The following is a 123,128-nucleotide window of genomic DNA, read 5'->3' on the forward strand; positions in this document are numbered from 1 at the left end:
AGAGCTGTCAGCGGCCGGGCAGCTTGAAGGAGGCTTATGTTAATGGGGAGGAAAGTCCCACAGGCCTGAACGGTGAAGCCAGTGCAACATAAACAACGAGCCCTCATATATCTGATGGAAATCTTGAAGTACGTTAGATCAAATGGCTAAAAATAAAGGAATGTGGTTTTAACAATATAAACGAGAGTACAAACTGTACTGTGCCATCTCTCTGAACCTTACATTGCACTGAAATAGTAAAACAAATGTCCCCATACACCCTAGAAAAGACCCTTGTACTTTAAATTTAGGCCACTTGTCTGCTGCTGTTTGCCAAAAATAAAAACCTGTACCCTTTTTTCCAGGCTGTATAAATCTTTAATATTTATCTAAATGAGGGGTTGCTGCAGGGGAGGATCCATGTATAGTGATTCAGTTCAAACAGCGAAACATAAACATTGTTCCAGTCGGTCTCCATGTAGCTGTGCAGATGTTCAAGTTCATCGAGGGGGAACTTATAAAGACTTTTATCCTTTTCCCCCCCACCGATTCTAAAAGCTCACATATGTTGGAAGGAGATGTAGGTGCCCAGACACACCCAGAGCTTTCATCTTCCAAAGTCAGGCTTCCACTTAAACCTATTACAGTCCACAAAACACCCCAGCAAACAGTACTAATCAACTGCTAAACGCTTAAGTTCTGCTTCACCATGATTGTCAAACACATAAAAGGGTTTACATAATTTACATGTTGCACAATAAGGATTATTCAGCAGCCTTTGGCATAGTATCGTGATAAAAAACAACAGAACAACAAGTTGAGTAGTTAATCAACATAAAATGTATCAAATTTAAGTTCTTTGATTTGGTCATAGTGAGGTGGTCACCTGCCATGTCTGTGTTTAGACTAATTAAAGATGAAAAAGGTTTTAAATTGGATGTAAGTATCATATTCATTTATGCAGGGTGGACGACATCGAGTTGTATTTTGATGCACAAAAATGACATTTTTCTTTTCTTATTTTTTTCAGGGAATCCTTAAAACTATAGACTGTATTTAAAGATAAACGACATGGCTGCTCCGCCCCCAAAAGTGAAGCTAAAGTGTCTCGATGGCCCCCTGGTGGCTCGCTGCAGTATAGATGGGACATGGAGCAAATAAAAAAAGTGTAAGTACAGGTCAAATACATTTTTCTCGAAAGATGTTTCTCTGTTCTGCCTCAAAAAAGTGCAAGATAGCAATGTTCCTATCTGGGATATTTTGCCTTAATTTCTGGATAGTGGGAAAAAGTCGTCGCCCATCTTTAAGTACAGTCTATTCTTAAAACCAGATGAAAGTGATCACAACTTAATTAAGTTTCTGTTTAGTCTGAGCGCAAACCAGCCACACTCACCAAACAACAAACTCGAACAGACAGAGTGAAAAAAAAAGAAACAAGTGGAAATTTAACCCTTTCTCTATCTGTTGTTTGTTGACGTTTTCTGTCATTGAATGCATTTATTTGACACTTTGCACATGGAGCTGACACTTGGAAGGAATGAAGCTCACACTTAGGTCACCAGGACACCCTTAGTTTCTCATGTTGGGCTTTTAGTTGTTTTTTTCTTCAAAGTAGTTGCCTATTAATCATTCTAATAATGAAAGCATATGTTTTGCTTTGAAGTGCGAATGTTGTCATACTGTATGTTAAACAATTTCTTATTTCTGTGGCTCATTTAGAGTTTCGAGGAGCGTCCTTCATCTGAACAACTTCAAATGGATTTGACTCCAGATCAAACAGTTTATGACTTCATCCATCTTCATCTATCAGGGGTGAGTTGGGTTCAACTCCAGGTCCAGGCCTCAGCCCCGGTGCTTCCTGCCTCTACCTCCCTCCCTCCTCTCGCGGGGGGCCTCCAGGGGCCCAGAGAGATAATTTCCAACCTTATCCAAAACACAGCGAAGCCAAACTTGTGACCAGCATACAGGGTAGGTGCACTAGTAGCACTCCGGCTGTGGCAACGATCCAGATGAGCAGGGAGAGAAACGACTCTGGAGCTGCCAACATACGCTGGGTTTTCCTGCAGCGGAAGGATTTGGCATCTAGTTTGTCACATGTTTGTGAAGATATACAAACAAACAAGGACAGCAGCCAAATTTAAAGCCATAGGTGTCCCATCGTGCTCTCTTTTTATTCTAGGATTATAGACGACAATAAAATGCATCGTCCGCATTAGACGTGTCAGTCTTTGCTCTCTTAAAAACTTCCACCTAGTGTGTCCAGTTGGAGCTATGGTTTGCTGCAGGATGTTTAGACAGAGAGTGTCTTATCTCCTGCTGACAAAGGATTGAGTGTGGGGGAGTATATTTGCATACGTGAATGTGTTATTACTTGTGATCTCGTGTGGCTATACATTTTAATTGGCATGGCACACAAAATGTGCCGTTTAACGGGGGTGAAATTGGTGGATTTAGAGCAGATTTACTGCAGAGAGGTGTTAATTACACAGGCAGGATTAGAAAGAAGTTTAGGTGGGACAGTCCTGTGTGGTGTTGTCCCCCCTCCTATCTTAAAACCCGGGGCTCTGTCATTACTGCTCGCAGGTCTTTTAGATTTTACCCTGCACAATTAGAGGAGAAAATGATTACTGTCCCATTCAGCCCCGGTACCCTCCCCCCGTCTGCCCCAGCGCCTTGTTGGAGAGAAAAAGACCTTCGTCAGCTGCAGGGTTGTGTTATGAATTTCAAGCCATCCACTCATATCCTGGGAAAGGAGGAAATTAGGAAGAGCGCCAATGTGGGGAAAGTGTTTGCATGGTGTGTGTGTGCACGTGTTTAAAAGAGGAGAGAAAAGAGGCAGAGGCGGGTGAGGACAGAGGGAGGTGTTGAGGTTTTTAATGTGGGTACAAATGAAGAAAAGGGAAACAAATAAGAAGCAGAAGAAGAGATGCACCACATGAGAAAACTCAACTAAAAACTAAAAGTATAAAACTAGACTGTTTTCCACTTGATTGTTGCAGAGTGATTATATAAGTGAAGCGATTTTCCTGAGAAGCTTTCATGTTTTGTTTTCAAAGCAGGCCACCACAAGCTCTGCCAAAAGCTTTTCTTTTTCTTTTTTTTTTTTGCCAGGACCTCTCAGTCACTCTCTCACTCTTTCTCCTCCTTTTCATTGTGTTTGTTGTTTCATGGAGGGGTTAGATGCGGTCCAGATTGCCTGTTGCCAATAGAGACTGTCTCAGTTCACCTCCAGTGGCTGGCCACTCCATTCATAAACAAATCACTCCAGCCCGGGACCTTTGAGCTGCTACCTAAAGAACAACAAGCAGGACCCCATCTGTAGTTGGAGGTTTTCTCCCTCTGCTTTTCTCCTCTTTCTCAGCTCACTCCGTTTTTAAACTTCCCTCTCTTATGTCTTCAACTCCCCTCCACTGTTCCCTCCCTCCTCTCCTCTCCCTCTCTGCTCGCTCTCTCTCAGCTCCAGCCGGGCCGCACCGCTGACACTCCCCTCGGTGTGAATCTGTCAGGGACGGAGCGTGCACGTCTCCAATGGGAACACTTTTTCATGTTTGGGAGCAGTGGGCAGGCTTTGTAAAAGTGTGAGAGTGGAGAGAGAGAGAGAGAGAGGAGACCCCCACCGTGCTGTGATTTGACTAAAACAAACAGCCGGACCCAGAGTGGTACCTCCTCCAGCGGACTGCCGGGACAGGACGGCAGAGATTAACCTCAGACTCTGAACATCTGAGGGGATCTGTACATCTGAGGCAGCCGCCCCTGTAGAGACGACCAGCTGGAGATCTCTCCTCCGGTTTCAGAAGGAGGAGACCGACTGCTGGCCTGGCAAACCACCTCGGACAGAGACTCATCTGTGCGTCCCGGGTCACTCTGAAGGTAAGAGGTCTTAATTCTTCCTCACTGTCAAAGGGTTTGGGCAGCTGCTGTGATGATGTGCTGTACAAAATGTGGAGAAGTCACTTAGCCTGCACAGGAAACCCACTGTGACACTGTGAATTTCATGGCTGTCTGTCTCAGAGAGGAAACCCCTCATCCTTACATCCTTCACACTGCTGCGTCATATCGAGCCTCTGATAAAACAATCAGATTCAATACCTGAAAACGAGCTCAAAAGTCCGTCGCTAAAGTCTGTTTGGTTGTGTGAGGTTGTTGCTGGTTATTGTTAATGTGTCTGTGTTGGTGGTATTTGTCACCCGCATACTTGAATGTGTACACAACAGGAATTACAATGTGAAAGAGTGCAGAGCAACCTGTTCAAACACGAGCCGGGTGATGGCTCGCATCTCTGTACATAGACACCTTTTCACACTTAACATAGTGAAACTCTAACAATGTTTATCTTCTCGCTGAGAGAATGCGTTTGACAAGGCGTCCCAGGGTACCCCACACACACACACACACACACACACACACACACACACACACACACACACACACACACACACACACACACACACACACACACACACACACACACACACACACACACACACACACACACACACGCACTGGGCTTTATAGCACAAGCTGTTTGTATGTGCTCCACTTTGTGCTTCGCTGCTAAAGGGCTTGTTTATACAGCCCTCCTCAGTCACCCTGAGTGAACTGGCGGTCCTCAACACCCAACCCATCAGTCTCTTCCCTCCTCTGTCCGTCCCCCCTACATGGAGAATCTTTCTGGAACGCCATGATGGTGCAGCGAAATCAGACCCAACATCAGCCACTGTCACCAGCATCCTCTTTAACTCTAGATGGATGCCCTCTTAGTGATAACACACTGTGCTGATTTCATAGCTTCATGCCTTTGTCTCAAATCTGGCATGAACCAGTGACCCGTCCTCGTCTGAGGAGCGCAGAGCCGTAAACAGAATCTGTTGAATCATCTCCTCGCATTCATCACATGAGAAGGTTTTAGTACCTGGAATGAGCTACATTATGGCAATGTGAGCTATTTCACGGCTGAGACACATGTGGCACGCATGACTCCTCGCTCTAATCCGCCATGTGTTTCGCACCTGAAAGCTTCGCCACTTCCCGGCTGCGTACGGCTGCTGTGTGGTTAAGTTGTTAGTTCAGTTAGTTGTGTTTAGTCTGGATAACTGCGCTAGGCCTTTCTGTTTACACATTTCTAAAATGCGAGAATCTGAATTAGCATCAGTTGTGATCATAGCTGTGTGTCAACACTCTTGAAGTCTTTGATCATCTCTGGCTCGGTGGATATTTTCGGTCCAGGCATTGTCCAGTGTTGTTGTTTCAGATGAGCTGCTGGAAAACTGCATGCATATCATACTTTTGCCATCAATGGTATTAGCCTGTACTGCATTCATACCATAATTCTACTATCAGAGGGATGCCTGCTGCAAAACACTTTTCACAGAAACAACTTTTAAATACAATATTTGTTCTGATGGATCTTTACTGAACAGACTTGTGAAGATTCATTTGTCTCCTGAGCGGTGGGGATTTTTCTGCGTGTGCGTCAGACTGCTGGTATGTACTACAGCAGAGCTCTTCTCCCTGGGCCCCAGCGCAGCGCGGCCCATTCGGCTCCATTCCCCTTGCCCAGACCTAATCCTCCGTCATCAGCTGTTTCCTGGTTCCCCGGGCTCCCTGCATGCCAGTCGCTCTGAGAAAATGTGCTTCGCATTATGACCATGCAGAAAACATGCCAGGAGTCTGATTCGGCTCCCATGTGCTCCGATATGTAACAGTTTGAGCTCAGCAGCGAGTTTTAAAACACAACCACTGTGAAGTTGTTTATATCCGGTTGATGAATATGGTTTAAAATCCTCTGAGCTCTCAGACATCATGCCACATGATTATCCTTATATTTATTTATGAGGTAGTATATTGTATATTTAACTATAGTCAACTCTGACTCATTTCCTGGTGGTCTCTTGATGTCTGATTCACGATTCTTCATTCATACTTCTGAACTGAGTCGTCGTTTCTTTGTGAGGCCATCAGCCTCTGCATCTTTAGTGATGTAGTCAGACACTGAACTTAAGTCATATAGCTTTAATAATGAAGAGCACTAAGTGGTGCTGTGATACAGCATCCTGTACGGCTGCCTGGTCCATCTGGCCTCCCCTCGCCCCCATTCTTTCCCTCCCTCCCACCCACTCACACAGAGCTGACAGGCAGCTGCATCTCATCTTCAGCCGGAGAGCACGGCCACTCCTGCAGGTCCACGCCAGGAGGAACTCTTTCTTTTTTTACGAGCTGTCATACCGAACCTTTCGGGAAGAAAATCTGCCTGAAAAAGCAAAGAGTGGTGTCATTTTCACACACGTAACAGAGACGTTGTCCAAACATGTGCGTACGAAGGTTGGCGCTAACACACTATGTTTACGCCGTTTATGTCAGTTTATAAAGATGGTAGTCATGACTGCTCCCCAAAATTGAAGCCAAAGCACCTCGTTCGCCTCCTGGTGGCGGTCTGCAGTACAGGTTATAAACCCCGCCTCCTCCGTGTTAGCAGTTGGGACTTGGACCAAACTAAAAACCAAAATTTAACCAAATATCTCACTAATAGTATAAAAACGATACTTTTTGCTGATGTTTCCTCTTTATAGGTCCTTAAAACGTCTCTGTTATTTGTTGCGTCCTACATCACTACACAGTTTTCTTACCACACAGTTATTTGTTGTGGTATTAAAGCCTTTACTCCTGAAAAGGGTCCTCCACTCCTGCGTAGCTGAAGTATTACGATCGCCTCTCTGATTGTACTACATAAGGAAGACTATTTTTTTTTTTTTAAGCAGGAAGTTTTGGTCTCCATCAGATCCTGTTAAAGCAACACACTTTCTCATCGGAGCTTTGCTGTCCTCGCTCCAACTAAAACACGCTGGAATTAGTGATACAGTGCAGCGAGACAGGAGGACAGGGGGACGAAGACAAACAGTCGGTTGCTTTAGCAACATAAGAATATTCCACATAATGGAAAGCGGAGAGAGAATTTGGATTTCTCTCGGTTTGTCTTGAAGTTACGAGCTGCTTTCGTTTGAGGTTCAATGATATTTAGCATTGGCGCTACTACTGCTTTGTCGATACCCATGCATAGGAAACAACACTCCAAAGAGCTTGTTGCAAATGTTAACATTAGCTTTACTCTGCACGGATAGTATGAATTATCACCCAGATTTGTGCTTCTCTTATTCCCCCGGCCTTTATTCCTGTGTTTAAGGAAACAGTCCTAATTGTATTCAGCTGTTTCTGGATCTGTCTTGTTGGGGGTGTGTAAAGAGCAGAGGGACTGGAAGTGTGCGTAGGCGTCCTCCATTTCTCACGAGGCAGGTTGGGGGTCTATTACCCTCCAGTGTTAGTGGGACAGGAGAAAGGGTTGGGGTGCGGGACCCTACGCATGGGTGGGTGAAGTCTTAGAGGAAAACGTGGGCGGATGCATATGCCAGTAAAATATCTCTGATATTTATGTATTCCCACAGAGCAGAAACTGTTTGTATTGGCTGGGACTGGGACAAAGCACACACATAATTATAGCCTTAAGTGGTCAACAAACAACTCCAGGATTTACTGCTCAAGAAAACAGGGGGAAATTTTACTTCAGTTACAACCGCTTCTTTAATTTTTGGTGTTTTAATTCTTTTTTCTTTGGTTTATGTTCTCAAATGAGGAGAAAATTAGATCGTTAAACTGATATCAAACACTAGCCACATCTAAGGATGTCATTCTACAACCGTCAGTTTTACCCTGAAGCCCCTTACGTCCCCCCCACTGCCACTACAAACAGCATTTACAGCTCTGTTTGAAACAGTGCAAACCAAAATCCACAGGTTTCCAAACACGTGTCACCTCAGCATGAGCCCAGTCACTTTGGTTTGCCGGGGAGCGACGAATGGACTGAGATTTATGAAGAGGAATAACAGAGGAGAATTTTTTAATGCTCCGGAATCTGATAACACAAACTTGAGATGGCTTCAGTGCAGCTTCAAGCTCTGAAATTACAGGATGCAAGCTGTTTTTTGCTGAGACAGAACTTTTCAAAGTCCTGCAGTCCAGCTGTGCAACTGCGAGATCCAGTTGTGCGTCAGTGTGAGAGCCAAAAGTCTTGAAAATCTTTCTGTTAGTCAGATGTCAGGATAACATATGAAGACCTTGCTCCAGCCTCAGCCTGTCCTGAAAATAGTTACACAAAAACTTCTGGAGTAGAGAAATATTCTATGTTAATAAAGGATCAATTGACAGCCGGTAATATTAAATTAAATGTACAATATATGTAACTTTGGGGCCGCTTAATCCCCAAAATCAAAACAAAAACAAAATATCTAGTCTGATGGCGTGGCAAAGTAGCATGGGATCATGGGAGTTGTTGTCTTCACCACCATTGATGAAAATCTAGCTGGTGCAAATCATGTTCACAGATGAGGTGATGTGTTCAAGTTTTATTCACGTAATGCAGCAAACGACAATGAATAATTGTGATACATTACATGTGACCAAGGACAATGCCACGGATAAAGCAAATATGACCCAATTAAAAGGCAAAATGGAAGTCAACGAGATATACAACATAGGGTTTTTCATATTTAGATATTTTATATTTTATTATTGTCTTTCAGCTCCACTGCTTTGGTTTTCTGATCCATAACTTTTTTGGTTCACTCCTACGGCTCTCATCAGTTTCAGCTGCTACAGGAAGCTTTTTATTTTATTTTGAAAAGCTCTAAAAAGCTCACTTTACATTACGTACAAAGGTCCAAATTATTTATTTCAAATATCAGAAGTTGGTGGAGACTAAAGACGGAGCTAAAAGAGAGTGAATATTGGGACATATCACTTTCAAAAGTTGTGCTGTGTAGAGCTTGTTTCGGCTGTCTCAGAGTGGTCAAAAACAGTTAATGTATCTGTAGCTTTAGATATATGAGGCGCACACACACACACATTTAAAAATACAAATATGTGCTTTAGGGTTCTTTAATGTGAAAATTGTTATCTTTTACAAAAAGAAAGATGGATGACTGCGACACAAACACAGGCTCCAGAGGCATTTCCTGCTTACAGCAACTCCCAGATTCTGACAGCATGTTGGTGACATGTGTGCCGTCCCAGCTGAAATTGCTTTTTACCCACAAACCTGCAGATCAGTCGGTTTTTCATCACGTTGGATGACGGTGAGAGCTGTCTGAGGTGGGAGCACTGCATTGTGGGTCTGCTGCCGAGGGACCAGAAGGTTCTCCTCAGGGGAGGGGGGGCATGTTGGCTGGCCTGTCCGAGACGGGCGATAAAAATGGAGGTTTGTTTTAACAAAGTCACACCAGGTCATTTTTTTCCCACAGAGCTCGCCAGGGCCCTGCTGCTCGGAGATCTGTCGAGAAAACCTGACATCCTTCTGAAAAAATTTAATACAAAGACAAGCATGACCTGTGTGTGTGCGGTGTAGATATTTTAGTCCTATGATTTAAACGTGTCTTAATAAAGTGTCAATGACTCTGACACGTCATATTTTGTCCTATAGGGGCTGATGATTGTTTGCATTGGAAAGAAGTGGTTGCTAAATTGGAGATGTTTGTTTTGCACAGCTTCCTGTCCACTGGAGAGTGTGTGTGTGCTCCCTCTGCTGTCCCACTCTGTGCTTTCATGTGGTGTTTCCCATAAACTGTGCCCTGTACGTCTGCACGCTCACGTCGCTGTTCTTCCCCTCCGTCTGCTGCTGTGTGCACTATTCTTGTGGTGTGTTGACGGTTTGTCATGCTTTGTCACTGGTCTGATTGGTCTGGTTTTCTTTTTCTCAGCACTTTGTTTATTTGTTTTTATGCAAGATTACACAACAAAAAACTGTTTTCCATTAAACATGGTATAAGAATGTGGTGTGTCAGGAAAGAGCCAATTAAATTTTGGTGTGGATCCATGAATTTGGACCTTTCTTCAACCTTGTGGGATGATGCTGCTGTAAGATCCCAACTGGGAAAATTCAATAAAGTACATCTATCTATCTATCTATCTATCTATCTATCTATCTATCTATCTATCTATCTATCTATCTATCTATCTATCTATCTATCTATCTATCTATCTATCTATCTATCTATCGAGTGCTATTCTACTTTAAAGCTGTTTTCTTCTGTGAAGGAGTTTGTGTTGCTGTGTGACCCTCTACTCATTGTGGCATCTCTTGTTGTCTCCATGTGTATTTGTTTGGTGCATTGGTGGTCTGCTGTGTCACTGATGCATCACCGGCTTACACCCACACAATTCCAGAAATTTCCTCATACAGGAAGTCAGAAATCTCCAGCTGCATGTTTGGACATCTTTCTCCCTTTTGTTATAGATTACTCCTTTTTTTTCCGCTCCCTTTTCCCCCAAATGTAACCTCCCCCCCTCGGGACACTAAAGCAAACAGTTGGCTGCAAACGTGGTTTCCCACCTCATTGAGGACTGCTTCATCACTGCCAGATGTTTAAATAAAACATGCACATATAGTACACATAGATAATCCCACAAGTGGGATTACAGGGTGCAGAGGGACCAGGGTTTACACACTCGAGCTGTATCCTGAGGCTGCGCGTGGGCTGTGTGCGCCCAGCTGAGGTCGATTTTAGCATTCTTCCACATTAGCCGGCGACACGTTGAGTGTAGCTCGCTTGTTTATGAAAAACCCGGGAAGGGTCAATCAGCCACCAAATTCCCAGCATTTGTGGGAAAACTCGGTACGGCACGATAACAGTTTAGCCCTCACGGTGATTACTGTGCCATCACTAGCATAAACGCGGTTTGTTTTCCTCAGACCTCCGTGATCATTGTGAGACTGAAGTATCCAGTTTCGAAGATTAAAAAGACAACAATAAACATCTGGGTTAGAAAAATGTTTTGCTGATTCTGCACAAGCCGCCCTTCTCCGACCGAGAACCACTTGACTCGACTGGACTTGATTTGTGGATATTGTGGAGGTTTCTTACTGTAATTTGTCTCAAACACGGGCTGCTCGATCATCTCTTTGGTTCAAACACAGTGCAGCTTTGGGTTTTAGGGGGTCAAACTGCTGCTAAGTGTTTTTATTAAGTGGGAAACAGCGTCACTGAAATGCTGCCAAACCTTCTTGGCAGATATAATAGTGCCCTGACTCCTTTGTATGTCTCACACCGTTGTTTTGTATTTTACTTTTTACTTTACTTTTTATATCTTTTATATCTTTTTATTTTATATATTGTTTTTTTCTTATGTGTAGTACTTATTGTGTTTTCATGTTTTATGTTCATTGTATGCACCTATATACCAAGGCAAATTCCAGGTAGGTGTAAACCTACTTGGCAATAAATACTTTCTGATTGTGATTCTGATTCTGATTCTCGTCCTCACAAGGATAGAGCATGAAAACAGCCATGTTTCCAATACAGTTTGAAACTACTTTGCACAGCGCCTCACACATCTTTCATAGTCTTCAATCTTGGATCTTTTTGAAGCTCCTGACTCTCCTTTGGCTCTGTGATCCCAGTCAGCACATCCCATTTCGAGGGTCAGATTCCTCGTCCAAAACCCCCACTGGTCAACACAAAACCGCATCGTGTTGCAGTAGCCAAACATTATCTTTCCGTTCCTTTCAAAGACCCCAAACGGATACTTGAACACACCTAGATTCCTGTTCAGCAAAGAGTGAGCTTTCTTTTTTTTTGCGTTTTTAGATTTCAGATGTAATTTCACATCCTGTAGTAGCGCTAACACAGCAGCAGTCTGGCTTGTTTCAGCAAATATCACATGAGCACACAGTCGCAATAACATTTGTTTCTTCTCACACTGTCAAGTGACACATGCCTTCGGCGCCACTGCGTTTGGCTGTTGTCGCTCAAAGTCATCATCGTTGACATCGAGGTTGACCACTACTTTTATAAGCACTGATGCATGGCTTCCGCAGCGGACGGTCCCTCATCGCTGCTTGCTGCATGGGGCCCCCCCCTGGGACGAGGTGACCCCTCCGCTCTCCACCGTCATCACCAGCAGGGTCCCAAGGGTATCAGCGATCCTGGGAAACTTTCAGAGGAATACTGTGGGAACATGAACTGTACACAGGCAGCAGTGACAAAGGGGGGAAGAGAGGGAGAGGTCTGTGTGTGTGTGTGTGTGTGTGTGTGTGTGTGTGTGTGTGTGTGTGTGTGTGTGTGTGTGTGTGTGTGTGTGTGTGTGTGTGTGTGTGTGTGTGTGTGTGTGTGTGTGTGTGTGTCTCCAGAGTTTGAGGACGATAGGTGGGGCTGGGATGCAACACAGCGCACGTCTCTGTGTACAGTGTGAGTTTTAGCATCAAGAGAAAATCTCTCTCTCTCTCTCTCTCTCTCTCTCTCTCTCTCTCTCTCTCTCTCTCTTTCTGTTTGTTGCTCACTCACCCCTTTTTATTAGAACCAGGAGGCTGCAGGGGAGGAAATGGACCAGTCATGTTTTTGGAGCAACTCAAGAGCTTTTGGGAGCGGAAGTGCCAAAGGCAGTTAATTTAGGGAGGCAACATGTATCTGGTTTGAGTCACTGGCTTTGGGTTATGGGTCTTGTATCTCATCACCACTGTCAAACTGATCGCAACTTTTTTTCCCCTCTTTTAAACTTGGAGCTAAATCGATAAGGGGAAAAAAATCTGCCCACTTGGTCCACTGTTATGGATACGAAGGTGACGCTGCCAGACATGTTCGGATTAAATAAACTGAGAAAACTCCTCGTAGTCTCAGATAAGCTTTAGAATCTGTGTTGAATTACAAAACGCATTTTGCCCAAGTTCTTAAAATAGAGATCGTAAAATTACATTATCCCGTAAATGGGGGCGAGATTTCACAAGATGCATTTCACAATTTTTCCACCTCCTCCACCCTCGCTCTTCCCAAGGCTCCTTCTTCCGCCCTCTCTCTCTTTCCCACCCTCTTGTGTGCAGGCCTGTGATCCATCCTTAACTGTTTCCAGACGCCTGTGCACTGCAGGTCCTAACCCCTGTTCCAAACATAACAACAAACCACCACTACCCTCTGCAGTTTTTTCCCCCTTGTGCAGCGAAATTACTATCAGAGCATTCGAAGGTCTTGGGTAATGGTGGTTGATGTGAGGATGGCAAGTATCAGGCACCTCTGACCTGAAAAGCTGCTGAATTCATTCTGGGATGTTGATATCTCTTTTGGTGTACAACATGATATCTTATTAGTAATAAAAAACCATAGCAACCTTTCCAATCTCAGTACACTCCTGTGTCAGCGGCTTGGGTGAATGCCCTCATTTTCACTTCTTGTTTACACAGAAAACCAATTAATGGCTCAGCACGGCTCTTGAATAGCTTGGACGCAGCATTGTTGCCAGTGAGCGTGTTGCAAAAGCTGCACACAGTGACCCGCTTGTTATTGGTCAGAATGCTGGTGAACCGGGAACAAAAAGAGCCAGACATTGTCGCTCTGTCCCGGTGCAGCGAGGCATCAAATACCTTCAGAGTGAGCTGCATCTGGACCTCAGACTCATGTGTGCCGGCCAGAAACCATTAAAGACGGCAGCCTGACAGCAAACTGGATGCTTTGTGTTTGTTTCCTCTCAGTATGAGCTGAGAAGAGTTTCGTGTCATTTCCTCTGATTGGAAGCAGATTTTTCCGACAACAGAATGTGATTTATCTCCTGAACTCTTCTAAACTCAACCCATCCTGCTTGATGTCATGAAGACGGGAATCAATTCATTACTACGTCAGGCCTCTTGAGATGGAGTTGTGTGTTCACCGGGGGTGAACACTTCTTCCTTTTGACCGATTTTTATTGAATTTTTTTTGTGGACCAAATAATCCATGATCTGGTTTGAGCACTTTTCTCTCATCTGCTTGTTTCCAGAGCAAACTGTCTGAAGACGTCCAACATGACGAGGGCGACGGCGTCCATTCTCCATCTGACAGTTACAAGTGAGAACTAACTTTTTATGAGAAATTTGAAACAGGACCACAGGGAGAGAAGAATGTGATGCCAACTATAATGTCAAGATTGGATACTTGTATGTATTTTGATAGATTTTCTAGCTTGTGACTGTGATGACTGATGAATTCGAACTGACCTCCGCTGTTTTAAATATATCTGTCACTTACGAGGCGTCATTATCCTCCCACTTACGGCTCCAGACAGCTCATATCTTTCATCATTTAGAGATAGAGCAGGATCCGCCTTGTATTGTTGATATAACCTTTGACCTCATGCTGCTGTCTCTTTGACCTCCATCCTGACCCTTTCTTCCCTTGTTGTGTTGTGTCAACTCCAGCTCTCCTGTGCCTCTGCGCGCAGCTGCATTGCCTGGAGATAACACCCAACGACAAAGAGCTAGTCCTGGCCGAGGGCTCCTCCCTCACCCTTACCTGCTCCGGCTTCAGGGAGACGACTTGGGAGTTCAAGAGGGACGATGTGCCGTATTTCCAAGTGGAGCAAGTTCAAAATGTAGGCCAAAGCTATCAAATCGTGCAAAGCGGCGCCACATCTAGCGTTTTGACCCTGCAGAACGTGAGCTGGAAGCACACGGGGGTGTACCTGTGCGTTGATCAACACACTGGAGAAACTAAGGAGGTTGTCGTGTTCGTCCCAGGTGAGATCTGATTTACGCAGCAACACAGTTTGTAGAAGATGTCTGACATCCAATTTTGTTTCATCGTGGAAAGTTACAATATCTCCCTCATAAAAAAGGGACATAAAAATGATGTCCTAGTTTCAAAGTATAATTCTCTGCAGGTTTAGTGTGTTCACATTGGAAAAATAAGAAACATTCCAAAAAGTAAGAACACATTTTAAAATACTGCTGAAAACATGGTGATTTTTAAGTATGCTGTTGATGTGCATTATTTTTTGCACAATTTGCAGCTATGTGAAAATATTTTCAAATGTGAGCGGTGGAGAGAGCGCTCCAAGAAGAATTCAGAAAATAGAAGAATTTAAAGAAAAATAATAGTAAATAGACAAAACATTTCACTGCTTTCTCTTTGTAAAAGTCAGTGATCAATCAATTCTTATTATATTGGTTTTGCTTTGTTTGTGAAAAATGCAGCTTTGTTCACAAACTGTAACCGAACACGATGCTCTAAATATTATTTACTATGTATGGAAGTACGACTCATCAATCGTTTAAGTAATGAAAGTTGTCATGTTTCTGTCCATAGACCCTGATGTGTGGTTCATAGAGAGATTCCATGGCATGGTAACTAAGACCAGTGAGGAGAGCAGCATCCCCTGCGTGGTCACCAACCCAAACATCAACGTCACCCTGTACGAGAGGGACACTGACATGCCCATCAGAGGACATTATGTTCCCAGCGAGGGGTACAAGGCACCGCTGGAGGACAGGACCTACGTGTGTCGAGGAGAGCTGAACGGGGACGTGAAGGAGTCTCAGGCCTTCTACGTCTTCAGCATCTCTGGTAGGTGTTCAGGTTCCTCTTCCCAAAATAAAAATGGTGATTATTGACTCAACCCCCTCCATGTGTGCCGGAACCCACAAACACATGCACACAGAGTCTTGGCCCTTTAATTCAGTTGCAGCATACACCCAAACTACGAAAGTTAATAACGAGTCTGTCTTTTTAAAGCGCCGTAAAGGATCATATAAAATGTTTGTTATTGCTGAGGAGATGTTTTGATAGAAAACTTTGAAAAATGCTTCAAAAGCTGTTTGAAGGAATCTGAAGAACATTTTATAACTACAATGTCGCCCTGTGGGCGAATAACTCCGTCAAGGCCCAAAGATCCCCTCACACTCATAAATATCAGTCCCCTAAACAGCCCTGATTTTTTATCATCTAAATCCAAGAATTATTCTCCGAGAAATCAAAGAAAATGTTGAGAAAATACCCTAATTTGCAAAGAAAGTTAAAAAACAATAAATCATGGTCCCATCCCCCGAATCTGGAGCCACACCAAAATGTTATGGGCTCTTTCTCGGGTCATGCTCCAATTTCAAGGAAATCGGTTGAGTAGTTTTTAAGTAATCTTACTAAGTAACAAACAAACGCAGATGAAAACATAACCTCCTTGGTGGAGGTGATGAACGGTTCTTCCCTGACCCATACAGCATCCTTCCACCAAGTATCATGGTGATCTTGCTAATTGCTGCCAGCTAACACACAAACAAACAGAAATCCAGATGAAAACATAACCTCCAGAGTAAATAATGTGGAGTTGTAAAATAGTTTTTCTTTTTTTTTAGCTGAGAGGCAAACACAGGAGCCAGCAATCAACTTTTGACACATATTAGGAGCTAAACATTAATTCAGGGTTTGTATTTGACCAGATTAGTGGCTCATTAGAACTGAAGTTTTCCACATATTGTTTTGATTAATCCTCTTCCTCCTCTCCCCCACACCCTCTCTTCCCGTCCCAGTCCCCGAGGCCATCAACGCCTACATCAATGCATCAAAGACGGTCCTGAAACAAGGCGAACCGCTGACAGTCAACTGCACGGTGCACGGAGTGGAGCTGGTGTATTTCTCCTGGGATATCCCCAACAGAGAGGTGAGTAGGAGTGTGGAGCAGAACGAGCGCTTTTGTTCGGCTTTTCCTTCGTGATAACTCTCCAAGCTTCATGGCTGAGCCTAAATTGCATCAAGATGTAGAGACACACCTCGATTTTTTATCCCCCTGTGAAATTGTACTCAAAGCACATGGTATTGGTTCTGAAAATGTAGTAATGGAGGCAGCATCGCCCTGTTTCATGGGTGAATGTGTCATGTGACCTTTGCTACAGATCAGACAATATTTCCCAACACTCGTATCCAGGGGATTATACATTTCCTGTTGAATTTTTTTTTTCCTCGAAGCTCCACCTCGCAGATGTTAGATCACACAAATTAAAATCCCATTCTACCTGATAATAAAACGGCAGACCAACAGATTCATGTTTTTTAATCTCTCCAAGCTGATTGAGGTGGAGCCGCTCACAGACGTCCTGTCGGCCACCAACATGCGCTCCTGCCTCATCTTCTCTCGAGCCACGGTGGCCCACAGCGGAAACTACGTCTGCCATGTCCACGAGGGCATGCAAGACCAGAGTGACTCTGCCAGCGTCAACATCACTGTGCTCGGTTAGACAGACACACACACACACACACACACACACACACACACACACACACACACACACACACACACACACACACACACACACACACACACACAACTCAAACAAACCGATGCAGCACAGATTATTATTGGGTTTCGTTGACAGAGAGGAGACTGCTTATTATCTAAACCTAAGTCAAGGTGAGGGAGTTGCTCCTTTTAAAGGAAGTAAAGATCACCTCTATTTATTTCTGTTCAAAGTGTGAATAAACCTTCGACATGGTGTGGATGCCCTGAGTGATACCTTGAAAAACCACGAGGGTGCAGCAACTCTTTATTTAGACTTTTGGAAATAAACTCCAAGTTCACAAGACGCGATCGTGCAACCGAGCTCCGACTTCAAACATTAATATACAGTAAGTCAGCATCTAAGCAGCTCAGTCGTCTTACAAGCAGCAGACTGAGAGGAGGGGGGGGGAAAGCAGCGCTCCTCATGCTGAGCTTTTCTTCATTTCTGTCTCCTGACGTCCTCTGAATGTGTTTGGGTCTGTGAATGCTTATTCTGTCCGCAGCGAGGTGTGAGATGTTTATGTATAACGTGAACCGCCATGCTTCATGGAGACTGGGACAGTGTAGTGCTGCGGCCTGGACGTCCCAGTGGAAAAGACAGAAGCTTACAAACAGGGCCAGTACACTGTCTATAGCCCACTGTCCAATGAAGAAACTAAACAAGGAATTATCAATCAATCAATCAATTAACTTTATTTTATATAGAGCGAGGGTTTGTTTTTTTACAAGTCACAATTTGCCTCTAGGGCTAAACAAGGTGCGACAACCTCTGCCCTTAACCCTCGACAAGGGTGAGGAAAAACTACCAAAACAAGACATGCCACAGAGCACATCAACAAGATAACAATATTTGCAACATTCATGATAAAAGACCGTGTCTAACATAAATGGAGCGGTGTATCAATGTTAAACAGAAAAGAAGAATAAAACAAGTGAGCAGAAAGAGATGCATTTTGTTCTTTTTGTCCGTAAAATGAATTTGTTTGACATGTTCCTGATGATAAACATGTTTTCAGAGCGAGGCTTCGTGGACGTGAAGGCTGCCGAGCAACAAAACATTTCAGCCAAGTTGCAGGAGAACGTGGAGCTGAGAGTTGAGATTGAGGCCTACCCTCCCCCTCAGGTCCGCTGGAGCAAAGACGGTGCCACCATCAACGGAGACAAAACCATCACAACCAGACCAGAGCATGAGATCAGGTCAGACATCACGCCAGACTCCTCAAGTGACCTTTGACCTTAAAAAATACCTTGAATACCATAATGCAATTAAACACCTCATTGGCCTTGATGCGTTTAAACAATTAGCACTGGTGCTCTGTGAGGGTGACGGCCTCCAGAGGCATCCAGCTCCTGTCAGTCATCACCAGATAAGGCCTCCGCAGAGAGAAACACTATCCTCTCTGGAGGGCAGGACTCCGTCACTCATTACACAGGAACCCTAAACACAACATACCTGTCACAACTCACTAATGTCTCACAGAAAAACACCAATGTGGTAGTTTCAGGACCATGTTTTTCACAGTTTTGCCAAAAAACACTCAAAAAGACGAAATAAATATTAAATAGAGAGATAATAATCGTTAAATAGTTAATAAATATACTAATAAAGGACAGCGTCCATCCAGTTCACTATATTTTCAGTTTAATTTCCTTAATTTCCTGTAAACATATTCTTTCCTGAGGATGTAAGACAAAAATGACATAATGTGTAAAAAAATAAATGAATAAATGTAGAAATATGGATATAAATGAAACAATACATGTAGAATTACAAAAATAAGAATAATATGTGTAGAAATGTAGGAATACGAAATAGTCTTTTTCCTCACCAAATCATATTCATGATCTATTTATATAATTTATTATATATTCATGTATTTTGTGTGTATATTTGTATCTATTAATGTATTTAAATATTTGTTCAATATGATATCTGTAATCTGTGCAAAAAAAAGCTTTTACAAGCAGTTAGGAGGAGCTTATCAAGAATTTCTCAATTTTCTTTAATATTCCCTGAAGATAATGTCTGGATCTGAAAAACAGCATGATTCATGTGGCGCAACATAACAGATCTGTGGAGAATCTGCCTGAAGTAGATCGAGTCAAATATCTTCAGAGAAATATAAGGCTGCTCATACACTTTGAAGCAAAAGAGTAGTGAATGGTCGGATATTTAATTTTTAATGTCCTCACATGTTGTCCTTCTGTCTTAGGTACATCACTATTCTCACCTTGGTGAGGGTGAGGACGGAGCAGAAGGGACTCTACACCGTCCTCGTCACCAACGGGGACGATACAAAGGAAGTGACCTTTGACCTGGAGGTTCGAGGTGAGCGGTTTATCACAGCATAAAGGTGTTTTTTATTAATTTCTTGTTATTCTCATTACCATTGTTGGTCATGAAATACAGACAAATTGTAGCAGAATTCGTGGACATGTTTTTACTCACGTCAGTAGTGATTAATGAGTGCTGCACCCCCTGTGTGTAGTTCCCTCTCAGATTAAAGAGCTGACCGACCTCCACCTCCCAGGGAAGAGACATTTGGTGACCTGTGTAGCTGAGGGGGTCCCAACCCCGACCATCGAGTGGTACAGCTGTGACAGCATGCTCAAGTACGCCTCCACCCGTCCTCACTTAACTGTCACACAGTGAACACCAGGGGGCTGACCATACACACAAATGTCTTTTTACTTTCAAATCATGTGCATGTGCTGCTTTGACTTCACGCCAAGCCACTGCCACTTAAGTGAATCCACCCGCTGATCTCGTGCTCGGTTGCAGGTGTAGCAACCAGACAGCGGTTTGGCAGCTGCTGACGCCAGAGCCGGAGGAACTGAGCATCCAAACCAACGTGGGCTACATCGAGACTCGGAAAACCAGTCAAGTCCGCAGCCAGGTGACCTTCCATAAGCCCCAGCAGGTCACTGTCCGCTGTGAGACCAGCAACCAAGCAGGCCTCGTCGACAGGAGGGACATCAAACTGGTGTCCGGCAGTACGTGTCATATGAATAATGTCCCGTCTCAGTGGTTTTCATATTGCCAGATGAAAGAGAATGTCCATGTTACACTGCATGTTGTTTTTATGTTTGTTTTTTAAATCTTTAGTGTATCTCTCTTTTCAATTCTGTCAAATATCTTTGAGGTGTTATTTTATTATTATTATATGATTACTTTTTCCACTGTGTAAATGTGCAGTGAACTGATGTTAAAAAACTTATGAAGATTCATGTTAAATATTGGTTAAACTGAACAAACTCAATCAAAACAACATGTATTTCAGCTATAAAAATCAGTTTTCTTTAGAAAATCAACAAAAAGTGTAGTTTTATTGGAATTTGAGACGACTTAAATAAAATGATCTCGGCCTCATCCTGTCTAATGCTGAGTGTCCTCTCCCCCTGTAGCACCGCTGTTCTCCCAGGTGACAGTGTTGGCTGCTGTTTTCGCCCTGCTGGTCATCATCATCATGGCCTTCATCATCCTCGTCGCCGTGTGGAGGAAGGTAAGATGGACGAACTCGCCTGTCAGGTTCCTCTCAAAAAGTCACGTGTAAACGGGAGTGATAGTGAATGAAAATGTGCAAAGGAATCCTTTGGTTCTGGTGTGTCATGTTTTTCCTCCTGTGTGTTTCCCCGGTGCTCCTCAGAAACCTCGTTACGAGATCAGGTGGAAGGTGATCGAGTCTGTGAGCCAGGACGGTCATGAGTACATCTACGTGGACCCCATCCACCTGCCCTACGACCTGGCCTGGGAAATGTCTCGAGACAACCTGGTGCTGGGTGAGTCTTCAGGCAGACGGGCACCAGATGAAAGAACCTGTCAAACTTATCAGTGTTAATACTTTGAATTCCTAAATCAGATTAATAGACATTTATAGGTATGATTACAATTATACTGCAGCTCTCGTAGCTGTAACTTCTCACATGTTATACTTCAAACTGTGGGGAAACAGTGTGATAACTTTAGTAATAGGACTTGTGGTTTTTAAATGGTGAGCCCTGGAGCAACAGGAGGAGCATGCAACTGTCCCATAGACTCTAATGTTAAATCAACTGGAGCATCTCTCCATTTTTAACCAGAAAATTCAGAGGAAAACAGAGGGCTATTTTTGTTTTTTAATCGCTGTATCTCCCAAATGTTTGACACCACAGACAGGAACTTTTTAACACTGTGTTAAGCACAGTCTCCTCTCTCACAGTGTGAAGCTGTAGGCAATACGAGTCACAGCCTCTGAGTCTGAGAGGTGTCTGTCAACCTCACTCCTGTTTGGACCGGCTCGAACCGAGCTGTTACCATCACCGTGGCAACCATTAACAGCAACTGAGCGCGCACATGCACACACACCTGATTCAGATCAGCTGATTAGACTCAAAACACACACACACACACACACACACACACACACACAAGCAGCTTGGCATCGGCATAACAACTAAAGAGCGGGGGGGGGGAGCAGGGCGCAGCCAGCGTTCCAACAGTCGGCCGGGCGCCAAGTGCCAGGCTAGACAGAATATTTTAAAACGATAACATGACCCTTTAATACAATGTTGACATTGTAAAAAAGTGTAAAAATATGACATTAGTTTCTACATTGGTCATATAAAGTCAGTCTTGTGTAAAAAGCCTAAATTTGTGTGATGTGTATGAAGCATAGACTGAAAGTGAAGCCAAAACAAAACAGCTTTTAACCTGCGTTCATTCGAATGGTCAGCAGGGGGCGACTCTACTGCCTGTTTGTAGCGCAGACAGATTCTCCTGCTCCTCTCAGCAGGTGACTTCAGTGCTGAGTCGAGGTTAGAAAAATAAACTACGTTCCGTGTTAAGCTTTTCTTCTTGGCCTTAGTCCCTCTTCAGTCTTAAAGCTCCTTTTAAACTTTACCCCTCTATTGCCGTATTGTTGTTTGTCAGCTGCTCTCAACAAACAGCTTCCCAAGCCAACTGAGTCAGACGTCTACTCAACTTATCGTCTGTACCACCTTTAATAAGCTACCGTTTCTAATCTCACTTTATTAGAAACATATTTACAGTAACAACCGTCATGAAGAGCATGTTGTTCTTTTTCCGCTCCGATGTGCTCTGTTCACACTCTGTCCTCCTGGGTCCTCTCTTTGTGTTTCAGGTCGCACTCTTGGATCAGGAGCCTTTGGCAGGGTGGTCGAGGCAACTGCGTACGGTCTCGCTCATTCCCAGTCCAGCACAAAGGTGGCAGTGAAAATGCTGAAGTGTAAGAAGCACACAATGTAAAAACTCAGTAGCGAGCCATGTGTGTGTTTGTGTGGACAATGCAGAGACCACAGTGGAGTCCTCCTGCACGGCCGTCAAACACTGTGACCGGGGTGGTGTGCTCCTCCGAGCTCGGAGAGCAGCACCACGCAGAGCTTTAGTGTGGCTGCCACCCTCTCAGCCAAAGGGTCATTCAGCAGTTTGGCAGGGGCGCAGTGTGTCCTGGTCTCAGCATATTTAGTTCTCCTGTTCTCACACCCGCCTCACACTGCTCTACTCTTACACATGGCTCTCTCTCTGTTCATCCAGCCACAGCCAGGAGGAGTGAGACCCAGGCCCTGATGTCCGAGCTGAAGATCATGAGTCACCTGGGACCTCACCTCAACATTGTGAACCTGCTAGGAGCTTGCACTAAAAATGGTGAGCGTCACAGTGAGCAACAGTAATAAACACATGATAATTAGATAATTTTATTTGCTATACATTTAGCTACTTACAGTATATACACATATCAGATAACTAATTAGATGGATGCTTGAATGAACTACTCAACTTGACTTGTAGCAGGATTTTTATTGTCCAGAAAGAAGAAAATGTTTTTTCATATAAAACAGGAAAAACATAATCTTTCACTTGAACAGGATACGATTTTGTGTGCAGATGTAATCAATTAATTTTCAGATTTTTCTTTAATCACAGTCCTGTTTCTTCAATGGAAAACTACTTTCAAAGTTTAACATTCTATCTAAAATATCAATGTAAAAGCTCACGGCTGAAATGATCAAATCAGGAGACAACAGGAGACAACATGTGACTTCACAGGTTGTTGGGCACAATACAAATGTGAACATATGGTGGAAATGCTGCTGACAAACCATTGTCTTACTGGGAACAACAATTAAATAAATAATTTCATTATCAATTTATCTTGACAATTTAATGAAAAACTATTCTAATTTAATTAACCCTTTATGGTAAAGACTACAATAAGTATGTAATTTAACTTAGTATATGATTTCTAATGTAAACTTGTGTTGTGTGACAAGCTATGTGTGGCCTGTCGAAGTGATGTTAATGACTTGTTGTTGACTTGTGTTTTTTTGTGAAATTCCTAAACATGAATTGCTCTTCTTCCACTAACCAGGGCCTCTGTACCTGGTGACCGAGTACTGTCGCTATGGCGACCTGGTGGACTACCTTCACAGGAACAAGCACACGTTCTTGCAGTACTACGCTGAAAAGAACCAAGATGACGGCTGCCTCATCTCGGGAGGAAGCACACCGCTTAGCCAGAGGAAAGGGTGAGAAGAACGAGTTGTACAAAAATCCCCATTCAGAGCTGCACAAAGGGGCGTTCTGTAAGATTGGTAGGGGGGGGAAGTTTGGGGGTGTTGGGGGATTCCGGAATGAAATATCTGGGTTGTCTCACACTAAGAGATAAGCACAGACAACCTTCTTATATACAGTAAAGTTTAATATGATGTGCAACCATGAATAAATGTGGATTTAGTTCTAGTGCATTTTATCCGTATCCCTCCAGCTATGTGTCTTCCGGAAGTGAGAGCGATGGAGGCTACATGGACATGAGTAAAGATGAGCCCTCGATCTACATGCCCATGCAGGAGCAGATAGATACCATCAAGTACGCAGACATCCAGCCTTCTCCATACGAGTCTCCCTACCAGCAAGACATTTACCAGGAACAAGGTTTGCTTTGAGCCACACGTGTCTCAGTTCATGTAACCCTCACGAGGATTGATGATGATCTGATTACTGATTAAAACAAGGAATAGTTTGATGATATGAGGCCAACAGTAACCATCTGTCTGCCACTCACAGCAAGAGGAACTTAAAAGAAAGAAAAATTGGCTGTATTTTGCATGTGAGAAGCTTTAGTTTTAAATCAGTAAAGTTGATATAGTATTGACCAGATTAAAGCTGCAAGCAGCGTTGAATGTTCTGGGAACAGGCGGGACGCTGGTTGACGCAGCTGTCACTACCGCAAGGAACACTGCACGAAACATGCTTTTTCTTGCCTGTGTACATTGCGCATTGTGAATAAATTCCTGTGTCCACTATGTGGCCCTAGAGAGCATGCACCAAACATGCTTTTTGTTGCCGCGTATAGACCAGACCATGGGAATTCCAGTGGGTGGCGCTATGACTAAATATTGGCATGTAGAAAACTTTAGGCTGGGACTCAAAATATGAAATCTGGGTCAGATTGGACAAAAAATTGACAATGAATAAATTTGTTAATTAGTAAACTTAAAAAAGTGAAATTCGTGAATTGTTTTAGCCTCATGTATGAATGGATACAGTTGTTTTTTTAATCAAATACAGGCGATTACGTACGAACAAACATAATAACAGCAACAGCTCCATTTGAGCCCATTAAGCTCTCACTCAGTCCATGAGATTCTAATCACCCTCTCTTCCTGTTGTGTTTGTTGTCTCTTCTTGTTATCGAGTTCAGGTGACAGCAGATTGGACCTGGCCATCAGTGACGCTTCCATCCTCACCTACGACGATCTTTTGAGCTTCAGCTACCAAGTGGCGAAGGGGATGGAGTTCCTCGCCTCCAAGAATGTAAGTTATTGAAATTCAAGTTTCATAAAATTTAGCCGGTGACTAATCATCAAAAAGACAGTTTGAGAAGTAATTTACTGTTGTGCGGAAATTTGGAAGCGAGGATTGTTACCACGCTACACGTGTGTACAAACAAGTGTAAAAACAACAATGTCATTTTATTTGATTCCACCACAGTGTGTCCATCGTGACCTCGCCGCCAGGAACGTCTTGATCTGTGAGGGCAAACTGGTGAAGATCTGTGACTTCGGCCTGGCCAGAGACATCATGCATGACTCCAACTACATCTCTAAAGGCAGCGTAAGTAGCAAAGTAACTGCATATACACACACATGCACATTTGTTCCACTAACCCCATGCGGTCACTCATTGACATGATCAATTACTAACCTTAACTATTACAAATGAAAGCTAATACTCTGCCTGCCTCTATGTGGTAAATCTAAGGCTCCTTGCTACACAGAACAATACACCGTATAAATACACAGACACACACGCGTGGAGGATCCCCAATGACCTCAAACATCTGTGAACTGGACTTGTTGACTGTCTAGAGTTTCAAAATAGATTTTCATCTGTCATGCAATGTTTTGTTTTTGTGTCCATTCAGACCTTCCTGCCCCTGAAGTGGATGGCACCAGAAAGTATTTTCCATAATTTGTACACAACCCTGAGCGATGTGTGGTCGTATGGCATACTTCTTTGGGAGATCTTCACACTGGGTTAGTTCAAACACACACACACACACACACACACACACACACACACACACACACACACACACACACACACACACACACACACACACACACACACACACACACACAAGCGTTCTCTCGCTCTCTCTCTCTCTCTCTCTCTCTCTCTCTCACACAAACACGTTTTACTTCTATCTTAGTGAGGACATTCATTGGCATAGTGCATTCCCTAGCTCCTTACTCTAACCCTAACCATCCAAACTAAATGCCTAACCCTAACCCTTAACCTAACCTAAACCTAATTATAACCCTAACCCTAAAACCAAGTCTTAACCCAGAAACAGTCCATTTAAGGGTGGTCAGAAAGTGAGGACCAGCCAAAATGTCCTCACTTTCTCAAAATGTCCCTACGTAGGTTGTAGGCTCAACCTGGTCCTCACAAAGAAGCTGTACAAGAACACACACACACACACACACACACACACACACACACACACACACACACACACACACAACACACGACAAACAGGTTTCAGTTGGTTGTAATACGAACACTCACCACCAGATGTCAGTAAGTCCTTCAAACTCTCACAGTATATGGGTCACACATAAGTGTCTAAGATGAGAGCAGCACAAGTCGACAGCAAACCAGGTTGTTGGTATGTGCTTCAGCTTGAAGACTCATAAAAGGTCTGAATCTTATTAGGCACAGTCAAGCTCATGAACTCATTTTCTTTCTCACAGCATTATGAGCTTTTTCTTTTTCTTCCCACGATATTTCGAAACGAGCATCAAAACAAAGGGGGGCAGTTTATAGTATATGCAGTGTGAGCCCGAGTGAAGGGAAAACAAACTGACAATACAGCATCTGTGAGTGATAACCAAAAGTTCTCTGTGCTTCGCTGCTTCACTCTGACCTTCAGTGGACTGTTCAGATCCATTTCTCCTTCGAATCGGGGTCAGAACGAATACTCTCAGTACACAACAGATGTGATTCAGATAATCAATCTGTGTTTTTGCTCTTGGGGACAAAGTGATATTTAAGTTTCTCCTACGTGCATGACTTCAAAAACTATTATTGGTTTCATCATCACAGTTGTCTTAGATTTCCATTTCGAATTCCAGCCAGTGCACGACTTGAGATTTCTAGCGGCTGAATTATTTGAACTGCTGTCTGCAGGAGGAACCCCCTACCCTGATCTGCCCATGAATGAGTTATTCTACAGCGCTCTGAAGAGAGGCTACCGAATGACCAAACCCGCCCACGCCTCTGATGAAGTGTGAGTCTCACTGTCGCTTATTGTTGCATCTCCATTAAGTCTTCTGATCGTGTATAAAAATAAGAAATAAACACATTTTTATTCTGTTTGTGTTGTAGCTATGATATAATGAGGAAGTGCTGGGATGAGAAGTTTGAGACGAGGCCTGAGTTCTCCTTTCTGGTGCACAGTATGGGGAATATGCTGGCAGACGGCTATAAAAAGGTACTTTATTTATACACAGTGTCCTTACAGGCCTTCTGAGCTGCCTTATTGATGCTGAACTGTGAATTTGGATTTGCAATATTTCTGATTGTTAAATGTGACTTGTTTTTATTCAGTATTTTATTCACCTCCTCACTCACTCATGTATTCCCTCACTGTCGGCCTGTCTGTCCCCTACAGGCCTATTAACCAGGACACTTCTGAATTAACCAGGGCACTTTTGTTAAAGAAATAAACTGGAAAATCAGTTTTGACTTTTAAATATCTAAAACAAATTTACAATGTGATAATACTCGTTTCTCTTCAGTAAAGGATGCAAATGCTTTGACTTTGTTGTGTGAACAACCTTTAAGTGTTAAAGGGGAGCTCATATTATTTTGTATGTGTATGTTCTGAAGCTGTGGTGAAGGAAACGCAGATACATACCGTAAAGTTAAATACAAAGTCCAGATGTACAACGCTGGTGAGCTGAATCTACTGATCATATGTTTGATATTCCAAGTACATATACCTGTGAGATAAAACAAACCCCAGTGTCACCACTCAAATGACCGAACCACTGTCTCCTGTCACAACAGAGATACAACCAAGTCAACGACAACTTCATGAAGAGCGACCACCCGGCTGTCGCCCGCACCAAGCCCCGGCTCTCCTCACCCTTTCCCATCGCCAATCCATCATTTGGCTCCCCCGCTTCCCCCGCCACCCTCTCCTTCCCCCCGGACCCCTACAACCAGACCCTGAGCCCGGGAAACTTTAGACAGGAGGCCGACACGCAGGACGTCATAACCTCATACAACGAGTACATCATTCCAATCCCAGACCCGAAGCCGGAGGAAGCTTTCACTGACGTGCCATCGGAGAGCCCTGCCAGGTACCCAGCCGCTGAGAACAGGACGCAGATGTGCGCCAAATGCTGCGGCTGCAAGAGAGAGGAAGATGTATTTACTTAACAAGAGCATTTATTTTCCAACCACACACCCACTCATCCAGATGTTGAGCTGGGACAATAGCTGCACTATGAAGGCACACAGGGAGAAGAGTTTTCTATTGCACACATAAATACACAGCCAAGCAAAGTTTGCTTTTAAGACCGAATGAATGTCTGACCATAGAAAGTCTGGGTTTATTTACATATAAAATATTTTTTTATTTCATAATTAATTATTAACTTTCCTCACTAATAACTGGATCACAGATTCTCCTTCTAACGTTGTGTTTGGGAGCCGAGGACTTTGGCCTCCACCAGAGGAAAAAAATTAATAAATAACTGCCAAACCAGGATAAAGAATACATTTTAAATCAAAACAAGAAACATGAGCCAATCAATAAGAAGATTATTCCATGAACATCCTTCTAATTTACTTTAAAAATTGTGAAGATGTGCCCAGAACTGAAACAGTTTATCAATTAATCGATAAGTAGATGAACAGAACATTATTTTACATCTGTCACAATTTAATCGACCAAACCTTGTTTAGATTCAACAATTTAATAAGAAAATCACAGTAAAAACATTGCATTAGTTTCAGCTGCTGTATGACCTTTCAAAGTTAAAACATTTTAATTTGAGTTGTATAACTTCGATTAACCCAAGTGAAGAAGTCAAATCGGATTTATTAAAAAAATGCGTATAAAGAGCAAGAGTTGAAAGTGCTTTACAAACACGGAGAAGAAAAATAATACAAGTATGGATCAAAAGAAATAAAAACAGTGCGAGGGAAAGATGCAATAAAAGATTCGCAACATAAAAGTTAATGTAATAAAGTAGACAGACATTAACATGAATCACAACACAAAATCAGAGTAAGTTCAAATCAAGATTAAAACAAATATTTCTTTATACAGCAAAGTCAAAAATTATTATTTTATTAGATTATTTTTCAAAATACTGCTGCATGCAGCATTCCAAGCAAAACATGCACCATTTCTTTAAATGTGATTAAAACAGATCTGTAGAATCACTTTATAACAAAAAGAGCAGAAAGAAAACAGAAATTACACTGAAAAGCTTCCAGAATGATTTTACCAGGGACAATAGATCTAATGTAACGTAATGTAATAATGCAAGTGAACAAACAGCGTCAGTTCCCTGCGAAATAAAGAAGTAAGACATATGACTGAAACTGTTTTTGCTGAAGAGAAGATGAACAGAATTCGTAGAGACGTTCATAGAGACTGACCCTGATGACTGAGCACACAGAGCACACAGAGTAAAGTTGTGTTCTGTTCTTTCTGTCTTTCCGCTCTCAGCTCTGAGGCTCTGGAGGAGGAGAGCGACTCCGTGTCTCAGGACACGGCGGACACCCTGCCAGAGGAGGACCGGCTGGAGGAGACCAGCGAGAGAGACGCTCTGCTGGGCTCATCCGGGACGCCTGAGGTAGAGGACAGCTTCCTGTAGCCACACCAGCCTGAACCCTGAGAGATTTTCTTCAGTTTTTTTTTTTAACATGCCTGAAAAAGGGAACGTGACTAAACTAGAATGTAGCAAAATGGAGACCGAGAAGGCAACCTCTGTATTTCCACTAAGCACTCTAAAGGTTTTGTCCTTCTTTGAGTTTTTGTTTCACACTTAATACCTCTGGGATTACAAACGGTTACAGATAGCGAGCGTGAAGTTATCAACCAGTCATTTATTGAGAGTTGAATGCGGTACACTCCTCACACTCCTGTAGAATCAGTTTACAGTGAGTGCAGAGGTGTTCACTGTATCCTCCAGTTGAGATTTATGAGGCCTTATGAGACATGTGCTTTATTATTTACACACATTTAGCCTTATGCCCTTTGTTGGCTTTTAACATTAAATCCGTCCCACCTTCTCAACCGGTGTAGATTTTAAAGAACAATTTTATCAGTTGTAATAATACAAAAATGATTAACTCAAAAATAAACAATGTACACACATTCAAAACTAAGTAATAACAGTTTAATATGAATGGGAATCCTCAACATTAACTATACTTTCAGTGAACAACCACCATTAGACCACATTTGGATAATTAAATTAAAACTTATGTTTTCCTCCACAGCTGTTGTATAGTATTTTTGTAAAATCTTATTCCCGGTATATGAAATGCAGACAGAATCTACATGCACTGTTTTACTATCAGATTAGCTTTTTAATTTTTTTGTTTTATACGCCTTAGAGGCAGAATTTCCCATTTTCTCTTTTGTTTTCCGAGATTTTTGAGACGATATGAAATGTACATGTCTTTTATGAAGTTTGAATAGCGCCTTTTGTTTTGAATACTTGTTTCTGTGTAGGCTTTAATTCATAGTCCTGTGCCAGATTTGCACTTTATTTAGAGAAGACGCTTCGTTATAAAGAAATATAAATTCACACAATGTTACAAAAGACACAGCTGAGAATTTATTGAGGGAGTTTGAGTTCTGCTTTTCAATGTGTGGCTGTGAGAGATAGATAATGACTCCCGGTGTCTTGGGGGACAGGCGGGTGTCAAGTGAAAATAATAAACCCAGCGTATCACTGCCTTAGCACAAGATGGCACACATGGACGCCTTTGTACAGACTGAGATATTTGTTTCTGCAGCTGAAACCGCGCGCTGATATGAAGGGCTATACTGTACTCAAGGAACCTAGATAGCCATATGTGCACATGTAGAAATTATGCTTCTGTTGCATCGTTTAACATTCACTTACACAATGTCCACTTTCATTACATAATCCACCATTTAAAACGACACTAGTTTTATTTCCTGTAGCATTTGTTCCACAGTATTAAATGCACAAAACATCACAGTATCACAAGCTACGGTACCAAAGCTCTTGTTAACGTTTACAAATGTATTTTTATATATGTGTCATTTTATATGTTGTAAATGTGAAAATAAATGTGTATTATCATAGTATTGCTGTTGGAAGTGTGAGTCTTTTTTTTTAACCCACACGTTTAACTGCAGAAAAATACAAAATCACTAAAAGTCTGAATTCTGGTAGAAAATAATCCCTGCTTCTCTTAATGATACAAAGCTTCAGGCAACAGCCCTCCACAGCTACTGGTTTACGGCTGAATCCTTTTTGATAAACCCTCCTATAACTTACTGATAAGATGCTTCTTTCATGATGTGAAGTGCAACTCAGAACAGATCCCTTCTATCCACAATGACTTTATCTCACTCCACACTCTCAGATCTCTCTGCGCCGCTCTCTCCGATTCCTGGGTCAGATTTCTGAGAGCCCTTTGACTGTCCTCCCCTCTCGAAAAAAACCCCACATTATTTCCGCCAAGAAAAGCCTGGCAGCCATGGTTCCACAGTGATGGAGGTGATTAGTCTCATCTCCATGGGTTTCTCAGGAGAATTGTGCCTTTCTGTGGCAAATTGGGACTAGCTCATTAATTAGTTGAGCGTGATATGTTGATCCGCCTCCGCCCACACACACAGAAGGATCCTTCCACCCTCCACCCTCCACCACTTGCTGTCTGAAAGATTGCATGTTTGCTGTGTGACTCCTGTGGTGGAGACACTGTAAACAAGCAAGAGGGGACAAGAAGAAGAAGAAGACGAAGAGGAGAAGGGATTATTATGCTCCTCTGCTGAGCTGCTACACATCTGCAGGTGGGTGCATTTGAAATAAATGAGTGATGCTGTACTGTAAACTAAACCAGTGCCATATTCCATACACTGGTCTGCTTTCTTATTCTATTGTTCACCAATGAGAATAACACAATCACAGTGGATTGCGGCTCAGCATAGGTTCATCTTTACAAGGCACTGCTGCTCCGACCAGTCAGAAAAGAGGAACTTAATTAGGGGGATGACAGCTTGTGTGGTGGTGCTCTCATTTCTCCTTCTCCAACGCCACAGATCAACACAAGAAGAACGGGTTTTTTTTACCGCAAACATCAACCATCAGGCTGCCGTTTTGGAGCTGATCCAGGATGCAGCCCTACCTCGCCCTGCTGCTGGGGTTCGTGGCCTCAGCTGCTTCAGGTAAGGCCCAGAGAACACTGACTCTTAATCCTCTAGCTGAAGTGACTTTTATTGTTCTATTTTGTTTTTAATTGAAAGCTACTGTAATCATAAACGTGTAATCCAAATATGGTGAAATGAAATGAAACAAAAAGAGAGGCAAACACTTAAAGAAAGAGGGCACGGCATGAAAAGTGAGTTTTTAACACGATGATTTAAAAGCTGTAAAGTATCACGTGTGGCAACGATGGAACGAGCTCTAAAAGTTTTTGCTAAGTGTTAAAACCAACTTGAAATGAAATCCAGTTGCATTAAGATGTTTTTGTTTCCATGGCGTGTTTATCTGTGCAAACACAGACCAGTGATTTATGTCTCGCTCCAAAAATGTCCTGTTAAACATTCTTTGTGAATAAAGCTCTCATGAGTTTCTCATACATTTCATGGCATAAACTCGTGGTCAGTGCAGAGGAGCAGGGAAACAGTGTGCGCTTCTCCATCTCGCATCTGATACGCTGTTGTGTCTAATGAGCAGAACAAGTGCAGCATCATGAGTTGTTTCAGGGTCATTGTTGAGCTCTACTTTGTTTCTTACTCTCTTTGTCTCGCTCATGTACACCACACACACGTATATGCGGGTCTCGACCGTCGGGCATCAAATTGCAATTTCATGTATTTGCATTCAAGCACATAGAGGCGTCTGTTGTTGGGTGTAATTATGGCTGAATGAATCCGCCATGGCTCCACTGCTTTGCTTTCTGGTGTGTTACTGTGTGAGGTGTAAACGGGGTCATTTTGAGGTTGGATGAATAGTTCATTTAGTCGAGGGACTTTGGGTGAAAGGTGACTGTTCACTCGGGCAGGAGTCAGGATGCTCACACAAAAACAACAAGAATAAAATGCTGATTTCTGGTTTCAGACTACATTTCGTTCCTTGTCTCTCGACTACATCTTGTGTGCTGTGGTGAATTAAAAAAAAAATGCTGAACATTGAATCTCAGTTCTGCTTCAAGCTCCAAAAAGACACTGAACGAATAAATGGAAACTTTTATAACCCTTATCAAATAGTCGTTTCAATACTAAGTGATGAAAAAGTGCACATTATCAATTGCGTTTCAATCCTTACATGCTGAGTTTCTACGATATTTTCCAAATCCTCAACAAAGTCATCAGGGAGCACTTTGTTCTTCATCCCTAAGACTAACTGTATTATTCCCTGAGAGATAGAATTATTGATTCACTTTAATATTCTCTAAATTGGTGTTAAATGTTAGGGCCTAAGTTAAAATTTAACAAAAAAAGATATGAAGCTTTCCATATGTTTTTAGTGTTTTCATTTTTGAGCTTTCCAGTTTTTATACCACTAATGTTGAGATAGCCACATGGTGAAAAGCAGAAGTGAGACGGATGGAGGGATGTTATTCTGGTCCAAGTCTTCAGTCTGCTCTTCTGAATATGTCCACTTCCAAACTACATCGGATTCCTGGAGCAGACGAGACGGCTCTGAGATCTCAGTTATTTTAAAATGACCAAAATCTGAAATTATTATGGAGCAACAATACAATGGAGCAAAAATACTGTCAAGGGAACTTATGCTGCCGAGTCTGTTCTGATTCATTTGTTGTCATACTTTTCCTTCTGTGTTTCATTCCCCTAAAAAGTCAAACAAATGCATTCATTGATTCATATTTGCCCTCCTCCTCCTCAGCAGTATGGAGGCGTCCAGTGATAAAGTTCAACTCCAAGGTGGTGGGGAGTTCCGAGGTGGTGGTGACACCCGGGAACCCTCTGGATCTGAGGTGTGAGGGCGACGGGTACGTCACCTGGCAGACCAGGCTCACCAAACACAAACGCTATGTGTCCAAGGGCAACAGGAACTTCCGCACCTTGAAGGTGGAGCATCCCACGGCAGAATTCACCGGAACGTACAAGTGCTATTATACGGCCGGGTCTCAGCAAGGTGGCCTGACCTCCTCAGTGCATGTGTACGTACAAGGTGAGCTCAGATGAATGAAAGTCTCACTGTCCCATGCTTTCTCTTGTTGTTTGGATCATTGTCCCCTCTGATTAGATTTCCATTGTGCAAATGTCACATTATTAATTTGTTTTTCATTCTAATAAATTCTCACCATTTCTCTCCTCTAGATCCAAGCCGTCTGTTCTGGACCAGCAGCACCTCCCTGCGGGTGGTGAAGAAAGAGGGTGAGGACTACCTGCTGCCCTGCCTGCTCACCAACCCGGCCGCCACAGACCTGGGCCTCCGCATGGACAACGGCACCAGCGTGCCACCAGGCATGAACTTCACCGTCGACCGGCACCGGGGTATTTTCATCCACAACCTGCACCCGAGCTTCAACGCTGACTATGTCTGCACGGCCAGGGTCAACGGAGTGGAGAGGACGTCCAAGGCCTTTTCCATCAACGTCATTCAGAGTGAGACATATCTGCCTGTCAGCAGTGTTGTGGTTATCTGAAGGGTATGAGGGTTTCCAATTTGACCCACATTTATTGTTCCAGAGCTTCGTTTCCCTCCTTACGTCTTCTTGGAGACTGATGAGTACGTGCGCATCGTTGGGGAGGAACTGAAGATTCGCTGCACCACACACAACCCCAACTTCAACTACAACGTCACCTGGAAATCCACAACTAAGTCGGTCAGTAGCAAGAACTTTGGGACCTTTCTTGAATGTGGCAGTAATCATTGATTTTAACTTTTTAATTTCTTTTTGTCTTCAGAAACCAACCATCGAGGAGCGGGTTCGCTCCAGTGGAGAAAACCGCCTGGACATAGAGAGCATACTGACCATCTCCGCCGTGGACCTGGCAGACACAGGAAACATTTCCTGCATTGGTACCAATGAAGCAGGGGTGAACAGTTCAACCACGTACCTGCTGGTTGTGGGTAAGACTCAGAGACAAGCACACATGCAGCGACTGATACTGAAATGCTCGGAGCACGTGTCCAGCACTGATGAATGACAACAAGCTGACAGTATGTACCTTGATTCTCCTGAACAGACAAACCCTACATCAGGCTGCTGCCCCAGCTGTCCCCTAAACTGTCCCGCCAGGGTCTCTTGGTGGAGGTGAACGAGGGAGAAGATCTGGAGCTCACCGTGCTCATCGAAGCGTATCCTCACATCATAGAGCACAGGTGGCGCACGCCGACGTCTCCCAACACGTCCACACAGGAGCACAGGTTCATCCGATACAACAACAGGTACGACAGCGCTGCTGCAGTGCAAACCAATGTGTGTGAAAGCTGCTGTCTTACATGCTTACACAGTGTAAATTTAGGAAAATAATCCGTTGTACTACAGGAAGGAGAAGCTACTCTGAAAAAGTGCTGTCGGTGCATTTTGGGTGAATTTGACAGGGAACGCCAAGGTCACTGTATTTCCTCAGGTCATGAAACTGTTTGCGGAGGGAAGAGTTGTGTTCTCCTTTTAGAATATTGACGTACTCTGAGATGATACATGGGAAATGTCTGAATTCAAACCGCAGAATGTGTCACTTCTGATTCTGCAGACATTCCTCTTTTTCTCAGTCGATCTTTTTTTCTTCTTCTTACAGATACCATGCAACTCTGCAGCTGAAGAGAATGAACGCACAGGAGCAGGGCCAGTACACCTTTTATGCCAGGAGCGACTTGGCCAATGCATCCGTCACGTTCCAAGTCCAAATGTATCGTAAGTGATGGAAGAAGTAAAAACACATTTTTTACAGTTCGTTGAAAGGCCGTTAAAAAAACCTCATAATCTGATGGATGATTCTCCCAATTTAGCAAAACTGAACATTAACTTTTCCCTCATTTTTCTTTGCTGGCAGAGAGACCTGTTGCTGTGGTGAGATGGGAAAATGTAACCACACTCACTTGCACTTCATTTGGTTACCCCGCGCCCAGAATCATCTGGTACCAATGTTTTGGGATACGGCCTACGTAAGTATCCCAGCACAGGGAACGACAGTAAGTTTGCTGTATTGTCTGTATCCTCTGACTGACGGAATATGTGTTTCAATGAGGCAGGTGCAATGAAAACACCTCGGGGCTGCAGTTGGCGATCCCTCTCCAGGCTCCCACCGTGGAGGTTCAGAGGGAGGAGTACGGCGCCGTGGAGGTGGAGAGCGTCCTCACCGTGGGGCCGTCCTCTCAGAGGATGACAGTGGAGTGCGTGGCCTTCAACCTCGTCGGCGTCAGCAGCGACACTTTCGCCATGGAGGTCTCCGGTGGGTTTTTGGAAGATGTGAAACCAGTCTTTGTGCTGTGTTAATCATGCTGTCACATGGACCAGAGTCAAATGCAAATCTAATTTCTCCATTGAGAAATTGTTTTTCTAATGGTCAGCTGCTCCCTTCCTTGGTAGCCGGATGCCTAATTAAACTGTATGAATCCATTCTAATCTAATCTGATCTATTTTTGAAAATCATCATTGCAAATAGCATAAACAATTCCACAAAGGCGCATAAGATAAATCAGCTTGCATGACACAGGGTCAGCACATACAAGTTCAATTGTGTATGAATGTTGATCTTTCTTTGAATGGACAGATAAGCTCTTCACTTCCACTCTGACTGGAGCCGCAGGAATCCTGGCCGTCCTCCTGCTGCTCCTGGTTTTCCTCTTTTACAAATACAAGCAAGTAAGATACACGTTTATATTCTATTTTATATATTTATACAAAGTAGTGGAATAGTATGTAGATATTCAAATTTTCCAAAGAGACGTGCTTTTTGTTTTGAGAACACTCCTGACTGTCTCTTCACTTTTCTTTTTTTCAGAAACCCAGGTACGAGATCCGCTGGAAGATCATCGAGGCCAGAGATGGAAACAACTACACCTTCATCGACCCCAGCCAGCTGCCGTACAACGAGAAGTGGGAGTTCCCACGAGACAAGCTGAAGCTAGGTTTGCTGCATTTTCTCTTAAACTGACTCAATTGATCTTGAATGTTAAAATTAAAAAATTTAAAATCCTGGATCTGCCCCCTGAACTGGGTCGGAACCAAAATTTTAAGAGTTCTAACCCGACCCATGCAGCATCTGTCCATTTTCCTCCAGTTTCATGGTAATCTGTCCATTAGTTCTTGTGTAAACCTGCTAACTAACAGACACACTCTAATGGAGACATATCGTCCTTGGCAGTGTTCTTGTTGAATTTGTTAAACAATTAGATAAATATTATATTAGCTTTAATGGAATAGTAATAATGATAACATGTTATGTTGAATATTTGACTGCACATGACTGATGAGTCTCATATTTCCTGTCTGACCAGGAAAGATCCTGGGCGCTGGAGCTTTCGGGAAGGTTGTCGAGGCCACAGCTTACGGTCTGGGAAAGGACGACAACATTTTGCGTGTGGCTGTGAAAATGCTGAAAGGTGAGCCGATGTTCGGAACCACGACCGAACAGAGACATATTTGTTTACAGAAGTTAGAGGGACTGGAAAATCCGAGGATGTTCTGGTCAACGTGAGGACATTTGAAAATGTGCCTTAGCAAAATCCTAAAACATTTGTTTCGCATGACCAGAAGCGATAATATGACTTTACGATGACAATCTGTTGCATGCTTATGCAGCCAGTGCCCATTCCGATGAGAGGGAGGCCCTGATGTCTGAGCTGAAGATCCTGAGTCACCTGGGACACCACAAGAACATCGTCAATCTGCTGGGAGCCTGCACCTATGGGGGTCAGACACGTTTCTGAAAACGTCCTCAAAAGTTTGTGGTAATTTGTAGTAATTTGTTGGAAGTGTCATAACGTGGTGTGTTTCCTCTTCAGGCCCAGTGCTTGTGATCACGGAGTACTGCAGCCTCGGCGACCTCCTGAACTTCCTTCGCCAGAAGTCCGAGACGTTTGTGAATTTTGTCATGAACATGCCCGACATCATGGAGAGCTCCAACGACTACAAGAACATCTGCAATCAGAAGCATTTCATCAGGAGGTACATCCCCAAACATCTGCATTTCAAAAAAGGGACACTTGGTCAAAATCTGTTCCTGATGACGTTTGTTTCATCCCACAGTGACAGCGGGATCTCCAGCGAGCTATCGAGCAGCTACATGGAGATGAGGCCCAGCCAGCCGCAAAATACGGAGCAAACTCAGGGTAAAAATGAAAATACAGTCACTCAGCAGAGTGCTGTTCAAAATCCTTAGTATGTTTGCTTCCTGTTTCTGGGTGTTACTAATATTATACTTGTGTGACTCATGCTTGAAGACACTGTGTGTGAGGAGACGGGCGACTGGCCCCTGGACATCGACGACTTGCTGAGGTTTTCTTTTCAAGTGGCTCAGGGCCTCGACTTTCTAGCTGCCAAAAATGTGAGTTACTTTATCGTACTAGTTTGACAATTAATTTGATCATAAATCTTAATGCTACACGTCTCCCTCCACTGATCCTGTGTGTGTGTGTGTGTGTGTGTGTGTGTGTGTGTGTGTGTGTGTGTGTGTGTGTGTGTGTGTGTGTGTGTGTGTGTGTGTGTGTGTGTGTGTGTGTGTGTGTGTGCCTGCTTGCAGTGTATTCACAGAGACGTGGCTGCCAGAAACGTCCTGTTGACCAACCGCAGAGAGGCCAAGATCTGTGACTTCGGCCTGGCTCGTGACATCATGAATGACTCCAACTACGTGGTGAAGGGCAACGTAAGCATTTGACTTCATCGGAACCAACGTTTGCTGACAACATGAGATGAGCCTGGTAAAGAAAAACAACACTTTCTGTCTGCAGGCGCGTCTGCCAGTGAAGTGGATGGCTCCGGAGAGTATTTTCGACTGTGTGTACACGGTGCAGAGCGATGTGTGGTCCTATGGAATCCTCCTGTGGGAAATCTTCTCTTTAGGTCAGAACACAAACACATGCTCCCCCATATACATACACACATTCACTTTGCTAAAATAACAGTGTGTGTCTCGTCTATTAGGCAAGAGCCCGTACCCCAGCATGGCAGTGGACTCCAGGTTCTACAAGATGGTGAAGCGTGGCTACCAGATGTGCCAACCAGACTTTGCCCCACCTGAAATGTAAGTTCTACGCTTCAGCGACATGACGCCAGTCAACGTTAATGTCTTATCTTATAAAGGTTCTCATCATATCATATCAGGAGAGTCCATGGTCAGAGTTGTTATCAGATTGAGAGGAAACATTAAGTTGGAATAACTGCAACAAAGACTGATTCATGAAAAAATGAATGATTCATCCTAAGATGACTCCACAGATCAAACAGCGTGATTCCCAAATGTTCATGATAACGGAACAAAGACCCTCTTCTCTTTTCGTCTGCCTCCCCCATCCAACATCTCAAATAAATAACAAATGAGGTAAACTCATGAAGTGCCTCCATTATACCTGATCTAAAAAACCAAAACTCATATTTAACAAGCCTCAGACTCCAAACTTATCAAGTGGCCGAGATGAGAAAAATAAAGAGAGTGTTTTCCCCCAGTATCAGGGGGCCCTAACATCTGTGTGCGCTGATTTGGCATGTCTGTCACACCACCCGGAATAACTGGTGCCGTGGAAACCGAGGGGACTGAATCTGAGTCAGGGCCTAATCATCTGTTGTTCTCCTGTGAGTCAGGCCTCAGTTCTGCCTGTTAGCCACATGATCTCGAAGCTAGGGAGCCATGTAACTGCTATTTCACGGCAGCAAAATGAGACTGGAGGGTCAGGGGCTCTTATGAAGGAGGCTCTCTTATCAAACTGCGTCACCGCCCTCCATGAGCCCCCCCTTATTTATTTATCTAATTCGGCTTCATGCTGTTGCTCAATTTCTCCGCCAAAGCTGAGCAGTTTGCCGTGGAAATCGAGTACATCGAGGCCCCCCGGCCATAAAACATCTGTAGTGCAACATCACAGTGTTTTGTGCGGCGGATTTGTTCGGCAGGAATCGGCCTCTTAAAGTACGTTCTGCTTGTGTTTCAGCTACGCGATCATGAAGATGTGCTGGCACCTGGAGCCCACGGAGCGCCCCACGTTCAGCAAGATCAGTCAGATGATAGAGAGGCTACTTGGGGACCAGCCAGAGCAGGAGCAGGTGAGTTAGTGGGAGTTGGGTTTGGCTTCATCAAAAAGCTCCAAAAGGAACAGAGCAGGTGATGCTGCAGCCAAGATGTCCTCAGGAAACCCAGCTTCTCAAAACCTAATTCTCCCCAAAACAGGTGACAGTTTTAGCCACGTTAAATTAATTGGATTTTTTGTGATTAAACGTGTTTGGGTGTTGTTACCAAAGGAGATAATCAGGGTTTAGCTGCTGGTGCAGTTTGAATGCAGGACCTCTTTCGCTTGTAACACCATCATATTTAGATGAAGACGATATTTGGCCTTTTTTCCGTATCGACTCTCACCGTCTTAATGACGCCTCTCCACAGCTAATCTACCAGAATGTTCAGCAGGAGGTCACAGAGGGTGAAGTGTGTGACGAGTCCAAGGGCTGTAACGGCCCCTGTGACCAGTCTTGTGACCACGAGGAAGAGGAGCAGCCTCTGATGAAGACCAACAACTACCAGTTCTGTTGAGCCCGGCCCCGGACCACCACCAAGCACTCACCCGAATCAATCGCTCATCGACGACAAGCCTTCAGGAGAACGGGATAAGCTGTAGTCTGTGGCCCGAGCACGGCAGCTTGTTCCAGCTGCTGCACGGTCGCAGAGTCGCCTCCACAGCTATTTTTTGCTGTTTGTGCCTGAGCGCCAGACAGACGAGCAGCTGCAGCGAGCATGTGACTTGCTTCTCTGCAGACCATGACTAGAAATTGCCACGTCTCACACCGACTGCAGACAGGAAAGCAGGAAACATGTCAACACAACCACACAAACATCCCCAGCAGTGCCTTACCCTAAACGCTACGCCCTCACGGACTGTTTATTATTCCCCCTGAGATGTATTTTCAGCATAATCAAGAAGACAATTTGTCCTTTCTTCCGTGTTCTTAATTATACATTGTACACCATGTTTATCACAATTTTTTTTTTTTTACTACTGCCCTCAAGAGTGCATGTGTTGTTCCAGTTCAGTCACTTTAGTCAGCAGCTTCACTTCCTTTTCATCGTTTTTATCGCATGTATGCTTTCTCAGTGGAAGCAGCCAGACAGTCGCGAACACTGGAGCCATTGAACAAAAAAAAAGAAGGCGGTGGAAGCTGAGGCACCACGTTTTCATGTGGTGCAGGCGAACCAGATTTTATTCCCCAATCACCTTAATTGAACATCTGAACAGTGCAAGTGTTTCTCCCTCCCCTGGTTGAAGCGTGCCGAATCAGCCATGGAGAAGGCAAAGAATGACCATGTTGTTTTCCCCCTTTATGCTTTGATCAGAGCTGTATTTCTTGTGACACACTTACAGTAGCTGTCAGTTGGTGGCAACATGTGATTGTTCCACTTCAGTCTAATTAATTAACCAGTGTTTAGTCTGATTTAGGAGCAGGGAATACAACTGAACTGAGCAGGTCTGAAAATGTGAACGTTATTATTATTATTATCATTATTATGTGTGTCGCACAACTTAATCTTCTCATTTCCTGTAAAGTTAGAAGAGTGTTTCGCTTCACTGATGTCTATATGTAGCGGTCAGCCTTCACTGCCATCAGCCTTCACTGCCATCTGTATGAACGTTTTAAGAATAGTATATAAGCTATGTGAGAGATACAGACATTTCAAACGTGCTTGCACCTGAATGCAGCACGAGTGACACGCCTGATAATGTATATATATCTCATGATGTAAATCAAGAGTCCTCTATATTTTCGCCGAGACATTGTGGAGAAGATAGTAGTGCGTCAATATTTCATATGCTGTATGTGTTGTGTGTTTTTTTTGAGCAAACATGACAATCAATGCAAAAGCTGCAAATTAAAATCAGTGAAAGGCTGCAGAGGTGTTGAATAAAGCTTTACCATTGAAGTTTACTGGAACAGTGAGTGTCCTTTATGTCTAAAGCTTAGTTTTCTTTGTGTTACACAAATGTGCTGATAGAAGCTAAGTGACCTTCGGTCCTCACTTCCTATTTTGATAGGATAATGTCCAATCTGCATCTGATCTGGGACATTTCCCACAGTATCTGTCTGCATTGCACAACTCTGAAATCTTTCAGGGGAAGTGTTTGTCCCATCACACAGAGTTGAAATGCTTCTCCTCCTCGGATCTGGTTCAGCTTTCCACTCACAGACCTCTTGTTCTTTATTCTTTTCTGAGGTATATTGTCTTTAATGTGTCTTTTCACAGATATTACTGATTCTGAGTAAGTCTTTGTTCCACTATTCTCCTTCTGACACACCCTCTGCCTAAGTAATTATTTCTTCTCATCACTGTCCAAATCACATCGCACATCACATGCCATTTTTAGTGGGAGCAACAGCACAAACAAACATTCCTGAGTTTCTCCTTAATGAGCCTCTTGATATGACTTTAATTGCACTGTTATACAATAAGAGAAAAGTTAAACAGTGTTTTATAGTTGTAGGAGTTGTTAGACGGATATAGTCAATTTAAGCCATGGTTCATTCTTACGTTGAGTAAATATAAAGATTTAGCAGTGAATAAACAAACAAACAACAACTGAGGCATCCTCCATAGTGATGCTTCATATTGCAAACAAAACAAGTATCAAAACTATGTTTCTCTTTGAAACTTAACCGAGTCAGTTTAGGGAAATAAAACAATATAACTCTCCTTGACGGAGGCAATGATTATCAATCAATGTAATTGTCATCAATAGCAATATTACAAAAGTCCATTATAAAGTGATATAATTCGTATGCATTGAGCAAACACACGAGGGATCTAGTTCAGGTTTGGAAAATGTTTTGCTGTTTATCAAGCGTTTGTCTTTCTCTGCTCATAAAGAAGAGTTCAAACCAAAACCTTCACTCAGGAGCAGAAACTTAATAATATGACTTTTATTGTGATAAATATCCTCCTGACAGTCTGTTAATCCACAATCCTGATGAATTTGCAATTACAAGCAGTTTGGTGCTTTGATACAGCACAAAACGCTGCATGTGTCAGAGGTTTCTCTGCCTCAAGTTAACATCAGAGGCCAAGAGAAGCTGCCTCATCTCCTCTTTCCACAATCTGCAGCTTTTTCCGCTCTGCGACGCTCGAGACAACCATGACATGTGTGACTTTTGAAGCCTCTCATCACGCGACTGATGCGGGAATTATAGTGATTCTGGCAGCCAGCTTTGATGAAGATATGAGTAAGAAACCCGGTCACTGCTGTTAGGCCTGTAGCCCACATGGGATTGTGTTAGTGTGTGTCCCGCCACCACCTCTGACCAGTTATAAAAGTGTATTTCCATATTCATTTTCAATGCTTCTAGAAGATTAATGTGCAAGTAACAGTAAATCAGACAATGGTTTATATTAAATTAGATTGGACTCCATTCATTTCTTTATTTGTAGCATCAGCAGCTTTCACTTACAGGACTTCACTGGTGCAGCCATTTCAGTCTTTTCTTTATTCACACAAAAAGTTGTGCTGTGGTTTCTTTGAGGCCAGACGTGTCTCTATTGAACACCTGGAGCTTCAGTAAATGATTCATTCAGTAGATAAATCATCAAAACTGCCCGAGCAGCATCAATGAGCCAATAAAACCTTGTTAGCCAAGCATTAGTGACCAATTCCAACAGAAAGACAGTGATGAATTTAATTTCTAAAGCACTTCACGATGGCAGGTCCACTACACGTCCTCAGTTTATTCTCCATGTGAAGATAATTGCATGTGTCGGTGAATGGATCTACACTGACCAGATGAACCCAACTAAAGCAAAAGGCCACGAGGTCCATCGTCATATTATGATACAATAAAATAAACAGATACACACATGTTTAATCAAACCTTTAAAAAGCAAACATCGCTCCCAAAGGCAACAAGTGGCAGGTGAGAGGTCAGAGTGTAAAGCACAAAGCAGAAATGTCTCTGGACATTTATATTAAATTAAACACAACCCACTGCTGCTGATTAAATATTTACATTTAGACTCGACTTTAAATTAAAATCCTGTTTAAATTCTCACAGTCACAGCAAAACATTGATTCAGGACTTAAACTTAAATAACCTTCGCATACACTTTCACTTCATTTAACCCTGGGTACCATCCTGCAGATGAATCCAGAAACATGCGTCTCACTGTCCTTTTAGGACTGCTAATACTTTGAGGGTCTTGGGGGGGAGATGACAATCCATGCTGACATTGGGCGAGAGGCGGGGTACAGCCAGGACAGGTCGTCAGCGTATCGTTGGTCCAACACACACAGACAAACAACCACTCATTCTCACAACTCACTGATCTGTGTGTGTTTGGACTGTGGGAGGAAGCAGGAGAAACCCCACAGAGTCACGGGGAGAACATGCTAACGCCACACAGAAAGACCCCAGCCGGGATTTGAACCAGGAACCTTCTTGCTGTGAGCTGAGAGTGTTTTTATGTTTAACTATTTCTTTTTTAGTACATTCAGTTTCTACTATTTTAACTTGTTCTCACACGCTGTGTCAGTGGTTAAAACATGATTTTGTAACATCTTAATCTTCACAGCAAACACCACTGATCACTCCACAGTTTATCCGTATTCTACCTGATTCCTCACATCAGTTAAAACTGTCAGTGAAGTGTAACTGATGAAGTGAACTGTTCCACAGGTTAATAAAATACTCATGGCTGTCTCTCCTTTTCTCTGCACTCAACTCTTTCACATGCAGCCATCTTGACATTCAGTCCATCCCTCCGCCTGCTCTGTTGATACATCCTCAACATTTTTATTCAGGCAGAACAACCTCATATTTCTCTGTCCCTTCCTCTTGCGCCTGCGCTTCAGTTCCAGATCCTTCTTCTTCTTCTTCTTCGTCTTCTTTCTCCGTGTTGATCTGTGCTACTCCCAGTCGGTACAGTGCATCCCTGATCACCACCTCTCCCGGCTGACAGGCCTTCACCACTTGGTTGATCTGCTGGCTCACGATGTCCCTACTGGTGAGGAAATCTACCAGACGGTTGTACAGGTAGTAATAGGCTGTGTTGCTGAAAACCACAGGTGGCCACCGCGCACAGCTTGTCGAGGGGCAGTCCTCAGATTTCTCTATGGAGTCTTTGTCCAATTTCTCTGTGCTTTCCTTCTCTTCCGCCTCTTCATCCTCCTCCTCTTCCTTCTCTTTCTCCAGCTCAGCCACCAGGCTGACATAAGGCTCCAGGTCTCTGCAGAGGGACATGGAGTGGTGCTCTGGCGAAGGAGGCTCTGTGGGCTGCTCTGCTGCAGGAGGGTGAACCAGCCAGCAAGAAGAAGATTTGGTGATGGGGTGGACCTGCTGGTTCTCGGCGACCAAGGACAGGTCCGCACTATAGGGCTGATCCTGTAGCTCAGCACATGACACAAACTAAGAAAGAAGATGGAGATCGATAGTAATGTCCTTCAACATTCAAAATAGATGGATGCAATAAAAGCAAAGTCTTTGATCTAAATGTAGCAAAAATACTGAAATTAGTTTTTTTTCCACACATGGACTAAATAATGTTTTACAATAATCATTTTAACACAAGATGAAAGCCAGAATTACCACCCTGGGGTTGTATGACTCCGCCAATCAGTCCGCAGTTTCAGTTTAAATGCATTTTTTCACACTCATCTGACCTTTGACCACTGAAATCTAAACAGTTAATCTTTGAATCCGCGTTACAGCTGGTCAAAATTTGAAGAAATTCCCAGAACGCCGACTTGCAATATGATATTCAAGAGGCCAAGAACATGTTTACTGAGCCCATCGTGACCCTGACCTTTGACGTTTTACTACCCAAATCGAATCAGTTAATCCTTGAGTCTAAATTAACCTTTGTGCCAAATTAAAAGAATTCTCTAAAGGCGTTCCTATGATAACGTGTTCACGATGCAAAAAACGGTTGTGAGGTTGACTTTTGACCAAATATATATCCAATCAGGTCATCCTCATATATATATGTGTTATAAAAACTGTTTTCTCAGCAGAAAATGTAAGTTCCTTAACGGATAAGTGTGATTACAGTGAGGTCACCCACCTCTGGCTTTTCAAAGGGGTCACAGAAGCAGCCTTGGTTCCTGCCCCACATCTGTGTTGCCAGTTCCGGATACTGCATGTCTGTACAGAGCGCCACCTGGCGGGCACAGTCACTAACGTAGACCGGGGGCCAGTAGCGGGAGGACAGCAGCAGGTCGACGTGATCTCGAGCCGTCTCTCCTCTCACCAAGTACTTAGAGCCGGACACCACCTGGAAACAGGGATAGGAGAGAAGAGGATGATGATACACAGGGGAGATCTTTGATTTTTAGGATTAAATAACCAAGACAAGTGGCTCTCAAATGGATCCATGGCACACTACAAGGGGATCTGTAAAAAGTTTCTAAATTCATCCATTAAAATTATTATATGTGGGTATTATGTTTTGACATTGTGAAAATATTGTCATATGTCATATCTTTCCAAGACATCTTCTTTCACATAACTAAGCATCAGAGTGAAAAAATAGACAAATTAATGAATTATTCCAAGGGACATACACAAGGGGGTCCCCAGAATATTTTATAATATAATTAATCATCTGGGGGTCCAGAATTAGAACCTCTGACTGAGAGAATGTTTGTTTTAGTTTTTCACACCGTACACGACTGCTCTTTGCATTTGGACTTACTGCAGAATCTGAGCTTTGACGTAGAGAGGTTGTTGGTTTCAACATTTAGATGAACAGATGAATGAATCTGAGTTTTTAATATGGTTTTACCTTGTGGGGGCAGACCTTCGACAGCTTGCCAGCGGTGAGGTGTGGAGGGGGCTGCGGGGCGGTGGAGAGACCACTATGAACAAGTGTGTACAAGGAGACCAGAGACGCCAGCAGCTCATTCTGTCAAAGATGGAGACAGAGAGGAGGCTTTTATTTCAACAAACTCACACACAGATACGTCAGAGATCAGACCAACTTAGGCTTCCAGACATGCACTGAACTCTGAAAGGGATGTATGTGAGAACACAAATGTCCGAGTCAGTTGCTCCGGACATTTTCCAGAATATTACCAGTATATTATGGAAATGTCTGAGTGAGCCCATGTGAGAATAGGATGAAATAGAGGTGCCATACATGTAGAAGATGCTGACAAAGACGTGTCATTAAAGCTTTTGGTGATAAGGACACCAGTCTCGATGTGCTGTAAACAAAAACATGTCATGTTCTTCCTTCTGCACGCTCTAATTTCTTACACCAGCCCTCGCCTGAATGTTCTGAACATTTTCCTTTGTCTATGAACGTGCCTGACCGGGACTATCTCCTGCTGCATTCTTCATATGTGAAAGGCAAACCCCGCAAAATGTCTGGGCCCAACTTTCTGGAGTTCATTTGTGAAAACAGATTTAAATAAAAGGATGAGGAAAACATTTTTAAGCCAAACTCAAGTAAACTGACTTGCTGAACTACCTCTGAGACCTTTGAGCAATGCCCAAAGCCTCATCATGCGAAAGGTGCGAGGGAGGGAAGGTGGATTTCTCCTATTTAAACCAACACCTTATCACATGATCAGTATCTTTGCTCCAACAGGATCACTGGTAGTCTACCTATCATTTGACAGTTTACATACTCACTTCAAGCCGCTAACATACAACAGCAAAAACAAGAAAGCTTAACAAGCGCAAAGGCACATGCTTCTCACACACACACACACACCTTAGTGGAGCCTGGGGTGACAACAGCAAAAACAAGAAAGCTTAACAAGCGCAAAGGCACATGCTTCTCACACACACACACACCTTAGTGGAGCCTGGGGTGGCGCTCGCCTGTCAAGAGCTTTGCTCTAAATATAGATTTTAAAATGAATTTGCTGAGTGAGTGTGGAACAGGTTAGATGAGGCTCATCAATCATGTCTCCTTGTGTCACTGAATTTAAAAAAAAATCTTCTTGCAAAGAAAAGAAAGACATATACAAAACCACGTGTTACTGTGGTTGGATAAACTGTCCTGCCACATGCTTTTAAAGTTATTCTGATACCATTTTTCCCTTCCTGATATGGACTTGGCATTTGGGCAAATACTGAGAACAATTTCAATACCAGTTTATTTTAAGATGAGGCTCATGTGTGCTTCTCACACACACACACACCTTAGTGGAGCCTGGGGTGGCGCTCGCCCCGCAGCCACTCAGTATTGTTCTCAGCTCGTCCTCGCTGTGTTCCTCAATCTTGTCGAGTCGCAGCTGACCGTCATGAATGAGACGCACCAAAACTGATGGATCTCCTGAAACACATGATGGAAACTGTCATTTAAAAAAAAAGAAAGAAGAAAAACAGGATCCGCTGCAACCAAAACAAAGCTTATAATAGTGATGCATAAACCAAAGCTGAACAATTCTACACACGATAGTCTAGTTCTTATAACTGATATAAAAAATAAAAAGTGTTCTGAGAACCTAAACGATCCGGATAATCCTGATTCTGCTCCTTAATCTGCTTCCTCTCCAAGGAAAGCAGGAGAGGAAGCTTCCTCTCCGTGCTCTGAAATCAGCTTTCTCCTCTTTGAACTTGTTTCTCTCTGAAGCTATGAACTTGTTTCGCTCTTATTCATCATTTGCAAACAAAAAAACCTCAACAGTGACAGGATGAGTGTGTATCAAGGCTGATTCAGTAGTAGTTGAAAAGACGCTGTACCTGAGGGCTCCGGCGTGTGTGACGAGGACTTGTCTTTCTCTGTGTTGATGACAGTGGGACTCCTCATCAGAGGGGGGATGAAGGGGGCGATGATGGAGGCGTCCACACGTGTGATGGGGATGTCCGTGGGAAAAGCCGCCTGCTCAATAGCCTCGCTCTCCATGGTCAGCCAGAAGTCATCCATGTGCACCTCATCGGCGACTGAGTACTCTGGCCAGGTAAACTATAGAGACAGTACAGTTCAGAGGAAATGTAAGACGCTGTCGCTGCTAAAGACGCAGATGTAAGAATTGTGTTTCATTTTGCACTAATGTTGCAGTGAATCTGTCACCTCCACATTCTTGAGCTCCAGCACATTGTTTGCGTGTCGTTGTGCGATCTCCAGCTTGGGAGCCACACCACAAATGCCGCAGATCATATCATTGTAATCTCGCACCGTCAGACACTCAAAGGCCCAGTAGCCGCTCAGGAGAAGCTCTTGGATTTGAGATGACTCCTCTGGACTCAGTGCATGGACTGATGCAATAGAGGAAAGACCCAGTGAGATTCATAAAATACAGATGGAGCAAAAAAGGACTAATAACATTCAACATAAGACATTTGGAGAATTCATGTGTGTGCAATGTAATCCAGACTTTACCAGGGTGATTGGGGAAGTGGTCTAGTAAAGTCCTGGCTGCCTGAGAGGGGGCGTGGCCCAGTTTGATATTTGCCCTCATCTTCAGGAACAGGTCGATGCTCACCAGGACTTTGTTCCCAATGTTAAACAAACCTGTCAAAAAACAACAACAAAAAAACAGGTAATAAAAAATAAATAACTAGAACGGCACTGAGTAGAGCCCACACCAATCAAGCTGCAACAAATTTCATATTCAGAAATATCAGATCCATGAATCATTCCCTTGTAAAACTGTTGAATCAGGGAATGTTAAAGAAAGTAAAAAAAAAAAAGATCTGGATCACTTAAATTTCAGAGATTCTTTCCTGACCCAAACCACATCCTGCAAAGTTTTGTGGTAATTTGTTCTCGTGTTTTTGTGAAATCTTGCTTACAAACAAACAAACCAACAAACAGAGAGGGTGAAAACATATGGGAGGTAATAACTGTTCTGTGATCTTTTGTTTCAGTGTCCCCTGAATAGCAAAGCACACACAAGAGTGAAAGTACAAATATTGTGGAGAACGTTCAGGCCTGCTTTTCATAGTCCCCACATTTCAGGTCTGTTTATGGACCTATAAGGCAAAGTGTTGAGGAGCAACAACCAGAGCACATCAAAGACGAGACTATTTGCATTTAGTGGAGCAGTTTCATGAATCAACAGCTTGGCAGGGATCTGGTAAACCTACTTATTTGGGGAAGAAAAACAAATGATGCAGTAAAAGATTCGTCTGTTATCCTATCTGGAAGCTAATAAAGCAACATTTTAGATAATCACAATGCTGCCTCTGTTCAATTTTGTTGATGTCATCTATATTTATTTTTTAATGAAATATGTGCATATAAGAAACCCCAAAGTCCACAGAGGCAGCGCTGTTGTTCAGTGATTGCCGCCAACTCTGGCTTTTGGCGTGAGACGCCCACTGTCAGGCTTTGTCTCATGCTCTCACGCTGCCTGAACGAATCTCACGCCAAATAATTTGAAGCCTTAAAGCCACTGGTTCTTGAAGGAAATACAGCGTAATTATAAATAGACTTTCTGAAAATCAGACTTTTTTTTCCACATTTCTGCACCAATATTGGTCGATAAAGATTACAGGGTGTAAAATTAACAACTACACAACAAAAAACAGGCCTCTGATTGTGTCACTGTGGCTAATGGAGACTCAAGTGTAAAGCTTTGCTCTAAATATAGATTTTAAAATGAATTTGCTGAGTGAGTGTGGAACAGGTTAGATGAGGCTCATCAATCATGTCTCCTTGTGTCACTGAATTTTAAAAAAAATCTTCTTGCAAAGAAAAGAAAGACATATACAAAACCACGTGTTACTGTGGTTGGATAAACTGTCCTGCCACATGCTTTTAAAGTTATTCTGATACCATTTTTCCCTTCCTGATATGGACTTGGCATTTGGGCAAATACTGAGAACAATTTCAATACCAGTTTATTTTAAAAAGTTTACAACTTACAACCAGCCTCAATACAGTGTAAATGCTCTTAGCTTAGTTTTAGCTGCTGTTTTGGGCATTTCTGATGCTGGTATCACTATTTGAACATCTCTAGTTTTAAAAATTAAAGAATAAACTACATACTCAGTAGAGAGCATACCTCCGCCAAGGCATACCTCCGCCATTATGAAATCACTCATAAGTATCAGTCCCCTAAATATGCCTACATTTTAAAATCTAAATCAATGAATTGTTCTCTGAGATATTCCTGAAAATGTGAAAATAAACTGCACTATCTCACAATGTTAAAGAAAATGAAAATAATGACACCAAAGGTTAATGGGTTCTTCCTTGGCCTGTACCACACTCTGGTTCAGGAAATATTTTTGCATGTGCTTTATCTATTTATTGGTATGGGTCAGTATTTGTAGTTTTTCTGTATTGCCAGTTTTTCCCCTTGTATTTGCAGGGGCCATTGTATTCTGCCTACAAACAATGATGATGTCTACTTAGAAGATTCTGTCAATACACTGAAGATAAATGATGATAATAATAATAATAATGTACAATTATAATGATATAATAGTTGCAGTGTTTGCATAATAATGACAGTATTTACTTGGCACGTGCAGCAGCTAAATATTAGAAAAGTCTCAGCATTTTCCATATAAATAAGTCTTATACTTGATACCTCTAAGATGTTGTCTGCAGTGCACACAATTCATAGTTGTAGTGCCCCCCTGTGGTCAGTCAGGAAAGGTCTCAAGAGAAACAGTTGTATAAGTTGTGTTCGGTTTGCAAACAACCAGCCAAAACAAATGCAGGGTACCACTGTAAATGGTATATAGATGATTCCTAGATGTATACCCACAATCTAATTTGCTGTGTTCAAGTATCTCTTTGGGAACAATATGTACAGAGTCATGTCTGGCTAGACAATGGACGACAGTGAAAACGTAGAAATAAAATGTACAGGTTGTTGTAAGTGCTGATAAGTGTTTACCTGGATGCAGGTCGGTGAAGCTGTGCAGAGCCAGACACTGAACGTTCAGACACACCTTGAGCTGGAGAGAAGCCGTCTGCATCAGTGTCTCAGTCAGCAGCCAACAGTCCTCCTGTCCCGCTACAGTACTACAACACACAAGACACAACGCACAAGACAAAACACATACACCCGTTTACATTTAGAAACCAAGAGGACTTGCTACTAATAAAATAAGAGTAGTAGGAATAAGAAATAAGTCAACCAATACAATTCACAACAAACAAAAACACTGGCCTCTCTCTTATTCCCACTTCCTCACCTCTGACCTCCTTTGAACAGAGGGTAGTTACACAGGCCACAGTGAGTAGCCGCTGATTCATAGAACTGAGGCCACCCAGTCTCAACCAGCGTCTCCGTTCCGACGCCGTCTTCGTGTTCCTGGTGAGACGGTTGAACCAAGATGATCTGGAGACTGTTGAGCTCCTGGATGAGGTTTAATGTTTCCTGAAGCTCTGCGTCGCTTTCAGGAATCTGCAGGGAACGGCGCAGGAGCTGCAGCGTGCTTTGCCGCTGAATGTCCCTCTGGGCAGGATTCAGGGCCTGGTATGGATCCAGAAGAGTTTCAGACTGAGAAAAGGCCAAAGGAGAAAAGAAAAATTAGAGAAAAATAAGAAGCAATTTGCTGATATGTTTCCATAAGTTTTATTTAATTTCTGTAATATTTGATCTTGATGTCAGGATTAATATATTTATGTTCACTAATACAAATCTAAATATAATACACAAAGAGAAAAGACACAGTGTGTTTTTGATGTCAAAGACAACAGCGGCTGTGCTTGCTTCAAAGCCTCAGAGAAAAAAAGCTAAGATTTATGACTCAGCTCCAAAGGCCTGTTGTCATTGGTCTTACATCTAGATTTATGAATGCCAAGAGGAAGCTGCTCTGGGTTTCAAGGTTGTGCTGAGGCTCATAAACGGGGTCAGGAGGTCGGAGATAGAGCTGGAAACTAATCTTACAGTATCTGCACTTCAGAAAAACCTGGCGGACGTAAGCTTTCACCTTTGCTCCCTTGGTGTTCTTCTGGGTCAGCTCACAGCCGCATTTAGGGCACGTTGCAGGTTTGTGTCTGTTCTTGTACATGTAGTCACAGGAGGGGTTTTTACAGCGCCCCCTGCCTCGCGCCGTGGACAGTCCCAGGTCCTACGAGAATAAAGACGAGAAAACAAAACATCAACAAACAAGACAAAATAGCATCTCACGAAAGAACATTGATAAAAAAGGAGACAGCACAAATAATAGTTGTGTACTGACAAAGCTGGAGACAGTGTGCTGTTTGAACGGCACGACTGACAGAATGTTCACTCTCCCGTCAGTCAGAGCGGAAACAGGCTGTCTTCCATCTGCTGAGGCAGGAGAATCCTATGGAAAGACATGCTGAGAGTGAGGAGACTGGAATAGATCTGCATTTTCACTGTTTTCTCTCTGAGTCTGCGTGTTGACGTGTTTGTGTGTGCGTGTTAACCTGCTTGGCTGAGGTTTTGGGGACCGTCTGGCCGAGCTGCTTTAAAGTGCTGGGTTTGAGACCTGAGAAACTCTCTCTGGGAGCTGTGCTTGGAAAAACAACCTCATCAGCTGAGAGAAGAAACACTCCACTCCCTCCATGTATTTACAAATACCAACAGTAAACACTGGACATAATAAAGATAAGACTAAAATAAAATAAAAAGATTAGATTGAGAAAATAGAATCAAAGATAAATGATGCACAGTACCAGGTGAGGATTTGTTGTTGTTTGCAGTCTGGCATTTTCCCTTTTCAGGTGGGACAGTTAGGATCTGAAACAAAGCTCGTCCTACAAACACAAACACAAGTAAATATCTAAATCCATATGCTGACAGATTATTTTCACACCATGTAGCATGTTTAATCTGACCTGTGCTGTAATAGGCAGGGAGGATGGGTCTCACAGGCCTCTTTGGAACAGTGGCTGCGCTTCTGTCTTGAACTTGGACTGTAGCATCTTTTGGACTGTCATCCAGTTGTCTACTCATGAACAGAAGGGAAGTACAAGTAAAAACAAACTATTCTCAAACCTTACAATAACAACAGCTGCTATAACAACACAGCGAGATGTCGGCATAGTCCTATTAATCCTATCCAATTAATATTTTACACTTTTATACATTCCAGCTTTTTAAATAAACAGAACAAGTATTGAAGAGAGATAAAAATAAGGTGTATATTTTCCAAAAGATTATCTAGACACACGTAAACTGCTTTCTATTTTTGTTTAACACTTTACACCAGCATTAATGCTTCAGTCTGAAAATAGTGTCCTGGCACATTGTGAATTGATCTCTGTTCACAAGTCACAATTTATGACATTAAAAGCTTTTATATGGACTCAATGCTTAAGTCATAATGGACGCTTACTTCGGTTGTTCCTGTGACTTGGTGCTGCTGCCCTCTGGTGGCTTTCCACTGGGAACTGCACGCTGCTTTCTGGAGCAACCGTGAACTCTTCCCTCTTTTTTGCCCCCACCGGTGTTTGTTTTACTGACATCAGCATTCCCGTCTTGAGCAGCGAGCTGTGTGGGTTGACAGCCTTCACTAGACTTGGTTTCAGCTTTCTGGGGAAACTGCTTTGATGCTGCTTCTTTCTCTTGTGTCTTCTTTGCCTGATGTGATTAAGTTGATTGACATAGACCGCAGGTCAAAACTGGGGCAACTCACTGTACTAATACTAAAAGATTAAGCTCAACACTCACTGCAGGTATCCATTTTCCACCCAAGCTGCTCCCACATTCAGGGCATGTTGGTGGCTTGTGGCGGGTGACGTACACAAATGAACATCCGGGATTCAGACACCTCCCTCGACCTCTCCTGGTGTAGGTCTTCACAGACTAGAGAGAGGAGGGAAATGACTTCATGTCTCTTATAACAACACACACTAGCAGGACTGGTATTCAATAGAGTGCACACACCTGCCTGGCAATAATAGAACTGGAATTACTGCCCTGGGGTTGCATGCCTCTGCAAATCAGTGCAGTTTCCGTCAACAGCTTTTTCCAGACTAAAATGACGTCACGTTAACCTTTGACCACTGAAACCTTATCAGTTAATTTTTGAGTCCAAGTGACAAGTGATCAAAATGTGAAGAAATTTCCTAAAGGCAAACATGTTATGTGAGGCCACTCTGAACCTGACTTTTGACCTTTGACCACCAATCAGTTTATCTTTAAGTTTAATTGATCATTTGGTTGTTTTCTGAACACAACCTATTCCTGTGCTGACATCACTAAACTGCATAAGTACCACGGGTTCTTACCATTTTATACGAAGGTTTGTCACTTTGTTCCACTTTGGCTCCTACAGAGACCATCATCACTGAACCGACACCTGCCTTGGGCTCCAGTAGATTCTGAAGTGAAGGAGAAATCATTTCACTGTTGTATTTGAACTGTTTTATGACTTAAATGGTGAGATATGTAAATTTGTACATGTTCATTTGTTTTAGTCTCACCTGGGAGGGTATGATGGCAACCACCTGCGTATTCTCCCCCTGTATTTGTTGCACCATGGCCCAGCCATAACCACTACCGGCAGCTCTAGTCTCATTTCCTTTCAGTGTGACCCCATTTGCCGTGAGGTCAGCAGAGCCCTGGGCTTCTGCGGAGGAAGGGGCTTTGGATGAGACAGAGGAAGAAGAGGAAGGTGGGACTCCTTGTTGGGCTGCGGGGCAAGACACCGTTGCTGTTTCCTCTGCTATGTCATCAACAGCGATGGGCAGCTCAGAAAGTTCCACCTCACCGGCCAGACCTAGAGTTGTTAACTGGGGCTCTTGGGTGAAGGAGACGGAGGACAAGCCTCCTTCAGCTGGAGGTTCCAGAGACTCCAGGGTCCCCTCTGACTGAGAGCCTCCAAGCTGGTGATTTGAGGAGCAGCCTTTGGACAAGAGGAAGTAGCTGGCTCTGGGGAGGATCTTGCGGAAGCCTGGCAGGTCTTTCGAGGAGCTGAGTGAGGACTGAGGAGGATATAAGGTCAGCAAGGTTGGTCATAACTATTAATATGTAATGATGTTGACATTACAGTAGACACCAGTGAATCAGGCTGGTGCAGAGATGCAGCAGGAAGACGTATCTTTGCTGTGATAATTAGTGAAACGGGTCACTTCATTCTGACTTTATCTGTAGTTGCATGAGCCAAATCTATTGAAAACAAATAAAATATTTTTTATTGCACACGAGTGCACTGAAGTGGTTAATCATTAAAAAGGACTCAGCAGCCCAAACTAAAACCAGCTCTCCATCATCCACAGACCTTTTTAAAGAAGATTGGCTTGGGTTGACTGCTCAGCACGGCCATTAACGTACCACTATATGATCTACATGTTTTTAACAAAGAGAAAGTCTTTATAAATACAGGCTCTATACAGATTATTTATTTAATTACATTTTTTTATTATGGGTTATTATTTTGTTGATATTCTCTGTTACACACAACACCTGTTGCACTACTGCCCGTCCTGGGAGAGTTTTCCCTAGTGTTCCCATATCTTTGTAGATTTTCCTCCCTTTAGTCGAGGGTTAAGGAAAGAGGATGTCACTTCTGGTACAGACTGTTAAGCCCTTTGAGGTTAATTGTGATTTGTGAATATGGGCTAAGCAAATACAATTTTATTGATTGATTGAAACTAGTGATATTTAAATTAATTTATGTCAACTGTGCGAATAGATGAGCCTCTTTAGGCAACAACTATGATTCAGATTCTCACATAAACTGCTAAATGCTATTTATCTATGTGCACAACAGTAGCATAGACATTCATGGGGGGGGATGTGCACGCACTATGGATCGTTGTCCAAATGAGTGTTTACATGACAAAGGTTTGTATTGTTAATGATTTGTAACAAGTTGTAATGTATAGTTCAAAATTTCCATCAAAATAGGCCAGTCTATTCTAGAATTTGTGGTTATACAGGGACGTTCTATTCTGAGGATTAGTGACAAAGAGGCTGCACAGGTACAACACTGAGTCAGTATGTATTAAAAAAGTTGGTGCAGCTTACTGTATCCAGCCCTTCCTTCTCAGACTTGGCCTTCTCCAGGTAATAGGCTTTTTCAGCCACACTGAGTCTTTTCCAGCTCTCGCTGATTCGCTTGTTGATCTCCGACTGTGGCAGGTTAGGTACTTCCTGTTGCATAAGCTGGTGAACATCAAAGTAGTAGAGCAGGTAGGCAGACCTAAGACACACAGATCCCACGTGTACAGTCAGTGCACGAGGATAAGAGAGACAGCTTGGACTTTTGGAGGCTCAATCCCTCCAGAGCCCTTCTCAGTGCTATGATGATTTTAACAGCGGTGTGTGACAGTCCTACAGGCGATGTAATTACCTGGGCTTCTTGGCTTTTTCAACATTGTCTTCCTGAGCTTTGCTTTTCCTCTTTTTCGGGGTGGACACCTCCGTTGGGTTGTAGCAGCTTTCCACCTCGTACACCTCCACTTTCTCCATGATTTCCAAAGATCTGGGGACAACAGCATGGGATCATGTTTGTTGGAGGCAGACTTTATCGCAGAGGTGTTGTATTGAAGTGCATTAAATAATATCATGCATCAAACAGCCTGATTATGAGTTTCCTCTGCTTTAATGGCAGCAGCAGTGAAATTGTAATGTTTGTTATAGGAGCCACATAGACATACAGAACATATGGGCTAATGAAAGCTGCTGAAAGTAGGACAGGCTCGTTCTTCATGCAGACAGAAAACAGCTCTGCAACATGAAACCCAATGGGAACTCTTCAGGAGACACAACATGTCAAACCTACTGGTCCTCCCCTGCTTTAAGAGTAGGTGTAATGGCGTGTGTTTTTACTGCCTGTACCGTCTCCTGTTATCCAATGAAAAGCCTTCTTGTTGAAACCTTACCCACGACGGCCCGAGCCTCAGTAACTGCTGTCAACAACCTTCAGGAGTCGCGGAAAAACTCCGACATGATCCCGACGGCAGCTGCAGCCGAACAGGCTCCATTCTTCATGTTGTGTGGAAGCTTTGTGGAGAATTTGAGTCTGTTAACAAGCTGCGTTTCTCTTCGACTTGTGCTAAACATGGCGGCTTCGTTGCTATGGTCCTCGGCCAATCAGAGGCAGGAATGAACAAGTGCGGGCCAATCGCAGAAGACGTTTTTGACACGTGAAAGTACGGCGTGCGTCCCGTAATACGAGGGTACAGATCGGGGCCACCAGGGAGCGCTGTTTTTATTTATTACTATTATTATTTTACTATTTTATTTATTTATTACAATGAAACGCCATCAAGGAGACAAGTGGAATCAAAGGTTTTTGTCCATAAAAATATTAATTTAATTCTGAACAAACTTTATATGTACACTTTATATTTTCATTTCTACTTTTAAGACACATTTTTATTTTTAATGTCACTGTAATCTTGGAGCAAGCTGGCACAAGAATTTCGTTCATAATGTAAATCTTATCTTATCATATCTTATCTTAATTTGACTGCATTTATTGAATAAACAGGGAAGATTGAAATAAAAGTGTATTGCTATTAATTTCAATATTTAAGTAAAAGCGCAATCCAGGGCAAAGGCGTCACTTTATAAACACAGATACTTGTGAGTGGTATGGAAGTTCACTTTTATTTATTAATTTATATTTGGTTATATATATATACCTCCTTTATTTTTCTCCAACTTTTTATTTCTTTCAGGGTCACCCTTTATTTCCTACAAGACAAAACTGCGGGAGAAAACACTATTCTAGACCACACTAATCGAGCACAGGCAGCAGCTCAGGCCGTATGATCCGAGCACCGACCGGCCCACTGAGCAAACATGGCGGATGACAAGGTGAGTGAGTGTCCGTGCTCCGGCTTAAAACGTCTTATCTTCACTTAATCGCACGGCAGCAATTTATGGAAAAGACCCGAAAGAAAGACGGTTTATTCCAGAATGAGTCGGTTCTGTGTTGGAGTCAAATAATCAGGACGAGGCCGAGTCGCCCCTGAACGAATCGGGTCGATCCCTGATCAGGCTAAAGTTTTGTTGTTGTTAGCTAACGAGACAACTTGGAGAAATCCACTCTGCTGCTTTGTTGGACGAGCTCCTCGTGTTAAAGTTTGTCATTAGCTGTGTCCTTGTACCCACAGGACGTGTGTGTGGTTCTGCAGCAGCATCAGAGAGCCTCAGTCACAGCAGTGTTGTTCCACTGGTGCCCTGCACACACACGTGATAACCTGTGTTGTTCTGTGTTTCCCGTTTTCCAGGATCCTCTGAAACAGTTGAGAGATCTGACGCAGCTCAAATCTCAGCTGGAGGAGATCCAGAGGCGAGTGGAGAGCGAGGTCTCTGTAGGAATTCCTCAGGTGAGTTGTCTTCACAACATTTCATAACTGATCACAGCAACAGAACAAGTAATTCAATGACACTTAAACGTGTCTGCTCACAATTTACAGTTTTACAAACAATTTGAAACGATATGTCTGAACTGAATGTTATCAAGTCTAAAAATGAAGGTATTTTCTTTGTATGTCCGAGTTTAGATGTGTTTCTCACATTCAAATCGTATAAAAAAAAAAACACAAGACATATTTTATCATCCACAATCCTTAAACCCAGACAAATCCACATTTTTAATTCAAGGTAATGGGACGTTTCATTCACCTTTTTAATTTGCGTCAGATCCACTTTACCCGTGGCCTGGCCCGTCTCTGCTCTAAGTTTCACGACCAATGACTTATGACAAAAGAAAAACACACTGGCAGCCAGTTAGTCCGTCTGCAGTAACATGAATAAAACTTGATAATACATGAACAGGTTTTTCATCGGCAATGGTGGTGAAGACGACGACTCCCATGACCCCACGCTGCTTCGTGGCGTCATCAAACTAGTTCTTTTGTTGTTGTTGTGATTGCGAGAACCCTGGCGACCGAAATTACATATTCTGCGTTAAACCATGTTTATAATTGCCCTGTTTGTTTTATTACTTTGGCGATATAACGATTTGTCCCGTACGTGCACTGTACATGTGTCCACTTTTATACATCTGTATTTCCTGTCCTGTGCAGGGACACTCCTGAAAATCCTGTTGTTACCTTTTGTCTTCTCTCTCGTAGGGAGGCACTGTATTGGGATCTCCATTTCTGAAGGGCTTCCTGGCCGGCTATGTGGTGGCCAAGCTACGCTCCTCTGCCATCCTGGGCGTGCTGCTGGGAACTCTAACTGGCATATACGCGGCACAGAGCTATCAAGTGCCCAACATCGAAAGGACTGTCAAAGATTATATGAACAACTTTAAAAAGGGACCAAAGTAATTTTGGGCCGACTGTTCGTCCTCACCGTGGCAAGGCAGACAAGAGGAAGTGGTGTTGCAGCTGCTGGACTGTCAGTGGCTTGTTCCAGATCATCAAGATTTTATGATATAACTGGATCTTCATTCGGGACTTAAAGTTAAAGACTGGGGTGTTGTTTTTTTTATTAGTATTTTTGTTTCATTTTTCACTTGTAACTGTTTGATCCTAAGACAAAATGTAATACTTTGTGCCTGCAAGGTTTGGTCCAGCAAATTTAATGAATCGTCTCGGTTTTGTTGCCTGGAGCAACTGTCTTTAGCCCAATAGATTTAGAATCAGTCATTTTAAAACAGGCAGTAATGTTTCCTGAGCTTTTTATTGTTCAGCTTAAGTAACATACAGAGTTATACAGATAATGGTACGTCTAAAGTGTATTATAATTGCTATTTAAATGGTTGAGATTTAGAGTTGTCAATTTTTTTAAAAGATGGTCTGAAGTGTGGGCTTTTGCACTGTAGCTAGAATTCAGATTAACTAGGAAGTATTTATTTAGCATCGCTGAGGATGATCGTGATCCCGAATGTGGGGACGAGTTCCCCGGCGAGGATCAGGAGACTTTGGGTGAAAAGGATTCAGTGGGGTCTTCTCTTGGGGCTGATGGTCGTCATCTATGGCTCTCACGCGCCACTCATCGCTCTCACCAAAGTAGACGGTCGAGTTCCTTTCAATCCCTCGTCGTGTGTCGTCATGATTGAGTTGGCTAAACTCCTCATCTCGCTGGCGACTCTTGTTCTTACCGGGGGCACCTCCGCCTTACGTGCTCCTCCTCATCTCGTCCTCGTGGCTCCCTATGCAGTCCCCGCCATATTGTACGCCCTCAACAACAACCTGATAGTCGTCATGCAGGCCTACATGGACCCAAGCTCATACCAAGTTCTCTCTAATCTTAAAATTGCCTCCACTGCTCTGCTCTACTCAGTCTGCCTGGGTAAGAGGCTCCGGGCTGCTCAGTGGTTAGCCCTGGGGCTCCTCATGGGGGCCGGGGTGTGTCACAGCTACAGCAGCTTGGATACAGGGGACCCTGAGAGGGCTGAGGAAGGTCCCCGGCTTCATATCACAGCTTGGGGGCTTTTCCTTGTGCTGGTGTACTGCTGCGTTTCGGGGCTGGCAGCGGTTTACACAGAGCGGGTGCTGAAGAGCCAGAAGCTGCCCCTCAGCCTGCAGAATCTCTACCTCTATGTATTTGGTGTGGCCATCAACGGGCTGTCCTCCCTCTCGTCTGTAGCGAGTGATAAGAGCTTTCTGGAGGGATACTCGGGGGCAGTTTGGCTCATTATAGCAGGGCAGGCAGCTAACGGACTGCTGATGTCTGTGGTGCTCAAGCATGGCAGCGGGATCACTAGGCTGTTTGTCATTTCCTGCTCCATGCTGGTTAATGCCCTGTTGTCTTGGGCGACCTTAGGACTGCAGCTCACTCCTCTTTTCCTCCTGCCTGTTTCTATGGTTGCACTGGCAGCTTACCTTTACTACATGTAGATGAGACCGCACCTCGAGGGCCGTTCAGCCCAAAAAACAACTCATCAGTCTACATTTCTTTTTTTCCCTTCTGTCTCTGCCTTCTGAGTCTTGGACTGAACTGGAGTAAAGAATCCAACACATGAGAATTTGCATCATATTTTAGAGTTTAATTTATAATTCTGTTGAACTCAATGCAAGTAAAGATCATGTTCTCTTCAGTAAAACGTTTCTGAAGAGTGCTGCTATTGTCATGTTTTTTCTGGTTTGTGTTGCATTCTCTTCCAAGACTAACATCAAAGATGACGTGTTACACGGTGTATAATAAATGTTTCTGAAACAGGTTTATGTTCCATGATGTGCCGTAAGCATGCTCTTTGATTATCATTCATTGTTGTCGTGATAAGGGTTCAGCCTTTGGATCAACTCTCACAGCCAGAGCATCCTTTAACTCTCCCAGTGCTGTAGAAAGAAACACATTTTATTATCATCTCTGGGCATTTCTTCAATATTTTACATCAGTATCTGTAATTTTACAGTTGCACTGGTGGAGGTTAAACGCACACTGACCTCTGTGGAGTTGTCTGTTGTCGGCCTGCAGCTGCTGGTTCTGTGCAGAGAGGTAGACGGCATCCTGCACAGCCTCCAGCAGCACACATCTGTATCTGCCCTCTGACGTCTTCCTGTGCTCCTCGCTCACCTGACGAAACGCCCTGAACACCTGGAGATCAGTGAAGGAAGACGCAGATAGGCATGGGTTTAGTGTGAGAGCGATAACAGCCACGGTGCTTCTTTTTGCAAACATTTGATCAAACGGCTGTCTTCTTGATTTACAAACTTTCTTTTATTCAGACAACAATTGAGAATGTGTGTCCTTGATGCAGTGTTAAACTGCAAAATACTATTAACTAAGTGCATCCAGTGCAGTTCAGTCCTTAGATTTGAGATTTCAAAATTTGCTCTGAAGACTTTAAACGTCGAATACCCTTTCTCAATCCCTGAACCAGCTAATCTGTCAATAATAATACTATAAGAATAACAATGAACAAATAAAATGAAAACGGATAAAGTGTTGGAATCGGCGTCTGATCCAACAGCCTCCCACCTGCAGACTCTCCTCCCTCAGACAGCACAGCTCCTTCTGCTGTCTGTGATACTGATCCTGCAGATCTCTCTCGGTCTGCAGGGCCTCAGTGCGTAGGGCCTCCATCTGCAGCACCAGGACCTGCCTCTCTCTGCTCAGCACCAGCAGCTCTCTCTGGAGGCCCTCCGTCTAGCAGGGGAATGGATCACATTTTTTTTAAATGCAAGGAAATAACAGAATTAAGTTGCAAATGCAGTGGTTTCCTCCGTCCGCCATAAATCTAACCCTGCATTAATTCAGACTGACTCAGCATCCTCAGCTGCGATAGATCACAAGCTGAATATGGTTGAACAAGGGCATCTCATTATCTCACCGGTTGCTGCTCCTGCGCCAAGTCTCTCTCCATCTTCTCCACCTCCTCCTGGATTAATCTCCCATGATCCTCTTTAAGTTGCCTCCTCCGCTCCTTTGCTTTATTGTCTTCCAATTGAGACTGGTCATTAAATCGGCAAAACAAACAGCTTAGCGTGCGTTGCCCACTCAAGCTCGCACAAATCTCATTTATATGTTTGATGGGATATTCACCCAGCAGTGCATGATTTCCAGTCAGCTGTAAAGGTTTAAAATATCGTATTAAAAATGGCAGAAATTATACACAATGCTTTACTTGTTGACAGAGGTCCGATTTCTCTGTAACGGCCCCGTTCTTCAGTGTCTCCTCTCTGAGAGCCTCCTTCAGCTCCTGGATTCGAGCCACTCTCTCCTGGACTTTCTTCACATTCCCTTTACCCTCTGTGGGATATAAGAAACACACGATATCATGAATGTCTCCAAGATGACACGTTTTTCATTTACCGTGGCATATTACCTCTGATATGTTCTTCCATCTCAAGTTTCAGTTGGTCTTGTAAATACTTCTTTGTGTCAGTTTCCTCTCTGTGATCACTGCTGTGCCAGTTGCTGTTCGGGGTCTGACGACGCTCCTGAATCAGTGAGCAAAATAGAGCTTTTCTCATTAGACTGGAAACACATGTCATATGTTACTGTTTTGTTAAACTTGTGAGTGGAAAAGTTACCTGTGTTTTGCTTTTTATTTTCTTCGACTCGTCCCTCCTTCTCTCCCAGGACTGATTCTTCACAATCTGTTGGACAGATCACAGACTGTGTTTCAGTTATAACTCATTTGGTCCCTACAGGTACAGGTATATGTATATGTGTAGGTATAGGTATATGTATAGGAACAAGTATACAGGGACAGGTACAAGTAGCGGTCGAGGTACAGGTACAGGTATACTGGTACAGGTCATAGTAGCAGTAGCGGTAGAGGTATAGGTATAGGTATAAGTAAGCATAAGTATAAGTACAGGTATAGATATAGGTGTAGGTGTAGGTGTGGCTATAGGTACAGGTATAAGTATAAGTATAGGTATAGATATAAGTATAAGTATAGGTATAGATATAGGTATAGGTATAGGTATTGGTATAGGTATTGGCTCATGTAAAGAGTTACCTGTAGGTTTCGAGTCAGCTCTGCCAGCCTGTGAGTGTTCTGAACTTCACTTCCACCCTGTGACATCATCATTGTGATTTGCAGTGTCATGATTTCCTCCCGGATCTCCCGTTCGGCCGCTCTTGGACTCCAACGACCAACAGTGGCTTTATTCACTAAGCCCCTCACCTTCTGGGCCAAAGCTAAGGCAGAGGGGGTCTCATAATCCAAAAGGCCTGGTTGGTAAGAAGGAGAAGAGGGAGTTTCACATCAGTTCAACACACATGTCCATTAATAATGAAGTTGAGGATTACTCACCCTGCAGGTTAATGCAGTAAATGAGGACGGCTCTACTGTTTCCTGTTAAGGCGTCGTGAAGGAGGAGAGGGAGGAGCTGGTCAGCTGTTGACGCTCCGCATGAGATTTGGTCCACAACCTTCACCAGTGGACTGACTCTGGAGAACATTCAGCTGTTACCATTGAGTCCAACACATTCTTATGATTAGCTCATCTTTTCCCTCTGTGTATTGTATTGCGATAAAGCAGTGTGCATGAATAGCACATTCATTTGGGTACACACACATTCAAACATTGCTTAGAATTAGTATGCAGTATGGGTGTGCTACACAGGGGGGGTTGTAAAGTGAGAATTAGATTTTTTCATTTTAATGTTGCATGAAGTTGCAATGCTCATTTATGCAAATAAATTAATTGATTTGTTTGAATGTCAGAAGATCTGGCAACATAACTTTGTTCGTGACGTAATTAATGTGTCCTTGTTGCCAATTTCACTTAATTTTGACTTGACATAGAAGAAGAAGCACAGGTGCTCTTTAACAATGGCTCTGTTGTATTGCTGTGCGTCTGCATGAACAAAGCCAGGTCCCTGGAACTGACGCAGCTATAAATGTAATTTAATTATTATTCAGTCTTTTTCATTTGTTTAGAGCTGTGTCTCTCCTGCTGCGACAGGTCTTCCATGACAAAGCCTGTTGTAGTTTTCTGCCAATTGACTGGTGTGTATCCTCCTGAGAATTTTTGCTATGTAGCAACTGCCAAATTACTGCATAAGGAGCTCCGACTAAAGTTGATTTTTAGGGGCCAATGCCGATACCAATTTTTGTATAAAAAAACAAAAACAAATTGACAATGATTCTTATGATGATGTTATCAAACCCAGAAACAAAGAAATGTCATTAAGGTTTGATATTTTTACATAAACTTTACTATAAATATCGCGGCACATATTGGCAAACATAAACGCAGATACCAATATGTCTATAAAAGGTCAAAATCTTCCAATTGATATATGAAGAGGATTCTACTACCTAATATTCTTCAGTGATGCAAACATGCAAATGAATCCTTAACATACTAAATGATAAAATGTTACCGGTGCACAGAACGGAGCTGAGCAAGTGATTCTGGTATGAATCCAGATATATGGTATCGCAGTAGACAACTAAACTGTGTGCGAGTATCAAACTGACCCTCTGAGGTCAGTCCTGCTCGCTCCTCCTGCCAGGCTGAACAGCTGCAGCCGGCTGCGGCTCATCTCCGACTCCTCCTCCTCCGGATGAAGTTTCCACTCAACAGCCACTGAGAACAGGAAACTGCATCTGAGGGAGAAACACAAGTTCACATGTTCATACATTTCAGGCCAGAGCAACAGGACGATGATTAGAAAACTCCTCTCATGCAACAGTAGAATGCTTTGCTCTGTTGTAATGAAACCAGATCAAAGTAATTCAGTTGATGTTCTACATGGACAGAGTTCATGTGAACTACCTGTTGGACATGGAGTCTGCTCTGGCCTTCAGTGTCTCCCTGCAGGTTTCATACAGAGCAGAGGCCTCCTCTTCTGAACACACACACACCTCACATACACCTCCTACAACACTGGGAAGATATACATACTTGGGTTATGTTTTATACACCTGAAAGTGCATGTTGGGTACAAGTGTAACATAATCCATCTCAATTTGTATTTGTTACTCTGGGAGCAAGGGTAATGTTTTCACCCATGTCTGTAATCGAGTGTGTGTGGGTGTACAAAATAACTCAACAACACATGGACGGATTTACACCAAACTTGGTAGGAATGTTAATTTGCAGAGAATCACAATATGATTAAGTTTTGGTCCAAAAAAAACACTTTCAAAAGTATCTCCGCAAATAATGAGGCCAAAAGCTTGTATTGATCATGATACGATTCCCCATCATATAAGTGACGTCATAAAGAAGTCACAATAAAGTCAGAAAATGACAATCATTCATCTTCATATGATATAAATTATGTCATTATAAAGTAACATTGTTATAATATACACTAGAATGAAGGTCAGTGCAGAGAATACCTCCACCACAGTCCCTTCAATTCTATCAAGCTGAGCCAAATTGCACACTTCTGTTTCTTAAATGTGTCAGATGTATTCACCAAGATCCATGAATTATTCCCAGGGAAACTCTCAAAAGAAACTGATAAAAAAAGTTCCTGTATCTGCCCCCTGATCTGGATCTGCACTAAAATGTAATGGATTCTTTCCTGGTCCATAGCACATCCTTCCACCAAGTTTCTTGGTAATCTGTCCAGTAGTTTTCGTTATAAACAAATGGACAGGGGTGAAAACACAATTACCTTGGCCAAGGTATATACAGCTTCACCCTTACGATGGTATTGATTGGTGTATTTTATTTTTATTGATATATTGGTGGCCATCATTTGGACTCACCTTCCGAGGACTGGGTGCGTCACAAGTTTTAAAGTCTGTCTGTTGTGGCTGAGAACATCCACAGCACTGCCATCTGGATAAAACTGACAGTGAGAAACACCAGAAGTTATCCTGCACCACATTGTGCTCAATATAAATTTATAGCAACGCTGTGTCACACAAGGACAAACCTGGAGGAACGACACGGAGATGAGCAACTCCTCTTTCACCTGTGACAAGATGCGACTGAACAGCTCTGCCAGGAGCTGAGAGGAAGTCAGGAGGAAGATTAATGGACAGAAAATATCTCATCTGCCGACGTGACGTGCAGTTTGGATTTTGGGGCTGCACCTGTTTGATGATGCTGTGGTCAATCAGACTGCAAATCCTCTCTGTGGGGACTCCACATATCAGCAGAGCTCCATTATAACCCGCGGACATGGAGTCAGTGAGAGGCTGCAGGAGCTCAGCATGGACACTCTGCAGATTGCAGTTTGCACCAACGTCACAATGTTTAGAAGTGATGGAGAGATGTAGAGAACTTTGGCGGATTGACACAAATCAGAGGTCAGATGCTGTTTGGTACCTGAAAGTTGTCGACAGTCACAACTTGGTCAAAGGAGAAGGACGTTTCTTCCTGATTGAAAACAAACATACAGCAGTGAGAGTTTACAGAGGAAAGCAAATGACTGAATGCTGATTGGTGACTGTGAGGAAATGTTCTACCTTATTTCTTCCTGGCGTGTAGCTCACTCCATGTCCGTCTTCACTAATAACTACACAGGCTTCACCCTCTAACAACACAAAAGAGCTTGAAACTCAAATCTCCAGCGACGGCATATAATATAATATATTTTTTACGTTTGTTCTTATTTCACCTGAGATTCCACTGAGTACAACTCCCACTCGTGCTGTTTCAGCTCCCTCCTGCATGAGGATCACGTCAGAGCGAGAGTTCCGTGAGAAACATGCCACGCTTCATCTCCCTATATTCTACAGTTCATTCACCGACACACACTTTCTGAGTTGTAAAAAGAATACAGTACTCACAGGTGCAGTCATGTTCACAGTGACGTCCCGAGCTTGTGTCTACTAGCTGCAGGGTCACCTGGATTTCATTACACAGGGACTGGATTATTAATGAGCCTGAGTCCACTTTCACTGGTCTGACTGATCAGGGTTCAGTTACCAAGATGCACAGAAAAGTCTCAACTGGCTTTTTCTTTAAGGGGAATTTTACCGAATGATTTTTGAAATCATTTCATTCAACTGACTTCAGATCAGGTTTCAGTTTAGACTGATATTACTTTACTAATTATATTATTTGATCATTTATTGCAATTCATGTATATATCCTGACTCAAACAGCACAGAGAGAGTAAATGGTCTGTGCTTTTCTAGTCTTGATGACCACTCAAAGAGCTTCACAGTACAGTTTTACATTCATACAGTGCATCAACGGGCATCACTTTCTATATTCGTCATGTAGACTAGAGAAGACTGGCATCAAACCACTGACCTTCTGGTTGGTAAAGGACGACCGCTCTAAACCCTGAGCCACAGCCGCTCCTACATACAAATAGTGGAGGTTTGCTGCAGGGGTTATTATTATCAGGTTGCTGAAAAGAAATCCACGCAAAGGACTGCAAAACGCTGCATCCGATGGCTCTGGATCCGGAGGAAAGACCCCAACTAGGCCCCAAGATGTTAGGGACACACATGCAGTTCGGGCTCGGCGATATGGCCAAAAATTATATCAAAATAAAAAGGCTTTCATCAGTCGATACTGATAATAATATCACATTACTATTTATTTTAAATTTAAAGCTTCTTTTTTCCAAGGTTGTGGTGTTAAGCTCTTCTTTATGAGCAGAGAATAACACATTTTATCATGAACTTGAACTTTTGCTATTGATGAAAATAGTATTGTGATAATTATTGATTTTGTTTTATTGCCCAGTCTCAATCCAAATACTTGGTCGAACAGTCCAATTTCCCAACATTTTTCCCAACCTGGTTTTCTTCAACGTTGTACCTTTACATGATAATGATATAATCAATAAACTTGAGTATAGCCTTATAGAGATATTATGTTTTGTCTCTCTATACGAACATATGCATTGCAATTTGATGGTGAGAGGTCAAAGGTCAGGGTCACTGTCGTATCAACAATCTCATTTTTGATCATAACTCAAGAATTAATCTGCCAGTTTAGATTTAACACACATGTATAACAGGATAAACTGATGAAGAGATGATGTTTTATATCCAAAGGTCACCTACACTGTGATATAGTGTTCAGCAAAAACACTTTTCAGACCATTTTCCAACGTCGTAACTCAAACAGATGAGATTCTGATCATATTTTCTGGGACTTGACTGGTTGGTGGCGGCAAACAACTGCAGGGCAATAATTCTGGTTCAGGCATTAGTTTCACCTCATAAAGTCTTGATAAAGGCTGCCTTGTTAGAAAGTGAGGCGGAGAGGTGAACATTAGCAAAAAATAAATCAGGAACGACAGTGAGCCAATAAATGGCATCAAACGAAGAGGAGAGAGAGGGTGTTGTGTTCCAGTGTTGAGCTTCACACTGAATCTTTATACACACACACACACACTTCCTAGAGACGTACTACTTACCTTAACCACACACACACACACACTTACTTCCTAGAGACGTACTACTTACCTTTTATGACCATGTGTTGTACTTTCTACATGCATGACTGAATATTTCCTCAAGATAACTTCTTTATAGAGGGGCGACATGACTGCTGGACTGAAGACAGTGTTGTTAGGAGAACTTTATTCAGCATTCTTAACACAAACATCTTTATATAAAAGTCACTGTCTCATATGTGCACTAGACTGAGGCTCGGGTCGCCCAACCCGAAAGGCTTTCAGTTTCTTTTCTGTCCAAACCCAAGGTGACCCAAATATCAATCTACGTTTTTTTTTGTCCTAACTCGACCCGTCCCATCGGGTCAGGTATCAACACTCTGATGTGAACATCATTAAACAGATTGGATCATTCAATTACAGCCAGCTTTATTGAAACTACTTTAATTGGAATCAGTGCCAGGTACAACTTTCACATGTGAGGTCTACAGATAATCACAGTAACAGTGGACATAGAGTCTTATTTCTTAAATGTGAATTTTTATTACTGTAAGCACCTATAAACAAACACATTATGTAAGTGGTTAGAGGCAGACATCTCACAGATTACATCTTAAACCAGAGTGACCTCAATGACTGGACGATGGTATAGGACATTGAGAGAAGGTGTTTTTTTGGGGGTAATTCGAGTGATCCGACCATTTAAACATTTTTTCAAAACACATGTACTTTAATTTGCTACAGATTATATGAATATCTAAGTTAAACTGTCTATGAGAAAACCCCCTAAATAAATCAGAGAAAATCAACAAAGTTTCACATCCTGACACAGCAACAGGCCTTTGGTTTAATTTCAAGCGGAAGGAGAAGCAGAGGAAACCCAGAGATTACATGGAAGGATAAGCGATCAGGTGTTTAAACCATTACTGTCCGTAGTGGAGCCACATCCAGCTTTAAACGACCGAGCCGTCATGTCTGTTATGATTTGCTTGAAGAGAAGAAACACTTTGCTGCAGACTTTGCTTCATTTGTTTTTCACTGACCTGGGGAAATTAGAAACACAACGAATGACGTGTAGCAATCAACAGATCACTGAGAATAATCACACGACACTGATCTGATCAAACTACCGAACATCCAGATGTATGCATTTAACTTTGAGGCTCTCACCATCAGTGTCAAAGGCCTCCTGAATCAGCATGGGAGCGACCATCCTCCCGCGAAGAGCTAAAGAGACAAAAAAAATAGGGCAATTAAGTGGCTTTCTTGAGTCTCTCATGAAAAGCAACAGATGGAGCCTTGAATCAAAAGCCCTTTAATCGGTATGTCCTCTACCTTTTTTGGGTGGACAGTCGGGGTGTCCGCGAATGTTGGTGCCCGCGATGGGGGTGCCGTCGACCTCCACGCACCAGCAGAAGCCAATGGAGGACCAGCACTGCATGGGCAGGTAGCGGCCCCACTCGTCACACTTGGGCTTGTAGGCGCCGAACCTCCCGGGCCCCGCCTCCATCTGGCATTTGCTCTTGGTCTTAGAAGCTGGAGAGATGGAAAGAGAAGAGGACATTTAGAAATGGAATTAAAGCAATCGTTTGACTGAAAAATCAAAGACAGTGGTGGACTTCTAATATTCACACATGACCCTGACCGAAAGTAGATAAGAAAGGTGGATTTACAACAGCTGTTTATTTTTCCAGAGGCAAGATATGTTATATATATATATGTGTGTATCATATTGGACTCACAGCTGAATTTTGAAGGACATGTTATTAACTGTATTAAATCTTTTAACTTTCACCTAAGAAATGAAGCCAAAATCACATGAGCTCTGTCTTTCCCTGACATAATGAACCAGGAAGACTTTCTCTATGTCTCATTCATTCACAGTTCTCTTTCACGCTCTCATCTCATCAGCTGACTGCTGGATGTTTACGGTAATCCAATCAAATGTGGCCATGATCTCTATCAGCCAATCATGTTGTTGCTGTTCAACTTTAAATCGGTTCTCGTTCCCGTTGCTGTAGGCTGACATTTCAGTGATTCACTGTCTCCATATCCAGTCATCTCATCAGATCCTCATCAGAACTTTCTTTTCTCCAAGCCGTAATCGAAGATCCTCCAAGCAACACTCTCTAGTAGTTTCTAAATCAAGGCCGGTAACTAAGGCTGACCTGAAATCCCTTGAATGAGGAGATTAGACTCGCTGACACTTTAGCCTTTTTAAAAAAAATCATTGCTTATAACATAATATCATAGGAAAGCCTTTCAATGCCTGATTTTAATAGATGACGTTTATTTTATCTTCCTTATTTGTGATTTGTCTCATTTTGTTCTGTTTTTTTAATTCCCATATATTTTATAAATAACTATGTAACCAGCAGCAAAATCAGTATGTGGCATGCAAGTGTTTAGGTTTTTGCACCAAACTAAGAAAATATTTGTAAGAGTTATCTCAAGCCACTGGTATCCATTTTTTTTTACGCACTCAGCATTTCTATATTACATTAATATTGTCCCAGTATTTTATCACATCCATACCCTTTAACCCCCCCTGCTGCTATATAATGGAAATGTAACGTGTACCGTCACAGCACCAGTGGATAAGAACATCAGTGAAGAAGAAAGTTGCACTAACCTGGCAGAGAGGTGGGGGCTGCAGGCTTCTGCTGGGCCATCTGGAAGATGAGCCAGTTACGCAGCCAGGACTCAAGGCCCTGCAGACAGACAAGATAATGTTATTCATTTCCTATTTATTGTATCGCTTTGAGTTTGAGTGAGTGTGAGGCTTCACCTTCCACTCGCTGCCATTCATGTGCTGCTTCAGGCTCTGCAGGTTGGCCCCGAAGGTGCCATTGAACTGTGGCAGGTTGGAATCCTCCAAGAGATCCGTCAGCTGTTTCTCCAAACTGACAATAGCCGTGTCGTGAAGTTTCTGATGGGAGAGGACAGAGGAGTCAGATAATTCAGTTTACATTCATCGTGCACCAGCCAGGACAAAAATCTAGGTCTTCAAATATTTTGTGAGCACCTGGATACAGTTATGTTGCAAATAATCTTATTTTGTTGAGGTTCTCTGTTACACACAACATCTTTTGCACTTCTCCCTCATCCCTCTTTTTCCCCTTTCAGTCAAATTATGATTAGTGAATATGGGCTGTACAAATAAAATTTGGTTTGTCGATTGATCGATTGACTTAAATATAAAAATGTCCCGGTAAGCAGTTGAAAAAAAACTCACGCTCAAGGGCGTCTTCGCTGTCGTGTCTTCGCCGTCATCCATAGTCAGATCCATCATCAGAGGCATGTTCTTGATGGGCAGCCTCATTGGGCTCGCAGCTGAAAACAAATAAATAAAATGAATTCCTTTATAATTTGATTACAAAAAAAGACAATAAATTGGACAAATTGAGAACCTTTCTTTTTTTTGTGAATTTGTGAGAATCATGGAAAATGCATAACATTTGAGAAGAAGAATAATAAATAATACAATGGGGTCAAAACACTTTTGGACCCAAGATACAACATTTGAGAAGAACTTCGTTTTTTTGGTATAAAACATACACACAAATACCTGGTATATAATTATAATAATGATTATTATACCTAAAGCTCCACAGAACATGTAATACACTGGGGGCAAACCAACTTTTGGACCATACATGTGTTCATCGCAGGAACAGTGGATGTGTTAAATGCTGGCTAATAAACTGTATGATATATTGTATGAGGGGGAACTCCATATGACACGACCGGAATACTTATAATTATAAGAATGTGTTAAATAAAGTAAACAGATGACTTCTCCCCTGTATGAATCACCAGTAAAACTTTCATTTCTCTGTCGGCCGTTCAGGTCAAGTTCCTTAAAATCAAACTTCCCCCCCCCCCACCTCTTCCTCTTCCGGTTCTGAGGAAAACTGTCTGATAATGACGCGTCCCCTTTGTTTAATGACGTCCTTTACCTTGGGACGAGCGGGTCACCTGCTTGGCCATTTTCTCTGAGTCCCTCTGCAGAGAGTTGATCTGCTGCTTCTGGCCGAACACCATGTAGGCAGTGAAGACCTGGCTGGCCAGCAGCAGACATGCCAGCGTCGTCAGGCCTGCCACCTTAAAGGCACGGCTGTTGGAGCTCCTAATGGAGTGAGGGAAAAGGGAAAACATGTGACCTGAAGAGGATGACGCAGTCAGGGGAGGGGGTAGCAGGATAAAAATGAAAGATACTTCAGTTAAAAGTAATGCTGAGGGGATTGGTTTTGATTTCGGTATTAGACGGTCCAGCAAACACAAAAGAGGCCCATGTGTAAACATTAAAACAAATACAGAGTTGTCATAATGGTTCCTAAAGTAAGGCCCAACCCATGAGTACAATATTTTTTATGCTGGTCATAATCAGCCAACAGGATGTTGAAGTGTCACTAGTTACTTGGCAGATGATTCTGATTCTAAATAGGAGAGTACACAGCCAGGTGATTGGCTGAGCCTCTTTAAAGCAGGTGAACAACTGTAAATTGATTATTCCCTCATAAAAGACCAAAGGTCACAACATCTGTCATCCACTTATAATATCCACTTATTAGTTCTGTTTTCTCTCTCATGAGAATATATTCAAAATAACAGCCTATATTCAAATGACACCTCTGAGATGAATGTCGTCACTGTATTGAGGGAAACAACAGGTTTCATTTATCTCTTACAAGTAACACCAAATAAATGTTAAGAGAAATAATTACGTTCTAACACCTCTATGCGAAAATGTCTAACTTAACATTGATCAGGATTGATATTAAAACAAACATATCACAGTTTTTCTCTGTAGTTGATTATGAACCAATAGGAAATACAGCAGCATCATGAGTTACTAGGTAGACAACTCCCCCCCTGGTGCAGAGGAGTTCTATAGTAAGAAAGTAAAGATGCCTTAAGGAAAATTTGTCAACCCGATAAAAAGTGGTAACAGAATAATTAGATTTTACTGCATTATTTATTTTATTTCAATTTGATTTATAACTATTGCAAGAAAACAATCGCTTCACTAGCAGTGATTGTTTTTCAACGGTACAATAGAACAAACAGCACTTGTTATGAGGAAATGGATAATTACATTACAGGTTCCTCTCACCTTCTGGGTGCAGCAGGGTTTAAAAGGCCCACATCACTGCCTGCCAGACTCCCCTGGTCCTGGGGAGGGTTTTCTCTGTCAGCCTGATCCATCTGAATCTCTGAAGCTTCTTCACAGCAACAAACTGGAGAAAAGTCCAACTGGTCAGACTAATAAATCGTGTATAAAATGAGGAAGGACCAGTGGACAGGTTCTTCAGAAAGGTGAAGTGTGTGGAAAGTCCCTCTGTTTTAAAGCATTGTGGGATGGCTCAGTGGAGCAGTGGCAGAAAGGGTGAGCTCTGATTGGTCAGATCCATACAGCATCACTTGTTGCTAGAGGCAGACAACAGTGAGAGGAGCCGAGGCTTATTTACGACCTGTATTTCATACTTTTATCATATAGTGTCTGTGCTGATCCTATGATACTATGGTCTATTTGATGAAATTGTAAATGTGTTTAAAACTTTTATATTTAGATACTGTTTCAAGGTATTGTATGTGCATTACTAAATATAGAATAAACCTATTAATATATATATATATATATATATATATATATATATATATATATATATATATATATATATATATATATATATATTAATATATATATATTAATACATATATATTAATACACACACACACACTTGTATATTATGTTTCTCTGATGTACTTACAAAGTGATTTATAGAGTAACATGACTAATAAACCCTTTTCCTTCTGACACATTTGTCAGTAGTGAGTAACCATAATGTGAATTACTTCTATTTTTCAATATTTATAATCATAGTAATTTACTGTTTACTTCCTGAAACAGGGGGATTGCTTGTTTGGCAGATTCATTTTTTCCCCCCTAACTATGATGAACAAACACGGCTTTCTTGTAAATTTCTTCCCAAAACTATCTTGTGAGGAAGTGAAACCAAAAAGAAGAATCAATCAAGCAAAGTAAAGGCAAAAGAGAAACTATTTCTCTTTTGCCTTTACTTTAACCCTACTTTACAAATGGCCTCACCAGTTGCAGCCTGTTACAGCAGCTCTTGCTCGTTTCTTTTCTAACATGGTCACGGTCAATCAATTCAATATCATTCAACTGGAATGACACAAACCTCTACCAAGGCCAAACAGTCGCCTTAAATTCAATCAAGTTGCACCAAATAGCACAAACTATAAAATATCAGTTCACTTAATGTGAAAAATCAAAATCTATGAATTATTTCCCTGGGTAAACGATGAAAATATTGGGAAACTACCTATTTCTCAACGTTGAAGAAAATGAAAGAAAAATATCCTGGATCTGCCCCCTGATTTGGATCCACACCAACAATGAATTGTTACTTCCCTAACTAAAATCACATCCTTCCTCTAAATTCCATGGTAATCTGCTCAGTTGTCTCTGTAAGAATCTTGCTCACAAACACATAGGATAAAAGCATAATGCCCTTGAAGTTTTGTTTGAATTCAACTTCGATGACAAAAGCAAAACTACTGAAAAATACAGTGGTGTTTTATTTGCAAATTAAAAAGCACCGACAATATTAGTTACACTGTAAAAATTATTGACAACAATTACAAATCTTTATCATACAGTCCAGGAGATTAGTACCATCATTGCTGTTATGTGTTATCACTTAATACTTTATATGGAGAGACTCAGTACCTCTGTACAATAGTTGGCAGTGAGAGGACATGAGAGGAAACAATCTTAGCGACACATGAAATGATCCAGACTCCCCTCAGCACAGCACTGACGTTTCACACTAGAGGAATGGGCCGATGGAGAGCGTAAACCCAAACACATTCAATAATTTAGGTCTACCCAGGGGGGTTTGCGTAATATGTACATTACAAAGTCAGGAAATAAAAAGGACCGACATGTGCATTTGTTATCACATCAGGACATTGTACAAAACTATTGCAGTAAGAGCAGCTTCTTGTTATCTATGCTTGACATCTAGTTGCAGTGGTAACACCTTGACCGACAACCTAACATCCGAACGGGGACATTGTCGGTTTGCCTGGCAACTTTACATGTTTTTCCCAGAGACAGCCCCCCCCCTCTCTCTAAAAAAAAACAAAAAAACGAATCTAGTAAAAGAAATGAAATAAAATATGAGACAAAATATACAGTTTCGACAAAAACCCAAATGCTGCTAAGGGATTTTGAGAAGCACAGTCTTGTTCTGTACACTGTCTGAATCTGTTGACCCAGAGTGCTTGGATTAAACATACAGTAGCTAGCTTATGATCTTCTTCACAGATTATAGTAGAAGCCGGTTTTGTTAGTGAGTGTGCTTTCCCGTAACCTGTATACGCTCAGAGTCAATGTTCACTTAAATATTGTGCTTTCGACGTCCATCCTGCTGCTCCGGCTTCAGCCAATTCAGTTGGAAGTGACATAAGAGGCGGCTGAGGTGAACAGTTGAACTAACTGTAGAGTACATGTGGCCTATAGGGAGAAGACTGAGCTAAGATGTTTAGTTGTGGAACATTCTACAATAACGCATTGCTGTCAGAATTACAGAAACTTTAAAATTAAAATCAGAGAAAATAAAAAAAATAAAACCTCTAAAAAATAAAAGGAAAACAACCCCTCAGACGTCCATGTGGTAATAGTTAAATAAAGACTCTGTCCTGGCACTTGTAAATGTGATAACTAGATTCTACCAAGGCCTATCAAGTAAGGCTACAACATGCAGCCTGAGTCAAGACGCCAGATCTCCCATTCTCCGCTCATAAAAACATATATGTCAAAGGCATTTGCAACCAATGTCTCTCCAGTAAACCGGGCTCTCATATATTTAGTCACTGTTACGTAGCGTGTTCTCATGAGCTCCAAACAACGCAACTCATAGCCGGAGACAGCGGCAGTTCTCGTTCGTCGCCCTGTTTTTCCAGAGCGGACGTCTCCCGACTGCTCAAGCTTCAGACATTTTGATTCCCACCCTCTGATTTTCAGGAGGAAGTTCATGCGAAGAAAAGAAGAGCAGGGAAGTGATTATCAAACACTGAAGGTCCCTCCTCCTTCAGGACACAGTGGAGGCCGCCATCGTCACCGTCACCGTCGGGTACCAAGGGCGTCTCAAGGCGGGAGCTGTCAGCCGCTGAAAGCAGCTGGGCTCTCCTCTAGCTCGCCCTCCACTGTTTGCTAGTTCATTTGGGAAGATCACAGTAGAAGTGTTGAGTTCTCGTGTGGAGTCCCATCCTCAACTCTCGAATTATTTCCGTTTCTTTCAAAACTGTTTGGAATCTTCAACAGTTCAGGACCGCCTGGCCCGTGTCCGTCAGCAGGGAGAAGCAGTGGTTCAGTGTGTTGAGCTGTAGGGCTGCCCCTTACGTGGTGCTGCTACCTGGTGTGGACCAGCTCCTCTCTGAGCCAGCTGGGCAGCGGCTGGCCCATCCTGTAGAGCAGCTTGGACAGCTCAATGTTGTGATCCCTATAGTATTCCCTGAGGAACCCCTGGGACTGAAGGAGAGAAAAAAGAAAGATGAAATCAAAAAATTCAGCAAAAGACATAACACAGGTGAAATATCAAGACATAACTTGCAGCTCTTGCTAAGGATCTTACCTCAGCGTCCATGTCAGGGTACCTGCGCCCTTTACTCTTCCCCAAACACTTGGTCTTCCCTCCCTCCAGCAGCTGACACCAGAAACCTTTCTTAGGATCGAACCTGTTCACAAAAGAGAATAAATGAAGTTAAGAGGGGAAGTCTCCTTCAGATCCAAAGCACCCAATTTAACTGCTTCCATGTTGTTCTACTTCCTGCTGGGGTCTGAACACCAAAGTCTATTCCTTTGTTCACAATACATTTTATTTCCTTCTAATTCACTCATTTTCATCTGCAAGTCACTCCTGATTGAAATGACATACATGATTACTTATCAATGCCATCCCATAGTTCCTTCACAAAACATTTTAAGACCGTGACCTGCTGGTTGTGTAATTTATTCCATGGGCCAAGGAAAACACTCAAGGATCTTTTTTTAAATCATACACGTGTTGAACAGTGACTCGGATCTACCAGATCCAAACAATACCTAACCCATAGAGCCTAAAGGTATAAATCAATCTGTAAATTAATTTGTAAACCTGCCAGTTGGAGACTTTAAACTGTGAAAGATTGAGAGCGAAGAAGGATACTCACGCTAGGATCTTGTGGTAGTTGATGATGTTGGTGAGGCTTAAAAACTTCTGGATTTTGTCCATGATTGAGGCAGGCTCCGTCTTCAGCATCTGTCCATCTAAGACCAACAGCTGAGCGAGACACAAACAGAATCAAACATTAGAACAGAAACAGGAGTCGAGTAGGTCAAACTGAAGAGTTTCACTCGACGGCAGCTCGTTTTCCTCATGTTCAAGAGGGTTTAAAGCACTGCTGGTAAGGATGGCACAAGGCCCCCCCACAATGTGAATGGAAACACACACTGTACCTGGCTGGAGTGGTAGTAGTTGAGCCAGCGGTCCAGGTGGACGGCGTACCAGCCTGGCACCAGACAGCGATTCTGGAGGACCCGTAGTTTGACTGGAGCGTCGTGGCCTGCAGTGATGACGTCGTGGAAGGAGTATTTCAACGCCACCTGATCATCGTGGGCTCTTTGGTGCTGAAGGGGATGTGAGTCATTTCAAGAGGTTAGGTATGAAATCAATTCCTTATTACATTATATAACACTGACTCTTATTTAAACCAGCACATGCAGAGACATTCATCTGGGTTACCAGTGTCTGTGACTGACCTGGTACCAAGAGTAAGCTCGGTCTGCGGGGTTGATGAGGATGGTGACGATCTTAGCTTTGGGCAGGAGAGCTGCGGCTCGCTGAGCGGCCACGTCAGAGTCAAAGTAGTTGGCACTCTTCTCAAAGTAGTAATCTGAACTGGTGTTGGAGGGCAGAGGGAAGTACTCCATGTACCTAACACGCAACAAACACAAAACATGCAAAGCAGTTAATCTGGTGAATTTTGCTCTCCGTAGATCAGCATCATTTCTCTGCTGCCTGTGTGGGTGATCGGCCATGTGCAACCGCTCGGCACCTCGCGTACTAAAATACATCGAGCAACACCACACAATGTTAATGTTTGGGAGCAGCCCACTCACAGAAATGTGCAGCCTGCCAAGTGAATTTTGCATTTGACTGTTCAAGTGCTGAGTGTGTGAAGTCACTGATGCATCTTTAAAAATCAATTCAACCTCCAGGAAACTCAAAATAGAAAAAGAATAATAGAAAAGTTAATTGTTTTGCTTCTCTCGGAGCGGTTTTGCTGTTGTGTGGGGTCCTGGCTTCATTTGCATTTTGATTCTTGATTTTATTCCTTTAAACATAAACATGCCATCTGTTGAATGAGAGTCAGATTAAACTATAATGTTTTTAACGGTTATTTAATGTTTAACTCTAAAGGATTTGCACATTTCCTTACTAACAGTTACTGAAAAAAAAAAAAAACTGTATTCTGAACATTTAAATTATACTGCAGCAAAATGCATGCCCATTATTTATAGCACCTAAACAAGACCTTTGTCCTCCATGACTTAATGTATCTGTGCTAAAACAATATTTACACATTTTATTTTACAGTATTACAGGTGATCAGAGGAACACAAACATGTCGGCTACGATACTATTCTGAACTCACCAAATAAAAAGCAGGATTCAACAACAAAAGAAACATTTAAAAACAAACATTAAAATGTATAATGTGGGCATTTCTAACAGTGTAACTAGGCATAGTTGATTGCTAACTGCTGCCTCAGCACAGCTACACTACAAAGTCCCAGGGTGCCTGTGAGGTTTCTTACCAGTCGATGCCTCTGTGGTAGTTGTGTCCATTGAAGAACTGGATCTCCTCAAAGGTCTCCTTGCTGGGGTAGTTACTGGTCAGGTCGGGGTGCATGCCAAGAAACAGGTAGAGTGCTGTTGTCCCTGAGAGGGCAAAGACAGAACGGGGGTGTAGATAAGAGGGAGAAAAATAAAGAAATAAAAGAGCAAGATGTTTGAGGCAGTGCATATTCTGTCATCTATGATCATCAGACCTTGACAACAAATCATTCTTCTCTTTGTACACTCAACATTCAGTCTACTACACTATTGCTGTGTTTTTTTCTTTTCAAAGAAATAATCTCAAAATAATTCAAACTGCAAAAAAACCTGTCAATCGACTTCTACTTTGAACTGAATGAGAAACCTTGCTCTAATTTCCAACTCCAGCCTTTAGGGGGTGCTGAAGTACCGCGCCTCACCTGTCTTTTGAGGGCCGATGACGAGCAGTTTGGGGAAGCGGTCACATGTTTTCTCTTTGGACCAGATGTCCTTGTGCCTTTTGTCCTCGCAGGGATCCTGTAGTCACAGAAAGATAAACAATCCTTTGTTTTAAGTCTGGTTTTGAGCAGAAGTGCAACATATATGTAAATTATTAAAACAAAAAAGAAACCTTGTTAACCTCGGTTTACTCAAATGATCTCTAGGCACAACAACAAAGGAAATACCATTGAAGAAAACAGGTTAGGATGGGTAACGGCATCTATCCAGGCCGAGCAACAAAGCAATGTATTGTTCATGACCAAAGCCATACACACACACTGTGTCTGGATATGATCTGCATGCAAAGGATTCAAGCTATTTCTGTATCATGTCCTATTTAACGTGTTCTTTAACAGAAATATAATCAGCTATATTCTATTTTTATTGCAGCAACCCATTACTAAAACGGAGGCTGTCCACCTTACGCAAACTTTGGCGTTAGTGAAAACAAAAATGTGTTGGTTACATTATGTCATCGTCAGCCTCTTCTGCTCACCTGCCAGAGGGGGTCCCTCTCAGAGGGGAACAGGCTGAAGTACTTCTGAGCCAGTTGAATAGGCGGCAGCGTCTGCATCTTTAAATTGGTCCACGTCTGCACGAACATCACCAGGCTTTTAAAGGTGTACAGGCCGAGGCGATCGTTCCCATAGTTGGACAGATGGGTCATGAAGATACTGATCTGTGGATGGACGGAACGAGAAGAGAATGTTTAATTCAAGGAGATGAAGATGTTCCCTGGTATACGCTGTGCGGTATTACACTATGACATTCATGTTTTGATTGATTCATTTTTGTTATGTGCCTCTTGCACATTATGTGCACAGCCTGAACAGGCTGATAAGACACCAATATTTAGAAAAAGTACCCCAAAAAAATAAAGAAACCAGAAACCAGAGCAGCAGCATCAATAACAAAAATAAACAAATAATCCATCCTGAAGTTGATTTTCACAAGATTTATAAACAAAGGTAGCCAACTTGTAAGCATTAAAATTAAACAACCATTCCCTTCTGTCATCAGTACACCAGAGCATTTCTGGATTTCGACATTTAATGAAATATAGATTTTCTTGACTCCCCCTCTCCCCTATCTCTCTCTCTTTTCCACCCATCTCTCTTCTCCTCCCCATTTTTCTCTGCTCACCCCAACCACCCACATTGAATCAGGTTCTGCTGGAGGTTTCTTCCAGTTAATGTGGGAGTTTTTTTCTCTCCACAGTCAGCAAAGTGCTGCTCATTGTGGGAACTGTTGGGTTTCTCTAAAATGTTTAAGGTCTTGACCTTCTATGTAAAGTGCCTTGAGATAATTATATTATGGTTTGGCGCTATACAAATAAAATTGAATTGAATAATAAGGGCAACAAACAACCGTTTTCATCAAATGTTTCTGGACCTGAAACAATTCAGTGATAAATAGAACGACAAAGTTCTGAACATTTGATGGTTCCAGCTTCTCAATTAATTATTTTATTAGTCATATATCAGAGCACATTTATTATTTTATCTTGTCTTTACAAGGACCTGCAGATTAAGCAGGTGTTGCACATATGGTTATAATAAAAGTAATCTTTTTTTTTATTATCCGACAACAAAACATGTTGATGAATAACAGTAATTGTTCCTGTTTGTATTTTCGACTCTAATAAAAAGGAGCTTTAACACTGGCGAAAAATGAGAAAGCATGACGTTGACGTCACTGAATGAGACACCGATGAGTCACTGTTCTCTCGCTCATCTAAATTTTACTTTAGACCACCAGTTAAATGGGTTTTCTATGTGCACGAGACAAAAGCTTTTGTCGTGTGCTTGTGTTATTTCACTCACTGGGTTCAGCAGAACGGTGAGGAAGAGTTCTCCTCCGTTGATGAGTTTGTCTAGTTCATTGGGACTGCCGGGGTAGTCTTTGTAGAAGATAGTGTGTGTGAAAAGGCCGCACGTCTGCCTCGGCAGCACCTGTGATACAAACAAACACAATGTCACCTAAAAAAGAACAACAAAACAAAACGAAAAACAAAACCACAAAGCAATGCATTCAGCAATAACACACAGAGCATCAGGCCTCTGCTGAGAGCGGAGCCGTCACTACTCCAGGCTGTTACTCCACACATTGTTTGCTTTCAATAAAAAAACATTCATATTATGCAGCTCATCTGGCCAAAGCAAACCTTTTATTCACTGAATCTATATGAAAATTCATGGAAAGGCTTTTGCAGTTCAAAGTGTCTGGGGAACTGAATATCAATCATCAGTGAGCAGTGGAGACTGTCCATTCATACAGCACTATCTCAAGGACGGGAACAGAGCAGAGAGACCACACAGGCCGACTGAATGCCAACGCTACAAAGGAGCTGGACTGAGGCTGCACTGTTTCCTATCAGTGCTGAAGGTCAACCTGGGGAAAATAGATAAGGATTTTTTCCCTTCCTTTGAGCCTCTTGAATATAATATTCAACTTCAATTTTGTTCTTATAACTGTATTATTCAGCACCAGCTACTGCTGTGAAGCTAAATAAAGTGCAGTTTTTTTTCTGACATTTCACTGTTGACATTTCGGTGAGTTGTTGTGTGCACGCTCCACCTATGCTGTTGCCAGAGATGTCAGTCTCTGTTATGGCGCTGAAGCCTGCTAGGCAGCGCGACTCAGACAGGTGTCTCATGCAAGACTGGTTCACTTGACTACATTACGTCTCCCACTCCTTGGAAGAATACAACAGCGCGGCCAGACTAATGAGATGATTGGCTTCTTTCGGGACTTCTGTTGTCTCATTGATATGTGGTAAAAGAAAATAAGATTCCACTGTGCGTCTTTGGGGACAAGACGTAGTCAAGGAGGAATCGAGGATGATGGACAAATGCAGGATGGAGAACAACCGCTGGCCTTGGGATAGGAATAAATACAAAAGAACTGGAGGAGGTGGAGATGGCGTGATAATTAATGAATGATGGATAGCATATGTAGGTGGTAAAAAAGAACCCTGAAAGGGATTACTGGCTGAAAAGTAATGGGTGTTTAGAAGCAAAGTGGAGGAAAAGCAACAGGCTGGAGGTAACAAGATAATGAGGCCTTATGGATGCCAGGGTGTATGAGTGGTGCTCTTACACTAATGCCGCTGTGGATGAAACCTCGCCGGAAGCGAGCAGGCTTCAGGTGCGGGTACTCCTCTGTGCTCGTCACTTTGATGCCCCACACCTTCTTCCAGGCATCGTACAGCTGAATGTGGACAGGGTAGACGCCGGAGTGGTGTGGCGCTACCGCGTAGCCCATGTTAGTGGGGATCCCGTGCTCCTGGAGGACGAAAATACACAAGTGATGAAGAGAGAATGGAAAGGTGCCAGAAGCAAGACTCACTAAAAACCATGATATTCACCTGTGAGTAAGTTAAAATGCTTAAGATTTTCAAGGCATCAGACCCCTTTCTGATACAATATACGATCAGCATTCCAAACAGGCAAGTTTAGAATGGCCACTATTGCAGTGGCCATTCTAAACTTGCCTGTTTGGAAATGGTTGGTTGTTTGGCCCGTTGTGATGCTGGTTGCAGCTTTGTTTCTGAAACTGTAAAAGTGACCTGCAGTAATTGAGCCGTGGTGAGTAAAGACTCCAAGGTCCACAGAACTCTGAAGCTGCACCACAGCTGCTGCACAAAGAGCTGCTCGACTGTTTATTCAAAGTCCAATGAAGCAGACTCAGTACAAAGAACCCTGAACTGGAGAATCAGTTGTCATGAACACGCTGTTGTTGTGATCGTCAATGTCACTCACAGTGATGAGTCCCAGCCACCGCTGCCACAGAGCGCTGGTCGCCTGTTTATTCAAAGTTTACTAACATGAACATGAACGTATCGTGCAAAATTCGACACTGCACTTCCTCAGGCCCTTAACAATACACATGTCAGGTGTGAAGCCGATAAGATGAACGGTTCTCGAGATATGACATTCAGACAGACAGAGATTTCCCGAATTATAAGATAGATAACAGGTTTTAACAGCAGTGGCAGATTCCATCATGCCCGTGCTGGATTCACACTGCCGACATAAGTATGAGGAAATCAGATGAAAAATGATACAGGATGTAATCCTATGTTATTTTATTTTATTGATACAAACCTGTTTGCCGCGTCATCAACTGGCCTTTATTGTGAATCTGGCTCAGGAAATGCACTGCACTTGTCGCCACAATTTGGGCTGACACGGATCGTTAATCAAAAATAATTTTAACTAATGAAACAAGTCATTTTCTGCAGTGTTTTTTGTTTGAGGATCATTTTTAAATAGTGCAAATGAGTAATTGAACAGGAAGCAGCAGCCACGGTGATGAAGAGCTGCAGGCGATAGAAAACACATCTCCAACTCCTCAGCAAAGTAACCAGTTCCACTGTGCTGCTTGCCTGAGACTGAACAATAGCATAAAAAAACAAAAAGCTCACGGTGCTCCCCCAGAGCTGTGATCTGACCCCTCACCCCCCCTGACTCACCATAGCAAATTTCTTGTTGAGCAACATCTGCTCGGCCAACACCGACTGGTTGTGGAATAGATGTGGCTGCATGTGGCTCCACATGTGAGGAAACCACCAAAACTCCTTCACATAGGAAAGCAGCAGGTCGTCTCCCAGGTCCTCCTCATCAGAGCCTAGAGGGTGGACAGTCACACGGGAAAGGAGGAAGGAGATAGAAAAAGAGACGAGGGAGTGAAGAGATAAAAATGGTCAGATAAAGGAGAATCAAAAAGGTGAAAATGAGTCAGTGATGATAAAAAGGGAGGCAATGAAAGTCAAAGAAAAAGTTCAGATATGGAAGGGAGGAGTGTGGGGGATGACACAAAGTAGAAGAAAAGGAGTAGAGATATTAATCTATCATGAATCCAAACTCTACAGTGTCAGAAGTGTTCTTAAATCTCTTTAAGTTTAGTGCACGCTCTTATTTATTTCCGCTTGAGCTAACAGCAGTAAAGGTTCTCTTCAGAGGCCACATCTTACCAGCGTGAAAGAATTTCCCTGAGAAGCCCAGATTGAAGGTGAAGTTGGGCACATGGGTGCGCAGCTCCCTCTGTGTCTCTAGCAGGGCCTGAAACAGTGGGAGAAAAGAGCAGTGGGTCATTCCATGGTGTGCGCTCGCACTGGTGCACGGTTGCATTAATGAGGAGGCGAGAACACGCAGGCACACGCATGCCCACATACATATTTCATTCTGCAAGTTTCTTTCAGTAAACATCCAACATCCACTCCCAGTTGCTTCACTGCGCTCCTCCATTCTGTTTGATATTTTGCTCTCTTCTGATTTGGGTGTTTGTTTCATTTGATCTCCGCACTGGATAATACTCCCAGCACACACCCTCTCACTCTCTGCGTCTTGTCAGGGTGTGATTTGTTCCTAAAAGCTGTTGCTGTTGCGAGTGAGGAGGCCTTGATGCTTCTTCCATAAGTATTTCTTACACCCTCTGCCGCCACATGCGAGGGGGGTCTGTTTTGCTCTGAGGGGACACAAGCAAGGAACTTTTCAACATTCTTTGTATGCGTCTGAGCCCCTGAAATATTCATTGCTCTGGAGCTTCTGTGACAGTGTGAGCAGTGGGGCCTGTCAGCTTTGAGCGGCCTACTGGGATGAACGCATTCAAAAAGGAGAAGAGGAGCAAGAAGAAGGGGGTTTCTTTATGACTGGCAGAGGATAGCACATGCAATGTGTGAGGCACTTCTTATTTTTCTGCTAAGGGCTGTTGAAAACACTGGTTGATGAATACATAAGTGGGTTCAGTTCCTGTTCAGATAACTTTCTTAACGATTCAAATCAGAAGCAGCTCACTCACAAACTCACCTTTACATCAGGCACCTTCATGCGTGTGCCCTCTTTGCCCACAAAGATGTCATCTATATCCACCAGCATGTAGCGCTCCAGGGACAGCGAGAGCCGCTTCCCTGTCAGAAAAGCAACAGCATCCACAAACACCAGCTTGTGCAGCCAGAAGACCAAGTTGTTACCGAACAGGACCCTCTGGATGCCATCGTGGAGCCCCAGGTCCTGCACCACAGATGGGAGCAGCGCGGCGTTCTGCCCCATCGACGCAATGCTCTCGGCCGATTGGGTCTTGGCCAGCAGCACGGGCTCGTATGTTGAGTGGTTGGACTGGAAAACGGTCCAGTCATCCCCTGGGAGAGGACCTGGCAGGGGCTGCCCAGATCGAGTTATAAAGAGCAGAGGGGACTTGGGGTTGACCGTGCAGTCCTTCAGACCCAAGTTAGAGTGTAGAAAGAGGGGGAAGCCTTTCAGTTGTGCACTGAGCAGACTGTTTTCATTGGCCTGATCAGCAGAGAGACAGAAACAAGAGAGAAATCACACAAATTGATCATACACCAGAGTGATGAAGACAGAAACGTATAAGATATAATTCCCCCAATTTCTCCAATCATGTGTGAAATAAGGAATGTCAGGCCTACTCAGATGTGAAGGCATGAGGCAGCTTCTACCTGCTAAGCTCAATCTGCTATGCTCCGAGATTGCAGTCAAAATGAATCACCTCCTGCCGTGTCCTCTAAGATTCAAAGACGGTGGGTTCGGTGATTATTCATTGAAATTTTCCCTCCTACATTTGTCATTCTCTCCGTCTCTCTCACACCACTACAACCGAGGATATACAAATCCCACCGTCTCTTGCTCTTTCACTTCTGCATTACTTAAAATTTCACCACTGTGCGTGTGGGCGTTGGTGACAGCATCATTAAGTTAACACTGATATGCACTGGGTGGTGTCCACACTGTGGCTGCTGATATTTGTGCATTGCGGAGACTAACCATACTGGATTTCTGAGGCACACAACAATATACAAAAAAAACATTGATATAGTAAAAGAATACATTCTTTTATTTTAACTTCATCTTTCTTTCCTCATTGCTTTAGGTCCCACAGCTGCCATTGTTGTATATGTTATGAAAATCCAATATTTCCAACAAATAGGAAAATAAATAACGTTCTATATGTTCTCTGCATGTTGTACCATTTGTTGTTTGTTTCTAGTTTATCCCAATTTTATATAAAAAATAATGATACATAAAATATAAGTAATTGAAACACCAGACAACACAGATTAAATTACCATACAGTTGAATCACCATCTCTCTTTAGTTTCAACAAAAACTAAATAATAAATAATAATAAATAATAATCTTCACAATGGTAGAATTTGTATCAGAATGCATTCGTCTTAGGTGGGTGTACCTAATAAACTGAACTCTATATCGCTCCAGCTCCACTGCAAACACTTTGTTCAGAAACAGAGCTGTGTGGTGAGTCCAGGTTATTGGGATGTACGCCCTCGCTCTGCTTCCTCCTCTCCCAATAGATGGTAAATCCCACCAGGCTTTCCTGACCTTCACCTACACTGCCTAACATCTCTGCACCACCATCTATGCCTCCATATCTCTCTCTATATTCTTTCTAGGGCTCAGAGATGGTGATTAAAACCATAAGACCTGAAAAGTGGCCTTGGGCAAACAGGCTCAGCTAAGGATTACTGATAGAGAAAGAGAGAGAAGGAGAGAGGAGTGAATATCCAGAGCAAATAAAACAAAAAGGGAGAGAAAACAAGGAACGAGAAACAGGAGACTGGGCGAAAAGAGTGAAGGAGGCCAGACTACAGAATACAGAAAAACAAGACAGATTGAAAATAAGAAAAATAGTGCAGTGGGATTGAGGCAGGTCCTGTGAATCCCATCTCCTTAGAGACTGTGCAGCCAGATGGACAGGGCAGAAGGTGTGAGTGAGAGGAGGGAGAGGGAGGAGGGAGGAGGGAGGAGGGAGAGGGAGGAAGGAGGGAGGGAGGGAGGCAGAGGGAGTGTGCTGTTGTCCTAACCTTGAAGAAGCCAATGATGCCCACTCCATATTCCACGCAGTATTTGTCCAGCAGCTCTCGGTTCCAGGCATCCAAGTTGACATACTTGAGGATGTTCTCATAAATCACCAGTGTGAAACGGCCTCGCTCTTTGTCTGTCAACGTGGGCATGTCCCCTTTACCGGGAGAGATCTCAGTCCGGTACCTGAACCGGCCAGACTCCAGAATGGCCACAATCTCCTGACCCAGTTGAGAATACTGGCTTTCCACAAACACCAGAACCACAGGATCTGTCCTGGCCCCTCCGGGATCCACCCCGGGGCCCCCCGAAATGCCCTGGAGAGGCAGCAGTCTGGACGGCGTGACCCTCGGGTCATCGGAGTCGGCGGACGCACCTTCGGCTCCGGACACGCCCCCTCCCGATGGCTCCAGCTCTCGCTTGACGCCATAGAGGAAGTAGGCAGAGATGCAGACGCTGACGGTGCAGAAGAGGAAGAGGAGGAGGAGGGAGGTCTGCAGGGGGAGGAGACGGACCAGCCGACGGAGGCGTGTCACGCATCCCAGCATCGTCTCGCACCCACACCGCTCCGCCCCACCGGCCCAGCAACACGCCTTGGGGGCAGTCTCTCTCGGTGTGCGTAGAAAACAGCTAACAGCGATTATTCACAACAAAGTGAGTCTTGTTATGGAGCAAAATACAAATGGCGTTAAGGTAGCAGCTGCAGCAGCTACTGGAGAAAGAAATGAGACGGTCTCACGTTGGCTCTCCCTCATATTGCAGCGCTTCTTATGTCACCATGGCAGAGAAATGGGGGGCCTTGGACCACTGGTACACACTGATGCCTCAGAGGGAGGTTTGGCAGGCCGAGTCACTAGTGCAGAAAGATGATGGAAGACTCCATCACCTGTCCATCATGCGAACCTGCCAACCATGTGCCGACTAGATTTTGCTGCAGTCTTTTGATTGGAGAATGATCTCGGGAGGAAAGTGAGGTCACGCAGGTCATCTCAGCAGCACCATTTCCTCAGGATCGAAGCTCTTGACCTAGAAAAACAGCGAGACAGAAGCAAATCATTTTAAAATATGAAAAGCACGGCATCAGCTTCTATAGAACAAACAACATATTGCTTTCTTTTGTTTTGCAGGTTGAGCAGCGTGTGGGAGATGTGTGCATGCTGACAGTGCCAATGCTCCAAAAGTTCACTCCAAAGTAGACCTTGCTTTCACCTACACAAAGTAAGAGCTGCCAATATCCCCCCTACATGCAAACACCTAACCCCTGTAAACACACACACACACACACACACACACACACACACACACACACACACACACACACACACACACACACACACACACACACACACACACACACACACACACACACACACACACACACACACACACACACACACACACACACACACAGAGAGAGAGAAAGACAAAATAAATCACCCACTCATGCAGCCTCCACACAATCAATAAGCAGAGTGTGAGTGACAACAAAGCCTTAGGGCAAACCAATTCCCAATTCAGTCCAGTGGTGAAGCCATCACCCTTGGGGACACTCGTCTTCCATTTCCCTAAAATCCTCACAGCATCGAGACCCAAATGGAAGGCAGGAGACGGGAGAAAAACAAGCTGATGGGAGGGAAATGATCCAAGAGCAGAGGAGTGGGTGACAGTGACAGACAGACCTGGCAACAATAAGGGTCCTTCACTCCGGGAGAATACCCCCCCTCCCTTCCCCTTATCACACTCTATATACACTCTTAAACCCCTCTCTGCAGACCTGTGGTAATATACAGACCCTTTAGTCAGTCTTCATTAAGCAGAGTGTGAAAAGTACAAGATGCAGCATGAGAACAGTGCGAGCTAGTCACTTACAAAAACATCATTTCTCCATTTAGAGGCCTGGTGGAGAGAATGAGACCAAGCACACACTACCGTTGCATAGAAATACTCTGCCTACACAAACACACACGCACACAAACATACACACATCCTTTTATAAAACCCTAGATACCACATTAGAGCAGAGTCACAACCCTCTCAACCCAGACACATTAAACGGTGACCACCAAGCCCATAAAGACTCTTCAGACACAAATCAGACATAAAATGGATTTGATAATGTCATCAAAGGGTTTATTAGTTTCACTATAAACCAGGGTTTGATTAAAGGTGACTATCATTAAAAATACAAGAGTGGCCATACTGTGCTCAGCGTAGCAAATCCTATGGGCAACGATCATTCATCTGACGGCATTACGATCAATACATTATTGATTTTACACAGCTTGATAGGAAATCATACCATACATTTTTTCCGAGAGAATTCCATAAAGATAATCCCTTGATCGTTGAAGTTATCATTCACGTGCACACAGGGCTACATGGAACAAAAATCGAACTCCCATAGTGTCCCTTTAATGTGATCGAGGTCAGCCTTCTGCCGAACATCTCTGCCCCCTCTTGGCCTTCCAGCCAAGCTCAACAGGACGCCTTAAATCTGCTTGCCAGTGCAGCAGAAGAAACTCTCACTCCTTTTTCTCTGAGTCGTGTCCAAGTCTCCTCTTCGCAGGGAGGCAGAGTCTAATGTAAAGCGAGGCCGTGAAAGAAACAGTGGGCGTTCAGAGAATGTATCGCAGTGGAGCCGACTAAAAACCAACAGCCCTGGTCGCTTAAAGATCCCCCGGTACCTTGTTTGTTCATTTCGGAGGGAGCCGGGGTTCGTGCCACGGCATATCAGCGTATGATTAGCCACAGGAAGTGACCGCTGCTCCAAACAGTGAAGCAGAGAAGAAGACGAAGGGAATAAACTTTCAATATTACAGGCTCAACTGTTATTTCAGGTCACCTGGGCCCAGAGCATATGTTTCCGCTTAAAATAAATCAATCAAAACTTTCCATTGATGAAGTTTATCTTCAACAAATTCTAGTTATAAAGTCTGAGGCAATAACTCATTAGTTCTGTCATCTAATAACTTTTAGCACAATCTATAGATGCAACTTATTATTTTCATCACTGATTAATCTGCTAGCTATTTAATTGAATGGTTATTTATCGGTTCAGTTTGTAATATGTATGGACAACCATCCATCATATGTTCCCAAAGCCTATATTATACATGGGCTGCATGTTTTCTCCAACAAACATCCAACTAACCAATGGTAAAAAGAGAAAAGAGCAGCTACTGATTACATATGAGATGCTGTTTGGAAAAGTTCCTTGACAAGTCACGAAAAAAATAGTCAAGTATCAAGGTTGTTGATTAATTTTCAGTTTAGTTTTATTTAGAACCTGATGATTTACCAGTTGGCCGATAGGAATTGGCCAATATGAGCCTTTCAGCCATATCATTATGAGTTTTTGTTTGCCGATATGCACCAATATGAAAAACGTTTATTTTACAGAATAAACAATGCAGGAAAGATGTGGATTTATGTTAATATTTATTGCACAGAAATATGTTGATTTTCTTAATTTAACTTTTATATATTTGGTTGTATCTCTGCTCTCATGTTATTTATACTTATTTATAATAAAGCTTATGGTTAAACTGTAAAATATCAAGCCTCATATTTCTTTCTCATACGGGTTAGATAGCAACACCTAAAGAATCATTGATCTATTTTCTATCTAAGCCCCAACATTCAAGAAAGAATGTGTTTAGGTTCTTAATGATTAATCAGAATGAAGATATGGCCGACGTCGGCAGAAAGACATTGCACTCTGCCTTGACTTTTAACAACACTGCTGACATGGCTCGGGAGCAGATTAAATGGCGAGACAACACAAACACAGCAGGGACACAGAAAGGCTCGTTTCTTGCCCAATTTGCAGCAGTGATGACGTCCTCCAAATGTTGACCTTCAGTCTGTGATGCAGAGAGCGACAACTGAAGGAACGAGGGGAGGGGGAGATGTGTGATGCTGGCCAGAGTGTGGGGAGCAAGAGAGGAGCTGACACTAAGAGCCCAAGGCCTAAAGTGTGAAGCAGGGAGATCAGGCTGGCTAGAGACTATAATACATTAGACTATAATGGAGATAAGGATATAGCACAGACTGAACTGAATAATGGCTAATGGATCTCAAATGTCTGCTCTTCTATACAACCTAATGCATCTTCTACTTTATGTGCCATGTATATACCTTAGAAGTCGAGATACAACCACAAATGCTCCTCCGTCCTCCTCCTCTCCAAAATAATAGATGCAAAAATGCAGAGGAGGAAGAAACGGGAACATGAATATTTCATGTTCAGCAGAAGCTCATACAAGGTATATCCAGCAGACATAGTCATAAGGTAAAGAGCAGCCAAAAGGTGTGCAGAGCCTGAGACCCACGTTTCAGTCTGCCAACGAGAATCAGTGTTTTAAGTCATGCATAAAGGAGAGGCAGATGGAGACTAATGTGAATCGGATAGCCAACCTTTTCATTCCCAATGATGGAAGGAGCTCAGACTGAATATGAGCGCTGTAATTGCACACGTGGATTATAAGTCTCCCTAAATGGAGCTGGCAGATCGGCCGATAAGAGAAAATAGCAAATGCAAAGCAAAAAAAAAAAGGAGATATTCAAAAATATTAAGTGGAAATGGAGACAAAGGCAGAGGAAAAGGACAAGATGATACTCAACAGAAAAAAACTGATTGGTGGGAGAAATAAGCGAGAAACTCAGCCCCAAGGGCGATCATTAATCTTGCAGCTTTGAAAACATCAATTAAAATATATACCTCCTGATTTTATAGCAGCTGAATGGCGGTGGCGGAGTAAACAATAGCAGGTGACGGCCGAGAGGACGGACAAATGCATTTCCTCATGGTGGGTGGTCACTCTAAACCTGCTCGCTCTACATCATGGGAAGCAGGCCAAGACCATACTGCTAGATTAATGAGAGGCGATGAGGAACAGGAGGACGGAGCCTGCTCCTCAGCTGTAACAACTCTCTAGATAAACACCGCTAAGGTTGTCCATATGTAGCTTCGCACGTCCCGTCTCCTCTGTCCCCCTCCTCAGTCCCCCTCCCTCCATGACACTTCTTTTTAAAGTGTGAATAAGACTAAGTGCCCCAGGGCTTTTGAGGAGAGCCAGTACATTAACACTGTCAGGCCAGAGTCTGACTAGCTGTAGGTGATCCCTTCGACAAATAAACTTGTAAAGTAGAGCTGGACCCTCTGAGCCCCTCGGGTCCCGGCTCTTCCCCCTTCTCCCCCCTGTTGCCCTGCTGCCCGATCCGTCCCCTCGCCGCTGACTGACAGAAATAAAACGACGACCCTCTGTGTTCAATCTCCACAGGCCTTGGCAACCGCACGTTCTCCATGGAAACGCTGAAGTTGCATCGTGTTCAGAGGCATGGAGAACATGCAGAAGGAAAAAGAGGGAGAACAGGTAATCCACTCATCAAAAGGCTACTGTTGTTACTGCTACTGTCACTTTTCTGCTTTTGTCTGTGTATTGATGCGCTTGCACCAAAGTGGCTTGATCACAGCGGACACAGACCCGAGAGACTCATTAGAAGATCTACAATCCAAACGATCTCACTACAAAAAAAAGCACACACGCTTTGTTTGTGTTTATTCCTGAACAAATATGACTTGATCTTTTGTGCAAACACTCAGGTCTCACAAACACACAAACAGGTTCGGGCTGACCGTTTGAATCGTTCCAGCGGGGGGCAGGGGTCAAGGTTAAATGGGTAGGAATGACGCCAGTGTAATCCCTAATCTGTAATCCTGTTAATCTCGACACTGCAAACAGTACCAAATGTGCTTATGCCAGCTCTGTTACTGTGTGCGATGCCTTGAGGGGATTAAGTAACAAGACACAATAGAATGAGAGGAGGCGAGGACCGAGCATTATTTTAAGAGAGGTGTCAAATGCTATGAATCTTCACTCCTACTCTTATTTTTATGGTGCATGTGTTGTTCATTTAGAGGCCTTCACTAAAACCCAAGGCGACAAACTCCACAGTTTGAGGGGTTGAGGGCTGCTGTCGACGGCTACAAGAGCCACTGTGTTAGAATTCTCCACCATAAGCAGTAAGAAGCAAAGCTAAAGCAAATTTCTGCATTTGCATTCAGCCTCCTACCCTCTCTTGTGAGAGATTAAACTTCAAAAAGCAAATTTTTCATATTTCTTTTGAAGCACATTTAAAGCAAGAAACAGGCACATGAGAGGAGCAAGAACTCGGCTTCTTTAAGAGGTTGCTTTATTTTCCTTTTTTTTGTTGTTGCTTAAGCCAGCCCTGGCAGTCATCAATATAGAATCAATCAATCTGAAATTTAAATTCCATTTCATGCGTTCATTGTGCTTGTTGTGATTAAAGGCTCAGGCCGTGAAATAGTGTGGAACGTGTGGCGGCGTATCCTCACTACGGCTCCTGCCTCCCACCCTTCAGCAAATCTGAATGCTCAAGCAGGCAGTTTCATTTTAGCTGCAAACATTTACACCGACACTTCCCTCTCTCTCTGTCTCATCAATTCATTTCATGCCACTGCATGAAGGACAGAGGACTCGGGAGGCGAATATAGTTTTGCCTTCTAATTCTCTAGAAAGTGACTTTCAGACCATTTCCTCTACCAAACCATGCGGCTGAATTATCACATCATTTTTCAGTACCTCAATTTACTGTCCCCAAGACTGAGGCAATTTCACAGAAGAAAAATGCCTTTCCTCAGTTCGCCCGTGCCCCTCCAATTACATCTCAAGGCCCTACTTGAAGACCTCGATCCCAGCGCTGTCATAATTAAAATGATTGCAATGTTATTCGCCGAGACACTAATGGGACAAAGAGGCAGAATCATCTTCAAATCCAGACAAAGGAGTGCAATCTTTTCCCAAAGAGCAATTATCAATAGAACGGAAGACCGCAAAAGTGTGTTCAAAGACAATCGGGAGAGAAGTGGGGCATCTCTGTACATTCTCCAGCAGACAGAGCAAGATCCCACCTTTAGACTTCCATTAGAGGGATCATGTCAGATCCCATCATCACAGATATCATCATCCACGAGGATAAGCTGAGCTGGCACAGGAATAATGGTGCAATCATTCATTCATATAATGTGGGGATGATTAGGACCAAGATGAATAAAAACAGAGGGCAGAGAATAAAATATACATGGCACTCTGCGAGTCTTTTTCATCTTAGATAAGACTCCCAAACCTCCCGTCCTCTTCAGATCTGGGCTCTCGAGCAGGAGCTATAGGGACAGGAGGGATCTGAGAGTGTAAGGTAGTGCAAAATGGATTACCTCACAGTGGGAGAAGCAGAGTGGATGAGCTGTGGGAGCCACTGGGAAAAATGTGGATGTGGCGGGGTGGAGACTAAGCAAGGACAGGTCGTTAGGGAATGGTAGAGAGCTAAGATGTGAAATGGAGACTTTCCTCAATGGTATTACCCCCCTGGGCTGAAGAGAAGAGTGGCCAGAGAGAAACCATCATCAATAGCCACAGCCACCTCCATACAGCACATAAAAAGAACCGCACACAAACATATATACACATAAACCCCTAACAACCAGCAGCTCACTACCACAGTAAATCTATTTATAGACACACTGTGCTCCATTTACAAGCATGGGGACACTGGATCTGTACAATAAAAAAAACAGTTGAGAACATGGAAAACATCATTTGTAAACTGCAGCCATTTATTAGCAGTTGTGCAGGTAGTCAAGGACGACACAGATAGAAAACACTGCAGTGAGCTGAAACTCCGTGAAGATGAGTCATTATTCACACGTGAGGACAGATCCAAACAAGCAGAGGTGACACCTACGAATCTATCTCGGAGCCCATCGGCTACCATTTGATCACCAATTAGCGTCTGTGGAGGGTACGGCCAATAGTTAGGGCTTCCGGTGTAAACAGTGGATAGCAAGGCCAAGACTCTGTCTTACAATCGCTGTGAGTCGTCTGTTTCTCTGCACAGAATACAAACATGAGGATACTTTTTGTAGGCGTTTTTTCGATCCAGATGACATTTTGACTAATCGACATCAACACCTATCTGCATATGAATGCAGATAAATTAAAGAGGCGATGCATTTCAATTTGTTGTGTTCCGCCTCTTTTGCTCTCCGCCTGCAGGCAACCAAAGCCTGCTCAAACGTGATTGGTCAAACTAGAAACAGAAACCAGAAGGCTTCTGGCCCCTACATGTTGTCAATCGTGTACAGATTCTCATATTCACATATAGCATCTGTTTAAACTTCAACTCAATTCATGTGATTCCACGCTTGACAAAGTAATCACACACATATGGAGCGGATGGACTGCATCGGCCGAGGACAAAAAGAAACAATTGACCCCACTTTGATGCCTCTGCACATGCTTTCCTCTGAGTGACAATGCAGACTTTTAGCCAGCAGCCACCCCAGTTAATGTGTCACTGAAATAAATAATTATTGCCTTCATTCGTCTCTTTCGATGGTTTGACATCATGCATATGGATGTCCTGTGGTGTTGAAATTACACCAGTGACATGTTTATGTGTGGAAATTATAGGAAGGACCTAAAAGCAATGAATTACTCCACCCCCCACCCCTCTGCACTCTACTTCCTCCCTGCTAAAAATTAAAACATACACTTCCATGAAAAAGGGGGAGCTCACTCTATTGGGTTTGTGAAAGGAGAAATAGGCTTGTAGTGTCTCGGACAGCCAACGCAGGGTGCAGGGAGGTGGCGGCAGAGGGAGGAAGGGGTTGGTCATTTATCACTTTTGTCAGTCCTGGTGGAGAGGGGAGGTGGGGCAGAGGGGCTTTCATATAAATTGAGTGTAGGTGGAATCAATGTGGCGTTGTTGGCGAGAGCAGGGAGGGGTGAGGGAGCCAGATCAATGCTGCGGGGAGTGACTGTTTGTTCCCTTTGTTTATCTACCGTCATCTCAGGACGCGGCTGAAGGACAAGGGAGCATGGCGGGCAGCACAATGTCTCCGATGGGACTGAGAATTCGTAATGGGTCTCCCCTTATACAGACAACATACATCAGTCAGAGGTGAAAGCTGTACTCTTCGTGTCTGTGTGAGTGAACGTGAAGGTTCGGGGGGAGGGTTCTAAGTGGGGGAGGCAAGTAGAGATAACAGCAGTTGTCAGTGTGGTTTCATTTCAGGCTGCTGAGTCTGCCGATCAAATCAACTGCCTATTCAGCGCAGAGAACCAATCCACGGAAACTCTGACTTAAGCACAACAGTTTTCTTAAGACTGTTACACCTGCGGCGGGGCAGCAATAACAGATTTGCTGACCTGACGTGAACCAGAGATGCTATCAAACGACAACAATGCTCATGATGACCGCAGATGAATAAAAGAAGACGATCAAAACAAATGATAAAACCCCAGGCATGCTGTAACATGGGCTGTAGCACACACATAAACAATTCAACTGTCCAATTTACTCAATCGGTCCGTGAGAAGCTGAGGGAAAACAGCCGAGCAGAGGATGTAACCTGGGCCGTAATAGGGATAAGTATAATTCCTGCTCATGAAATGATGATGAACTAGATTCAAGAGGCCGCCCAGTGAATTTCAGGTATTATCGTTGCCAGAGGAGCCCCTACCTCTCTTCCTCAGCCCCCTCCTCCTCCTCCATCTTCCCTTCTTTCATGTCCAGATAAGAAACAGCCCACACTGATCCGACCGTGATTCGCGCAGCAGAAATGCGTCCCCATGGGAAAATCACGGTGCAGAAGAATAGCTGACACAAGAGATGAGATTCTGTTTTGCTGCCCATATTTTTGCCTGCGAGATCAAACAGATACGATTTTTCCTCCTGCATGAAAACGCACTGATGATCATCAGCTCGCTTTTCAAAGTGCTATCAGGAACAACAGATAAATGGGTGGAAGTGGAAATTTGTTTAAAGGGCTGTGTACAGTATGTTTTACATAAACAAACAGTACACACTTGACACATGCCCCCATCGAGATAATTGCAGGCACTAAATGCGTGAAAACTCCCAACTGCAGAGAAATACCCAGCCTCATGATTGTCTCATTGCAATAACAATAATTACACTCCCAACTGCAGCCCCAGTCATGAATCCTATTACAACTCCTGTGGATTTTTGGTTGTTTTTTATTCAACTGAGGCTCAGCTCCGACTTTTCTATGCTCTCGTACTTTCTGCTTTCAGTCAACACTACCAGAGTCAACCTGCGTTAAATACAGTTTTCCCAAATGACAGCATTTAGCCGCCTTGGACTGTCTCTTTTTCCGTGTTATGGCATTAGTTTAACTGAAGATGAAAAAGAAAATCCACAAATTCATCATCAACTGGAATGGCAGTCACTAAGGACAGTGCCTTTAAATTCAATCAAGCTGCACCAAATTGCACACACACTCATAGATATCAGTCCTCCAAGGGTGCCTTTAAGATAATGATTTATTTAATGGGAAATTGGTGAAAATATTTTAAAAAACGCCCTATCTCACAATGTTAAAGAGAACAAAGTGACTGGACACACCCTTTTGTCCAGATCCACCCTAAAATGTTCTTTCTTGGCACATGTCATTACAATGTCATTAGAATGTGAAAACGAATTAAGTAAACACCTATTATTAAATGTGTATTAAAACACACCCATATCTGGATGATACAACAACCCTATTATACTAGGGAAACGGACACTGAACTATGCCTTGTTGTACAGTGAGGTCAGCCATTAGGAATGTCTAAATCTGTGTATCACAGCTGTGGAAAAGCCGTCTTCAAAAACTGACCATCTCTGCTCCGAGTACACCAGTGCGAAGGCCACCAAAAGGGTCTGTTGAGACTCCGCGGGGTTTCATGGCTAAAAGATGGGAAGACAGAGTGTTCAACAACAGTTGCCTTGGTGATTAACCAGTCACTGTCACTGGCAAAGAAAAAGCCACAGTTAAAAAAAAAACACTGACATGACCTCTCAGCTAGTGTTTGTCTGGAGGCATGTGGCAGAGTCTGAAACAAGGCTGATTTTTATTGCGAGGAGACCAAAATATTGACTTTTTGACAAGACGAGGAAGATTGTAAAATGAATGCAGCAAAAACAATGAGAAGACCTGCTGTAGTTTGATGGAAAAGTGAGACTTAAAAGACTAAGTGAGACCTTGAGTCCACAGATAGAATGAAAGCTGCACAGAAATACCCCAAACACAACAATGAATTAACATAAGGACGTCAAACTTGCGGTTTATGAGGCTTCACACTGCCTGTACAGTTTAGTAGTAGGTCTATATGTGCCATTACAGACCTGCCCCATAGGTATAAGCCTTTTTTCATTGCCAGACTCAAGCTACGAATAAATATCAACTTGAAGGTGATAATTACTTGAATCAATATTGTTAGTCCAATATTTTAATGGCGTAGTTTTTGGATTTTTGGATATTAAAACAATGATTGATCTTGAAGACGTCCAGAGTTGGAAGATAGTGACATCTTATGTGCTTTTCTTGTGGCTAGATGCTGCGTTCACAAACCAACAGATTGATCGTCTTTTACATGGCTGTGTTTATTGGCAACATTACATCATGGGTCTCTATAATAGCTGCTTTCATTAGTTATACATTTAAAAACAATATTTGGAGAGAGAGCTATAGCAGCACGGCAGATCAGGAGCTGGTGCCAAGAAAAGGCTCGCTGTCGGTTGTGTAGCTGTGGTTCGGCTACGGAGTCACATCGCACATACAAAATGCACAATATATTTTTAAAAAGCACAACAACAACAAAACAAATAAACAAAACAACAGTGTGACAGTTTGAAAATGTATGATGTCCGTCAAGGTGAACTTCAATTCATAAAAGGGACAAGGCCAAATATTGTCTCAATTCCCAAAATGACCATCTCAAGTTCTCCAAGCAAGAAAATAATGGAAGCCATAACTCTTCAAAAACATGTCCACAATTGTATTGTAAGAGTTTATCACACTAGAGAGTCTGAGAGTCTTTTGAGATTTGGTCCAAGAACATTGTAAAAGTTGTAGCAAGGGAGTCAGATCATTCTTAAAAGGTTCAGTGTGTTAAATTATTAATTAATAAACAGTGAACTGTCAACAATAATTCTGACATAGTAAATCTATTAAACCACCTTAAAAAGGAAGCAGCCGAAGGAAGGTGCCGAGTGTTTCACTCACGTCACTACAACCCCACTCATGTGCATCTCACAACATCCCGACACATTCGAAAAACTACAATGAAAGCAGAAACTACTATGCTACCCTTTTGAAACTCTTTGGAAAAAAAGAGTTAGACTCAAGTTTTAATGACCACTTTGGAAATAATGCCTTGAAAGCGATATTGAGTTGAGATAAATGCATCGTTATCTAATGATTTGGATTCTAACTACTTTATTCAATCCATTGTGGTTTAAAGTGCTAAAAAAAAGAATGGTGTACACTTCTTATGGTGTGTACTGCTACCTGCTCTCCCTTAGTCACCTCATGTTCCCGAGAATAAACACGGCTCTGCCATAGCTCGCCGTTATCCCTTTCACAGCTTTAGTCTTCGCTCTGCCATTGCTCCAGACTCTGTCTATTTCGGCCCCTTGCCTACAAGCCCCTGAATTTTTCTTATAGCCGAGCTGCTTTCCCCTCCTCTGTTGTCATCCTGGACCAGAGGGTGAGGCATCTGCAGGTGTCACGAAGCTGACAGGTCTATCAGGCTGCTGTCTACTGTGCTGGCTCTTCCCATTTCCCCTCTACAGCTGCTGTGCATCCCACCGTGACACCACACACACACGTTTACAGAAGGGGGTAGCTGAAGACTGTCCACAGGGTCAAACCTCCATTGAGCTGCATGCATGCCACTATGCAGCATCCTACACACAAACTGAAATACACACAAACTGAAATACACACAAACCTCAACTTCTCATGTATATTTGTGGTCATGCGTGTCACGGACTCTGAGACGTGGTTTGTTTTACCCACGTAAAATCTAAAATCTGCTTCCTGCCACCCGTCCATAACCAGCAGCTGCCAAAGCCAGTGTGGTTCAGGCACGTGCCGGCACCATAAACCCTATGCAACACATTTCTCATTTGATACGCCTCACAGCCATTTGCTCAGTCACTAGCACTCGTGTTCCCTCTCTCTGTCCCTCTCTCACACACACACACGGAGATTGGTGGTGTGTTTTATCTCCTGCTAGCTGTAACAGGTGTGCTGAAGGAAGTAGGGGGGCAGGATGTAGTAAGCTGATCCAGCCATGAAGAACCGCTCCTCACTCATACCAAAACATCCCCAGCAGCTCCAGCTTCCAATCAGTGTGGCAAATCAATACACCCTTGCCTCAGGATATGAGTCTCTAAAGGTAACTAGAGGCACTCAGGGAAAGGCGAGACTGCATTGATCACAAAGGGTTAATGAGACCTTTGTGCTGGCTACGCTTTCTTGGTCACTGGAAAGGCCTGAATCAGTCCTTAATTGATACAAATTGGTAACAGACACATACAACTTGACGGCTGCTGAGGATTTATTACGACTATTCCACAGATCAAGGGCTTGTGTTTTGACATTATCAGTATACGCAGAGGTGAGGTATGATTATAGCTTCTCAGAGGAGAGCATGGTGCCACAATGAGCCAGCGCAGACTGAACCAGACAACTAGAAAGAAAGCAAACTGATGAATCTTTAATCTGAAAATACTGCGTACGATAAGGTTCAGGATGCCATGACATCTTTGCTGCAGTATCAATTATTCAGCATCGCCTTTTCTAACCCTTTAATTATACATCAATGTTAGAATAACAAAGACGAGGGACACTCACTATGTTTCCTGCTGACAAAAGCCATGACACTGAAACCGGATGGGAGAACTTTAGCCTTTGGGTGAGGGTTAGAAGAAGGCAGAAGCAAAAAAAAAAAAAGGCCTTCAGGCTGCTTTCCACTGCTGTCGAGCTGTCATTTATGATGTGTCCGCCTCACCCACTATGTGATCAGAGATCAGAGGGTTAACTGAAACTCTGGCCTATAGCCCTGTGCTTACATTATTCAACAGCTTGTTACAACAGCCTGCTCCCTGATCTCACACACTGGGAGACAGAGCTGGAAACTCCGGGGAGGGGAATGCTGGGGACGAAAAGCCAGATTAGGGAAAAGGGGGATGACAGAGAGGCAGCGAGGCAGCAAGACCGGAGAGAAGAAAAACCGGAGAGAATGAGGGGTGGACCTGAGAGATGTGGGAAAAAAGGTAACATGGGGGGGGAAGGGAGGGCGGGGACTCAGTGGGATAAAAAGTGGTCTTGAGAAAAGAGAAGGATGAGAAGTTGGTGAAAGACAGTGAGAGAGCAGTTGACATAAGCGGAGGGCTGTCCATCCAAATCTGCCGGTTGCCAGGGGAGGCCGATCAGAACCACTAAATGTGGATGTTTAACCTTTGGCTACATACATAATTTGTGAGCTCACCTCCACATTTTGTCTGCGAGGAGCAGAGGTTTTCAAACAATATCTGAAATGTTTTATTTCTGGGCTTTTTCGCAGCACAGTGGAGAAAATGCCACAGTCCATTTATCTCAAATATGATGAAATATAATAGTGAGACGAAAAGGCTTTTTGTGCTTTTCTATCAAAAAAGTTCAAAATCCATCCCTTTCTTACACTCCTCGCTGTCAATCTGAGACATGCATACATATATATTGACGGGTTGTGAGCTCCAACAGGTAACATCTGTATACAGCAGCTTTGTACTCTTCTGTACTCAACAGTGCTCAAATAAACACATGTGCACAATAACAAATCAAAACAACATCCATCCGATGAGCACTCAACTGACAGCGACCATGTTTTTGGGAGCACCCTGTTTATAGTCCTAGACTCACGCCGCCGCTCAGTGAGCGGGCTCCTTTGTTCATTAATTGATTGGCCTTGCCTGCTGGGCCTCAGTAACTAGGTTACACAGATCCATGAAAGAAGAGGATTGCCCCCCCCCCCCTCCCCTCCGGTGAAAGGCGGATAGATAGATGACTCCAGGGGAGGAATCCGAGTGTTAATATAACTAATGGAGTGAGGATGACAGTAACTTTATTGAAATCACCCTCATCTAATTTGAGCAAGGAGCTGATGAGAGCAAAAGAAGAAGGCTGGATGCCATTATGCATTATGCATTATGATGCGATGTCACCATTGCATCAAGTGAATGGGTGAGACTCCTGAAAGGTGAAGGGATGGCAGAGAGAGAGCATGATGGTCATTATCCAGGTGTCACAGTTAAGATTTCTGTTGCAGTCACACCGACATGCACTTGTAGCATCAGCAACAAAGGAAGGGGTGTTTTCCTAAAATAATGGAGGCATGTTAGAGAGAGTGCTGAGGTTGTTGAGAACATAGCTTTCAGGTCAAAGAGAGGTTTGATTCCACTTAAAAATCTGACTTCTCGTACCATGACACTGCTTCCAGATGTAAAATATGTCTGGAAAATTGGGTTTTGACATTTTTCCGTGTTTGTTTTTGCTTATATGAAGAATGCAGCAGGAGAACTTCCAGGTCAGAAACGGTCACAACAACTGGAGAATGTCCGGAACATTCAGGCGAAGGGTGGCAGGAAATCATACGTTTTGGCCTATAGCTCATTGAAACCAGCGTTGGCACTTACCGTCAAAATCTATCCAATCTCCTCTTTCCAAGTTGACATCTTAAAATGCCATCTTCTACGTATATGGCAGCTCTAATCTATCCTGGTTTGTTTCACATCTGCCGCGTGCTAAAAACGCCATCAACATCAAACGTCAACCCACTTGCTCACTGCGAATTTTCTGGATATTGTCCAGCTGTGTTCTCACATAAATATTCTCTAGACATTCTACAAGAAGGCTGGCAGGAAATGTTATGAAATATGTCCAGAGCAACTGAATCAGACATTTGCATTCTCACATACAGCCCCTCAAGAAAAAACTGGAAAATCTTTGAAAGCAGCTTATGAGGCCTGTGAGACAAGGGAAGAAGCTCAGAGGCAACAAAGATGATCCAATGATTTTTTAATAATGTATCCAATTGCAGTTTGACCTTTTGTTTCATTATAATAAAAAGGTAAAAAATTAAGAGGTTATATTTGCTATTTAAAATTCTTAAAATCATTTGTAGGTCCCATCCCTTAAATCCATTCTGATTGTTAAACTAAGTTGTTATACAGTTTGTTTATGTACAGAATGAATTAGATCACTGCGACTCCTCAGAAATATTCACTTGTTGCTTATGTCTGATGTTGGTGGGCAAAAAAACTATTTTGTTTAGTAGTTTTTGGTCAGAAAAACCCAAATGTCTAGATGCTGATTAGTGGGAAGCAAAAAAGGCACCAAGTCGTCAGCAGCACATATGAGCTGACCTCAGATAAACCACTGCTTCCAACGAAACCATGACCACCAACCAGCGTCTTTGAAAAACAAGAGGTTAAAGTTGGGACTGTTTAGCGGAGGCCCATGTTAGAATGGAATGGATTGGAATGGCTGTTTATTGACCAATAAGCAACGCATATGGATTCAAACAAGGTTAAATAATATTGCCCCGGCTAAAAGGACCACCATGATTCTGACTTGAGATTTACGAAGGCATTACAAGCTCCTTGCAAAGAGTAAACATCTTGCCCAGCTTTATGACTCCTCCAATAACAGAGACGGAGACATGCTGTGCCCACCCCGTCTGCACAGGCCACAACAGCTGAACCAACGGAGGATCTGTATCTGCCCTGCATAACCCGAGCACACAGCGTATCCCTCAGGTGACAGCAGTGAGCCCTCTCAACGAACAGAGATGGACGCAGGCAGGCAGGGTGTTGGGCAATGTGTGCTTATGCCTGTCAATACAGGGGAGGAGCGCTGTGTGGACATCTTTGGCAATAGGTCAGAATCTAACACAAAATCAAACACGGCCTCGGGCAGTCTTTAAAAAATAAAAAAATAAAAACTCCCAGAGGGTGACTCTGCAGAAATTTCTGCTGGCATAGTACTTCTTAACCCAAGTGGAGTGTGACAGCGCGCAACATAATCTTAATATATTATTTGATCTACCCGCCCCTGAGCGATGGAGTCATAATGCATTACGAGCTCCAGTGAGGCTCGAGACCCTGAGCGGCAGAACAGTTTGACCACTCGTCGCAAGAGACGACTCTGCGGGTCACACGAGGATACCGCCGTGGAGATGAGGTTAATATTTCTGTCACCAGTAGCCGGAGGGAGACAGACAAGAAGAAGAGGAGTAAAGGAACAAAAATGAAAAAGAAATCAAAAGCATTTCATTTGTATTCCTTTAGACCTTGACTTACTCGGCAAATTGCAAGGTAAAAGCAGTCCACCTCCTCCCGTCCGCCCCCTCCCTCTAATGGTGTTGTCTTTAAAACCTTTATCACTAATTCATTACTTCTGATTTTCCAGCAGCGAGGGTTGAAGCTTTGTCTACAGTCTAATTGAGAGCCAGTGGCTTCAGGCTCTAATCAGTCAAACCTACTAACAGCTTTCCTCAGGGGAGTATGAAGTCAAAAACAGCATTATTGTATCAGTAGGCCATTTGCTATGTGTGCAACTTAAATTACTTTAATTTCAGACTCTCCCAGATGGTGATTTGTGAGAGTGTGTGTAAAATGTCAGGCAGTAATGAAGGTTGAGGTTTTCCCCCAGTTGTCTCTTACAAGGAAGTGGATGTTGTCATTAAGCAGCGCGACATTCAAAGAATAGGCCGTGTATTGATGTTTTTGAAGTAACTTTCACAATCCGTTCACTCAATTAAAAGAAAGCAATTTTCTTTCTTTTTTTGGCACATTACGTCCCGCTCCCTCTCGCTTCGCCCCCAGCGCTCCCCTCACACATGGAAGCATACACAGGTCTAATTAGCTGTCGTGTCCCTTGATGACTCCGCCATTTCCTCGCACTGGGAAGATTAACCACCACTACACCAATATCAACCTCCACATCAACACAATTAGGTGAAGAGTGAAATGTGAGGAACGTTGCCACTTCTCGCCCCGGCTTCACTGGGGCACACAGACAGACAGGCTTCGGCGTCTGCAGGTTGGGGCGGCGCTCAGCAGGTGTACATGGCAACCTAGAGTGTTGCCATGGGATGTGGTTAGACGTTGTTCTAGATAATACAATATGGCCAGGATTATTGTTGGAAGTGGACATTATAAAAAGGAACTCAAAGGCCAAGCTCAATTTAGGTCAGACTCCTGTTTCACTTGGCTTGGACCTGGTCAGGATGACTGCCAATTATGAAAAACCTACTCCATGGTTTAAATAAAATGGTAGGTTTGTGTGTCTATGGTGATAATAGCTCATCCATTTTCATCAAATTTTGCAAAGTACTGATAACCTTTGTAGGGGTGTATGGATGTTTCAGATCAGGGATAGACCTTTGCACTGAACCCAAGTGATTAGATTAGCCATTCAGTAAAATCCCAACATCATTGGGTAAAAAGCTACCCATAGCTGATACCAGTGGAATGAGGATATGTCAGGTTTAGGCCTGACAGTCTATGAAAAAAAACGTGCTTTTGACTCAGGCTATTTTCAGACATGAACTTTGTCTTTTATATACGAAGAACACAGCAGGATTGTACAAGTCAGACGAGTCACAACAACATGTCGGAGACATTCACGCAAGGGGTGGTGTCTGGGTAGAACATACAGGAGGCAGGACCTGATGTATTAATTCCGCTGCGGAAATATGTGTTTTTGTTTACAGGATATCGAAAGGCGCATTGCCAAAAGCTCTCGAATCTCATGTTAGCAATGTCATCAACACGCGCCCTCACTCGCAGGAGCTTCCCTGGACATTTTTCTGACATTTTACTCGTTCTCACATACGGCTCCTCCGACAAACATTGGTAAAATGAACAGATTTCAGAGCATGTCTGATAGCAGCTTGAGGGTCCATACAGAGTTTTAGGTGAATATCATACCGAAGAACTCAACGTTGATCATTCCATGTCAACAATGTTCTCCACAAGTCACCTCAAGAGGCCAGTGCTTAAGAAAGTCAGGAGAGAGAGGCATCCATACAGTTTAACATGGAGTCTGCTGAAGACAACCCATTGTTTCAAATTGTTTCCAGATGCTCTGTGCTTTAAAACGTTGCATTTTCTGGTGACGATTTTTCATTCTTTCAGTCAATCTTGGGGCTTTCTATTAGTTCCCATCAGCCAAGTCACCACCCAGTGCAGTGTCAGTGAGCAAGTGAACTTCTGCGACCATTACAGTGACTACCATTTCCTCTTTTGTTACAAGAAATCATTCGACAACAACTGCAAATTATTTTAATCCGTGAACACAACTCAGCTCTGACACACAAACTAAGAAAAACCCACAATCCCCCATGGTCCTCATGCTGTTTAACAAACAGCTTATTTGTGCCAAGAATACATTTCTCGAAGAACAGTGAGTGTTTGTCATTTCATGGAATATTTTTTTGGCAGGTTAATCTTCAAAATTACATATGAGGCTCAGAATCGAAAATCTACTAAACAGATGGACAATGTTCCACCATGATCAACATGATATATTACAAAAACATGGCCAGTTGCACTAACGATGTCATTAATTAAAAAGGCACAATTTGTCATGTAAATCCAAACCGGAGAATAGCAGCCTCATCATTAAAACTCAAACACTGAAGTGGAACCTTCCATAACTCATTCATTAACAAGACATAAACTACACTGAACAGCAACGCAGCCTGACCTGTTAATATTCAGTGATGGTGTTTCGTTTACATCAGTGTATTAGCAGCTTGAATAATGAGTTGATTGATTATTGAATTTCAAAGCATATTTCAAGGAAAATTGTCAAACTTGCAGATTTGCTAGTTCCAGCTTTTTAATTGTAAAACGTTTCTGTTTTACCAGGAAGAGTATATTCAGGATTTTAAACTGTTAATTGGACATTTCTGAAAACATCCCCTTCGGGTTGCTGACCGTACAATTTTGTAAAACTTTACAGTTAAAGTTATTAATTGTGGTGTTAAAAAATTCTGGACTCGTTGAACCCTGGATGATATGGCCAACAATTATTTCAAGATTTAAAAAATGTATATTAGCCGATATTGATAATTATCATGATAAATGTCATTGATCATTTTTAACATTTAAAGACTGATTTCTGCTTCTGAGTGAAGGTTGTGGTTTTAGACTCTTCGTTATAAGCAGAAAATGTGAGAGAACAGTCAAACATTTTACAAATCTGAGCTATAGTAATTATGTGCTTTACCTCCTCACTGGGCATTATGCATTCAAGCAATACAACAATGTAAGTATTGAACCTGTTATATTGCTAATAATGAAAACTGTATTGACATAATTATTGATATTGTTTTATTGTCCGGCCCTAAAGATACCTGTAATGTTTATGTTCCAAAATAAATACTAACTGGATCACTATGAAAATGACAGACTTTATATAAAGTTTGTTTCTTAAAGCAACAGCGAGATGCCACACCAGCAACATCAAGTCCTGCCATGTACTATGATGGTGTCGAAAATATCTGGATCAAACATCAAAAGTTGTTGTTGCTTGCTCCCCATGTGATGTTTTCATTTATACCTTCAGACCACCTAAAAAAGGTTCCCTCGCAGGGAAAACTCTGCTTCGCTGCGAGAAGAATTGACACAGACAGGAAGACAGGGATATCCTTACGATCGGATAAGCTGTCAACTGATATTAGAGCACACAGCAGATATTTACAGCTTTCTGGAAACATCTGTAGGCTCGTAAAGGACTGTCAGGCAGGCAGGGTAAACAACATGCTTACTAGCATCTCACACCCCCATGCTAACCAGGCCTGTCAATCACATGAATCAAGCAAGAGGCTGCGATTCAGATGTGGATGAAAGAAGCTGGTACAACAGCCTGGCATGCAGCTCCGCCGCATGACTGAAAAATGCGGCAATTAATTGCAAAAGACAAAAGTAGAGATTTTAAGACTGAAAGACACAAAGAAGAACACAACAAATGTTCGGCTAATTGAGATGTTTTGCTCAAAGAACTTCAGCTGATCATTTGCTGATAGCTCGACTAGCAAGTTCAAAAGTATGTAAGACGAGAAGAAAAAAAACAAGAGAGATGAGAAATCTGCCACTAAATAGACACATACGGAGCAGAGAAGAAAGCACGCAAAGTGGAAAACAAGAGAGCAGGAACAGAGGAAGCCGAACAAAAGACAACAGAACATAGTCGGTACACTGTGGAGTCGAGCACAACACACTGGAACAGGCTGTAATTGTGTTGTGCGGGACTGACCCCAGCGCATCCCAGCAGGCATTGCATGATGAATGGGCCTGGCGATGACTACATCCCACATCCCTCCACCTCCTCCTCACATGCTCTTTTCTCTCCCTCTCCTCTCTGTCGCCACTATTAGTCCTCCTTCTGTCCCTCCCTTCGCTCCCCTCCTTTCCCCAAAACCCCACTCTTCTCAGCTGCTGCAATCCCACAAGATTAATTTGCATTCAGTGCACTTAGTCCACGTATTGTGCTCTGACACAATGACATATTACAGTGCACAGCGCACCTATTAAACATATAGTCTAGCTTGAGGGACAATGCTTTTTTTTGCAAAATGGTTATGATCGAGTACAAATGTAGAGCAAGAAGCATGAGGGTACGGCTTGATCAGATCTGAACACAGAGAGGCACTGACACACGAGTCACAGCGGCATCATTACAGGAACAGTTAGATAACCTCGATTAATGATTCACTAGACCCAAACTAATAAACTGGGTCAGACTGTGTTAGCAGTGGTAGAAAGAGCAAGGAGACCTTTAGGTTAGACTGCTTGAGAAGGAATAGCAGCTGTGAGAGCGAGACGGGGGGAGAGGGCGAGAAAAAGAAAATTAAAAAGAGGAGGGGAAAAAAGCGATAGAGGTGTTGGTGTTATTCCGCGATAGACCCTGAGGAAAGAGACAGTAATGCATGGGAAATGGGCTTTTTCCTCCAGCTTCCTTTGCTCCTGTCGTCTTTCTCTGTTGTGCCCATGTCCAAGGGGTGCAAAAGAAGGAGACCAAATTTAATTTGCTACACCGTCTCTAGCCATCACCCTTTGTGCCTGGGGGCAAAAGAAATGGATTCTGGAATTTTAAAAGCTCAGTGAAATAAAGAAATAAAACAGGGCACTCATGGAAAGGCATCAGAGACAATAGCACAGGGGGTGGTGGGGAGAAATGAGAGCAGATTTTGAGGGAAGCAGTATGTGTGGAAGGGAGGGGACCGTTATGTACCCCAGATATTAACTGTATGCTGATCATAAACCAGCTCAGAGGCTGGGCCATCTGGGGAGGCCACAGGGTTACTAAAACAATCAGATTAGGGTGCTGATAGCAGCCACTGCTGCCAGTACAACGTCCAAACATGGAGGTGGCTGAGGGGTTAACAACCCATTACCTCACTCGGCTGAGCTCCTTAGGGAGACGCAGCATGGGGTTGTGGTAGCGGAGTGCGAGTCTTCCTCAGAGCCCAAAGCACACCTTTGGGCTGTTAGTCAACAAAGCGGAGCTCAGCAGAGTGACATCAGCACAGAGCTGAGGCCTGTGTGCCGAAGGAGAGTGGGAAACCAGGGTGTAGAGGATGAAGACTGGGGAGCCAGTGGACTATGTGGGAGTCACATTACTCCCCTCTAGCTCTTCTCTACCTGTCACATAAGCACTTTGAGGACTCAACAATGAAGCCAGAGACTTGACAACTTCAAACGCCTGCTTTGCTGAGGAAGATCAGAGGCAGCAGAGGGATGAAGGCAAGAATAAAAGGAAGAAAGAGGAATCTAAAAAAGCATCAGACTTGCTCAATGTGTAGCCTCAACATTGTGTTGTGGGATTTCTTGAATTTCCTTATCAGATTGAGTCAAAACGAACTCAAATTCACCCACTGCTCAACCCCACTGAAGAAGAGGAAAAAGAGGGGGCCTCCAACCAGGCCCATTGAGAACCAATGAGTATGGGTCGAGCTACAGCAGAGAGTTGGGGGGCCATTACGGAGAGTAAACAAACACAGACCTCTGGCCAGCCACACACAGTGCGGCCCAGACACCTGTGTCCCATTCACAAAACACATCCGGCCACTTAACACTGCACAGAGGGGGTAGGGTGTTGTTTGTGTTTGCAGGCTTGCACATCCCACTATGGTTCCTTTAGTTTTGCTTCTTTACCCAAACAACCTCTGAGTGTCTCTGTATGGACCAAATGCTTGCGGCTGTGGCAAGTCTCACTGAGGGCAGCCAGCCGCTACACCACCTGACCATCACAACTGACCCCGATGGAAGCAGCACCCGCCGTCTGAATAAAACTGTTCAAGACTTGGCAAAATAAAGCTCATTCGTCCTGTTGTCATTTGCAGTCTCCAGCCATCCTCCCGTCTAGGTGCCCTAGCTGCATTAGGACTGACCTCCGGGTTACACACACACACACACACACACACACACACACACACACACACACACACACACACACACACACACACACACACACACACACACACACACACACACACACACACACACACACACACACACACACACACACACACACACACACACACACACACACACACACACACACAACCCAGGATGGATGAGAGACAGCATGCTGGGCAGACACTGCACCGCCTCGGATCAGTGGAGGGGGATACACTTGGAGCTAAAACTCGGGTCAGCACCATTACAGTTCTTTCCGCCACAGCAATTCAAAATGGAGAAGAAGTATGCCATCAGCTGTGGTCAGTTTGCTACAGTGGATTCACAACGCCTTGATGCAATTTAATGAATTGAAATAGAGATGACCCAGAACCCTGGCAATGCATTCATAGTTTCCACCCAAAGATGAAGTTAGATAGGCGGGCAGAGCTGTTTAGATGTTGAGGATGTTCACATGCCACAATGCTTTGTTTGCAGTGAAGCCAAATGCACTCACAGATGGTAGCAGAGTGGTCACCAGATGACTTTCTGTGCTGTGGTGGCCTGGTCTACTTTGGGGCTAAGAGACAGGGGAGAGAGGGTAGAGAGCAGGGACACTAGACGCCAGATGCCCTGCTAAAGTTTACTCAGCTCTGTTGTCCTGGTGGAATGCCATAACGGCCCGGCCCGCTCTGCTCTCCTGCATCAGGACGGAGAACAGGAGGAGCGTGTCAGAGACGTGCTTCTATATTGTAATGTACCGTCGTCCTGGATAACAAGAGCCTCCGTGATCATGAGCTAACAAAGAAAACCTGGAACATCTATGTGACCTTATGTATGCGCTCACTCGCCAATCATGACATGTGCTGCAAACACAACCTTTAGCGGGGTAAACACTGAACATGGGTTTCCTGACAGCATCAGGTTCACAGCTGTGATCTTGTTAAAGCACCGGGAGGAACAGTCAAACAGTGAAAGCAAAGGCCACTGTTGCTAAGAGAAGGACACAACCATACAGTTAGTAGTTACATTCAACTAATATAAATGTATTAGAACACCTCAAGGTGACTTTAACATCATGATTAGAGGCTGTTGTACTGTATTACATTATACAACTAAGTGTAGTCATCATGTACCGTCATCCTTATATAAGAGACAAACCTTTCAGGTTCAGAAATATATCATATTTTACTCAGTAAAACTGATATCAGCCCCTAAAAATCCACATCAGTCAGGCTTTAAAGAGTAAAATATCCACTGTTGTTTCCTTGTCTCAAAATATGTGTTCAAATATTATACTAATGAAGCTTCCAATTCTTGCTATTCAAATCTAGAGCAAAACTGAGGAATTTGTTCTTGAATACAACATCTTACTAAGTGACAAACAATTTACATTTTCCACTTAGGTCTGCTGTATACTATAAACAACAACACTGTATACAACTTGAGGCATGCGTGAGTGAAGGTGTACACACAACAGTTCTACAGAAGTTATCCGTGGTGCAGTCAGACCCAGCGGCGGCCACCAGACAACTGGGTAAACATAAAGATCACCCCCCCCCCCTCTGCCCACCACCTGTCTGCCCTCGATGCTCATACGGAGCTTTTAGCACCATGCCATAGGTCCAGAGATGTTAGGCTAATGTCCAACAGTTCAACAGATGGACAGTAACTTACACTGGCAGAACAGCCTTCAGCACACATTTCCTTTTTCTAGTGATAGTACAAAACTCTGACACCAATGCAACATGCTCAAAGTTTCTCAGTAGAAATACAGTGCATGTGTCAATGCAACACTGAGGCAGCAAACACACGTATCACTACCTGGAGACTGGAAAAGAGGCCTCTGAATGACTAAATGGACAAAGGAGATTGAAAAAAAATCTAAATATCAGATGACTGATAGCACTTATGTTGAGGATGGGGTTAGAATATCCTGCAGTGAAGTGGTGCGTTCCCATTATTGCATCTCTCCATCTCTGAAAATGGCTTCATTAACGGACCAGTGCTGAGAGCTCCCTTGCCGAGCATACGAGCGTGCCGTACCCCGAGGGTCCGCCGGAATGGCTGAGGTGAAGTCCATTAACACCCGACAGCTTGTTTTTTGACCACTAAATAAAACAGGGTATTTTTTTCCTGTGGCAGCAGCAGTATAAATAGCTTTTAGCTCAGGGGTTGGGGAGGACAGATTTCTAGGGTTGAAAACTCCATGAAGAAAATTGGACCCACAGATTTGGCTGCTGATACTGTTTCGTCACAGGTGTTGGTCTAGAAACAGGCAAATCTGTAAAATCTCCAGGAACATGCCCCGAGAAAACAGCCTCATGTCACAACTTGTCTAGAGACAAGCCAAGCCGTACCTAATGACTTTTTTGGTTATTCATCATCAGCAGGCATTTAAGTGTCTTAGATTGTATTATTCAGTCAAATATATGGGCCTAATCAGAGCACAACAGAGAATCATGTTACCGAGACAAATACGGGTTTTCCCACTGCGTCATTCATTGTAACTTGTTAATGATCAGAGTTTTCACTTCAGTGTTTAAAACGATGTAAATCTCTGTATCTAAATGGTAGCAAGGGAAGAGTGGGTTGACTTCTACAAGGGATAAATCCATATCACACATAACCCATCCTGCTCCTCTGACATACTTCCCGATCCCTCCAGGCAACCAGAGCAAGCTACCTCTGAGCTTATGACATAGCTCTTACTTTCCCAGCACTTATGCTCCAATCACGTGTCACCTGATGAAACACTACACCCTAGTCACCATTATTCGTCTGGATACAGGAGCCTCTGGAATGTATCAGATTCCTGCCTCAGGGGGTGAGCACCTTGGAAACATGGTCCTACCTCCACCAGCAGCTAGCCTCACCGGCTACCCCCTCTCTCTCTCTCTCTCTCTCTCTCGCTCTCTTATTCCATCTTTCCATTCGGCAGAATTCCACTAGAGGCCTGCTTGATTTACGCTGCCTCATTGCCCATCTAACATGTGCTCACATTTTTGATGTACATCTCACAATAGCAGGACATGTGAGGGACATTTTAGAGCTCAGTGACCGTTTTGCAGCTGCCTGCTGGTCCCAGCTTAAGTGCAAAGATCACATTAAACTCCGCCCTTTGCCCCCGACCACTGTCGATACTAGGTCATAACACTATCCATACTTGAGAGTAAGCACCAGAGCTCAACCAGAAATTCAAATTGATAACTATTTTGTCCTATCTCCCCTCGCCAGAGAGCAACAGTTACGGGGTACAGTACTCAGGGCTGTAGTATTGAGTATCTGTGAGTCACTAGCCTGCGTAATTCAGTCTTGGGAATTATGACAGTGGAAAATCATTTCCCTGGGCTGGGGATAGGAGGCCATGGCTAATCGTTCAGTAATCTGATCTGCCTGCATACTGTAGCATTCAGCCGAGCCACTTGCCTAGCCAGCCAGTCACACATGTGGACACCCCCGGTGCCTGCCAACTATCTGATGGAGGCTAGTACTATTCAAAAACAACTCTCCAGGTTTTCCTGAGGATTACAGATGCTATCGGATAATTTGCTAATACTCAGCTGTGCTGGGCTGTATAGAATGTATTTACTCTGCTGCTGCGCTCCAATATCCCTCACGATAGCACAACTTAAGCCAAAAAATGCTACAGCCACATTCCAGACAGAAAATGGTACATCAATACAAACTTGATACTTTTACATGCCGCAATGGTACAATCTGCCGCTTGCATTCTGGCATATTAATCCCCAAAAATTGACTTAATCATAAAACAACAGAGTTTGCTGGTTAAACAGCAGGCTATATTGGGTCCACATCCCATTGTAGATTCCAGTGTCTCGTGGAACCAGTAGATTTTGTCGTAGTGTATGAATGAGAAGAACCATAGGGAGCACAACTGTGTCACAAAGCAGTGCTTATACCCAGCAGAGAGGGTTTGGGGAGGGGGTGCTGAGTTTTGGAAAGATGCCTGGTTTTAGCCCCACTCTAAAGAGAGGCCTGCCACCCCCCCGACACACACACACAAAGTGTGGCTACAAGGGGCACTGACATGGAAAAATAAAGGAGCCGACATGTTTTGGCCACTGCAGTTTCCCAACAGTTGCCTTGTGTGGCATTAATTGTGACGGTATAGTTGCTGCAGTACAGTTCAATTTACATCCTCCTCTGTGTGGAGATACGAAGCAGTAAAGCAGTCGAAGCTATGGCTGACAACCAACCACTTTGCCTCTTACTCACCCTCCATTCAAGCCTAAAACCTAAAATGATGAATCGTCTGTGATCATGTCTCATTCTGATAAATGGCCAAACACCGCTCAGTGACATGATCTGTCATACACCTCATTTTATCTACCTCTATGTGTAGGCATTGTAACCCAGTCGCAGCATTTAACCGGCATATCTAAGTGTTGAGATGCTGATATACGATCAAATGGCTGCGGCAGCAGTGGCAGCCTTCGTCAACTGAAAGCGCTACATCACAGCGTGTTTGGCAGCCAGTGGGAGCAGTCAGATGGAGGGTTGCAACAACCAGACTAACAGTTGGCACGGATAAATAAAACTCTTAAGGTTCAGCTCTCCACAAATTTGACAAACACATGACAGCACGGCGGACACTCTTAATTTTAAATCAAATCTGCAAATGGAATAAGCCCCTACATTTTTCTGTGTGTGTGAATGCGGGATAGAACATGTGATAAACAACACATGGCTTGGGAGCAGCAAAAAAATGTGAAGCACTGGTGAAATTAATCTCATGATACATAAAAGCAGAGGGACAGCATTTTTCACTTACAAGAATGTCTTGTGCAGCCGAGGCGAAACGCAGGGAAAGTCCTTACGACTTTGCCAAATACATTCTGAGCGTGAGTCATTCTCCTTGAGTAATCTCCTACTCACATAGGTGCACGCTTGCACGCGTGTACACCCCGAGGCAACAGATTTCAGGCAGGTCTGAACTGTCCCACCCTTCTTTTTTTTCTCCTACAGGCCAAGTCAAGTGTTTATAACATTTAATAGACTCAGCTGTAGTAGTGGGGGCAGACGTTTGCTCTGTTTCAGACCACAAAGCAGCCTCCTACAGTAAAGAATTAGACGCTGTGTGACTGGTGCATTGTGCAACAGCCACCGATACACACAGAAAACGCTTAGAACTGAGGGCATCTTTTTAGACAGCGCCTCCCAATCTGTGAATGAGAATCCAAATTGGAGAAGAGCATTGCAACATCAGCATTATCTATTTGTTTTGTGTGTGTGTGTGTGTGTGTGTGTGTATATATGGTTTGAGAAAGATTGTTATGAAATCTTGTGAGCAGCATCAGTAATAATCAGTTTGCCGAGGATCCCTACACATAGTAACACATAGGACCATGTGTCATAACACAGCGTGTCATCATCACTGCTGATAATTAACCCAAGTTCCTAGAAGTGATTTGGACAAAGTAATGTCAGGGGCAGTGCACGGAGCACTCCCGCGGGGATCTTTTGTCCAGCTCTGTCAAGTGCACTGCTGTTGGGTCGGGTGGCAGACAGTCCCATCGACCTTTCATTACAATTTGGCCAGAAAAAAATCGTTTGGCCTCATCATCGCTGGTAGAGACACATTTGGAGGGTAGATTGCTTCATGGCTGCAGAGTAGTCGAAGCTAACTTGAGGGGAGGATTTCTCGACATAGCCGCCGCGGCTCCGAAGTTACACAAACAAGTTAGTCGCTGGTACCGGGGCTGCAACACGGGATCCGGCCGGAGGAAGGAATTCCGATATAAACCCACAGAGCCGAGCCGCCGGACATGGCTCTATCCTGGGTACAAACTTCGACATGATAACGCTAGCCCCCCTCCACCTCTCCCTCCGTGCTGCCTTAATGGAGCCGAGAGCCGCACCGAGCCCCCGCCACACACCGTCTGGGCTTTATGCTTCCAGCCAGGGGGGAGAGAGAGTCGGGCCGAGAAACTGGCCTCTTCCGTCTGCGCCAGACAGAGCTCACTAGCCGGGCCTGGGAGAGCGAGCGAGCGAGCGGCGGGGCTCTCGGTGCTGGGTCGTGTACCGAGCGTTGCTTCAAAAAAAAAAGCAAAAACCAGCGGACCACGCTCGTGCTGTGTTCGGTTTAACTCACCTTGTGTGGGCCGAGGGGTGCTCGGGACAACGCGGGCCGCTTGTGTAGGACGTGGGGCTGGAGCTCACCGAGCGCATGTCGTCGTCGTCGTCGTCTCGGTTCGCTGTCGGCCGTGATGTGGAAGCGGCGCAGCGGACTCGGCCGGGAGAAGCAGGGAAATCTGAGAGTGCCCCTCTCTTTCTGCAGCTCCGTGCACCGGCAGTGGCCCATAACTGTCGACAGGAGGCGCCAGCACAGCGCATTTATGACTGATATGCGCACACATGCAAGCGCGCGCCACACGCACGACTCCTCAGGGAAACGCGAGGTGGGCTCTGTGCAGGGGTTTGGCTGCTCTGAAGCTTATTAGTTTACCTTGTGAGTTATTTCCGTACATGCATGATTCAATTGGGCTGTGATTACAGTGGAAGTTTATGATTCCTGTCTCTTACAGGAACAGTAACTCAGGAGGATTTTTGATGAATCACCACATCACACAGACTGCACAGTTTGACCCCTTCCAAAATGTTGTTGTCACATTTTTGTTTATCTTTCTTGATTTTATTGAGTTGATCTTTCAGTACACTGCCTCAGTTTGTGTCTTTCATTCACCTTCTACTTAAAATAGTTGTATTGTCAGTATCATTTGAGCACATATTTCTTTACCATGACTCATATTCACCTTTTATTATTCTTATGCTCTTGTGTTTGATTGTTTTGTGTGCTACTGGATGCCTACATTTCCCTTTGGATCAATAAAATATCTATCTATCTATCTATCTATCTATCTATCTATCTATCTATCTATCTATCTATCTGTCTATCTATCTATCCACCTATCTGTTATTTGAATGTGTAGGCTTTAACCAGTTCTGCATGAATTGTCTAATATAAAAATCACCCCAATATTCCCTGGGGAAATGGTATATCTCTTTGTACTCAATAATCGTGGTCTTATAATATTAACGCACTGCTACTTTTCCTTCAGAGAAATGCAGTTTTCCTCTGATCCACTTTTACTGAATATTTTAATCATCTTTAGAGGTTAATGTATAATATTGAATATGTCAAAATATAACTATATTTGTGATGATTATTATAGCCACAAAAAACGAACAACAAACATGGTTTTATGGTGACAAACAGCCTATTGATGAATGAGAAATGTTGCAATTGACATGAATATATGAAATATACCTTGATGTAAACTATGGTGAGTTTCTGGTGTAAACATTACAACCCTTGATGCCAGTGTGAGAGTGCAACTTGTTTCGATTGAGGTCTGAAACATGGAGTATCTACAATGTAGTGGGACACCTCCATGTCCCCTGACCCTGTAACTCATGAGGTTGGTGATTTTGATTACGGAAAGGGCTAAATCCAAGACAAAGCCTTCCTTCAAAACCGCTTTGGCTGTCTCTTCCACATCACATGATAAAGGAGACAGGGTCACACGACTCATTAAGAGAAAGGAGGCGATCCCCACAAGGTTTACTTTAGTGTCCCAGGAAACACAGGGCAAGATGCAGACTGCGGCTACGAGAGATATTCAAGAAGGAGATTCAAGTTCAACCTTTGTTCAAGAAATATGATCAACTGTCGATCAATGCCCATGTGAGCCGATGAGCACGATGCAGCTGATTATACCTTGAAATCACTCCACCTGAATCAGCCATCCAAAGCAACAGAGGAGAGTGGTGCTGTTTCTTTTAATTCACATATGGGGGTAGCAGCATACTTTAGTTTATGACCTCTCTGATGGCAGCTGCAGTATGAAAGAGTTGCCAGCTCTTCAGGCCTGCGTGTAATCCCCGTCTTTTGACTCCACAACCTCAGCCTGACCTTAAATAAACATTAGAGGCTCAATGCTCATCCGTAATCTCAAACATCCGTTACCCCGCTAATTGGAGTTTCACACAGTAAAGACACCCTGACCTGATTTGGAACAGGTGGGTAGATAAACTGTAAGTGGACTACACAATTGGCTTACACTAACTCACACACACCAGCCCATCAGTCAGTGTTTGTACACACACACACACACACACACACACACACACACACACACACACACACACACACACACACACACACACACACACACACACACACACACACACACACACACACACACACACTGTTCACTCATACACAAGTATTAGTTGCACCACCACAAATTAGTAGGCTGCTTTGTTAGTAAAGTAAAGTAAAATGTTATTTTAAAATCAGCTGTGTCAAATATAGTAATAACATAAAACTCTTTTTGCAGAACTCCTCTTAACAGCGTATTATATAATATTAGGGCTAGGCAATAAAATGAATGAATAATTATCACATTGCAATTTTCATCAATAGCAAAATAACAAAGATATTCAATATTTATCAATATATCGCTTATACATTGTGCACAGTGAGGAGGTAATACACATAATTGATCTACCTCAGATTTGTAAAATGTTAAGTTTTAAATTTCAAATCCACAACCTTCACTTAGGAGCAAAAATCTGTCTTTAAACTCAGAAGAAATAATAATGTGTTAATTATTATTTTTATTATTATATCCACCATCACAGAAACTTTTGTCGTGATATGACTTTTGACCAAATTGGCCAGCCCCATAAATCCATCAATAATAATTATCCCTGATACGTTCAGAATAAATATTTTAATATTGTTAACATAAGTGGAACCTATTTTAGCAACTTTATACTGTAAGAACTAGTTTTAAATATAAAATATAAATATATTACTGCAAGTGGCTGCTTTTTCATAAATTGAAACATGAACTCTGTTTTTATTTAGAAAGTGCTTTAAAATATATTATAGACTGTTGCTGTTATTACAATTGTGCCATAATTTACAAAATAAGGTTTTCAATAAATAAATCAGACAACAGTAAGTCTATGACAGTGGTCAGTAATCTCCACACTAATTTGACATTCATTCAGTTGAGACTTGTGTGGCACCTAAAGTTTAAAAGGACAAACTCTGATTATAGCCTTTACTGTATCAAGGTGGCCCCACCTGGCCCTACCTGGCCCCCCTTAGCAGCACCACTGCACTGAGGCGCATGACTCCACCGGTCAACAAGTGACTCTGTCCCTCTGATGCTTTCTAATCATCACACGTAGAACTGATCTTTATAAAAACCTGCTGAATTCATATTTATGTTCCTGGTTAAACGGGGAACTATCTGTCTGCAGGTGTGTGTGTGTGTGTGTGTGTGTGTGTGTGTGTGTGTGTGTGTGTGTGTGTGTACACACTATGTCCAAGTCTGCATCACGATGCATCTAAGAATTGAGAAATGTCCACACCTCTATCGGCCACTGGAATGTGTATTATGCTAAAGTTAGCTGCTGTAGATAAATGGACTGAACTACCCTGGCGTTCCAGTTTAACTGGGGATCATGGCAACCGTTATGAAGAATACACACGTGTGGCCAGCTCCACGCTAAGTGCTTTCGTTTGACGCTGGTGATCATTACAATGCACACACACCAAACACATGTCATATGAAAACATCCCTCACATCAATGAGGTGGAAGCTCCTGCAGTGTTTTTGTGAGTAAAGTTGGTGAACGTGCTTTTATTGGACGTGTTAAGCTTCATGTGTCCTCCTGTTGCTGCTGGTTAAAGTCAACAGACGTGATTTTAAAAGATGTGCTTGATGTTCTCGATAATGAAGTTCAGTCATCTGAGAATGAAAACAACCCAAAGGCTCACCAGAAAATGCTATAGTTCGTTTTTCGTAGTTTCTGTAATGCAAGTGTTGTTTATCTGTGTGTAATCAACAGATGATCTGTCTGAAGTGTGTCCAGTATGTTGTCAACATGACATGTGTGAAGAGGCAAATCTGGAAAAATCATCAAAGGCATCTTCTATGTCATCAAAGGCTCCTTTGATGACATTGAAGATGCCTTCTTCATTTAGGAGAGCTGGATTCCAAGACATACCCACAACTCCAGCTTGATCCTGTCCAACAAAGTCTAGGTCCTCAGCACCACTGATTTCAGACTCAACCAAGAATTGCCTACTGATTTTCCTCATCCTGTTCTTCAAGCAGCATCTTGAGACCATGTCAACCGTAAGTCTTAAATGATTGCGACCAGCCATACTATCACTCTCGATAAATAAAATAAAATGCACATCCCTCAGTTTATTAAGTATTTACTTATATTTTGAGTTTTATTTAGTTGATCTAGATATGGTTAGCTAGCCAAAAATGAAGGTAGCTAGCTAACAGCTAGTTAGTATTGTACATATTTCTCTTTCTCACTAGTTATGGTATGTAAAATAAGACTTACACGCATCAGATGTGCAAAAGCAGCCTTGTGAAATGTATGGTATGTGTTCCGTATAGTGAATACATACTGTATGGGCCACCGCACGAGTTTCCACCTCAGTGATGTGAGGGATGTTTTCATATGACATGTGTTGTGGTGGGAAACTACCGCACCCATGTAATTTAGAATTTGAGGTTTTGACACAACTACCTGATCTTGCTTTTCAGTTTACTGTTTGCACATCAAGCAACTATATTTTTCACCTACCTACCACTTAAATGTCCCTCACACCTACTATATAAAGTAGTTTTCTCTCTTGAGACTTGACACAACTTGGCCTGTGACCAATGTTGTTTTTATCAAGACATGAGAATATAAACTTTTGCAACCTTAGACAATGAAGATGACGTTTATGCCACAAGAGCTGCTTATATTTAGGTGTTTGGCTGATGCTGTCAGTGGGTTTGGGATTAACGCAAGGTCATTTTCTGCAGTTAGCACTTAGAGTGAAACAGCATCCTTCAACAGATGGCAAAGTCAGAGGGAACAAGTCCATGTCACACAAAACCCAGAATACAGGCCAAGTTACTGCTTCACAAACTTGTTGGCTTTGTAACTGATGTGGAACTTTATTCTTTTTTTAAATTAACATCTATTTTTTCTATGTCTTTCAGGAAATTCCAATTCTGTGTGAGACATGTTTAGGAGAAAATCCTTACATCCGTGGGGTGAGTGAGCAGTACTTTGTCATTGCAATGAAGTGG

The 123,128-nt window shown here is 43.1% G+C and overlaps 8 protein-coding genes across 12 annotated transcripts; 4 read left to right on the forward strand and 4 right to left on the reverse strand.

Annotated features, from left to right (window-relative positions):
- Positions 1 to 3,218: 3,218 nt before the first annotated feature.
- On the forward strand, positions 3,219 to 30,902 carry pdgfrb (platelet-derived growth factor receptor, beta polypeptide). 2 transcript variants are annotated; one of them, XM_035162200.2, is made up of 24 exons: positions 3,219 to 3,849; positions 9,074 to 9,226; positions 13,771 to 13,838; positions 14,189 to 14,506; positions 15,075 to 15,332; positions 16,292 to 16,422; positions 16,826 to 16,991; positions 18,054 to 18,234; positions 19,251 to 19,366; positions 19,527 to 19,650; positions 19,820 to 20,031; positions 20,443 to 20,540; positions 20,685 to 20,817; positions 22,158 to 22,262; positions 22,571 to 22,681; positions 23,406 to 23,562; positions 23,802 to 23,968; positions 24,738 to 24,850; positions 25,028 to 25,150; positions 25,461 to 25,572; positions 26,729 to 26,828; positions 26,927 to 27,032; positions 27,611 to 27,906; positions 29,286 to 30,902. In XM_035162200.2, the coding sequence occupies exons 3-24, from the start codon at positions 13,796 to 13,798 to the stop codon at positions 29,431 to 29,433; spliced, it is 3,318 nt and encodes a 1,105-aa protein (XP_035018091.1). In that variant the 5' UTR covers positions 3,219 to 3,849; positions 9,074 to 9,226; positions 13,771 to 13,795; the 3' UTR covers positions 29,434 to 30,902. The 2 variants fall into 2 exon arrangements, with proteins under 2 accessions (XP_035018091.1, XP_035018090.1); XM_035162199.2 differs by lacking the exon at positions 9,074 to 9,226.
- Positions 30,903 to 31,366: 464 nt separating this feature from the next.
- csf1ra (colony stimulating factor 1 receptor, a) lies at positions 31,367 to 41,411 on the forward strand. Of its 2 annotated transcripts, none has more exons than XM_035162201.2 (22): positions 31,367 to 31,610; positions 31,860 to 31,985; positions 33,670 to 33,957; positions 34,107 to 34,394; positions 34,479 to 34,615; positions 34,698 to 34,863; positions 34,980 to 35,181; positions 35,535 to 35,650; positions 35,790 to 35,901; positions 35,989 to 36,188; positions 36,510 to 36,601; positions 36,741 to 36,867; positions 37,237 to 37,341; positions 37,541 to 37,651; positions 37,744 to 37,906; positions 37,988 to 38,070; positions 38,182 to 38,285; positions 38,481 to 38,603; positions 38,689 to 38,800; positions 38,882 to 38,981; positions 39,883 to 39,994; positions 40,329 to 41,411. In XM_035162201.2, the coding sequence occupies exons 2-22, from the start codon at positions 31,934 to 31,936 to the stop codon at positions 40,473 to 40,475; spliced, it is 2,940 nt and encodes a 979-aa protein (XP_035018092.1). In that variant the 5' UTR covers positions 31,367 to 31,610; positions 31,860 to 31,933; the 3' UTR covers positions 40,476 to 41,411. The 2 variants fall into 2 exon arrangements, with proteins under 2 accessions (XP_035018092.1, XP_035018093.1); XM_035162202.2 differs by having other exon boundaries at positions 33,673 to 33,957.
- A 1,913-nt stretch (positions 41,412 to 43,324) lies between these two features.
- On the reverse strand, positions 43,325 to 57,826 carry hmgxb3 (HMG box domain containing 3). 2 transcript variants are annotated; one of them, XM_035162198.2, is made up of 21 exons: positions 57,630 to 57,826; positions 57,098 to 57,229; positions 56,773 to 56,947; positions 55,227 to 55,727; positions 55,032 to 55,124; positions 54,472 to 54,606; positions 54,137 to 54,381; positions 53,637 to 53,746; positions 53,475 to 53,555; positions 53,226 to 53,308; positions 53,015 to 53,122; positions 52,763 to 52,903; positions 52,022 to 52,329; positions 51,721 to 51,848; positions 49,251 to 49,382; positions 48,942 to 49,126; positions 48,611 to 48,833; positions 48,067 to 48,200; positions 46,701 to 46,820; positions 45,981 to 46,190; positions 43,325 to 45,325 (listed from the first exon to the last, which is right to left on the reverse strand). In XM_035162198.2, the coding sequence occupies exons 2-21, from the start codon at positions 57,214 to 57,216 to the stop codon at positions 44,714 to 44,716; spliced, it is 3,843 nt and encodes a 1,280-aa protein (XP_035018089.2). In that variant the 5' UTR covers positions 57,217 to 57,229; positions 57,630 to 57,826; the 3' UTR covers positions 43,325 to 44,713. The 2 variants fall into 2 exon arrangements, with proteins under 2 accessions (XP_035018089.2, XP_035018088.2); XM_035162197.2 differs by lacking the exon at positions 57,630 to 57,826 and adding an exon at positions 57,405 to 57,580.
- LOC118112693 (SLC35A4 upstream open reading frame protein) lies at positions 57,534 to 60,476 on the forward strand. Its single transcript, XM_035162207.2, has 4 exons — positions 57,534 to 57,550; positions 58,431 to 58,569; positions 58,986 to 59,084; positions 59,835 to 60,476. Exons 2-4 carry the CDS (start codon positions 58,555 to 58,557, stop codon positions 60,030 to 60,032), a joined length of 312 nt encoding a protein of 103 aa, XP_035018098.1. The 5' UTR covers positions 57,534 to 57,550; positions 58,431 to 58,554; the 3' UTR covers positions 60,033 to 60,476.
- Positions 60,477 to 60,570: 94 nt separating this feature from the next.
- On the forward strand, positions 60,571 to 61,870 carry slc35a4 (solute carrier family 35 member A4). Its single transcript, XM_035162206.2, has one exon. The coding sequence runs from the start codon at positions 60,576 to 60,578 to the stop codon at positions 61,545 to 61,547; it is 972 nt and encodes a 323-aa protein (XP_035018097.1). The 5' UTR covers positions 60,571 to 60,575; the 3' UTR covers positions 61,548 to 61,870.
- si:dkey-201i24.3 (trichohyalin) lies at positions 61,680 to 65,605 on the reverse strand. Its single transcript, XM_047340562.1, has 10 exons — positions 65,493 to 65,605; positions 64,418 to 64,554; positions 64,121 to 64,335; positions 63,687 to 63,752; positions 63,479 to 63,593; positions 63,278 to 63,402; positions 62,984 to 63,103; positions 62,632 to 62,799; positions 62,097 to 62,247; positions 61,680 to 61,988 (listed from the first exon to the last, which is right to left on the reverse strand). The coding sequence occupies exons 3-10, from the start codon at positions 64,208 to 64,210 to the stop codon at positions 61,915 to 61,917; spliced, it is 909 nt and encodes a 302-aa protein (XP_047196518.1). The 5' UTR covers positions 64,211 to 64,335; positions 64,418 to 64,554; positions 65,493 to 65,605; the 3' UTR covers positions 61,680 to 61,914.
- Positions 65,606 to 69,600: 3,995 nt separating this feature from the next.
- cd74a (CD74 molecule, major histocompatibility complex, class II invariant chain a) lies at positions 69,601 to 74,766 on the reverse strand. Its single transcript, XM_035161683.2, has 8 exons — positions 74,545 to 74,766; positions 73,388 to 73,557; positions 72,664 to 72,761; positions 72,217 to 72,357; positions 72,061 to 72,139; positions 70,764 to 70,964; positions 70,599 to 70,655; positions 69,601 to 70,471 (listed from the first exon to the last, which is right to left on the reverse strand). The coding sequence occupies exons 1-8, from the start codon at positions 74,634 to 74,636 to the stop codon at positions 70,464 to 70,466; spliced, it is 846 nt and encodes a 281-aa protein (XP_035017574.1). The 5' UTR covers positions 74,637 to 74,766; the 3' UTR covers positions 69,601 to 70,463.
- A 1,248-nt stretch (positions 74,767 to 76,014) lies between these two features.
- On the reverse strand, positions 76,015 to 118,326 carry ndst1a (N-deacetylase/N-sulfotransferase (heparan glucosaminyl) 1a). 2 transcript variants are annotated; one of them, XM_035161295.2, is made up of 15 exons: positions 118,103 to 118,326; positions 88,665 to 89,688; positions 86,632 to 87,114; positions 85,797 to 85,884; positions 85,296 to 85,450; positions 83,921 to 84,106; positions 82,645 to 82,773; positions 81,318 to 81,500; positions 80,761 to 80,857; positions 80,320 to 80,443; positions 79,261 to 79,435; positions 78,958 to 79,128; positions 78,672 to 78,781; positions 78,095 to 78,197; positions 76,015 to 77,991 (listed from the first exon to the last, which is right to left on the reverse strand). In XM_035161295.2, the coding sequence occupies exons 2-15, from the start codon at positions 89,208 to 89,210 to the stop codon at positions 77,872 to 77,874; spliced, it is 2,670 nt and encodes an 889-aa protein (XP_035017186.1). In that variant the 5' UTR covers positions 89,211 to 89,688; positions 118,103 to 118,326; the 3' UTR covers positions 76,015 to 77,871. The 2 variants fall into 2 exon arrangements, with proteins under 2 accessions (XP_035017186.1, XP_035017187.1); XM_035161296.2 differs by lacking the exon at positions 118,103 to 118,326 and adding an exon at positions 116,783 to 116,862.
- Positions 118,327 to 123,128: the final 4,802 nt, after the last annotated feature.

This window comes from Hippoglossus stenolepis, chromosome 7 (genome assembly GCF_022539355.2).
Source record: "Hippoglossus stenolepis isolate QCI-W04-F060 chromosome 7, HSTE1.2, whole genome shotgun sequence".
Taxonomy (NCBI): Eukaryota; Metazoa; Chordata; class Actinopteri; order Pleuronectiformes; family Pleuronectidae; genus Hippoglossus; species Hippoglossus stenolepis.

Coding starts and splice junctions, on each gene's coding strand:
- pdgfrb (XM_035162200.2), top strand. CDS start 13,796: ATGACGAGGGCGACGGCGTCCATTCTCCATCTGACAGTTACAA. Junction 19,367..19,526: donor CTTTGACCTGGAGGTTCGAG/GTGAGCGGTTTA, acceptor CCCTGTGTGTAG/TTCCCTCTCAGATTAAAGAG. Junction 27,907..29,285: donor CCATCGGAGAGCCCTGCCAG/GTACCCAGCCGC, acceptor TTCCGCTCTCAG/CTCTGAGGCTCTGGAGGAGG.
- csf1ra (XM_035162201.2), top strand. CDS start 31,934: ATGCAGCCCTACCTCGCCCTGCTGCTGGGGTTCGTGGCCTCAGCTGCT. Junction 35,902..35,988: donor TGTTTTGGGATACGGCCTAC/GTAAGTATCCCA, acceptor TCAATGAGGCAG/GTGCAATGAAAACACCTCGG. Junction 38,801..38,881: donor GTGGGAAATCTTCTCTTTAG/GTCAGAACACAA, acceptor CTCGTCTATTAG/GCAAGAGCCCGTACCCCAGC.
- hmgxb3 (XM_035162197.2), bottom strand. CDS start 57,457: ATGAAGAACGAGCCTGTCCTACTTTCAGCAGCTTTCATTAGCCCATAT. Junction 53,556..53,636: donor CCCTGCCTATTACAGCACAG/GTCAGATTAAAC, acceptor TTGTGTTTGTAG/GACGAGCTTTGTTTCAGATC. Junction 45,326..45,980: donor ACCCCTTTGAAAAGCCAGAG/GTGGGTGACCTC, acceptor CTTCTTTCTTAG/TTTGTGTCATGTGCTGAGCT.
- LOC118112693 (XM_035162207.2), top strand. Junction 59,085..59,834: donor TCTCTGTAGGAATTCCTCAG/GTGAGTTGTCTT, acceptor TCTCTCTCGTAG/GGAGGCACTGTATTGGGATC.
- slc35a4 (XM_035162206.2), top strand. CDS start 60,576: ATGATCGTGATCCCGAATGTGGGGACGAGTTCCCCGGCGAGGATCAGG.
- si:dkey-201i24.3 (XM_047340562.1), bottom strand. CDS start 64,210: ATGACACTGCAAATCACAATGATGATGTCACAGGGTGGAAGTGAAGTT. Junction 62,800..62,983: donor TGGCGCAGGAGCAGCAACCG/GTGAGATAATGA, acceptor TTCCCCTGCTAG/ACGGAGGGCCTCCAGAGAGA. Junction 61,989..62,096: donor CAACAGACAACTCCACAGAG/GTCAGTGTGCGT, acceptor TTCTTTCTACAG/CACTGGGAGAGTTAAAGGAT.
- cd74a (XM_035161683.2), bottom strand. CDS start 74,636: ATGGATCAGGCTGACAGAGAAAACCCTCCCCAGGACCAGGGGAGTCTG. Junction 72,762..73,387: donor GGTGACCCGCTCGTCCCAAG/GTAAAGGACGTC, acceptor ATTTGTTTTCAG/CTGCGAGCCCAATGAGGCTG. Junction 70,965..72,060: donor AGCCCCCACCTCTCTGCCAG/GTTAGTGCAACT, acceptor CCATCTCTCCAG/CTTCTAAGACCAAGAGCAAA.
- ndst1a (XM_035161295.2), bottom strand. CDS start 89,210: ATGCTGGGATGCGTGACACGCCTCCGTCGGCTGGTCCGTCTCCTCCCC. Junction 82,774..83,920: donor TCATCCACAGCGGCATTAGT/GTAAGAGCACCA, acceptor TTTGTATCACAG/GTGCTGCCGAGGCAGACGTG. Junction 79,129..79,260: donor GAGCTTACTCTTGGTACCAG/GTCAGTCACAGA, acceptor CATCCCCTTCAG/CACCAAAGAGCCCACGATGA.